Source organism: Sapajus apella, unplaced genomic scaffold, assembly GCF_009761245.1.
Source record: "Sapajus apella isolate SASKATOON/1434 unplaced genomic scaffold, GSC_monkey_1.0 scaffold221, whole genome shotgun sequence".
NCBI classification, from domain to species: Eukaryota; Metazoa; Chordata; class Mammalia; order Primates; family Cebidae; genus Sapajus; species Sapajus apella.
In genome coordinates this window covers 364796-494425 of record NW_022437161.1, presented here as the reverse complement: position 1 = coordinate 494425, position 129630 = coordinate 364796, and the positions used below count along the sequence as shown (strand labels likewise).

The 129630-nt window shown below is 39.8% G+C and overlaps 2 protein-coding genes, 1 long non-coding RNA gene and 1 pseudogene across 4 annotated transcripts; 1 reads left to right on the top strand and 3 right to left on the bottom strand.

Annotated features, from left to right (window-relative positions):
* Nucleotides 1-8141: 8141 nt before the first annotated feature.
* Nucleotides 8142-15785, bottom strand: EZHIP (EZH inhibitory protein). The gene is made up of 4 exons (XM_032271019.1): nt 15780-15785; nt 9415-10246; nt 9199-9348; nt 8142-9018 (listed from the first exon to the last, which is right to left on the bottom strand). Exons 1-4 carry the CDS (start codon nt 15783-15785, stop codon nt 8441-8443), a joined length of 1566 nt encoding a protein of 521 aa, XP_032126910.1. The 3' UTR covers nt 8142-8440.
* A 4109-nt stretch (nt 15786-19894) lies between these two features.
* LOC116544567 lies at nt 19895-81932 on the top strand. Its single transcript, XR_004265950.1, has 3 exons — nt 19895-20353; nt 23766-23804; nt 81840-81932. It is a non-coding gene; the product is annotated as an uncharacterized LOC116544567 (long non-coding RNA).
* Nucleotides 81933-84147: 2215 nt separating this feature from the next.
* On the bottom strand, nt 84148-90388 carry LOC116544566 (diphosphoinositol polyphosphate phosphohydrolase 3-beta). The gene is made up of 2 exons (XM_032271026.1): nt 89494-90388; nt 84148-85447 (listed from the first exon to the last, which is right to left on the bottom strand). Coding segments are annotated over exons 1-2 (495 nt in total). The 5' UTR covers nt 89988-90388; the 3' UTR covers nt 84148-85446.
* Nucleotides 90389-98797: 8409 nt separating this feature from the next.
* On the bottom strand, nt 98798-99668 carry LOC116544562 (annotated as a pseudogene). Its single transcript, XR_004265948.1, has one exon. The product of XR_004265948.1 is annotated as a 40S ribosomal protein S2 pseudogene (transcript).
* Between the last annotated feature and the right edge of the window lie 29962 nt (nt 99669-129630).

The following is a 129630-nucleotide window of genomic DNA, read 5'->3' as shown; positions in this document are numbered from 1 at the left end:
TGGGATTATAGGCGTGAGCCTATAATCCCAGCACTTTGGGAGGCCGAGGCGGGTGGATCACTAGGTCAAGACATCGAGACCATCCTGGTCAACATAGTGAAACCCCGTCTCTACTAAAAATACAAAAATTAGCTGGGCATGGTGGCACAGCCTGTAGTCTCAGCTACTAGGGAGGCTGAGGTAGGAGAATTGCTTGAACCCAGGAGGCAGAGATTGCCGTGAGCCGAGATCACGCCATTGCACTCCAGCCTGGGTAACAAGAGTGAAACTCTGTCTCAAAAAAAAAAAAAAAAGAAAAAGAAAAAGAAAAAGGAAATATGTTATTGACAAATAAGCACATAAAAAAGATAAACCTTATTCTTTATTAAGGAAATCCAAACTAAAACCACAATGTGCTACCATTGCACAGCTAGGATGTGAAAATTTGTGAACACAAACCATATTAAGGTTTGGCAAGGATGTAAGGGAACAGGAAACCTCATATAGTGGTGGTGGGAGTGTAAAATGATACCACTTTGAAAAATACTTGGAGGTTTCTTAAAAAATTAAACATATGCCTATTATATTTATCTCCTAGGTCATTCATCACCTAACTATTCACTCATGAAAAAGAAAAGCATATGTCCACGCAAATATACGCAAAAATGTTCATAGTAGTTTGTAATAGTCAAAAATTAAATAGAACCCAAATGTCCTTCAACAGGTAAATGATTAAATAAATGTTGATATATACATAAAATGCCATTCATTGATTAAAAAGGTATAATGTATTGATATATGAAACAACATGATGTATCTCAAAATAAGTATGCTGAGTGAAAGAAGCCAGAGCATGAATGTGTACATACTGTATGATTTCATTTATATAAAATTTTAGAAAATGCAAATTAATCTGTAGTGACAGACTGCTGATAATTAATTGCCTAGGGACAGGGTAAGGGTATAGGAAAAGAGGAGGAGATTACAGTTAAGCAAGATAAAACTTTTGGAGTTTGATGAATACATTGATTATCTTGATTGTGGTGGTGGTTCATGGGTATATACGTTATGTCAAAACATATCAAATTTGTGTACTTTAAATATATGTGGGGTATTATATTTCCAATTATACTTAATAAAGCTGGAGTTTTTTTTTTAGTAGAAACGGATAAGCTGTCTCTAAAATTCTTATAGAATTATGAAAGAGCTGAAATTGCCAGAACAACTTTGAAAAAAAAGAAACTGTCTTTTTGACTTATTTTAAAGAGTTATCAAGAAAGTGTAGTACTGGTTCTTTGAAATTCAATGTAGCAGAATAGAGTCCAGAAATATCAGTACATATATGGTCAATTGATTTTCAACAAAAGTACAAAAGCATTTCAGTGGGAAAAGGTTAATCTTTTCAATAAATGGTCCTGGAACCAGTGGTTATCCCCATCCAAAAGTAAAATATGAATGTTGATCTATACATTGACTGATATCTAAAAATTAACTTAGATCTAAATATGAGAGTTAAATATATAAAACTTTGAGAAAAATGTAGAACAAAAACTTTGTGATCTTGAGTTAGAAAAATATTTCTTAGATATTAACACCAAAAGCCTGATAAAAGAAGTTGATGAATTGGACTTTATTAAAATTAAAAATTTCTGCTCTTCAAAAGGCACTATAAAAATAAGATAAGCAATAGAGTGAGAAAAGATATTTGCAAGTCACATATCTAATAGAAGACTTGTATCCAGAATATATAAATAATTCTCAGAACTCAAAGTAAGAAAACGAACACCCCAATAAATAATTGACATTGTATTTACAAATTAGCATGTGAAAAGATATTCAACTTCATTAGCCGTTGGGAAAATTCATATTAAAAACAAGAGAGGCTGGCCTCACCCCTATAATCCCAGCACTTTGGGAGGCCGAGCCGGGCGGATCACTTGAGGACAGGAGTTCCAGACCAGCCTAGCCAACATAGCAAAACCCTGTCTCTATTAAAAATACAAAAATTAGCCGGACGTGGTGGCACGCGCCTGTAGTCCCAGCTACTCAGGAGGCTGAGGCAGAAGAATTGCTTGAATCTGGGAGGCGAAGGTTGCAGTGAGCCGAGACTGTGCTGTTGCACTCCAGCCTTGGCTACAGAGCAAGTCTCCTCTCAAAAAAAAAAAAAAAAACTTAGCCAGGAGTGGTGGTGGGCGCTTGTAATCCCAGCTACTCGGGTGGCTGAGGTAGAAGAATCGCTTGAACCCGGGAGGCGGAGGTTGCAGTGAGCCAAGATCACGCCGCTGAAGTCCAACATAGTCAACAGAGAGTCCGTCTCAAACACACACACACACACACACACACACACACACACACACACACACACACAAAACAACAACAAAACCACCGGTGAGCCCAGCTCGCGCCGCAGCAGTCCAGCCTGGTCAACAGAATGAGACTCCATCTCAAACACACACACACACACACACACACACACACACACACACACACCCTACAGAAAACAACAACAAAAAAACCACCTGAGATACTGCTACACACCTATTAGAATGTCTAAAATTTTTATATCTGCCCCCATCAATTGTTGGCAAGGCTGTGGAGGGACTGGATTCATACACTTCCAGTGGGAATATAAAACTCTACATACAGTTTGAAAAACAATTTGACCATTTCTTAAAAAGTTTAACAAATATATACCATGACCCAGCTATTTCCCTATTAGGTATCTACTCAAGAGGAAAGAACGCTTGTCTATACAAGTATCTGTATGTGAATATTCATGGAAGCTTTATTTGTAATAGCCCAAACATGAAAACAAATTAAGTATCCATGCATGTGTTTGGATCAATAAAAATTGTGAAATATCCATACAATGGAAGGGAGGAAAGAAGGAGGAGAAGTGGGGAGAGAGGGAGGGAAAGTTGGAGGGAGAAAGAGAAGAGGCAAAGGTAATGGGAGATAAAGTAAAAAGGAAAGAAAGGGAACGATAAAAAGAAAGAAAATTTTTAAAAATCCTAAAGGTTTCTTATGAATGCCTGTAGTTTGTGAAGCACTATCCTTATTTAAGGTGTGTATTGAAAACTGTACTACTTACTATACAAAGTGCGGTAGAAAGAGGAATTGGAATAATTATCTTTCAATTCCTTACAGCTGAATATCAGAGTGTATCTGGTAACTGACAGAACAAAGCCTCACACATATTGCCTATACAGCTAGTGCTCAACTTATGACCACGATTGGTTCTGACAGACCGGTCGTAACACGATTTGGTTGTAAGTTGAGTAGGCTATATGCACGCGGAGATGGTAGTGCTGCCAGAAGCTGGTCCGCACTGTCGTACGCCCAGCTGGGCAACATTTGCGCCGCCAGACGCGGAGCAGTCGTGGCTAGCGATTGTGGTCGTAAAGTCCAATGGTCGTAAGTTGCATAGGTCGTAAGTCGATCAATACCTGTACAGATAGTGTCTACAGACTAATGATGCCTACACGACCCCCAAATTGGAAGGCAGATATTTTTTCATATGTATCACAACAGATTAATTAATTCAACAAAAATTCAGTTACTCCTACCATATTTTAGGCGTTATTTTGGATTCTGTTTTTTGTAATGACCAGGATAGCATGTTCCTTGCCCTCAAGAATCTCACATTATGTTTGGGAAGGCAGTCACACAATCTGAGAAGCTCAATAAAAGTCTGTAAGTGATGAGTTTGATGGCATTTGCAGTATAGTGTGTTGACGTGAAAATGGAACACAGGAGAGGAGAAGAAAGTGAAGCTGACTGGATATGAGTGGTCATAGAAAAACAGAATACCAGGAGAGTAGGCTGTTTGTCTATGTGTGAACATGCTCACTTGAATTTCACAATTCCACTGACTTCTTAGCTCATGTTCTCGGTTTTGTCAATATAAGACCAAGTGATATCTAAGCCTTTTACCTATAAAAATAAAATAATGTAATTAGCTGGCTTCTATTAATCTAACAAGACATTTATTCAAGAAATATTTCTTGAGAGCTTATTTAGCATCAATAACACTGTGTTTGGGAAGCCTTCAGTGTCATGTCCAATGCAGGCCCACTGTGAGGCCAAATCCGAGGCTGAGGGAGTAACAGAAGGTGCCAGTTACACTATGAAGTTAAGATATCAGGAAAACACTGGTTCTTGATGGTTCTGAGAAAAGGATAAAAGGCCACACCCTCTCTGAATGAAGAAAATTTAGGTAGGGAAATACCTTGGGTTTACACACTTCTTATATATTATTTCCAACACACATTTTGTAAATTAGTTTTTATTCTTTATAGAGCATGTAGCTTGTAATATTACTATTAAGCCAAGAAACAATTCTTTCTGCCTATCAAGGCCCAGGGCCCCTGGGTTCTGGGGACACAGGGAAAATCCAGGCACATTCAAGTCATCAAAGCTCTCATAGTCTAGTGGGAAGATGGTTATGCAGAAATATAATTTCCAAAATGATGTAATGAGGGCTTTGGCAAGGGTAAGAACAAGAGGCTCTGGGAACACAGAGGAAGGATCCTAAACCACAGCCAGAAGGATGGGTAGACAGAATTAGCACAGGCTTCTCTCAGAGGTTGTGAAAATGAAGTAGATATTATTATCCCCAATTTACAGGTGTGGAAACTGAGGGTCAGAGAGGTTATGAAACTTACTCAAGGTCACACAGCAAGGCAGAGGTGGGGCCAAATTTCAAGTCTAGTCTTCTCCAACCCCAGCGTCTCATGCAGTTTGCATTACCCTAAGCTCACTCTTTTTTTTTTTTTTCCAAGACAGAGTCTTGCTCTGTTGCCAGGCGCCAGGCTGGAGTGCAGTGTTGCAATCTCGGCTCTCTGCAATCTCTGCCTCCTGGGTTCAAGCAATTCTCCTGCCTCAGCCTCCCGAGTAGCTGAAACTACAGGCATGCACTACCACACCCAGCTAATTTTGGTATTTTTTAGTAGAGATGGGGTTTCACCATGTTGGCCAGGATGGTCTCGATCTCTTGACCTCGTGATCCGCCCACCTCGGCCTCCCAAAGTGCTGGGATTACAGGCGTGAGCCACTGCACCCGGCCACCCTAAGCTCACTCTTATGACAATGTCATCTGTTTTTATTACCAGCCACCAGCTACACTTCCTGGTGCTCTGCTTGCTAGAAATATTTTTTTAAAGTGCTAAAAACAGTTTTTGGATCAGCTATATAATTTGTGAAGTCCAGTGAAAAATAAAAATGTGGAACAACTGGTTCAAAAATCATGAAGCATTTAAAATGGCAACAACACATCATTAAAGCAAGCAGGGGCCTGTGCAACTGTACAGGTCATGTGCCCATAAAACCAGCCCTGTTCAGTATAGTAGCTGATTGTGGCAACTTCCAGGGAAAGGCAGCTGAAGGATTTTCGGGTACTTCCAGGTTCCCTGCAGAGGAACCTTGGAGTGAAAGCTGTGCTCAGCTGTGAGGAATGCAGGGCTCTGAAATGGGCCTTTCACCCCTGCCCTTCTCAGTTCACAGTTTCTGGGGACTGGACACCATTAGACAGGGGGACACAAAGGGAAACTACAGATAGGGCACACGAATTCCCAGGAAAGACCTGTAATGTTGCTGTTACTTTCCAAACTTGCTCCTGCTTCTTGGTAGATAAACCTTTCCTACACAATCAATTATAACCTCCTGCTACGATTATTTTCATGAGTGACATGAGTTAATGTGATTGGGCTAGAATTTTTCACCTTCCATATGAAGTTTAGGTTGATAGAGTAACTTTACACAATACAAAACCAACACCATTTCTCATAATAAATAGCAGTAGATGAACATGTCCAAACCATTACCTTCACACTTGGCAAAACAGTAGTACTCTCTGCAGGAGTGTATCATACAGTTTACTCACAAAAGAAGTTAATAACCTCTCAAAGGTACATGAGAGTCCACAGTTCAATGTGTCTTTCCTCCATATTATATTTTATATAACCTCTCTTCCTCAATGTCTTTATCTATAAAATGGGCTCAATATGAACATCTACTTCCTAAGGTTGTTCTGTGAATTGAGTTAGCATATGTATACTTATATAACATATACAAGCATACTATGATTTTTACCTGTTATATCTGCATGCCACGTATTGTATGAAGACAACTTGCAGTCAATAATGTTAATCCTTGGTGTATTCCATTCATTCGTTAAAATCAATATTTTAAACAAGATACAAACAATGCTGGGAGGAAAATTACTGTTCTCAGAAGCATTCACGTAACTACTGCAAGTATAAATTTGTTAAATTCCTAGAGTTTGTGCCTCCAAGGCTCAATCCTTGTTTTTTTTACATTTTTGCGCAGTGGCCTCTGGTATTGGTAAAAACGTTGCTCAATAGCTTGTGGAAATGCCTTCATATTTTAAAGAACTAAGTACAATAAAGACTGTCCCTCTCAATTTTTGAAACAGCCAGTTAGATTTTCAAGGTATTGTTGTTTTAGGAAAGACCAGTAAAATGTTCTGGTTTTTCCTAAAAAGTGGCAGTCAGAAATATCTGGACACAAGATCATAATCCTAATCAGAATAAGAACCATCTCTACTGGGCACTCACGATGTACAAGACACTGCTGGAAGCACTTAATATCAACCATCCATTTTAATCCTTACAATAATGTTAGAGGATGCACTCTTACTGTGCCCAGTTGACAAATGCAGAAGCTCTGGATCCCAGGTTAACTAACTTGCCTAGGGTCACACAGTGAATCAACAGGAACAACAGAATTCAAACCCAGAAATTCTGACTCTGGAGCCAAGCTCTATTAGCGATGAGATTTGGAAAATCACCAACTTGCTTTGAGCCTCAATTTTCACATCTGTGAAATGGGAATAAATGTAGGCCCTCCAATACTGGGAGGCTGTGACTTGCTGCACTGAAACTGTCTACTTCTTGTCTTAGTCTTTGGATACCTAGAATTACCGAAGAAAAAGAAATGAAACAGAGAGAGAGCTTTTAAAATGTGTTCTTTCCTTAGGAAGGACCTTGCAGATCCCAGAAAGAGTCTTGAAGAATGAAGGTACCTGAAACATTTTCTAGAAAAGTGGCAGGATGTTGGGGCCTGGTGGGCACACAGGTCCCACTTGTCCCTGTGGACTCTTAGCTTTGTGGTGTGAATAAAGCATGAGCAGGACCTGAACAGGACCCTCCAAATTGTGACTAGGGCACTTTTTAGTCAGGTCTATGCCTGTACTGTTCACATACCAGAATAGCAAAGGAGAGGAAAAATATGAGAAGGGAGTGAAAGGGAGTTTCTTTTGCTGGTTTGCTTTTTTTTTCACTCTATTCTTTTACTGTGATCTCTATTATGCTCCTACAGCTTAAATTTTTGAAAAATAGCTGAGTTTAATTACAAAAGTAGTTATATGGTCAATGTGGAACTTGTAGAATATAGAAGACCATATCACCAGTTATTAAAGAACCAGATATACACCTTGTTCAGAGCATGGTGTATGCCCATGTATTTCTCTCCAAATGTCTACACACACACACACCCTCATATATCTGCTCAAACTCAGTTACAATTATTTTTGTTACACTAAGATTACAGATTAACACATATTTTCACTAAATGTCTGACCATTTTCCCAACAGTTATTAGCCCTGAATCACCTTTCCACATTCTCCCCACCTGCAAAGACCTCAGAAGCCCATTTCCCACACATACACTTTTTTTTTTTTCCTTTAGAAACTGAGACATTCCCCTCTCAAGCTCCTGACTCCTGCGGTTCCCCATTTTCCTGATCCTGGATCTTCCTCCCAGCTTCCCTACTTCCATCTGGGTTATCTTCCCCTCCCTCTCACCCCACACTTCATCATGCCCTGCTTCTTTCCTGACCCTGGATGTCTCCATCACCCCTCCTTTTCTCCAATCACCTTGGGTTAAACCCTGCCCCCTTTTCTTGCCCAAGTTGCTAATCACCTCTGCTAAGAGGGTATATAGAGCCTAAGAAAGAACTTTCTGCACATATCCCCATTTCAATCAGTGGGAATAAATTATTGCTAGAGCAGTATTTTATCTCTTCTCTTACCCAAAGGATAAGCTAGTATGTTAACAATTTTCTTTAATCCTCTAAATAGGATATAGGATTAACGATTTTTTGAACCGCAATAAAAAAACACACCTCTACATTTTTAAAACAAAATCAACACTTTACTAATTAAAACAGTTCATAACAGAAAGCAACTTGGAAAACAGAAGTCTCAGCTCAAGGGCAAAAGCAAACTCTTGAGGAAGAAGGTGGGCCAGAATCAAAGGCCAACAGCAGGTTAAGTGCTAGGTGGTGGAGTCATGGGGAGGGGAGGCTTCAAAACTAAGCAGAATGTTGGTTAACAGCTAGAACTTTGGGAGACCTCGCAGGTAACTACAGGGCAGGCAGCCCATTCACAAAGTAAGTAGATGCTGATTCCTTCTGTGAGTCTTAGAGGATGCTCACAGAAGGTCACAGCTCAGGTAGTGGTGGGGGATGAGCTGTGCTCTCTATTTCTGCCTGCTCTTCTGGAGGGACAGGGCTTGGAGCATAAAGCTCAGGCATCAAGGCACGCCTAAGGCTAGCAGGGCTAGGAGTGGAGATAGATCTCAGGCCCAAAAACTCAGGGGAAGAGGAAGAGGAACTCTGCCCAGAAATCTTAGTTGGGGAGGAGGAAGGACTTGTGCCAGGAGACCTACTTGGGGAGGAGGATGAGGAGGAGGAGCTCTCATCCCACTGCTGAGGGATGGGAATGAAGTACCTCCCAGGGGGTGAGGGTGAGGAGGCACGCATTCGGACTGCATGCCAAACAGGTGCGGAAGGACGGCTTGGCATCTCGGGATCAGGAGAGCCTGAGCTGCTCTGAAAGGCAAGCCTTCGTAAGCCAGCCCCACAGGAAGGATTCTCATCAGCTGGCCCAGATAGAGAACGGCGGCTGAGAAGGACTGATCTTCGCTGGGTGGAACGGCTCCGGAGGCCAGTGCCTGGCGTCATGCTGGTGCTGCGACGAGCAGGGGTTGACCTTGCTGTGTGGCTGCGAAGGGCACGGCCTGGCGGATGGCCACGGCATTGGCGCGGAGGGCTTGGCCCGGATGTGCGGCCTCGGAGGGCAGGGCCTGACCCGGAAGCAACTCTGCGGAAAGCGTGGCTGCGGTGATCAGGGCCTGGCGCAGATGCACGGCCTCGCGGAGCCGGGCCTGGCGCAGATGCAGGGCCTCGGCGAGCGGCGCCTGGCGCAGATGCACGGCCTCGCGAAGCGGCGCCTGGCGCAGATGCACGGCCTCGCGAAGCGGCGCCTGGCGCAGATGCACGGCCTCGGCGAGCGGGGCCTGGCGCAGATGCACGGCCTCGGCGAGCGGGGCCTGGCGCAGATGCACGGCCTCCGCGAGCGGGGTCTGGCGCAGATTCAGGACTTAGACGAGCGGGGTCTGGCGCAGATTCAGGGCTTAGACGAGCGGGGTCTGGCGCAGATTCAGGGCTTAGACGAGCAGGATCTAGATGAATGGCAAATGGTGGAAAAGGAAGGCCTGGCGGGGCGGTGCAGCGTCGGAAGACAGGTCCTGGAGCAGATGCATATCTGTGGCGAGCAGAAGCTGGCAGGGCGATGAGACTTTGGCTAGCAGGCCTTGCCTCAGAGGCATGGCTTAGGAGTGCAGGGCCTGGCTGGGTTGCCTGACTCGAGGTAGAAGCCTGGGAACGGCGACGGCTGCTGGGCTGGGACCCTGGAGAAGACGGCGGCAAAAGCCTAGGAAACAGACAACGCCCTGGAGGCTTCTGAGCCCAGGCACCCTGGTCTCGGCAGGGCTGCTTCCTACGACGGTTGTTCCAAGGGCTCTTGGTCCCGGCTGGGTGCTCGGCGTGGCCCGTGGCCTTCGGGGGTGGCCCCACAGCAGCCTGGCTGCCCCCCTCAGGCACCTCACATCCAAGGTCTTCGTGAAGACTGCAGCAGGCCTGGAGGTCAGAATGCCTTTCCGCCGAAACAGGAGCCATGATGGGCAGCCCCGGGTTCTCATCGGCAATGAAAATGGCGGCAGCGGTAGAACCGGCTCTGCTGCTGCTCAGGGCGGCGCAGCCCGAGGGAGACGCGTCGCTGGAGACCGTGGGAATGGAGGCAGCAGGATCTTGATTCCCGGTCCTGCAGGCATCCCCAGAGGCAGGGGCGGCTTCCTTGTTTGGTATTCCCGGCACCTTGTCCCGCTGGTGCTTCTGCTCCGTCTCCATGTTGGACTGGGTGACCGTAATGCCAAGTTCTCCCTCAGAGAGCGACGAGCGCGGCTGCTACTGCTGCCGGAGGAGAGTGCGAGCTGGTATAGCAAGAAGGTGGGTGGAGCCCGGCCAGTGCTTGCCTCTGAATGGTGAGCTAAATGTCACATGACTCTTCTCTCTTCCCCAGAGCCATCCAACTCCGAGCCTTGCAACCCGGAGCCAGGCACCTGTATTCACCCCGGTGTGTGTGCTCCAGCCCTCGGGGATCGACCCTTCGACCCTGGCCGCTGGGTCAATAGTGTGAATCTCCTCTCCTCACACGGGTCCCCTAAGACGTGTGTGTGTGTGTGTGTGTGTGTGTGTGTGAATCTCCTCTCCTCACACGGGTCCCCTAAGACGTGTGTGTGTGTGTGTGTGTGTGTGTGTGTGTTTTATATGTGAATGATTTGAGTCACTCCAAATCGTGGCTGAGGCTTAAATGGTCATTTGAAAGAAATGCCACATTGGCCGGCAGGTTTTATCTCCTAGCCAGGTGTCCCTCCTCGCACCCGGTCAGGACAATGGGCTCATGGATGACGCCCGAGGGATCACTCTGGAACTCCTCCAGACATCTAGATGACCCTACGTGGGGTCTGGTGGGTTTCAGGGTTTCACCGAGGCCTGAAGGCGAGAAGAGGGAGGGGCCCACACCATCTTGGCTCTGGATGTTCAGCACGGCTGCTTCCCTCAGGTCCCACACACCAGAGGGGGATTTAGAACTTAACAGTCAGATGCTTCTCCCTGCCTTGTCCCCCGAGGCACTGTTTGGGATTGCCTAAGGTAAAGGGTAATACCGTCCTTAAATATTTGTAGGGGCTGTGTAGTAATCCGCTAATGAACACACATTAATTTATTTGGCGTGGTCTCTAGTTCCTATTAATATAAATATGCTGTGATGTACAGACTTTGAGTTTAATATTTGGATACTAATTTTTAGTCATTATTTATTACAAAAGGGGACATGTTCAGTCCTCAAAACAGAAAAGCAAATGTAGGAAAACTGTTCCCAAGTCCTCACGCACCAATGGACAAATGCTGGAAATTTTTACTTAGATGTTGGTAGAAAGGCCATACATATATATTTCATAGTTTTTAAAAATTGTTTATTGTATGAAATGGAATAGTGTCTCCATCGGTACTGTGTTGTAACCAGCTTTGGGTTCCAGAAAGTACACTTTCTATGTCAGTAAACAAATTTCTACAAGACCACTTTAAATCACAAAATACTCCATTTATAGAGGCTTACATTTTCAAACATTCCCATATTGGCCACCATTTGTGTAGTTTCCAGCATCTTACATCATTGTGAGATACGTCTATCTCGTTAAAAATTGTTCATATCCTTAAATGTGTCATTGTAGATAAATTCCCAGAAGAGAAAATTCTTGGTACAAGTCTATGCACATTTGTACTTATTTATTTATTTATCTATTTATTTATTTTTGATATGGGGTCTGGCTCTGTCTCCCAGGCTGGAGTGCAGCGGCGCGATCTTGGATCACTGCAACCTCCGCCTCCCAGGTTCAAGTAATTCTCCTGCTTCAGCCTCTGGATTAGCTGGGACTACAGGCGCATGCCACCATTCCTGGCTAATGTTTTTGTATTTTTAGTAGAGGCAGGGTTTCATCATGTTGGCCAGGCTGCTCTCAAACTCCTGACCTCAGGTGATCCGCCCACCTTGGCCTCCCAATGCTGGGATTACAGGCATGAGCCATAGTGCCCAGCCACATTTGTTATTCTTTGATTTAAAATATTGGCAAACCAGTCTCCTGGATGTCACTGTTATAATATTTTTAGCAGAATAAAATCGGATATTTAATGGAATTGGTGAACAACTGGGCTGAAATGCAACTCAAAACCAGAATGGAATGGTATTTGGAGTGTTAAATACTGTAGGATGGAAAATGGATTTGAAATGGTATATAGGATGGGATGAAATGGAGACTGCAATGGAAACTGGAATAAAATGGGGAGTAGAACATGGGTTTGAACAGGATGTGGAATGGAATATTGGAAATTTAATGGGAAAATGGAATGAACAGCAAATGGAAACAAATATCTAATGTCATATGGAATAAAAGAAAAATATATGAGAAAAGGAATGAAGTACAATATGAAATAAAATATTTAAAAAAAGGAAATCAAAATTAGAAGGAATATAGAATGGAACAAAGTGTGCAATGGTCTAGAATAATTGAACTATGAAATATGCAGCATAGATTTTTAAATACCAGAAAAGAATAGAATGAGATTTGGAATGAAATACAGAATACAGTTTGTAAAGAATGAAATGGGAATTGAATAAGAATGGAATATGGAAACTGAAATCTTGATAAAATACAGGATGGATGTAAGTGAAGAAGAAAAATGAACAGAATGTCTGCTCATCATTATTCCACAATTCAGTGTCGTGAAACAACATCCATTTTATCATTCCCAGGGATTTTGTACAGCTAGAATTCAGACAGTAGATAGTGGGAATGGATTATCTGTGTTCCTTGATGTCTGGGACTTCAACTGAAACTTGAATGGCTGTGAGATCATGAGAGGACAGCAGTAAATGATGAATCCTATATTTTTATGGATGGTGGTGCCACTTACCAAAACAGGGAAAACTTGTTCAGTTGGAAAGATCGGGAAGATGGTGAGAATCAGTGATTCTGTTATGACCATGTTAACCACTATTCCATGTATAGTCCTAGTAATTTTGGGGTATGAACCCCACTTATGGCTATTTCCTTTGTTCTGTAGTTCAACTTTCACTACTTTTACAGATCCGGTTTTCCTCTTGGGAATCATTTCAGTTTACTGAGAGTTTTCCTCCTTTCTTGAATCTCTGTGGGCCTTAGTCATGGTCCCTGACTTAGTAATAATTAAAATGTTCCCCATCTACCCTTGCTCTCTTTAAAAGAATATATATATATATATATATGTCTTCTACTTATTTTTTTTTTGCTATCTTCTAAGATCTCAAACTGTAAAGAAGCCCCTCTTTTTAACTCTATTGTCTTCAATACTCTCTCCTTTCTTTTTGCCTCTGTTCCATTTAAAAGTGTATATGTATCTATGTGCTCATTAAAAAAATCTGAAAGGGTGATTTTTCATTCTTGTCATACTTCATCTTCTGAATGATTTCAATGAGCATATATCACTCTTGTTCTAAGAATATACAGCTATTATATTCCTGAAAACAATTACATTTAATCAGGTTTTAAGCTATTGTAAGAAAACAAGCTCTACCAGATAGAATTATAAATTCATAGCACCTTCCAAGATGAAAATTTGATAATATGATGACACATATAAAAAGTTTAAATGAAATGCATAATTCCTCTCCAGGCATGAATTCTAAAAAAAAAAATACTCATATATGTTCACAGCGTTATATGCTCAAAGGTGATTATTATAGCAACCGTTATTTTTAAAAATCTGCAACAACCTCAATTTCCAGTAGGATGCTAGATGCCTATAGAATAAACTTACATAGATTTTACAGGATGTTTTTGAAAAGTTTTTAATGCCATAGGAAAATGGCTATGAGATTAAAAAAAAGAAAACCATGATGCACTGTATGTACTATTTACATCTATCTATTTTTACATTTACCTAGTTATTAAAATTTTGTTCATCATAGTACAGTTGTTGTTCTCAGCCAGGGGCACTTTCCCCCCAGGGGAAATTTGAAAATGTCTGAAGAGTGCCATAATTAGGAGGAGGAGTTCTACTGGCGTTTAGTATACAGGCATCAGGGATGCTGCTCAACCCCTTCAATGCACAGGCGAGCCTCCAACAACGCAGAATTATGTGGTCCAAAATGCCAATTGTGTGAAGTTTGGCAAACCTTGCAGTACAGATTTAGATAACTCAGAAATGAACTCCTGAGCTCAAGTGATCTGTCTGCCTTGGCCTCCCAAAGTTCTGGGATTATCGGCATGAGCCACCAGGCCTGGCATGATTGCTAAGAATTTACAAAATTTAAGGTCTGTAATTTCAGCTCATTTAGATGGAGAAATATTCCACAATAATCTATCAGAGATGTTCAAATTTCTAATACAATCATTAATTTCTAAATATTTATGTATTTGTTTAAAATAAAGAAAAACTGATTTATAACACAGTATAGCTGATATATAAAGAGTAGTGTGGTTAACTAACCAGGTCATAGTAATCTCACTACCACTCTGGTGACTGGTTTGGTAATAGGCATTTCCCACTTGCAGTAAATAAGATATGGATGCTTGTGTTTTAGGGTTTGCGGGGAAAGGTTTCTCAGCTCTTCAAAAAATAAAAGATACAACATGTTTTTTATATTAAAAAATTAAAGAATATATCTCAAATATTAGAATTAATAAATGATTTGGTATAATCACTGGACATAAGGTCAATATTACACAATGGAATTGTATTTCCACATATTAGCAGTAAAAATTATAAAATTTTAAAAATGCCATTTCCTATAGCATCAGAAAATATCAAATACCTAGGAACAAATCTAATAAAAAATTCATAAGACATTTGTCCAGAAATCAACATGACATTTCTTAAATAAAGAAGCCCTACATTAATCAGAGATATGTCATGTTTGTAGATTAGTCTAATTTTATGAAAATTAAATCAGAGAAAATTCTCATCCAAATAATCTATGTATTCAATGCAATGCAAATCAAAATCTCAACAGATTGTTTGAAAATGGAAATCAACAAACTGATTCTAAAATATGTATGGATATCAAAGATCTAAGAACAGCCAAAGCCATCCAGAAGAAGAAATTTGAAGAACTTTCAGTCAGAAAAGCCATAATAATTAATATGATTTGTGTACAAGAATATTTTGTTATGCAGGAATAAATATATATATGTTTAGGTAAATATAGATAAATAGACCAATAGGACAAGAAAAGAGTCCACAAACATACACACAAGTATGGTCACCTCATTTACAACAAAGATACCAATACAGTGCTCAGGGAGAAAGTTAATCATTTAAGTAAGTGGAACTGGACAAATTGGATATACAGCCATGTAGCAAAAATAACTTTGGCTCCCAACTTATGCCATACACAAAAATCAATTCCAGAAGATATAGCTTCTATAAAATAATATATAAGCATATCTAGATGACCTTGGGGTAAATTATATCTGAAACAACAGAAAAACCGCTAATGATAAAGGAAAATATTAACTACAGCTAAACACTCATGCACACACACATTCAGAAAACGTTTCATGTACAGAATAAAGAATAAAAGTAAATGCAATTCAACACTGGCACAATATTTCAACAGGTACTTCACAAAATAGGATATTAAACTGACAAAAGACTGCCCAAAATAAGTCACCATGGATATGTAAGTTAAAATCGCAAGACGACATCAGCAAACATCTATCAGAATAGCCAGAATGACTATCAATATGAGGAGCTGGGGAGGGTATAAAGGAACTGAAACTCTAACTGCCAGTAGGAGTGTAAATTAGTACCCTTGGAAAACTGCTTGGCAGTACCTATTAAAGCTGAATTTATGCATTTTCTATAACCCAGCAATTCCATCTGTGTTACTTTTCTGTACCTGCATAACCAATCATCACAAATTTAATGGCTTTATTTTTTTATTTAAACATTGTGCATTTATTTAAGCTCCCAGTTCTACAGGTTTACAGTGCCATGCATGGTATGGCTTGGTACTCTGTTCAGGTCTCACAGAGTGAAATCAGCCTGTGCTATCTGTCAGTCAGTCTGTGTTTCTTTCTGGGGACTGAGGAGGAATATATTTCCAAACTCATTCAGGTAACTGGCAGATTTCAGTTCCATTTTTAGCTGCTAGAGGCCTCATGCAGTTCTTTGCCACATAGAGCTCTACATATTCCTCCTCACACTTCTAATCTTCCAGGAAGGGTTCAGGCCGTCTTAAGGGCTCACTTACTTAGGTCTGGCCCACACCGGCCAACCTCCTTATTTTGAGGTTCACTGATTTGGGAGCATAATTCATCTGCAAGATCTTTCCCCATATAGTGTAACATAATCAAGGGAGTGGTATCTCATCATATTCACAGGCCATTCTTACACTCAACAGAAGAAGTTCATGTAGATCAGAGATCATTAGAGGCCATCTTAGAATTCTGCCTGCCTCAGCCTGCCCTCTGGCTCTCAGTGATCCAGTCTTTCCCACATACAAAATACATCAAATCCATCCCACAGTCTCCAAATTTCTTTGTATTACAGCATCAGCTCAATTCCAAAGCTCATCTGAATCTCATCATCTGAATCATTAACAGATGAGATTCCTGGGTATGATCCTATCCAGTAAAACTCCTAGGGCAAAAATCCCTCTCCAACTTCGGACCATCAGCACTAAAGTGACAAGTTATCTTCCCCCAACACCACCACATACAATAATGGGACGGGCATAGGATAACATCTATAAACATTCTGTTTTATATGGAGGGGATGGAAGGCAGAAAAGAGGAGTCCCAAAACAGTTTGGATATCCAGCTGACTTCTACTAACAGCTGTCCAAGGCAATTTAGGCTTTCCCTACCATGCATCTCAAAATTCCTCTAGCCTTTGCTTGCTATCCCGTTCCAAAGCCACATCCACATTTTAAGGCATTTACAGTGACTACACCTCACATCCAGATATCAAAATCTATAGTGGTTTCTATTGGTGTGAAACACATTGCTACAGCCTTAGCAGCTTGCACCAACACTCATTTATTAGCTCACAGTTGTGTAGGTCAGAGTTCTGTGCACTGTGTGACTGCTTTCCCCGCTCAAGATCTCACAGGATGAGATGCTCTTGGACTTCCTGTGTTCCTTTCTGGAGTCTCTGGGGAAGAAGCCCTTGCAGACCCATCTATGTTGCCAGCTGAGTCCAGTGCCCTGTAGCTGTAGGACTGAGGCCCCTCCACTGGTTTGCTGGCTGTCAATAGGGGGCAGCAACTCATCGCCTAGAGGACACCTGCAGTTCCTTGTCATGTGGCCCCTCCAAATGCTCTCTCATGTTTCAAATCTCTCAGCAAAAACCTGGGCCCTTGTAAGTGTTCACCTAATTAGGTAGGTCTTGCTCACCCACTTTAAGGGCAATTGATTTGTGACCTTAATTACATCTGTAAGATCCTTTTTGCCATATGAAGTAATATAATCATAAAAGTGAGATCTCAAAATATTTACAGGTTCTACCCACACCCAATGGAAAGAGATTATACCAAGACAGGAGTCATTGGAGATCATCTTATAATTCTGCTTACCGCACAAGTATATATCCAACAGAGATACATAAACCTGTATTCCAAAAGACATGATAAGGATGTTCACGGTGGCATTATTGGAAATAGTCACAAACTAGAAACAATCTAAATATATATCAACAGTTGAATGAATAAATGGTGGTATATTCATACAATGGAATACTATTCAGGAATGAAACAAGCAAATTTCCCTACATGCAACAAAATGTACAGATCTCAAAAGCATTCATATTGAGCAAAAGAAACCAGGCATAAAATGTACATAATTTATAATTCTGTTTGTGTAAAGTAAAAAAAGCGGGCAAAACTATTCTATAGTGACATAGGTCAGAACAGTGCTTGACTTTCAGGGGTAATGACTAGGTATGGACATAACACAGGTTTCTGGGGTGCCAGTAATGTTCTATATTTTGGTCTCACTGTTATTACATGCAAGGGTTCACTTTGTAAAACATCATCAATTTGTTATCCTATATGATTTACACAATATTCTATTTAAATGTTGTATTTAAATGATAAAAAAGATAACAGAAAGAAAAAAATTGTATGAAAGGCAAGAAGAGTTGACAGAAATATGACTGACTCACAATCCCTTATGGGCAAGTCTAACGTCCAAAGTGCTTTGAAAAACATACTTTTCCTGACTAATTTGTCCATAAAACCTGATTTGAACTGATGAGATGATATTTGTAATTTTTAGATCTTGGAGTGAATATTGGTATGTTTCACTGCAAAACTATCATTGCATTAGATTCCACAATATTACTACAGGCCTTGACGTGGATATTATGTATGTATGGGAGACGAATTCTGAACCATTTGGTCCCAACAGTTTCATAGAAGGGATTGTGGATGTGTAGTAGCTGAGGATTTTAGTAGGCAAGAACTTAGAATGACTGCAGAGTGCATCAGTTTGATTGAATTTATTGAGTTCTTTGTTCAGTACCTCAGATGATAGGATTTTTTCTCCTTTGACTTATAATGGGTTAATTAAAATATTTCCTAGTATTACACCATGTTCTCATGACTAGGAAACTACCAGGATGTGATAGATTTGTATATACAGTTGAATTTTATGGACTTAAACTTTATTAATTAAAAATTAAATGTAAGTTAATAAGTGAGAGAGATCCACATCTTTCTTTGTGTGTGGTGGACTATCTCTGCCAGGTTTTGGAATCAGAGTTTAGACTTCCTTCATTAAACAAATTTGGAAGATTTCTGTCTTTGCTTGCAGACTCTAAATCACTTTTTTGTTGGCTTAGGGATCTGTGATTCCTCAAAAGAATTGAAAGATTGTATTCAACTCTCCTTGTGCTTTTATCAGTAATTTTGGTTCCCAATCCTAGTGGAACAGTAACACCATTTTTCTGATAAAGGCATAGCTATTCAAAAATGTGTAGAGGGAGAAGGTATACATAACATCAGATGGATTTGTGAGACTACCAGTTCCACCACTTAGTGTCTGAGTTTCAGCAATTTACCTAATCTTTTGAGCTTTAGTGTCTTCATCTGGGAACTGGGAATATAGTCCCTTCCCTTGCATTGTTTCCTCTAAATTTTGCGAAGTGCAATTTAAAAATTATTACTTAAGCCAATTAATGTTCAAACAGTAACATCTGGATCAAAAGTAAAATGTGCATGTTAATTTACAAACAGTCACAACTAACATTAACAGTAAGTGGTAATAACTGTTTTAGGAATTGTATGTATTTTTGAGCATTTATTTAATCTTGAAATTAAGCTTGATATTTCTATGTATTTTTCTATGTAGAATTTCTACAGATTATTTCTACATAAAATGCATCACTTATTCTTTAATTTTCTCAAAATAACATACATACATGACCTTAAAAGTTCTTAAAGAATAATAGTAGCCTTTAATGAAACCAGAAATCATTTGATTCTAAATCCATATTCGCCCCCACTTCTGCTCTGGCTCCCTGAGAAAACTTCTTTCAACTTTTTTTTTCTGTTTCTCAGGCATTTACCATATTTCTAAATCACAGGGCTTATACTGATTGTAGTATATTGCAAAATGGTCACAAGTGAGACTTTTGGTTTCAGCTCTTTCATTGTGAAGAAGCTGGAAATTGTCACCCCACCTCCTTCTTCTAACAAGAAAAAGCTGAACAAACTGAATCAATGGCTTAAATAAAAAACTTATCGGAGAATTGAGGTTGCAGGGTAAGCCATTACTCTGAAAGACCGATCTAAGAAGTCACTTAAATGGTAAATTTCCTGAATAGCTTCGGGCTGAATGTGGACTAGCATGACAGTAAGGGGTCCTCTACATGTTCATGGGCTTTACCTTTAGGAAAATGTTCCCTTGTCCAGGCAGTGAGGAGTGACGCCGTACACCTGGCGTCAGAGACAGCTGTGTGGCAACTCTTCAACCCACACCTCCTACGGAAACTTCAGCGCCGGTGTGTGTTGGGTCGGTGATAATGCTTTCATGCTTTCTGTGCCCTGGAGGAGCGTGAAGCCGGAGGTTGCTAAGTGGAGTGTAGGTGCTGCTACTTCTGGCACAAACTGCAGTTGTAATCCAGGATTCACGGGCCTGTAGGGGCTCAGACTTCAAATTGAACCGCGCCTCAGCGGCAGCCCCAAGTACAATAAACGAGGCCCAGCTACCAGACGGCGTCCAGCAGGACCTTGGCGGCGCCCTAGCAGCTGAGCCTCAGACACTGCGCGCCCAGGTTCATCTTATTGGTGGACGCCGCGGGCCCGCGAGTTCGGAGCGGCGCGTATAGCTGTGGGTCTTTGGAGCCGGCCTCGCTAGCCTGCTAGCTTCTTTTCGGTGGTGCTCTTTGCTACCGCTAGCTTCCTGACCCCGGCTTGGACAGCAGGCTGCGGAGCGCCCCTGGCGCCAGGTGACCGAGGTGGCTGCGCAGAAGGTATGGCACGGGTGGGGGAGAGGAGCAAGCGGAGGAACGATCCCTGGGTTGCTCTTTGCTGCATGGTTGGGTGGCGGTTCTCTTTCCTACTCTGCCCATGGCATCCTCAGCCCTGAACGTAAATCCGGCCCAATCGTGGCCCTGCAGCGTGGGCGGCTCAGGTGGGTGTTTGCGGGGGAGGGGAGTTTCCGGTTCTAAGAACTTACTGGGCTGCTGCTTTGTTTGTATTACCAAAATTGGTCACTTGTTGAAAATGACTCTACGAGACCCTTCCCTTTATTTTAAAATGAGAGCTTTACTGGTATAACATGTTGGTAAAATATATTTGCAGCTCCTTTTCCAAGAGATATTTTTACATTGTCCACCATACCTGGATATTGCCTATGCTGTCGTCCTTGTGTGCACTGACATTACATACCCAGAGTTTCCAGCTCATTCTGTTACATACCGGCCCTGTAACCATGGAAATGGCTCCGAAGTTCTCTGGTTCCCAGTAATCTTATACTTTAAAAAAGGGAATAATATATCCTAAATACAGCAGAGAGTAAATGCAAGAATTTATTTGAAATAATGCAGCAGAAAGGAACTGGATATATTATATATATGTGTGTATATATATAATATATATACATATTTCTAAATTTTTTTTCAATAAGTTTTCAGTTTTCATTGGATTTATTTTTAGTTTTTATGCCAAGATTCAGGAAGTGTTCTAGTTGCTGGATGGATAAAAGCCAACATAACTTCATCCTTTTCCTCAAGCGTCTCACAGTCTTGTGTGGTAACCATACACACAGAAAAATTACATGAAAGGGCTTAAAGTGAAGAATTAGAAGTCTTTTAGGAGTATAAGGAGAATGCATATTGAGACACAAAGAGAAAAGCTGCAGACTGAGATGGACTGGGGATGAATGGTCAAAGAAGAAACAGGAAACTTGAGAGAGCTGTCTCATTGTGAGTGTAGGACTCATCTGTTTTTGACAATTCCACTAATCTTTGGGTTCACATTCTTTGTTCTTTCAATGTAACCCATAATGACATCTATGCCTTTCATCTGTAAAATAACAAGAACAGTGGGCTCTAGGAACACAGACTAAGACCCTTTAACCACAGCCAGAGGTAGGTGGGTAGGATTAGCATAGGCTCCTCTCAGAGGATGTGATTGCGAAGTAGATACTGTTATTATCCCAATTTACAGAAGAGTTGTCTGAGAGCCAGAGAGGTTATGTAACTTGCCCAAGGTCTCACAGCAAGACAGAGGTGGAAACCATTTTCAACCCCAGATCTGTCTGGTCCCAGTGTCTCATGCGGTTTGCATTACCTTGAGCTCACTCTTAGTGACAATGTCATTAGTTTTTAATCTCAGCCACCAGTTCCAGGCACTGCTTGCCTTGGAATTGTTAAAAAAAAAAATAATTGCTGAATACAGTGAAGTAACTTATTGGAAGACATCTTCCAAGGAAAGATCCCAAATACTGACACTTTATTGGAAACAATGACTTAAGTGATAGGACCAGGATTGGAGTGCAGGTTTGTCTTATCTGACTCCAAAGCCTATGTCATTTTCATAACACTGACATAACACTACATGTGTTAGTATATAATGTTAAATCCCCTTTTGTTTTTTTTTTTCTCTTTAGTGAAGCTGAAAATTCACCAGGATTGGGCGAGATTTTTTTTTTTTTTTTTTTTTTTGAGGCGGAGTCTTACTCTGTCACCCAGGCTGGAGTGCAGTGGTGCCATCTTGGCTCATTGCAACCTCCACCTTCTGGATTCAGGTGATGCTCGTGTGTCAGCCTCCCAAGTAGCTGGGATTACAGGAACCCCCCAGCATGCTGGGCTACTTTTTGTACTTTTAGCAGAGAGATGGTTTCGCCATGTTGGCCAGGCTGGTCTTGAACTCCTGACCTCAGGTGATCTGCGTGCCTTGGCCTCCCAGAGGAGGGATTACAGGTGTGAGCCACCATGTCCAGCCTGAGATTTTTGTTTTAAATAGAGTTTTAGAATGATATTTTAATTCTCAGAATTTATTTTTCCTACCTCAGCTACACTCTACTTAGTTTCTTTGTAAAAATACATAAATGTTCTTTATTTGATGTATACAATTAATTGTAACAACTATCATTTACTCATCCACTATATATTCTTGTAGCACCTTTGAAATAAGTAGTATTATCTCTATTTTCTGTAATAATAATTGCTAACTTTAATGACCGTCTAACGTTTGTATAGTGCTATTCTATCAGGTTTCATCCCAATTTTTTTTCTTCTTCTTTCTCTCTTTTTTCCCCCCTCCTCTTGATGCCTATGTAGTTGTGACCAGTTTCATCTCAATTTAATTCTTCCAGACGCTCTAAGAGAGATGAATTATTATGGAGCTTATTTTTCAAATGAGAGAACTGAGGTACAGAGAGGGTCAGAAAATTTCTTATGGTCATACTAGAAGTTAGTAGCGAAGCTGAAGTGAACCAGGCAATCTGACCCTGGAGTCATGTGTTTCTCTCTCCCACTTACTGACTCATAAGTGCACCATGAGTCAATTCACTACGTGGAGGAGGACATATGAGCTTGGTCAAGCCCCTCTGCTGTGAAGTTGGCAGCAGAGATTCAAATCCAGGTATGTGTGATTCTAGATCACACATACTCTACTCCCCTTGTTCCTTTCCCTCAAAATGGTTGCCCCTTCTATTCTATTTCATTGACACTGTACAGTAAGCAGATATTTATTAAACATCTACAGTAGAGTGAGGCTTAGAGAGGAAAATCAGAGAAATAGCTCTGCCCTGCAAGCTCTTGCAATCTACTGGGAGAGACAAACACATAAAGAGATAATTTTATTAGAGTGTTGTAAATGTTATGGTAAAGAAAGACTTTCTGGAAGAGGTGGCACTTCATTTATGTGTAAATGGATAAGCAGATGGTTTAAGGGATGTGGGGGTAATTCAGACAAAAGAAATGTATGAGCAGTGGCTCAAAGATTGGAAATAGAATGGTGTGTGGGTGAAGGGGAGCTACAAATACATGTGTTAAATGTGAATGGGAAAGGTGTAGGGCGATGATTTTAATGAGGTTAGCAAGAGTAAGATTATGAGGACCCTTGAATGCCATGCTAAGGACTCAAAGACATATATCATGTCACCTCTACTGTAACCTTCCTTCCCAATTCCGATTCTTGGCGTCTCAGAACTTCCTGAGGCTTGATAGAACAGAATATAAGAGAATGATAGTTTTGGTTCCTAGAGGGTAGAGTGGGGAGGGACATCCAGAAGGAATGAGCCAGTAGGCAGGAAAGAGTACAGGTAGGGACTACATAATGGAAGGGTTTATATCAGTGTGTCAGAGAAAGAAGATGCAAGAGATTGCCGTTTTACTGAAATCCTCATTCTTATTCTCATTCATTCTTATTCTGAAGTTTCCACGATGCCTGCAGAAGTTCTAAGCCTCACATCTGGTGACTATGAAAGGAGTATGTGTGTGTGTGTGTGTGTACATATGTAGGATAGAACAAACCTGAAGCCAAGTCTGATTTCTAGATCTAGGTTGGTATAGAGGGAAAAATAATTGGCTTTGGTGGCATAGGAGCCAGGTGATGGGGTGGGGAAGAGCTAACTTACACTTAACATATCTATATCTACATTTTTCCCAGTAAGAGCATGAGGCTAAAAGTAAGTCCGGTATTCAGAAGGGAATTGCCAGTGTTTGCTTCCATCCCTGAACAGCCAACCAGGGATGCACCTTTTGACTTACACATTCTTTTAGTAGCTATAGTAAGTCTTGGTTGTGCTCTGATCTGGAAGCCAGTAAAGATACATAAATTTATGCAAATCATAAGTTCACAAGCTGATGGTTTTTCTTTTTTTTTTTTAATTTTAATTTTTGTGGGTACATATTAGGTGTGTGTATTTATGGGGTACATATTTTGATACAGGAATACAATGAATTGTAATCAGGGAAAATAAGGTATTCATCACCTCAGACATTTACCCTTTCTTTGTGTTCCAATGCAATTATACATTTTTATTTATTTTAAAATGTATAATAAATTGTGGACTACCGTCATCCTGTAGTGCTATAAAATCTGGATCTTACTGATTCTATGATTTTGTCCCTGTTTACCATCGGCACTCACTCATTCCCACCCACTACCCATCTTGGCCCCTGGTAACCATTACTCTACTCTCTATGAGTTCAATTGTTTAAGTTTTTAGCTCCCACAAATAAGTGAGAACATTCAAAGTTTGCCTTTCTGTGCCTGGCTTATTTTACTTCACATAATGACCTCTAGTTCCAGCCATGGTGCAAATGACAGGATCTCATTCTTTTTCGATGGCTGAATAGTACCCCATTGTGTACATGTACCGCATTTTCTTTATCCATTAATCTGTTCATCTGGATACTTAGGTTGCTTCAGGGACTTGGTTACTGTGAATAGTGTAGCAATAAATATGGGAGTACAGATACCTCTTTGATATACTAATTTCCTTTCTTTGGGGTATATATCTAGCAGTTGGATTGTTGGATCATATGATAGTTCTATTTTTAGCTTATTGAGGAACTTCCAAACTGTTCATCATGGTGGTTGTACTAATTTACATTCCCACTAATAGTGTATGATGATTCTTTTTTCTCCACATCCTCGCTAGCATTTATTGTTGTCTATCTTTTGGGGAAAAAAATGTTATTTTAATGAGGTGAGATGATATCTCATTGTAGCTTTGATTTGCATTTCTCTGACAATCATTGATGTTGAGCACCTTTTCCTATGTCTGTTTGCCATTTGTATGTCTTATTTTGAGAAATGTCTATTCAGATCTTTTGCTCATTTTAATTGAATTATTAGACTTTTTCCTGTTGAGATATTGAACTCCTTATATATTCTGGTTATTTATTTATTTTTTTATTTATTTTGAGACAGAGTCTCACTCTGTCACCAGGTGCCAAGCTGGAGTGCAGTGACATAATCTCGGCTCACTGCAAACTCTGCCTCCTGGGTTCAAGCAATTCTCCTGCCTCAGCCTCCCGAGTAGCTGGGACTACAGGCGCACGCCACCGTGCCCAGCTAATTTTTGTATTTTTAGTATAGACGAGGTTTCCCCATGTTGGCCAGGATGATCTCGATCTCTTGATCTTGTGATCCGCCCGCCTCAGCCTCCCAAAGTGCTGGGATTACAGGCTTGAGCCACCGCACCTGGCCTATATTCTGGTTATTAAGCTCTTGTCGGATGGTTTGCAAATATTTTCTCCCGTTTTGTGGGTTGTCTCTTCATTTTTTGATTGTTTTCTTTGCTTTGCAAAAGCTTTTGAACTTGATGTGATCCCATGTGTCCATTTTTGCTTTGGTTGCCTGTGCTTATGGGGTATTATTCCAGAAATCTTTGCCCAGTCCAATGTCCTGGAGAGTTTTCCCAATGTTTTCTTTTAGTAGTTTCATAGTCCAAGGTCTTAGTTTTAAGTCTGTAATTCATGTTGATTTGATTCTTGTATTTGTTGAAAGATAGGGTTCTAGTTTTATTCTTCCGCATATGGATATTCAGTTTTCCTGGCATTATTTATTGAAGAGACTGTCCTTTCCTCAATGTATATTAAGGCACTTTTGTTGAAAATGAGTTCACTGTAGATGGATGGAGTTATATCTAGGTTCTCTCTTCTATTCCATTTGTCTATGTGTCTGTTTTTATGTCAGCACCATGCTGTTTTGGCTACTGTATCTCTGTAGTAAGTATAATTTGAAGTCAGGTAATATAATTCCTCCAGTTTTGTTCTTTTTGCTCAGGATAGCTTTGGCTAATTGGGGTCTTTAGTGATTCCACATAAATTTTAGGATTTTTTTGTTTGTTTGTTTCTGTGAAGAATGTCACTGGTATTTTGGTAGGGATTGCATTGAATCTGTAGATTGCTTTGGGTTCTGTGAACATTTTAACCTCATTAATTCTTCCAATCCATGGATGTGGAAGATATTTCCATTTTTTTTGTGTTCTCTTCTATTACTTTCATCAACGTTTTATTTTTATTGTAGAGATCTTTTACTTCTTTGGTCAAGTTAATTCCTATGTATTTAATCTTATTTGCAGTTATTGTAAATGGGACTACTTTTTAATTTCTTTTTCAGATTGTTTGCTGTTGGCATATAGGAGTGCTACAGATTTTTGTGTGTTGATATCGTATCTTGGAACTTTACTGAATTTATCAGTTTTAATAGGTCTTGGGTGGAGTCTTTAGGTGTTTCCAAATATAAGATCATATCATCTGTAAACAAGGATAATTTGATTTCTTTCTTTCCAATTTGGATGCTCTTTATTTCTTTCTGTAGTCTGATTGTGCTAGATAGGACTTCTGGCACAGTGTTGAAAGCGGGCATCCTTTATCATGTTCCAGTTCTTAGAGGAAAGGCTTTTGCTTTTTCCTTATTCAGTGTGATACTAACTGTCGGTCTGTCGTATATGGCTTTTATTGTGTTGAGTGTGTTCCTTCTATCCTCAGTTTTTTTGAGAGTTTTATCATGAAGGAATGTAGAATTATATCAAATGTGTTTTCAGCATCAATTGAAATGATCATATAGATTTTCCCCTTCATTCTGTTGATAGGATGTATCACATTGATTGATTTGTGTGTGTTGAATCATCCTTGCATCCCTGGGATAAATCCCATTTAGTAATAATAAATGATATTTTTAATGTGTTGTTGAATTTGGTTTGCTAGCATTTTGTTGAGGACTTTTATATCAATATTCACCAGAGATATTGGCCTGTAGTTTTCTTTCTTTTGATGAGTCATTGTTTTTGGTATCAGGGCAATACTGGCCACATAGAATGAGTTTGGAAATATTCCCTGCTCCTCTATTTTCAAGATAGCTTGAGTAGAACTGGTATTAGTTCTTCTTTAAATTATTGGTAAAAGTCCACAGCGATGTCATTGGATCTCAGAGTTTTCTTTGCTGGCAGACATTTTACTTACAGCTTCTCATTACTTGTATTGGTCTGTTCTGATTTTAGATTTCTTCATGGTTCAATCTTGATAGGTTGCATGTGTCTAGGAATTTATCAATTTCTGCTAGATTTACTAATTTTTTGGCATATAATTTATCATAGTAGCCTATAATGATTCTCCGAATTTCTGAGGTATTGGTTTGTAATGTCTCCTTTTTCATCTCTAATTTTATTTAATTGGGTCTTCTCTTTTTCTTGGTCTGGCTAAAGGTTTTCTGATTTTGTTTATCTTTTCAAGAAACCAACTTTTTTATTGATCTTTTGTATCTTTTATTTCTATTTTATTTATTTCTGCTCTGATTTTTATTATTCTACTAATTTTGGGTTTGGCTTGCTCTTTTCTAGTTCTTTAAGAGGCATCATTAGGTTGCTGATTTGAAATTTTTTTAGTTTTTTGATATAGGCACTTATAAGTATAAACTTTCTTTTTAGTACTTCTTTCACTGTATCTCACAGGTTTTGCTATGAGATATGATCTCATCCCAATTAAAATGGCTATTGTCTTTTTAACTTTTATTTTAGGTTCATCGGTACATGTGCAGGTTTGTTATATAGGTAAACTCATGTCATGGGGATTTTGTATACCTATTAGTTCATTACCCAGGTACTAAGCACAGTACCCAGTAATTATTTTTTTCTAATCCTCTCTTTCCTCCCACCTTCCTCAAGTAGGGCCCAGTGTCTGTTGTTCCCCTTTTAAGTTCAATTTGTTCTCATTATTTAGCTTCCACTTATAAGTGGGAACATGTGGTATTTGGTTTTCTGTTCTTGTGTTAGTTTGCTAAGGATGATGGCCTCTAGCTCCATCAATTGTTCCTGCAAAGGGCATGATATCTTTTTTTTTGATGGCTACCTAGTATTTCATGGTGCATGTGTACCACACTTTCTTTATCCAGTCTCCTGTTGATGGGCATTTAGGCTGATTTGATGTCTTTGCTATTGTGAGTAGTGCTGCAGTGAACATACACATACATGTGTCTTCATGTTAGAAAAATTTATATTCTCTTGGGTATATACTCAGTAATTGGATTGTTGAGTCAAATGATAGTTGTGTTTTATTTCTTTGAGGAATTGACACATTGTCTTTCATAGTGGTTGCAGTAATTTGGATTCCCACCAGCAGTGTAGAAATGTCCCTTTTTCTCTGTAGCTTGTAGCATCTGTTATTTTTTGACTTTTCAACTGTTGCCATTCTGACTGGTGTGAGATGATATCTCATGTGGTTTTGATTTGCATTTCTCTAACAATCAGTGACACTGAGCTTTTTTACTTATGCTCGTTGGCTGCATGGATGAAAATCTTCTTTTGAGAAGTGTCTGTTTATGTTCTTTGCCCACTTTTTAATATTTTTTTCTTGTAAATTTGTTTAAGTTTCTTATAGATACTGGATATTAGACCTTCATCAGATGCATAGTTTGCAAATATCTTCTCCCATTCTATAGGTTATTTATTCACCCTGTTGATAGTTTTTTTTTTTGTTGTTGTTCTACATAGGGTCCTGAGGTTAACTGAAACTCATTTGTCACTTTTTCTTTTGTTGCGATTGCTTTGGATGTCTTGTCATGTCTTTGCCAGAATGGTATTCCTAGGTTATATTCCAGTGTTTTTATGGTTTGGGGTTTTACATTTAAGTGTTTAATACATCTTGAGTTGATTTTTAAATATGGTATAAGGAAGGGTTCCAGTTTCAGTCTTCTGCATATGGCTAGCCAGTTATCCCAGCACTATGTATTGAGTAGGAAGTCCTTTTCCCATTGCTTGTTTTTGTTAGCTTTGTTGAAGATTAGATGGTTGTTAGTGTGCACATTATTTCTGGAACCTCTATTCTGTTCTATTGGTCTATGTGTCTGTCTGTTTTTGTACCAGTACCATGCTGTTTTGATCACTTTAGCCATGTAGTAAAGTTTGAAGTTGGATAACGTGATGCCTCCAACTTTGTTCTGTTGCTTAGGATTGCCTTGGCTATTCAGATTCTGTTTTGATTCCATATGAATTGTAAAATAGTTTCTTCTAGTTCTGTTAAGAATGCTGTTGATAGTTTGATAGGAATAACATTGAATCTATAAATTTCTTTGGGCAGTATGGCCTAAAGTCACTATTATTAAAAAGATGAAAGCTAATGAATGCTGGCAAGGATGCAGAGAAAAGGGAATACCCATTTATAGGGTTTGGCTCTGTGTCCCCACCCAAATCTTTTTTTTTTTTTTTTTTTTTTTTTTTTTGCAATTAGCTTATTTATTTCAGATTCACCTACTTGATAATTTTTGCGTTGATTTTTTTGGTCGGAAGCATTTATTGAATACCTTGTATATTCCAGGAAACATTACAGGCGTTGGAGATAGAGTGGTGATACATTGTACATGGGTCCTATCTTGTTGGAATTAACTATATGTCAGTCATAATCAACTATGATAATCTTGAAGACTGTACAAGTATGTAGAACATTTGGTTATGTATTTTTCAATTATTGACATTTAAAAATATATAGAGGTTATAAACATAGTGCAGAGCATTCTTTTTTATGTTATAATACATCATTATCATTTTATTTATTTATTTATTTATTTTTTCCCCATTTATTTTATTGCATTTTAGGTTTTGGGTTACATGTGAAGAACATGCAAAATTGTTGCATAGGTACACATGTGGCAGTGTGATTTGCTGCCTTCCTCCCCATCACCTACATCTGGCATCTCTCCCCTTGCTATCTCTCCCCAGCTCCCCACGCCCCACCGTCCCTCCCCTATGTCCCCCCAACTGACCCCAGTGTGTAGCGCTCCCCTCCCTGTGTCCATGTGTTCTCATTGTTCAACACCCGCCTATGAGTGAGAACATGCGGTGTTTGATCTTCTGCTCTTCTGTCAGTTTGCTGAGAATGATGGTTTCCAGGTTCATCCATGTCCCTACAAAGGACACAAACTCATCGTTTTTGATGACTGCATAATATTCCATAGTGTATATGTGCCACATTTTCCCTGTCCAGTCTATCATCGATGGGCATTTGGGTTGGTTCCAGGTCTTTGCTATTGTAAACAGTGCTGCAATGAACATTCGTGTGCACGTGTCCTTATAGTAGAACGATTTGTAATCCTTTGGATATATACCCAGTAATGGGATTACTGGGTCAAATGGAATTTCCATTTCTAGGTCCTTGAGGAATCGCCACACTGACTTCCACAATGGTTGAACTAATTTACACTCCCACCAACAGTGCAAAAGTGTTCCTATTTCTCCACATCCTCTCCAGCATCTGTTGTCTCCAGATTTTTTAATGATCGCCATTCTAACTGGCGTGAGATGGTATCTCAATGTTGTTTTGATTTGCATTTCTCTGATGACCAGTGATGATGAGCATTTTTTCATATGATTGTTGGCCTCATGTATGTCTTCTTTTGTAAAGTGTCAGTTCATGTCCTTTGCCCACTTTTGAATGGGCTTGTTTGTTTTTTTCTTGTAAATCTGTTTTAGTTCTTTGTAAATTCTGGATATCAGCCATTTGTCAGATGGGTAAACTGCAAAAATTTTTTCCCATTCTGTTGGTTGCCGATTCACTCTAATGACTGTTTCTTTTGCTGTGCAGAAGCTATGGAGTTTGATTAGGTCCCATTTGTCTATTGTGGCTTTTGTTGTCAGTGCTTTTGGTGTTTTGGTCATGAAGTCCTTGCCTACACCTATGTCCTGAATGGTTTTGCCTAGATTTTCTTCTAGGGTTTTTAGGGTGTTAGGTCTTATATTTAAGTCGTTAATCCATCTGGAGTTAATTTTAGTGTAAGGTGTCAGGAAGGGGTCCAGCTTTCCCAACACCGTTTATTGAACAGGGAATCCTTTCCCCATTGCTTGTTTTTGTCTGGTTTGTCAAAGATCAGATGGTTGTAGATATGTTGTGTTGCCTCCGAGACCTGTGTTCTGTTCCTTTGGTCTATATCTCTGTTTTGGTACCAGTACCATGCTGTTTTGATTACTGTAGCCTTGTAGTATAGTTTGAAGTCTGGTAGTGTGATGCCTCACGCTTTGTTCTTTTTGCTTAGAATTGACTTGGCTATGCGTGCTCTCTTTTGGTTTTATATGAAGTTTAAGGTGATTTTTTCCAGTTCTGCGAAGAAGGTCTTTGGTAGCTTGATGGGATAGCATTGAATCTGTAAATTACTTTGAGCAGTATGGCCATTTTCACGATAATGATTCTTCCTAACCATGAACATGGAATGTTTCTCCATCTGTTTGTGTCCTCTCTTATTTTGTTGAGCAGTGGTTTGTAGTTCTCCTTGAAGAGGTCCTTTACGTTCCTTGTTAGTTGTATTCCTAGGTATTCTCTTTGTGGCAATTGTGAATGGAAGTTTGCTCTTGATTTGGCTCTCTTTAAGTCTGTTATTGGTGTATAGGAATGCATGTGATTTTTGCACATTGATTTTGTATCCTGAGACTTTGCTGAACTTGCTTATCAGTTTCAGGAGATTTGGGGCTGAGATGATGGGGTCTTCTAGATATACAATCATGTCGTCTGCAAATAGAGACAATTTGACTTCTTCCTTTCCTATTTGAATGCCCTTTATTTCTTTTTCTTGCCTGATTGCTCTGGCTAGAACTTCTAATACTGTATTGAATAGCAGTGGTGAGAGAGGGCATCCTTGTCTGGTGCCACATTTCAAGGGGAATGCTTCCAGTTTTTGCCAATTCAGTATTATATTGGCTGTTGGTTTGTCATACATAGCTTTTATTATTTTGAGATACGTTCCATCAATACCTAGCTTATTGAGGGCTTTTAGCATAAAGGGCTGTTGAATTTTGTCAAAGGCCTTCTCTGCATCAATTGAGATAATCATGTGGTTTTTGTCTTTGGTTCTGTTTATGTGGTGAATTACGTTTATAGACTTGCGTATGTTGAACCAGCCTTGCGTCCCCGGGATGAAGCCTACTTGATCATGGTGGATAACCTTTTTGTTGTGCTGTTGCAATTGGCTTGTCAGTATTCTATTGAGGATTTTTGCATCTATGTTCATCATGGATATTGGCCTGAAGTTTTCTTTTCTTGTTGAGTCTCTGCCGGGTTTTGGAATCAGGATGATGCTGGTCTCATAAAATGATTTGGGAAGAATTCCCTGTTTTTGTATTGTTTGGAATAGTTTCAGAAGGAATGGTACCAGCTCCTCTTTGTATGTCTGGTAGAATTCTGCTGTGAACCCGTCTGGCCCTGGGCCTTTTTTGGTTGGTAAGCTCTTAATTGCTGCCTCAACTTCAGACCTTGTTATGGGTCTGTTCAGGGTTTCGGCTTCTTCCTGGTTTAGGCTTGGCAGGAGGCAAGTGTCCAGGAATTTATCCATTTCTTCCAGGTTTATTAGTTTATGTGCATAGAGTTGTTTGTAATAATCTCTGATGATGGTTTGAATTTCTGTGGAATCTGTGGTGATATCCCCTTTATCGTTTTTTATTGCATCAATTTGGTTATTCTCTCTTTTCTTTTTTATTAATCTGGCTAATGGTCTGTCTATTTTGTTGATCTTTTCAAAAAACCAGCTCCTGGATTTATTGATTTTTTGAAGGGTTTTTTGTGTCTCTATCTCCTTCAGTTCTGCTCTGATCTTAGCTATTTCTTGTCTTCTGCTAGACTTTGAGTTTTTTTGATCTTGCTCCTCTAGCTCTTTCAGTTTTGACGATAGGGTGTCCATTTTTGATCTCTATTTGCTTGTCATGTGGGCACTTATGGCTATAAGTTTTCCTCTAGAGACTGCTTTAAATGTGTCCCAGAGATTCTTGTATGTTGTGTCTTCATTCTCGTTGGTTTCGAAGAACATCTTTATTTCTGCCTTCATTTCATTGTTTATCCAGTCAACATTCAAGAGCAAGTTGTTCAGTTTCCATGAAGCTGTGCGGTTCTGGGTTAGTTTTTGAATTCTGAGTTCTAACATGATTGCACTGTGGTCTGAGAGACTGTTTGTTACCATTTCCGTTCTTTTGCATTTGCTGAGGAGTGATTTACTCCCAATTATGTGGTCAATTTTAGAGTAGGTGTGATGTGGTGCTGAGAAGAATGCATATTCTGTGGATTTGGGGTGGAGAGTTCTGTAAATGTGTATTAGGTTTGCTTGGTCCAGGTGTGAGTTCAAGTCCTGGGTATCCTTGTTAATTTTCTGTCTGGTTGTTCTGTCTAATATTGACAATGGGGTGTTAAAGTCTCCCACTATAATTGTGTGGGAGTCTAAGTCTCTTTGTAAGTCATTAAGAACTTGCCTTATGTATCTGGGTGCTCCTGTATTGGGTGCATATATATTTAGGATCGTTAGCTCTTCTTGTTGCATTGATCCTTTTACCATTATGTAATGTCCTTCTTTGTCTCTTTTGATCTTTGTTGCTTTAAAGTCTAATTTATCAGAGATGAGAATTGCAACTCCTGCTTTTTTTTGCTCTCCATTTGCTTGGTAAATCTTCCTCCATCCCTTTATTTTGAGCCTTGGTGTATCCTTGCCTGTGAGATGGGTTTCCTGGATACAGCACACTGATGGGTTTTGGCTTTTTATCCAATTTGCCAGTCTGTGCCTTTTGATTGGGGCATTTAGTCCATTTGCATTTAGGGTTAATATTGTTATGTGTGAATTCAATACTGCCATTTTGGTGCTAGCTGGGTGTTTTTCCCTTTAGTTGAGCTGGTACTTGTTGTTCCTTTATATGTGTAGAGCCTCTTTAAGGAGCTCTTGTAGAGCTGGCCTGGTGGTGACGAAATCTCTGAGTACTTGCATGTTCCCAAAGGATTTTATTTTTCCTTCACTTATGAAGCTTAGTTTGGCTGGATAGGAGATTCTGGGTTGAAAGTTCTTTTCTTTAAGGATGTTGAATATTGGCCCCCACTCTCTTCTGGCTTGTAGGGTTTCTGCTGAGAGATCTGCTGTGAGTCTGATGGGCTTCCCTTTGTGGGTAGCCCGACCTTTCTCTCTGGCTGCCCTTAGTATTTTCTCCTTCATTTCAAACCTGGTGAATCTGACGATTATGTGCCTTGGGGTTGCTCTTCTTGATGAATATCTTTGTGGTGTTCTCTGTATTTCCTGGACTTGAATGTTTGCCTGCCTTGCTAGGTTGGGGAAGTTTTCCTGGATAATATCCTGAAGAGTATTTTCCAGCTTGGATTCATTCTCTTCGTCGCATTCAGGTACGCCTATCAAACGTAGATTAGGTCTTTTCACGTAGTCCCACATTTCTTGGAGATTTTGTTCATTCCTTTTTACCCTTTTTTCTCCATTCTTGCCTTCCCGTTTTATTTGATTGAGTTGATCTTCGACCTCTGATATCCTTTCTTCTGCCTGGTCAATTCGGCTGTTAATACTTGTGCATGCTTCGCGAAGTTCTCATGTTGCGTTTTTCAGCTCCATCAATTCAATTATAATCCTCTCTATTTTGTCCATTCTCGTTAGCATTTCGTCAAATCTTTTCTCAAGGTTCTTAGTTTCTTTGCATTTGGCTAGAACATGTTCTTTAAGTTCACAGAAGTTTCTTACTACCCACCTTGTGAAGTCTGATTCTGTCATTTCATCACATTCGTTCTCCCTCCAACCTTGTTCCCTTGCTGGTGAGGAGTTGTGATCCCTTGTAGGAGGAGAGGTGTTCTGGTTTCGGGTGTTTTCATCCTTTTTGCGCTGGTTTCTTCCCATCTTTAAGGATTTATCCGCCTGTCGACTTTGTAGTTGCTGGCTTTCAGATTGTGTCTCAAATCTTTCAGATTGACGTTCTGTTTGTTGATGATGAGGTTATTTCTGTTTCTTGGTTTTCCTTCTGACAGTCTGGCCCCTCTTCTGCAGGTCTGCTGAGGTTCACTCCAGGCCCTGCTTGCCTGGGTTCACCTGCAGCAGCTGCTGAACAGTAAGGGTTGTTACTGGTTTTCTTCTTCTGCTATCTTTGTCCCAGAAGGATACCCGCGTAGTGTCAATCTGATCTCTCCTTTATGAGGTGGCTCTTTGGATATATAGGGGTCAGGGAGCTACTTGAGGATACGGTCTCTTCTTTATAGGAGCTCAAATGGTGAGCCGTGAGCTCTGTTGTTCATTCAGAGCTGCTGGGCAGGTACGTTTAGGTGTGCTGCAGCAGAACTCATAAACTGCTTTTTGTTCCCAGGTGCTCTGTCCCAGGGATTTAGGGCTTTATGAGTTTCGGTTATGCTGCTGCCTTCTCTTGTTTTTTTTTTTTTTGTTTTTTTTTTTTCTTCAGACCTGCCCTGCCCAGGAAGGAGGCAGCCTAGTCACTGTCTGCCTGTAGAGGCTTTGCTGAGCTGCTGTGGGCTCCGCCCCACTGCCGAGTGATCTTCCCTGCAGTCCTGTTTATATGGGTATAGTTAGAACTGCTTTGGCGATGGTGGCCCGCCTCTGTTGAGGCGGAGACTCTCTGCTGTGGCAGGCTGCCTCGGTAATGGCGGACGCCCCTCCCCCACATTGCTGGACCGTCCCGGGTTCAGCTGCGCTTGCTGTGAAACTCTCAGTCCAGAGTTTCCAGAGTTTCTGGTTGCTGTTCTTTTGTGGGGGTGGGACCAGCTGAACCTGATCGCCTGGCTCCCTGCCTCAGAGCCTTTTTTAAGTTGGTGTTCCAGTCGCCTGTTGAAGAGGCACCGGGGTCTGTTTGTTTTCCCCTGCGGCCACTCTCTGTGCTGGCTTAAACAGCGGCACTGAGGCTTGTGGCACTTTTTTTTTTTTTGCCCTGGAATCTACTGTCCTGGTTTCCTGCTCAGTCACCTTTTTAAACAGACGAATGGGCGACTTCCCGTGGCTCCTATCACCAGCCAAAAGGGCACCCGGACCGGTGTATTTTGTACGGAGAACCGCTGCTCCAGGGCGCCGACAAAGCAGCCGCGCTGGCCAAAACAGCTGTGCTGGTGACCTGTGGAGCTCCTCCGCCTGGGAATTGCCTAGTCTGTGGGCAATAAAAATGTGGCATCCACTCACCCTCTGCACTTTCACTGGGAGCTACAATCCTGAGCTGTTCCTAAACGGCCGTCTTGCATCCCCTCCTCCCAATTCTGTTTTTGAGTTGTAATCCCCGTAATCCCCATGTGTTAAGGGCATGACCAGGTGGAGGTAATTGGATCATGGGGCCACTTCTCTCATGCTGTTCTCATGTTGGTGAGTGAGTGCCTTTGATGGTAGTGCCTTTGTCTGGCTTTGGTATCAGGGTAATGTTGGTCTCATAGAATGACTGTAGACATGTTCCCTCCTTTAATTTTTATGGAGGCATTTCAGAAGGACTGGTACTAATTCTTTTAACTGTTTGGTAGAATTCAGCAATGAAGCATTCTGGTCCAGGGGTTTTCTTGGTTTGATGGTTATTTATTACTGATATAACCCCTTTACTAGTTATAAGTCTGTTTAAAATTTCTGCTTCTTCTGGATTCAGTTTTGGCAAATCGTGTGTTTCTAGGAATTTGTCCATTTCATTTAGGTCATCATATTGTTGGTGTGCAATTATTCATACTATTTCTTAATGCTTTTTAATTCTACAAAATCACTTGTCATTTCATTTCTCCTTTTAGTTATTTGAGTCTTGTCTCTTTTTTTCTTTAGCTAAGTATATGTCAGTCTCACTAATCTTTTCAAAGAACCAACTATTGGTTTCCTTGATTGTTTTTCTACTTTTTATATTCTCTATTTTAATGATTTCTGCTGTAATATTTATTATTTCTTTATTTCTGCTAGCTTTGGTTTAGCTTGTTCTTTTTCTAGTTTTTTAAGGTATAATGTTAGGTCATAGATGAGAAATTTTTTCTTTTTTAATGTAAGCATTTATAGCTATATTTTTCCCTCTTAGCACTACTAAGAAAAAACTGAATTTCCACACCCAACCCACTCCATTCTAGCCCTTTGATTATTTTCGTTGATTTCAGGTTTGTATCCTTAATTCTGGGAATATAAATTTGAGAGACCACAAATGCTATTTGGAGATTTGGTTGAGAGAACAGCTTTCTCCCCTCCATAGATGGAGGTTTATACAGAGTCTGAGAGCAATTAACAATATAATCATACCTCACCATCCACTAGTGCCAAAGCCCCATACATTGTTGACTGCTATCCTTACCTAATGTGAATCTTTAATGTGATTAAGTTATATAGTGCATTATTTAGTATTCCTGTGGATAAGGACATTCAATTTCTCTTTGCCTTTGCTTGGGAAGACAAACAATACATATGGATGCTCATATCTTAGGGATACACTGAAAGTCCAACTAACTTTTAAAAAATATTAGAAGCAGATCTCTCAGATATTGACTTACTTAAGAAATCTATTTTAATACAATACATAGATGATTTCTTTCTCTGTTCAGAGGATAAGGAAGCCTCTATCGAAGATGGGATTCACTTATTACAACAATTAGCCTTAAAGGAATGCAAGGTGTCAAAGGAAAAAAGGTATCAGTTTTGTCAAAAACAGGTAAGATATTTGGGTCATCTAATATCAAGGGAAGGTCTTTTTATCCACCAGGATAGAATAAAAGAAATATTGGCCTTCCTATTCCCCAAACTAAGAAACAACTAAGAGGATTTGGGAGACTGGCAGCATACTGTAGAAATTGGATTCCAAGCTTAAAAAAAAAAAAACCCTCAAACTCTATATACTCTTTTAAAGAAATACCAGCCAGATCCCCTGGAATGGACTGAGGAGAATTCATTAACATTGGTAGAGATTATAAAGAGCCTTATAAGTGTCCTAGCATCTATATCCCATTTCATTGTTTGTTCATAAAAATAAGGGAAATGCTTTAGGTGTTATGTCAAAAAAACACTGAGACCAAAATAGACCTATAGGGTACTGTAGTCAGCAAGTGGACCCTGTGGCTAAAAGATTGCCACCTTGTCTGAAGACAGCAACTGCCACTGCTCTTTTAGGGAAAACAAAAACAAAAACAAAAACAAAACAAAACAAAAAAAACTGAAAAAATAGCAATGGAATTTCCCCTCACTGTTTTCATTCCACATTCTGTGGAAGCACTTCTGAATTCAAATCACACTCAACATTATTCTGTCAGCAGACTAGCTTTTTATGTAGTTCTTCTTTGTGTACCTCACTTCACAGTCTCTAGGTGCAATAATATAAATCCTGCCACCCTTCGGTCTCTGCCTTCAGATGAGATGCTGCATGATTACATAATCTTAACTGACAAGCTTCTCTCTCCTAGAACAGACCTGCAGGAGACTACCCTTACTAACACTGATGTTGTTTGGTTTATAGATGGAGCTTAGTTAAAAGATCAATCAGGGACTTACTGTGCAGGCTATACAGTAATATATTTAACCAAAGAAATGCAAAGTGCTTCCTTTCCAGAAGCCACCTCAGGTCAATAAGTAGAATTGATAGCATTAATCAGTGCCTGTCAATTGGTGAAAATAATAAATGCTAATATTCATACAGACAGCAGATATTCTTTTAGAATAGCTTATAATTTTGGAATGCTATGGAAGCAAAGAGGATTTTTAACTTCTGGGCAGCCCATAAAAATAGATATATTATTTCATAATTATTAGAAGCCATATTATTACCCAAATCACTGGCCATGATTAAAATTCCAGGTCATTCCAAATCGATACTCCAGAAAGCAAAGAAAATCAGCTAGCTGATAAGGTAACAAAAAGAGCTGCTCTAAATGTATCTAAACAAGAACAGCAATTTATGTTAACTTTAAAAGAAGCACTCTAAAAAAGAGAATAATTTTTTTTGCAAGGCACCTGAATTTGACATAAAATGAACTAAATCTAGAACTCCAAAATCCAAACGGGAAAGTTGGAAAACAAAAGAAGGAACATACTCTCCCAAAGATTAGATATAGTAGGGGTCAAAAAAACTTGCCTATACTTCCCGCTGAATTATATTCATCATTTTTACCTATGTATGTGATTTCACTCATTGGGGGCCTGATAAAATGGTTGCTTGTGGAAAACAGTATTTTTTGAAACTTTCTCTGACTATAGCTCATGAGGCATACAATCTATGCCATATCTGCCCAAAATAGAATCCAGGAAAACTAACACAGTTCCCAAGGACGTTTTTCTTTACTTGAAGGCCTCTTTGAAATATGGCAATTAGATTTTATTTAGCTGCCACTATCACAAGGATACAACTCTGTTCTACTGATGATTTGCATGTTTTCTTGTTGAATAGAAGCATTTCCATTCAGAGAAGAAATGGCCTTAATAGCAAGTAAAATTCTTGAAAAAATTATTCCAACATGGGGAGTTCCTATGGAATTTCAGAGCAACAGAGGCACTCACTTCACTGGACAGATAGTTCAATCAGTATGTAAAATTTGACCCATCCTCAAACACTTTTATTGTGCATATCATCTCCAATCATTTGGACTGGTGGAATGTACAAATGGAATAATTAAAACTCAGTTGCCAAAAATAGCAGAAGTTCTTAATATTCCATGGCTGAATGCTCCTCCCTTGGTTTTGCTTAACCTCAGATCAGCCCCTTTTGGAAAACAACTGTTGTTCCCATTTGAAATAACAACTAGAAGACCTATGAGTCTACCCCAGGACATTGTAACTCAATAATTGCAAGGGGAGACAGATTTACTTATTGTTCTAACTTTATTAATTAACTAAAAATCATAACCTAGTAAAATATTATTTTTATAGTGGGCTCCCAGGAAATAAAGAATTCAAGACCCACAATTTTCAACCAGGAGATTTTGTCTACTGGAAATGGCATCTTTAAAAAAATTTTTTTGTGGGTACATGAGATGTTTTGTAGGTATACATACTTATGGGGTTACATGAGATGTTTTGCTACAGGCATGCAATGTACAATAAGCACGTCATGGAGAATGGGGTATTTATCGCCTTAAGCATTTATCCTAGTATACTCTTTAAGTTTTATCTAAGTATATTCTTTAAGTTTTTAAAAAATGTACAATTAATATTGACTATATTCACCCGATTGTGCTGTCAGATAGTAGGTCTTCTACATTCTGACTATTTTTTGTACCCATAAACTATCCCCACCCCCAAGCCCTCACTATCCTTCCCAGCCTCTGGTAGCCATCCTTCTACTCTATCTCCATAAGTTCAACTGTTTTGATTTTTAGATCCCACAAATAAATGAGAACATGTGATATTGGTCTTTCTGTGTCTGGCTTATTCAATCACAATTATCTCCAGTTCCATGTATGTTGCTGTAAATCACTGGATCTCATTCATGTTTATGGCTGAATAATCCTCCATTAGGTATACGTACCACATCTTCTTTCTCCATTCATCTGTTGATGAACACTTGAGTTGCTTCCAAATGTTAGCTGTTGTAAATTGCTGCAACAAATATAGGAGTGCAGATATATCTTCCATACACTGATTTTCTTTCTTTTGAGTATATACCAGCAGTGGGATTGCTGGATCATATGGTAGCTCAATTTTATTTTTTGAGGTACCTCCAAACCATTGTCCATAGTGGTTTTAATAATTTACATTTCCACCATCAGCGTACAAAGGTTTCCTTTTCTCCATATCCTGGCCAGAATTTGTTATTGCCTGTCTTTTGTATATAAGTCATTCTAACTATTGTGAGATATCTCATTGTAGTTTTGATTTGCAGTTCTCTGATGATCAGTTATGTTGGACACCTTTTCATATGCCTGTTTGCCATTTGTATGTCTTCTTTTGAGAAGTGTCTATTCAAATCTTTTGCCCATTTTATGATAGGATTATTAGTTTCTTTCCAGTAGAGTTGTTTGAGCTCATTATATGTTCTGATTAGTAATCCCTTGTTAGATGGGTGGTTTGCAAACATTTTCTCCCACTCTGCAGGTTGTCTTAACATTGTTGATTGTATGATTTGCTATGCAGAAGCTTTTTAACTTGATGTGATCTTATTTGTCCATTTTTGCTTTGGTTGCCTGCACTTGTGGGGTATTGTTCAAGAAACCTTTACCCAAACTAATATCTTGGAGATTTTTCCCAATGTTTTCTTGTAGTAGTTTCACAGTTTCAGGTATTAGATTTAAGTCTTCAATTTATTTTGACTTGATTTTTGTATATGGAGAGAGAGAGAGAGAGAGAGAGAGATAGGGTCTAGTTTCATTCTTGTGTATATGGATATCCAATTTTCCCAGCACCATTTATTGAAGACATTGTCTTTTCCCCAGTGTATATTCTTGACACCTTTATCAAAACTGAGTTCACTGTAGGTGTATGGATTTGTTTCTGGGTTCTTTATTCTGTTCCATTGATCTATGTGTCTGTGTTTATGCTGGTACCAGGCTGATTTGGTTACTGTATCTCTAGTATAATTTGAAGTAAGGTAATGTAATTCCTCCAGGTTTGTTTTTTTGCTTAGGATAGTTTTGACTATTCTGGGTCTTTTTTTTTTTTTTTTGAGACAGAGTTTCACTCTCGTCACCCAGGCTGAAGTGCAATGGCGCGATCTTGGCTCACTGCAACCTCTGCCTTCCGGGTTCAAGTTGTTCTCCTGCCTCGGCCTCCCGAGTAGCTGAGATTACAGGCACCCACCACAATGCCCAGCTAATTTTTTTCATATTTTTAGTAGAGATGGGGTTTCACCATGTTGGCCAGGCTGGTCTTGAACTCCTGACCTCAGGTGATCCACCTGCCTCAGCCTCCCAAAGTGCTGGGATTACAGGCGTGAGCCACTGCACCTAGCTGACTATTCTGGGTCTTTTATGGTTCCATATAAATTTTAGATATGCTTTTTCTATTTCTGTGAAGAATGTCATTGGTAGGTTGATAGGGAATGCATTGAGTCTGTAGATTGCTTTAGTGGCATGGGCAATATTCTTCCAATAACAATACTGATTTTTCCAATCTATGAACATGAAATATTTTTCCATTTTCTGGTGACTTCTTCAATTTCTTTCTTCAGTGTTTTATGTTTTTATTTAAAGAGATCTTTCTCTTCTCTGTTTAATTCCTAGCTTTTTAATTTTATGTGTGGCTACTATAAATGGGATTCGTTTTTTAATTTCTTTTTCACATCGTTCACTATGGGCATATGGAAATGCTACTGATTTTGCATGTTGACATTGTATTCTACAACTTTACTGAATTTGTTTATCGGTTCTTATAGTTTTCTTGTGGAGTATTTAGGTTTTTCCGAATATAAGCTCATATAATTTGTAAACAAAGATAATTTGTTTTTTCTTTTTGGTAACTGTGTGCCTTCTATATTTCTCTTGTGTGATTGGTATAGCTAGGACTTCCAGTACTATGTTGAATAACAGCAGTGACTCTGATCATCCTTGTCGTGTTCCAGATCTTAGAGGAAAGGCTTTCAGTCTTTCCCCATTCAGTATGATACTAGCTATGTGTCTTTCATATATGGCTTTTATTATGTTGATATATAATCCTTCTATAACCAGTTTTTTGACGGTTTTTATCATGCAGAGATGTTGGATTTTATTGAATGTTTTTCAGCATCAATTGAAATGATCATATGGTTTTTGTCCTTCGTTCTGTTGATATAATGTATCACACTGATTGATTTGCACATGTTGAACCATCCTTGGATCCCAGGGATAAATCTCGCTTGATCATGATGAATGATCTTTTTCATGTTTGTTGAATTCAGTTTGCTAGTATTTTGTTGAGAATTTTGCATCAATATTCCTCAGAGATGTTGTCCTGTAGTTTTCTTTTTTTCAATGTGTCTGTCTGGTTTTGGTATCAGGGTAATACTGGCCTCATATAATGAGTTTGGAAGTGTTTCTTCATCTTCTATTTTTCAGAAAAGCTTAAGCAGGATTGATATTAATTCTTTAAATGTTAGTAGAGTTCAGCAATCAAGCCAGCAGGTCCTGGGTTTTTCTTTTCTGGGAGAATTTTTATTACAGCTTTGATCTCATTACTTCTTATTGGTCTGTTCAGGTTTTGGATTTCTTCCTGGTTCAATCTTGGTAGGTTTTATGTATCTAGGAATTTGTCTATTTCTTGTAGATTTTTCAGTTTATTGGTATATAGTCGTTTATAGTAGCCACTAATAATCCTTTGAATTTCTGTAGTATCAGTTATTATGTCTCCATTTTCGTATTTCATTTTATTTACTTCTATCTTCTTTCTTTCTTTCTGTGTCTGACTAAAGGTTTGTCAATTTTGTTTAACTTTCCAAAAATCCAACTTTTGTTTCATGGATCTTTTGTATTGTTCTCTTAGTTTAAATTTCATTTATTGCTGCTCAGATCTATTGATTTCTTTTCGTCTACTAATTTTGGGTTTGGTTTACTCTTACTTTTCTAGATTTTCTAAGATGCATTGTTAAAATGTTCATTTGAAGATTTTCTTCTTTTTTGATGTAGCCCTTATAGCTATGAACTTCTCTCTTAATATTGCTTTTGCTGTATCCCATAGGTTTTGGTACATTGTATTTCTGTTACCATTTTTTTCAAGATAATTTTCAATTTTCTTCTTAATTTCTTTATTGACCCACTGGTCATTAAGGAGCATACTGCTTAATTTCCACGTATTTGTATAGTTTCCAAAATTACTCTATTATTAATTTCTGGTTTTATTCAATTGTGGTAAGATAAGATGCTTGATATTCTTTCAGTTAGTTGAATGTTTTAAGACTTGTTTTGTGACATATGGTTTATTCTTGAGAATATTCCATGTTCTGTGGAAAAGAATGTATATTCTCCACCTCTTGGATGAAATGTTCTATAAATATATATTAGATCTGCAACTCTTGGATAAAATGTTCTGAAAATATATATTATATCCATTTGGTCTGTAGTACAGATTAAGTCTCATGTTTCTTTGTTGATTTTCTGTCTGGAAGATCTGTTTAATGCTTAAAGTGTGGTGCTGAAGTCTCCAGCTATGATTGTATTGGGGGTGAACTCTCCCTTTAGCTCTAATAGATTTTCCTTTATATACCTGGGTGCTCCAGTGTTGGGGGGCATATATATTTAAGATTGTCATATTCTCTTGCTGAATTGACTCCTTTATCATTAAACACTGACTTTCTTTGTCTTTTCAGATAGTTTTTGTCTTGAAATCTATTTTGCCCGATATAAATATAGCTATTTCTGCTCTTACAAAAGAATGTGGAGAATACACATTCTTTTCTCCAGAACATGGAATATTCTCAAGAATAAACCATATGATAGGTCACAAAACACAAAATATAGTTTTCCATTGCTATGGAATATCATTTTCTCTCCCTTTATTTTCAGTCTATATGTGTCATTATAGGTGAAGTATGTTTTTTGAGGGCAACAGATCAATTGTTTTTGTTTTTCATCCATTCAGCCAGTCTATGTCTTTTGATGTGAGAATTTAGTCTATTTATATTCAATGTCATTATTAATAAGTAAGGACTTCTGCCATTTTGGTATTGGTTTTCTGACCTTTTCTTTCATCTTTCTTTCCTTCCTGTCTTCCTCTAGTGAAGGTGATTTTCTCTGGTGATGTGATTTAGTTTCTTGCTTTTTATTTTTGGTGTATCCTTTGTATATTTTTTGGTTTGCGGTTACCATGAGGCTTGTAAATACTATCTTGTAATCCATTATTTTAACCTGATAAAAACTTAACACTATTTACATTAACAAACAAAAACAAATAAAACTTTACACCTTAACTTTGTTCTTTGGTTGTTTAACTTTTTGCCATTTCTATTTATATCTTATTGTACTGCCTATGTCTTGAAAAACTTTGTTGTAGTTATTATTTTAATTGGTTTATTGTTTAGTCTCTCTACTTAGGATAAGAGTAGTTTTACACACCATAGTTACAATGTTATAATATTCTGTGTTTTTCTGTGTATTTATTATTACCAGTGAGTTTTGTACCTTAGATGATTATTGCCCATTAATATTCTTTTCTTTCTGATTAAAGTCCTCAGTTTAACATTTCTTGTAGGACAGGTCTGATGTTCATGAAATCCCTCAGCTTTTGTTTGTCCAGGAAAGTCTTTATTTCTCCCTCATGTTTGAAAGATATTTTTGCCAGATATACTATTCTAGAGTAAAATATTTTTTTCTTCAGTGCTTTAAATATGTCATGCTAGTCTCTCCTGGCCTGTAAGGTTTCCACTGAAAAGTCTGCTGCCAGAGGTATTGGAGCTCCATTGTATGTTACTTGTGTCCTTTCTCTTGCTTCTTTTATGATCCTTTCTTTGTCCTTGACCTTTGGGATTTTGATTATTAAATATCTTAAGGTAGTCTTCTTTGGGTTACATCTGCTTGGTGTTCTATAACCTTCTTGTACTTGGATATTCATATGTTTCCCTAGGTTTGGGAAGTTTTATCTCTTTGAATAAAATTTCTACCCCTATTTCTTTCTCTACCTCTTCTTTAAAAAGAGGGCCAATGTGTCTTAGAATTTTCCTTTTGATGCTATTTTCTAGATTTTGTAGGCATGCTTCATTGTTTATTCTTTTTTCTTGTCTCTTTTGTATATTTTCAAATAGCCTATCTTTAAGCCCATTAATTCTTTCTTCTGCTTGATCCATTCTGCTATTAAAGGATTCTGATGCATTTTTCAGTATGCCAATGGCATTTTTTTTCAGTTCCAGAATTTCTGCTTCTTTTTAATTATTTCTATATGTTTGTTAAATGTATCTGATAGAATTCTGAATTAATTCTTTGTGGTATCTGAATTTCTTAAGTTCCCTCCAAACAGCCGTTTTGAATTACCTTCTCGAAAGGTCCCATATCTCTTTTTCTCTAGGACTGGTCCTTAGAGCCTTATTTAGTTCATTTGGTGAGATCATGTTTTCCTGGATGGTATTGGTGCTAGTAAAGGTTCTCCAGTGTCTGGGCATTGAAGAGTATAGGTATTTATTGTAATCTTCACTGTCTGGGCTTATTTGTAGCCGTCCTTTTTGGGAAGGCTTTCTAGATTTTGGAAAGGACTTGGGTGTTGTGATCTAAGCTGTGCCTGCTTTGGGGGGGTATGCCAAGCCCAATAACACTGTGGTTCTTGCAGAGTCATAGAGGTATCACCTTGATGGTTTTGCACGAGACCCAGGCAAATTCTCTGGATTACTAGGCACGGGCTCTGGTTCTCTTCCATTAATTTCTCCCAAACATACAGAGTCTCTCTCTTTTTGTTCTGCACCACCTAAAGCTGGGGATGGAGGGACCCAGGCACCCTGTGGCCACCACCACTAAGACTGTACTGGGTGAGACCTGAAGCCAGCAAAGTTCTGGGTCTTGCACAAGGCCTGCTGTAACCATTCCCTGACTACTGCCTGTGTTCACCAAAGGCCCTGAAGCTCTATAATCAGCAGGTGACAAAGTCAGCCAGGATTGTGCTGTGTCCTTCCTTCAGAGCATCAAAGTCCCCAGGCTTTGTGTGGGTCCAGAAGTGATGTCAGGGAGTCAAGGACTAGAATCAAAAACCTTAGATGTCTACCTGGTATACTATTGTATTGCAGCTGAGCTGGCACTTCAACCACAATATGCAATCCTTCCCTTTCTTCCCTCAAAGGAACCTTACCCTATAGCCACCACCACCCCTGGCCATGAGGAGTACTGCCAGACTACCACTAATGTTCCCCTAAGGCCTGAGGTCTGTTAAGTCAGCATGTTGTGAATGCTGCCTGGCCTGGGACTCATGCTTCAGGGAAGTGAGCTACATTCTGTCTCAGAGCAGGTCCAGAAATGCCATTTAAGCATCAAGTCCTGAAATCAGAGACCCCAAGAACCCACTTGGTGCCTACCCCACTGTGGCTGTGCTAGTACCTGGGACCAGCACATGTCGGAGGCTCACCCAAGGCCTTTGATGTGGTACCTGGGTATCACTACTGGTTATTCATGGCCCAAGATCTCTTCAGTTAGTAGGTGATGAATGCTGCCAGGACTGGGTCCTTTTCTTCAAGGCAGTGGGTTTACTGGCTCAGAGTGTGTCTGTAAATGTTATTCAGGAGCTAGGGCCTGGAATGGGGACCTCACAACTCTGACCCATGCCCTGTATGGCTGTGGCTGAGCTGGTATCCCAGATGTAAGACAAAGTCCTCCCCACACTTCCCTCTCCTCTTCTCAAATGAAGGAAGGAGTCTGTTTTGGAGCCATGAGCTGTGCAGCTTAGCAGAGGGGCTATGTCAGCACTCCTTGGCTGCCCTAACTCCTCACGTCTCAGTAGGTCGAGTCCCCCTGCCCCTACCACTTATTCCACTGTCTCTGGGCTTAGTTCAGCCCTATGACTCATCTCCCGCCTAAGATTTTCACTCCATATGGTCTGGAGTGCCTTTCAAGTTTACTTGGAGACAAAAAGTGGTGTAGCTCTTGGTGCTGAGGTTTGTAGGCACTCAAGTTCAGACTTCTGTGATGGGTGATTCACCTCTGGCTGGGGCTGGTATAAATGCTCCCTTCGTGGAGAGGCATCAGCTCTATTTGGTCTGATTTTCCTTTTTGCTCTAAGAGGACAGCACTGAGTTCAATGCCTCAACATTGTTGTGTTGTTTCTCTTCCAGCACCCAGAGAATCTCTGCACCATTCCACCACTGCTGGGGTAGCGGAGGGGTAGTGTTGGCAATTCAGGACTGCTTTTTGTATCTCTTCAGTGCCTCTTTCAGTGATGTGAAGTTAAAACAAGGTACTATGAGTGCTCAACTGATTTTCAATTCTTATGAAGGTGGTTTTTTTTTTTTGTGTGTAGACAGTTGTTAACTTGGTGTTCTTGCTGATGGTGGTGGGCAAGGTTGGGAAGCAATCAGACAGCTTTCTATTCAGTCATCTTGCTTCGCCCTCTCCCCAGCATTTAAAAAAATTCTTCTAAAAACAAAATAGGATACATGTGCAGAACATGCAGGTTTGTTACATAGGTATATGTGTGCCATGGTGGTTTGTTGCACCTATTGACTCATTCTCTAAATTCCCTCCCCTCGCCCCCCATCCCCCAATAGGCCCTGGTGTGTGTTGTCTTCCTGTCTGCATCCATGTGTTCTCAATGTTCAGTTCCCACTTATGAGTAAGAACATGTGCTGTTTGGTTTTCTGTTTCTGTGTTAGTTTGCTGAGGATGATGCCTTCCAGCTTCAACCATGCCTCTGCAAAGGATATGATCTCCTCCCTGTTTATGGCTGCATAGTATTCCATGGTGCATGTGTAACACATTTTCTTTATCCAATCTATCATTAATGGGCATTTGAGTTGGTTTCATGTCTTTGCTATTGTAAATAATGCTGCAATAAACACATATGTGTGCATGTGACTTTATAGTAGAATGATTTTTATTCCTTTGGATATATAACCAGTAATGGGATTGCTGGGTCAAATGGTACTTCTGGTTCTAGACCCTTGAAGAATTGCCATACTGTCTTCTACAGTGGTTGAACTAATTTACATTCCCACTCACAGTGTAAAAGCATTCGAATTTCTCCACAGCCTTGCAGCATCTATTGTTTCTTGACTTTGTAATAATTGCCATTCTGACTGGCGTGAGATGGTATGTCATTGTGGTTTTGATTTGCATTTCTCTGATGATCAGTGATGTTGAGCTTTTTTCATACGTTTGTTAGCCATGTAAATGTCTTCTTTTGAAAAGTGTCTCTTTGTATCATTTGCCCACTTTTTGATGGGGTTATTCATTTTTTTCTTACAAATATATTTAAGTTTCTTGTAAATTCTGGATATTAGAGCTTTGTTAGATCGGTAGACTGCCAAAATTTTCTCCCATTCTGTAGGTTGCCTGTTCACTCTGATGATAGTTTCTTTTGCTGTGCAGAGCTCTTTAGCTTAATTAAATCCCATTTGTCAATTTTGGCTTTTGTTGCCATTGCCTTTGGTGTTTTTGTCATGAAGTCTTTGCCCATGCCTATGTCCTGAATGGTATTACCTACGTATTCTTCTAGGGATTTTATGGTTTTAGGTTTTATGGTTAAATCTTTAATCCATCTTGAGTTAATTTTTGTATAAAGTGATTTATAATTTTGTATAAAGGGATCCAGGTTCAGTTTTCTGCATATGGCTAGCCAGTTTTCCCAGCATTATTTACTGAATAGGAGATTCTTTCCCCATTGCTTGTTTTTGTCAGGTTTGTTGAAGATCAGATGGTTGTAGATGTGTGGTGTTATTTCTGAGGTCTCCATTTTGCTCCATTGGTCTAGATATCTATTTTTGTACAAGTACCATGCTGTTTTGGTTGCTGTAGCCTTGTGCTATAGTTTGAAGTCAGGTAGCATGATGCCTCCAGCTTTGTTCTTTTTGCTTAGGATTGTCTTGGCTATCCAGGGTTTTCTTTGATTCCATATGAAATTCAAAATAGTTGTTTTCTAATCTTGTGAAGAATCTCAATGGTAGTTTGATGGGAATAGCATTGAATCTATAGATTACTTTGGGCAGTATGGCCATTTTCATGATATTGATTATTTCCGTCTATGAAGATGGAATCTTTTTTTGTTTGTGTTCTCTCTTACTTCCTTGAGCAATGGTTTGTAGCTCTCCTTGAAGAGGTCCTTCACATCCCTTGTTAGCTGTATTCCTAGGTATTTTATTCTCTTTGTAGCAGTTGTGAATGGGAGTTCATTCATGATTTGGCTCTCTGCTTGCCTATTGTTGGTGTAAAGGAATGCTTATGATTTTTGCACATTGATTTTATATACTGAGACTTTACTGAAGTTGCTTATCAGTTTAAGAAATTTTTGTGCCGAGATGATTGCGTTGTCTAAATATAAAATCATGTCATCTGGAAACAGAAACAACTTGACTTCCTCTCTTCCTATTTGAATGCCCTTTATTTCTTTCTCTTGCCCGATTGCCCTGGCCAGTACTTGCAATACAGTGTTGAATAGGGGTCGTGAGAGACGGCATCCTTGTCTTGTACTGATTTTCAAAGGGAATGCTTCCAGCTTGTGCCCATTCAACATGAAATTGGCTGTGGTTTGTCATAAATTCTTATTATTTTGAGATATGTTCCGCGAATACCAAGTTAATTGAGAGTTTTTAACATGAAGGGATGTTGCATTTTATCAAAGGCCTTTTCTGCATCTATTGAGATAATCATGTGTTTTTTCTCTTTGGTTCTGTTTATGTGATAGATTACATTTATTGATTTGCATAGGTTAAGCCAGCCTTGCATTGCAGGGGTGAAGCCGACTTGATCATGATGGATAAGTTTTTTGATATTCTGCTGGATTAAGTTTGCCAGCATTAAATTGAGGATTTTTGCAGCAATGTTCATCAAGGATATTGGTCTGAAGTTTTCTTTTTTTGTTGTGTCTCTTCCCAGTTTTGATAACAGGATGATGCTGGCTTCATAAAATGAGTTAGGGAGGAGTCCCTTGTTTTCAATTGTTTGGAATAATTTAAGAGGGAATGGTACCAGCACCTCTTTGTATTTCTGGTTAGAGTTCAGCTGTGAATCCATCTAGTCCTGTGCATTTCTTTTCTTTTCTTTTTTTCTGCCTCAATTTCAGACCATGTTATTGGTCTATACAGGAATTCAACTTCTTCCTGGTTTAATCTTTGTAGGGTGTATGCATCCAGGAATTTATCCATTTCTTCTAGATTTTCTTTTTTTTTTTTTATTTTGCTTTAAGTTCTGGGGTACATGTGCAGAATGGGAAGGTTTGTTACATAGGTATACACGTGCCATGAAGTGTCTGTTCATATCCTTTGCCCACTTTTTGATGGAATTATTTGTTTTTATCTTGTAAATTTGTTTAGGTCCTTTGTAGAGTCTAGATATTAGCCCTTTGTCAGTTGGGTAGACTGCACAAATTTTCTCCCATTCTGTATGTTGCTTTTTCACTCTGATAATATTTTCTTTTGATGTGCAGAAGCTCTTTAGTTTAATTAGATCCCATTTGTCTATTTTGGCTTTTGTTGCCATTGCTTTTGCTGTTTTAGTCATGAAGTCTTTGCCCATGCCTATGTCCTGAATGGTATTGCCTAGGTTTTCTTCTAGGGTTTTTGTGGTTTTAGGTCTTATGGTTAAATCTTTAATCCATCCTGAGTTAATTTTTGTATAAAGTGTAAAGAAGGGATCCAGTTTCAGCTTTCTGCATATGGTGAGCCAGTTTTCCCAAAACCATTTATTAAATAGGAAATCCTTTCCCCATGCTTTTTTTTTGGTCAAGTTTGTCAAAGATCAGATGGTTGTAGGTGTGTGGCATTATTTCTGAGGCCTCTGTTCTGTTCCATTGGTCTGTATATCTGTTTTGGTACCAGTACCATGCTGTTTTGGTTACAGTAGCCTTGTAGTGTAGTTTGAAGTCAGGTAGTGTTATGACTCCAGATTTTTTTTTTTTTTTTTTGCTTAGACTTGTCTTGGCTATGAGGGCTCCTTTTTGGTTACATATGAAATTTAAGGTGTTTTTTTTTGTTTTTGTTTTTCTCCCAATTCTGTGAAGAAAGTCAGTGGAAGCTTGATGGGGATAGCATTGAATCTATAGATTACTTTGGGCAGTATGGCCATTTTCATTATATTGATTCTTACTAACCATGAGCATGGAATGTTTTTCCATTTGTTTGTGTCCTCTCTTATTTCCTTGAGCAGTGGTTTGTAGTTCTCCTTGAGGAGATCCTTCACATCCCTTGTAAGTTATATTCCTAGGTATTTTATTCTCGTACCAATTGTGAATGTGAGTTCACTCATGATATGGCTCTCTGTCTGTTATTGGTGTGTAGGTGTAGGAATGCTTGTGATTTTTGCACATTGATTTTGTATGCTGAGACTTTGCTGAAGTTGCTTATTAGCTTAAGGAGATTTGGGGCTGAGATGATGGGGTCTTCTAAATATACAATCATGTCATCTGCAAATAGAGACAATTTGACTTCATATTTTCCTATTTGAATATCCTTTACTTCTATCTCTTGCCTGATTGCCCTGGCCAGAACTTCCAATACTATGTTGAATAGGAGTGGTGAGAGAGGGCATCCTTGTCTTGTGCCGGTTTTCAAAAGGAATGCTTCCAGTTTTTGCATATTGAGTATAATGTTGGCTGTGGGTTTGTCATAAATAGCCATTATTATTTTGAGATATGTGCCATGAATACCTAGTTTATTGAGAGTGTTTAGCATGAAGGGTTGTTGATCAAAGGCAGCCTCTGCATCTGTTGAGATAATCATGTGGTTTTTGTCTTTGGTTCTGTTAATGTGATGGGTTATGTTTATTGATTTGCATATGTTGAACCAGCCTTGCATCCCATGGATGAAGCCAACTTGATCATGATGGATAAGCTTCTTGATGTGCTGTTGGATTTGGCTTGCCAGTATTGTATTGAGGATTTTCACATCAATGTTCATCAGGGACATTGGCCTGAAATTTTCTTTTTTAGTTATGTCTTTGCCAGGTTTTGGTATCAGGATGATGTTGGCCTCATATAATAAGTTAGGAAGGATTCCCTTTTTTTCTAGTGTTTGAAATAGTTTCAGAAGGATTGGCACCAGCTTCTCTTTGTACTTCTGATAGAATTTGGCTGTGAAACTGTCTGGTCCTGGACTTTTTTGGTTGGTAGGCTATTGATTGCTGCCTCAATTTCAGACCTTGTTATTGGTCTATTCAGGGATTCAACTTCTTCCTGGTATAGTCTTGGGAGGGTCTAAGTGTCCAGTAATTTATCTGTTTCTTCTAGATTTTCTGTTTTATTGGCAGACGTGTTTATAGTATTCTCTGATGGTAGTTTGTATTTCTATGGGATTGGTGCTGATATTGCCTTTTTCATTTTTTATTGCATCTATTTTATTCTTTTCTCATTTCTTCTTTATTAGTTTGGCTAGTGGTCTATTTTGTTGATCTTTTCAAAAAATCAGCTCTTGGATTCATTGATTTTTTGAAGGGTTTTTTGTGTCTCTATCTCCTTCAGTTCTGCTCTGATCTTAGTTATTTTTTGTCTTCTGCTGGCATTTGAATTTGTTTATTCTTGCTTCTCTAGTTCTTTTTACTGTGATGTTAGGGTGTCAATTTTAGATCTGTCCTGCTTTCTCTGTTGGGCATTTAGTGCTATATATTTCCCCCTACACACTGCTTTAAATGTGTCCCAGAGATTCTGGTATGTTGTGTCTTTGTTCTCATTGGTTTCAAAGAACATCTTTATTTCTGCCTTCATTTCTTTATCCAGTAGTCATTCAGGAGCAGGTTGTTCAGCTTCCATGTAGTTGTGAGGTGTTGAGTGAGTTTCTTAATCTTGAGTTCTAATTTGATTGCACTGTGGTCTGAGATACTGTTTGTTATGATTTCTGTTCTTTTGCATTTGCTGAGGAGTGTTTTACTTCCAGTTACATGGTTGATTTGTGGTGGAGGCTTCTGTAGATGTCTGTTAGATCTGCTTGGTCAAGAGCTGAGTTCAAGTCCTGGACATCGTTGCTAATTTTCTGTTTTGTTGATCTAATATTGACAGTGGGGTGTTAAGGTCTCCTACTATTATTGTCTGGGAGTCAAAGTCTCTTGGTAGGTCTCTGAGAGCTTGCTTTATGAATCTGCCTGCTCCTGCATTGGGTGCATATATATTTAGGTTTATTAGCTCTTCTTGTTGCATTGATCCCTTTACCATTATGTAATGCCCTTCTTTGTCTCTTTTGATCTTTGATGGTTTAAAGCCTGTTTTATCAGAGACTAGGATTGCAACCCCTTCTTTTTTTTTTTTTCTCTCCATTTGCTTGGTAAATCTTCCTCCGTCCCTTTATTTTGAGCCTAAGTGTGTCTTTGCCTGTGATATGGATCTCCTGAATACAGCACACCGATGGATCTTGACTCTTTATCCAATTTGCCAGTCTGTATATTTTAATTGGGGCATTTAGCCCATTTACATTTAAGGTTAATGTTGTTATGTGTGAATTTAATCCTGCCATTATGATGCTAGCTGGTTATTTTACCCATTAGTTGATGCAGTTTCTTCCTTGCGTCAGTGGTCTTTACCATTTGGTATGTTTTTGTAGTGGCTGGTACCAGTTGTTCCTTTCCATGTTTAGTGCTTCCTTCAGGAGCTCTTGTAGGGCAGGCCTGGTGGGAGGGAGAAATAAAATCCTTTACAGACAAGCAAATCTCTCAGCATTTGCTTGTCTATAAAGAATTTTATTTCTCCCTCGCTTATGAAGCTTAATTTCACAAGATATGAAATTCTGGTTTGAAAATTGTTTTCTTTAAGAATGTTGAATATTGGCTCCCACTTTCTTCTGGCTTGAGGTTTTCTGCTGAGAGATCCACTGTTAGTCTGATGGGCTTCCCTTTGTGGATAACCCGACCTTTCTCTCTGGCTGCCCTTAATATTTTATCCTTGATTTCACCCTTGGTGAATCTGATGATTATATCTCTTGGGGTGGCTCATCTTGAGGAGTATCTTTGTGGTGTTCTCTGTATTTCCTGGATTTGAATGTTGGCCTGCAACAGCCCATAAGGGACTTATAAATAAAGCCCCCACCTTCCTGGGACAGAACACCTGGGAAAAGGGGCCGAAGTGAGTATAGCTTCAGCAGACCTAAACGTCCCTGCTTGGCAGCTCTGAAGAGAGCAGTGGATTTCCCAAAACAGCATTCACGCTCTGATAAGAGACAGACTGCCTCCTCAAGTGGCTCCCTGACCCCTGTATATCCTGACTGGGAGACACCTCCCAGTAGGGGCCAACAGACAACTCATACAGGAGAGCTCTGGCTGGCATCTGGCAGGTAATCCTCTGGAATGACACTACCAGAGGAAGGAACAGGCAGCAATCTTTGCTGTTCTGCAGTCACCACTGGTGATTTCTAGGAAAGCAGGACCTCCAGCAAACTCCAGCAGACCTGCAGCAGAGGTGTCTGACTGTTAGAAGGAAAACTAACAAATAGAAAAATAATAGTTTCAACATCAACAAAAAGGACATCCACTCAGAGACACCATCCAAAGGTCACTGACCTCAAAGACCAAAGGAAGATAAATCCATGAAGATGGGAAGAAACCAGTGCAAAAAGGTTGAAAACTCCAAAAACCAGAATGCCTCTTCTCCTTTAAGGGATCACACCTCCTTGCCAACAAGGGAACATAACTGGATGGAGAATGAGTTTGATGAACTGACAGAAGCAGGCTTCAGAAGGTGGGTAATATCAAACTTCTCCAAGCTAAAGGAGCATATTCTAACCCAATGCAAGGAAGCTAAGAACATTGAAAAAAGGTTAGACTAAATTCTAACTAGAATAACAATTTTAGAGAATAACATAAATGACCTGATGGAGCTAAAAAACACAGCATGAGAACTTCGTGAAGCATACACAAGTTTCAATAGCTGAATCGATCAAATGGAAGAATGGATATCAGAGATTGAAGATCAACTCAGTGAAATAAAGCAAGAAGACAAGATTAGAGAAAAAAGAGTGAAAACAAATGAACAAAGCTTCTAAAAAATATGGAATTACATGAAAAGACTAAATCAATGTTTGATCGGTGTATCTGAAAGTGAAGGGGAGAATGAAACCAAGTTGGAAAACACTATTAAGGATATTATCCAGGAGACATTCCCCAACCTTTTTTCAGAGATGCTCTGCCCAGTGAGGACATCTAGTGAGACAGTGCCTGCAGCTGCTGAGCTGTGTTGGACTCCACCCAGTTCAGATTTCCTGGCAGGTTTGCTTACACTGTGGGGTTGAAACCGCCTACTCGAGCCTCAGCAGTGGTGGATGCCCCTCCCCTCACTGAGCTCAAATGACCCAGGTCGAGCTCAGACTGCTGTGCTGGCTGCAAGAATTTCAGGCCAGTTGATCTTAGCTTGCTGGTCTCCAGGGGATGGGACCCACTCAGCCAGACCACTTGGCTCCCTGGCTTCAGCCCTCTTTCCAGGGAAGTGAGCAGTTCTATATCACTGGCATTCCAGATGCCACTGGGGTATGAAAAAAACTGCTGCAGCTAGCTCACTTTCTGCCCAAATGGCCATCCAGTTTTGTGCCGGAATTCCAGGGCTCTGGTGGTTGTATAGGTACAAGAGGGAATCTCCTAGTCTGTGGGTTGTGAATACTGTGGGAAAAGTGCATTATCTGGGGCAGACTGCAGGAAACAGTCCATAATGGCTTCCCTTGGCTAGGAGAGGGAGTTCTCCGGCCCCTCGTGCTTCCCAGGCAAGGCGATGCCCCCACCTTGCTTCTACTCACCCTTATTTGGCTGCACCCACTGTCCAACCGGTTCCAATGAGATGAACCAGATACCTCAGTTGGAAATGTGGAAATCACCTGCCTTCTGTGTCAGTCTCACTGGGAGCTGCACACCAGAGCTGTTCCTATTTGGCCATCTTGCCCAGGGACCTTCTAGATTTTCTAGTTTATTTGTGTAGAATTGTTTATACTATTCTCTGATGGTAGTTTGTATTTCTGTGGGGTCAGTGGTGATATCCCCTTAATCATTTTTTAATGTGTCTATTTGATTCTTTTCTCTCTTATTAGTCTAGCTAGTGGTCTATTTTGTTAAAAAATCAGTTCCTGAATTCATTGATTTTTTTTGGAGGGTTTTTTGTGTCTCTATTTCAATTCTTCTCTGCTCTTAGTTATTTCTTGTCTTCTGCTAGCTTTCGGATAAGTTTGCTCTTGCCTCTAGCTCTTTTAATTGTGATGTTAGGGTGTTGATTTGAGATCTTTCTAGCTTTCTGACATGGGCATTTAGTGCTATCGATTTCCCTCTTAACACTGCTTTAGTTGTGTACCAGAGATTCTGGTATGTTGTTTCTTTGTTCTCACTGGTTTCAAAAAACTTCTTGATTTCTGCCTTAATTTCATTATTTACTCAGGAGTGATTCAGGAGCAGGTTGTTCAATTTCCATGAAATTGTGTGGTTTTGAGTGAGTTTCTTAATCCTGAGTTCTAATTTGATTGCACTGTGATCTGAGAGACTGTTCATTATGATTTCACTTCTTTTGCATTTGCTGAGGAGTGTTTTACTTTCAATTATGTGGTTGATTTTAGAAACATGTCATGTGGCACTGAGAATAATGTATATTCTGTTGATTTGGGGTGGAGAGTTCTGTAGACATCTACTAGATTCGCTTGATCCAGAGCTGAGTTCAACTCCTGAATATCCTTGATAATTTTCTGTCTCGTTGATCTAATACTGACAGTGGGATGTTAAAGTCTCCCACTATTATTGTGCAGGATTCCTAGTCTCTTTGTAGGTCTCTAAGAACTTGTTTTATGAATCTGGGTTCTCCTGTATTGGGTATATTGTGTATATTCAGAATAATTAGCTCTTCTCATTGAATTGTTCTCTTTATCATTATGTAATGCTGTTCTTTGTGTTTTTTCATCTTTGCTGGTTTTAAGTCTGTTTTGTCAGAGGCTACTATTGCAACCCCTGCTTTTTTTTTGCTTTCCATTTACTTGGTAAATTTTCCTCCATCCCTTTATTTTGAGCCTCTGTGTGTCTTTGCAAGTAAGATTTCTAATACAGCACACGGATAGGTCTTGACTCTGTATCCAATTTTTCAGTCTGTGTGTTTTAGTTGTGGCATTTAGCTCATTTACATTTAAAGTTAATATTCTTATGTGTGAATTTTATCCTGTCATCATGATGTTATTTGGTTATTTTGCACACTACTTGATGAAGTTTCTTTGTAGTGTCCTTGATCTTCATATTTTTGTGTGTTTTTGCAGTGGCTGGTACTGGTGTTCCTTTTCCATATTTAGTGTTTCTTTCAGGAACTCTTGCAGGGCAGGCCTAGTGGTAACAAAATCTGTCAGCGTTTGCTTTTCTGGAAAGGATTTTATTTCTCCTTCACTTATGAATCTTAGTTTGGCTGGATATGAGATTCTGGGATGGAGATTTTATAAGGATGTTGAATATTGGCCCCCAGTCTCTTCTGGCTTGTAGAGTTTCTGCTGAGAGATCTGCTGTTAGTCTGATGGGCTTTTCTTTGTAGGTGACCTGGCCTTTCTCTCTGGCTGCCGTTAACATTTTTTCCTTCATTTGACCTTGGAGAATCTGATGATTATGTGTCTCGGGGTTGATCTTCTCCTGGAGTATATTAATGGTGTTCTCTGTATTTCCTAAATTTGCATGTTGTACTGTTTTGCTAGGCTGGGGAAGTTCTCCTGGATAATATCTTGAAGTATATTTTCCAGCTTGTTTCCATTTTCCTTTTCTCCTTCTGGTACTCCACTCAATTGTAGGTTTGGTCTTTTTATGAAGTCCCGTATTTCCTGGAGGCTTTGCTCATTCCTTTTCATTTTTTTTTTCTCAAGTCTTGTCTGTATGTCTTATGTCATTAAGGTGGTCTTCAAACTCTGATATCCTGTCTTCCACTTGGTTGATTCGGCTGTTGATACTTGTGTATGCTTCACTACATTCTCATGCTGTGTTTTTCACCTCCACCAGGTCGTTTATGTTCCTCTCTAAATTGGCTATTCTAGTTAGCAATTCCTCTAACCTTTTACCAAAGTTCTTAGCTTCTTTGCATTGGGTTAGAACATGTTCCTTTAGCTCATCTTTGTTGTTTATTACCCATCTTCTAAAGCCTACTTCTGTCACTTCATCCATCTGATCGTATGTCCAGTTCTGTGCCCTTGATGGAGAGATGTTGCGATCATTTGGAAGAGAAGAGGCACTCTGGCCTTTTAAAGGGTTTTCAGCACTTTTTTCACTGATTCTTTCTCTTGTTCGTGAGTTTGTCTAGCTTTGCTTTTGAGGCTGCTGACCCTTGGATGGGGTTTTTATGGGGGTATTTTGCTGTTGTTGTTGACAATGCTGTTGTTGCTTTCTGCTTGTTTTTCTTTCAATGGTCAGCTCCCTCTTCTGTAGGGCTGCTGCTGTTTGCTGGGGGTTCACTTCAGGCCCTATTCATCTGATTCCCTCCCACACCTGGAGATGTCAATCAAGGAGGCTGGAGAACAGCACAGATGGGATGGGTGCCTGCTTCTTTTCCTGAGACCTCTTACCTCAAGGGGCACCAACCTGATGCCAGTAGGATCACTCCTGTATTGGGTGTCTCACAACCCCCTTTAGAGGGTCTCACCCAGTTGGCTGGCATGGGGAACAGGACCTGTGTAACAAAGTACTTTGTCCCTTGGTGGAGGTGCAGGGTGTGCCTCGCTGAGGGGGAACCCACTCATCTGGGCTGCCCAGATTCCTCAGAACCACCAGGAGAAAAGGCTAAGTCTGTTGGTCCACAGAGACAGGGGCTACCTCTCCCACTAGGTGCTCAGGCCCAGGGATATCTGGGTTCTGTCCCTGAGCCTCTGGCTGAAGTTACTGGAGTTCCTGCAGGGAAGCCCCACCAATGAGGAAGAATGGGTCAGATTCAGGCCTGAAGAGGCCCTCTGGCCTCAGACTACCACAGCCTGTGTGTTGGCTGTGGGGACAAGTCTTGGGACCAACCCATCCAGCCTCCCTTGCTCCAGGAGGGGAAAAGTACAGCCTGGGGCTATAGAGGTGGGTGCTGCCCTTCCCCTGCTCAGGGAGCTTAGCATGTTAGGGAGTTGTGAGTCCCAGTGATGGCTGCTGTCCCACCCCCAAAGAGCTCAAAGGTCTTAGCAGGCACCTGAAGCCAGTGCTTGTCACCCCTGTCCGTGGGAGTTTGGTAGGGTTAAGCAGATACCAGCTGAGAGGCAGTAAGAATCTGTGTGTTCTGGGTTTGGGATGGTGGCATGGGTTTGTCAGTGGGATATTCCAATCCGTGGGTTGCACAGTTACATGGGAAAGCACAGTTTCCCCGGCTGGGTAGCATGCTCACCTACCACCTGTCTTGGGTCAGGGGAGGGGGTTCTCCTTCCCTGTGTGGCTCTCAGGAGCACCACACTGCTCTTCCTTCTCTCCATGGGTCATGCCAGCCTTCTAGTCAATTTTGATAAGAGAACCTGGATACCTTGGTTGCTGGTAAAGGATTCACAAGCTTATTATGTTTTTTTTTTCCAATGGGAGCCTCTGTATGCCACTGCTTCTAGTCTGCAATCTTGGCTGTGCCCCCTCCTCAGCATCTTTTAAAAGACTTTTTCCAACCAAAGTGGAGGGGCCCTTACCACCTAGATCCACATTTCTCTCCTAAAGAATGTTCCATCTCCTGAGTAGACTGTTTCCCCAGAAAGTGTCCTTCAACTTAAAATAAGTTGATGCCAGTTCAAGAAGAAGATAACATCTGATATAGACAGTGAAAACACAAGACTCTGGATTAGGCCTCTATCTAAATGAACACTTAATATAACAATTATTAATAGATGGGGAAGATTTTTCTTTGCAAGCTCCCACTACTTTCCTTTTGTCCTTATTTCTCCCATATTGGCACTACTATCACCAGCTGTTGCTTATGAAGCAAACCTCTTTCTGCAATGAGCCCAGGGCTATATAATAGGTAACAAAAAGGTGCTTGATGGATATGTATTCTTATGCCCCTTTCCAGTATTTCTAGCCTTCTGTGGTGAGTATCTCCTCTCTTAGGACAAGAGTGGATAAACATCAAAAATATATCCATCTTTTTCAAAACCAGTCATTGGTGCTTGACACTAGTATAATTAAGGATGATGTTGATAATTGGCCTGTTAATACTTTACAGAAAAGGGGCATGAGAAAAGCTTCTCAGTACAAGAAATTGGTTCATTAGCTTTAATGCTGCCACTACCCCAACTGATGTATGAAACAACACTGCGCCAATTAAAATGTAAGACAACACTATTTCAGGATGGTATAACAAATTTGGGATCGTTTTATCTGGCTTAACCCCTCCTTTGGTCAGCTCAGCCAGCTTAGCCCTTTATGTTGGGAACAGAGAAATCATACTAAAGATACCTGCCCCAGTAGCACTAGAGATATGGGATGGATACCCAAAGAATATTGTATCAACACCATTATGTTAAAAAGTACTGATTGACATAACACTGAATAGGCACAATAACCATGTATTTATTGGTTAGCTCCAAATAGAATGTCTTGGGTATGTGGCATTAACCTATGGTCATGGTTACCCCCAGGAAGGTTAGGACAGTGTTCCCTTAGTTATGGTTGGGGACAAGGTTAAGTAGTTCATACCTTGTCAAAACCTTCAAATTTTCCTCATTTACAATCTTGTTGGGTTTGTTGTGTCCCATTGGTATGACCATTTAGCTTCCATCTTCATACCACAATTAGGTATTAAGCATGTCATTTTGCCATGTAAAGACCCTAACCAATTATACACAAAAGGCACTAAATGATAGCTACATGGGTATTTTGTTATTAAATAATGAAATTACTCTTGTGAGAAATGGTATATTACGGAACTGTATGGCTTTAAGCGTATTCAGTGTTGTCCAAGGGGAACCTGCACTATCATAAAAACTGAACATTGTGTCTATATCCCAGATGAATCAAATAACATCACTAAATTAAATGATAGCATGAAAACCCAATTAACCAACCTTTCAGATCCAAAACCCTCTCCAAGCAATTAGCTAAGCAGCTTGTTTGGATTTTGGGGAATTTGGTGGCAAAAGCTGTTATTTATCCTGGGAATTATAATCATATGTTGTGTTTTGTCCTGTTTTCATCTACACTGCTGTTATAGCATTTGTTTGCAATGGAGTCAATGCATGACTAAAAAGATTAGAATAACGATTGCCCAAAGAATTGTATTAATTGAAGATGTATCTGTTTAGCCTAACACAAGTCACAAAATCACTCTTTTCATGTTTCTTTAAATTTGGCCTATCAACTTTATGGCTTGTTCAGTTTCCCTTTGCCATGGCAAATGACATTCTAGGAAAGAACCTTCCTAGTGACATGAGACTAAACTTCTGAACATAAAAGGAGGCAAAGCTATAGTGCTCATCTATGATCCTTTTTTTGAAAGATCTTTTTTTTTTCATGTAATCTTGCTCCCTCTAATCTTTGAAAGATCTTGATGAAAAGGGAGGATATGTGAAAATGAATCACATTTAAAAGCCACTGGAATTAAAAAAAACCATTGGAACCCCCAAAACATTTTAAGCCTTGAGCGAGATGTGACTGTAATCTGAGTCACATAGCATGATTATAACTCTACTTCACAGACAGCTTATAGCTTAACTTTTGTTCTCATCGTTATCGTTCTATAAATGACTAGGAAAGACCAGAGACTAAACCTCCCTCCCTCCAATCACTGAACTTTGTTACAGATTAACTGCCTCCTTTATTGTCCAGCACCTAACTCAAACAAGATGGCACCTGAATAGGAACTCCATGACAGTTTCATCTTCACTGTGGAATGTTAATTATACCTTTCATGAAATAACAGGACAACCTCAACTAATAAGATCTTTGTTACTGTGCCTGAAGCTTTATATAGAAAGATACTGAAATACTGTGAAACTTCCCTGAACTTTGTCTGTATAAACGATCCCAAACTTCTACACTTTGGAATACTGACTTCCATTCTTTAGAGCTTGTGCTTCCCTGGGGAGCCTGTCCTCAACTTTTGCTCATGAATAACCTGTCTTTAAACTAGGTTCTGATCTTTTTGATTATTTTAGATTGATGAGCCCTATTTCCATATTTATAAAAGACAAAGAAAAGGTCTCTATTATCTGATTCATGTTCTACCCCTAAGCTTTCTTCTTTCTCATGATCTCCAGTCCTCCTCCTTTTAATGTTAGGTTTTTAGAGAACATTTTATTTTAGAACTTAGAAAAGAATCCTGGATTTATATTTCTTTTGACATATGTCCTCTTGGTGTTACCACTTTATTATTGAGGCCTTGTTGGGGAGTTTCTCTGGGGAACATGTGGAAGAGGAGAAGTTTGGAATTTGGCAGGTTTTCTTTAGAGTTGTGGGTTTTGATATGCAGGGGCCACTTTTTCTAGGAGTGGCTGTGAGACTGTGATCTCTCATAGAACCTCAGAGGCATGAAGCTAGAATATCTTCCCCCTCAAGGTGAGTAAGCCAAGGTGATCTCATATTTTTTCGATCTGGTCTGCCATCTGCTCTGTCTCACTGGCTCAAAAAAAATTCTGAGATCATGTTATGGGTAGTACAAACTTCCTTTGGGTTCAGATAGTAAGTACTGTCCTTTTCTCCAGCTTCAGGAACAGTTCTTTCCCATTTCTATGGTGGCCCTAACTCAGAGTCATTGCATCCCCTAAGGAGGTTCTATGACTGGAAATACCAACCCCTGGAACTAGTGAGTGAACCCTTGAGGCATCCATAGGATTGGAGGGTATATTCTGTGAGGGGATTCTGAGGATGAGTGTATCTGTGGATATATTAACATTTAAATTTATTTTTATTTAATAATATTGTTCAGTATCCAGAGGATTCATTTTTGGAGTTAACTTGATTTAATTTAAAAAATATTACATACAGGCCATGTGTAGATGAGACAAAAGCCATAGAGATGGCATGTGTTGCTAAAGTGGTACAAATGCTGCTTAACATACTTGTATTGAGAACTGAGCTAGTCACTATGAGGACAGACACAGCAAATTGAGTCCAATTTCTAGTCCTCAAATACCTCACTTGCCTAACAGAATTTATATAGCACTCAAGGCACTAAAATCACAAACAAGACACATATAGTACATACAGAGAAATAATCTACCATACTAATTCCAGATTGGATGGGATCTTTTTTTAATTAGTGTCAATGCTAAAATTAATTTTAATTCAACAAATAGTCTACCGTATTTTATTCAGTGTGATGTCTACTGGATATGTAAAAGCCAATGAAATGGAATCTTTCCCCACAAACATTTCAGAAGCTAGTGAGGGAGCAAACACAAACAGAAAAGTACATTAAAGGAGTATATGTTGTGAATTTGAAGTTTGTATAGAGTAAAATATTGAGCAGGGAGGGGAAAAATAAAAGAGACAGCAAAGTAGATTGAAAATGAATGGCTAAATGAGGAGGAAGAAAATGAGATATGCCTCATTATAAATGTGAAAGGCCTAAACAGACTTAGTAATTCTGTGGATCATTGGGTTCACATCTATGGTTTTTACCCCTAGGGGAATGGTTCTGTCATGGTGCCCTTGTGCCCTGTATGTATCCACGTTGGCAAAGGCTTGAACCACAGCTAATCTGGGCCCTAGAAGAGTGCCTTATGATCCTCATGGAACACAAGAGAATGGGAAGCCTATAAGAAGCTGCTATAAGGCGATCTCTTACCTTCCTAGTTCCCCAGGAGGCTGTCATGAGACAGTTTCCCATCTACTTCCTGGTTCTGGTGCGGTAAGAGGCTTTCTGTCCCATCCTCTTCAAAATAGGGCTGCAAAATATAAAATCACTTAACTGCTGTCTAGATTTAGCTCCTCAGTGACATAGTACTGTACAAGTTGTGTTTTAGTCTCCCAGTCCCTTTCCTTTTGGTGTCATCCCTTTTGGTGTGTGAGAGAAGGATCACAGGGATCTGGTACATTTGGCTATTCTTTCTTTCACTGTCTATGTAAGTACTAAGCTGCCTTAATCTAAAAGCAGCTTCTTGAATCTTTACTAGTCAAATCAGTCAGGCCTTAGCTTTGCCTTATTATTATTTGTGAGCCTGACAAATTTTGTGTCAATGTGAAGCCAGTACATTTACAGTGTCCTTTTAGAAAACATGGAGCTGAACAGGCCTGGTTAAGTGAAAAGATAGATTCCTTGGCATCTGGTAGCACATGCTTTTGCCTATGTGGTGAGCAAAAGGTGGAGGAGGGTCCTCCTATTAAGGGATTACATAGGCCACGTTAGGAAGGATAAGACTCCCAGGATCTGGGAATGTAGCCCTTACCTAAGAGGTAGGGGAGGGAGGAGAAGTAAGGGTCCTAACACAGGGGCTGTATGAGCCTTGTTAAGGGACAGGACTCCCAGGAATCCCATAGTGTTACCATGTTACCTGCTGATAAACACTTGGAGGTCAAGTGGCTAGAAGTAAGATTGAAACCAGCTGCTCAATGGTTGCTTTGATGTTATTAAGGGTACATTTGTTGAAGCCCAGTGAATGGCCACTTACAACCACAGAAAAGTAAGTGCAAAGATGCACTTATTGGTGCAAGTTGCTCCCCCTGTGCCATCCTATTCCCCCATTCTCTGAGCTTCCAGCTACCCTGTATTTCTGGAGGTGCCTCTTGTTCTGTGTTTCTGTAAAAAAAAAAGGTGCCTAGTAGAGTTTGGGCAAAACTTGCTATGGAGACAGAAAAAAAGTAACTTGAGTGAGGCTTGAGTTGATCCATTGTGTCTATAGTTGTAAAAATGTGTAATTGGTTTAAAATAGGTTACATACTTGAATTTTGAATGTTTATAAAGGGTTAGGAAAGTCCTCTGATGTCCAAAGTTTTCACTTATAAATTATGTCCTGTTGGTTGACAAATTAAACGTTTCATTATCAGCAGCCCTACAGGAAAAACTGATAAGCTCCCCAAAATTTAAGGCCTGCTTATCAAATAAAATTCCTTGAAACAATGTAGGTAGCTTCACAACACTGAATCCCTCTGGCATAAAAGAAAAACTACTGTGTTTTGCAAACTAAATACCAGTATGTTCCTGATAGAAAAACTGTAACTCCTACAAAATTTGGCCATTTGTATATAGTAAAAGAGGCCACACTACATGGGACTTTGGCCTTACCTGTTCCTGACAAATTGACTCCTTTCCAATTTTTAGCCCTCTCTTTCTAGAGGCATATAAAGTCACAATGCCTTTTTGGAGAAAAGACAGCTGTGACCCCACAAGCTGTGTAGCCAGGTATGGAACATTGGTGAGCAGTTACTGAAGCGTTTGGCAATAAAAGGGGACAAGTGGTTCTTGACCATCATCCCTGAGACCCCTGATGAACTGCATTGATAGAGATAAGAGATAGGGACTCCATGAAGCTAAAAAGAAGTATTCCATGGTTATTATCCATTCTTCTGTGCCATTGGGAAAGCAAAACTGTTTTCCTCTAATCTGTGGCCATAACCTCAGAGAAAATTTTCCCTGATAATCAAGGGCAGTCAGTTACTCATCCATGTGCTGAGATCTGCTCTTATAATAAGCTAGAAATTAGGTAAATTGGAGAAAGCTTTGAACGAATGCCAATAACACTACAGGGGCTTGGTTTCTCCAACTAGCAGATGAGGTAGTCATGCCAGTTTTTATAAATGAGAAGGAATGGAAATCACTCAGCCATCTAAAGACTGGCCCCCTGCTCCAAGCCAGCCTGGCCACATACACATTGGCTCATAACATTGACATAGACGAGTATGGCGAGACCAGTGAAGAATTGTTGCAGTAGGTCTTTACATTCATAATGAAACAGTGACCAACCTGAGATGAGTTTCTGTCATTTGATAAACACCTACGGGTGAGAGCAGGGGCAGCTATAACTTCCCTTAGAGCTAAAGTAACCTGAGCCTGGATTTATAATGGAGAACAAGAGTTCTTAGGGGATGAGATAGTCATATAGGATCAGATTCACTGGTTTGTTCAGTTGGCACCACAAGGCTATCAGTGGCTATAAAAATCTTCTCTTGTGCCCCAGGCATAGCCTCCAGAAAACTCGTAAGCTCCTGGGAAACAATATGCTACAGAACACAGGACTAGGAAAATGTCCTTCAGGCTAAGGAGTAGAAAAAGAAACCAACTGAAGATCCAGACAATAGTACCTTGTAGACCTGGCCATTATGCCAGGGTCCCCCAAGAGATTGATAATATTCCCATGAGGGAAGTTCTCTCTCATTATCAGGCCACAAGAGGACCACAAAATTTAAAGATCCTGGCTGTAGGAGGGAAGAATCCTTAGTTAGCTTTGGCATTTATTGTGGACAAACAGGAGGACCTAAAGGACCTAGAATCTTTGATGAAATTTGTGCTGTTCAAGCTAGGGTTGATCCAACACCTTAAACACTACCTCTTAACCCAGATTCTGCCCCACTTCAAGAAAAAAAACAGAACTAGGGCAGAGGCCAAGGTCCCTACTTCTCTAAGTAGGACTGGAGGTCTTATATACCAGACAAGGTGTATTGCTGACTTGACAGCAACCAAGGTTGCCAAACTTGTTTAGCTCTTTTGAACACTGGGATACAAGCCACTGTGATGCTGGATAGCATCCATGGACATGCCTAGTGTGGCAAGTAGAATGATGCTGTCCCCCAAAATGTTCACATCCTAATCCCCAGGAACTATGAATATGTTGCATGGCAAAAGGAACTTAGTAGATGTGATTATGTTACAAATTTTGAGATGGGAAAATAATGCTGGATTATCCATGCAGGCCCAATATAATCACAAGAGGCATTATAATTCTTATAAGAGGGAGTCAGGAAGTCAGAGAGGAGAGAAAATGTTATGCTGCCGGCTTTGAAGATGGAGTTAGGGGCCAGAAGCCAAGGAATGCAGGTGGCCTCTAGAAGATTGAAAAAGCAAGGAAACAGATTATCCCCAGAAGCCTCCAGAAAAAAATGCAGCCCTACAAACACCTTAATTTTAGGCTTCTGATCTCCAGAATTATAATAGAACAAATGTATATATTTTTTGAGCCACTGGGTTTGTACTAATTTGTTGTAGCAGCAATAGGAAATTAATATAGCCTCAAAATTCACTAGATTTGGAAATAAATCTCAGTTTGGACAACGGACTTATAAATCTTATATATGGGTCCTTTGAGACTACTATACACTCAAGTGGTTGTAACATTTCATGGTTGCAAGAGATATTTCCTCTGGGGAAATGACACAATTAGAACAGTGCTAGTAGTGTGAGTTTACAACTGGAAGCCTGTCAGACTTCCAGACTTTTCCTGTCTAGTCATATAGTAACTGCAAAGCAATAAAGATATTGGGATGGGAAATGGATGTCACTATACTAATCAAGGACTAATGGAGGCAGAGGTGATTAAAGAAGCTACGTAATCTTGTATCTGTCCTGTGAATCTGTATAGATTTACCACTCAGGCCAGTCAGTTCTAAAAAGCTCTGTGAGCCACAAGTGTCAGTCCTTGACAGTTACACAGACTGGTGCTTATGCCAAAACAATGTGGTCACTGGTGACATGATTTGGCTGTGCCCGCACCCAAATCTCATCTTAAATTCCCACATGTTGTGTGAGGGACTTAGTGGGAGGTAACTGAATTATGGGTCAAGTCTTTCCCATGCTGTTCTATGATAGTGAGTAAGTCTCATGAGATATGACGGTTTTATAAAGAGGAGTTCCCCTGCACACCTTCTCTTTTTGCCTGCTGCCATCCATGCAAGATGTGACTTGCTTCTCCTTGACTTCTGCCTTGATTGTGGCCTCCCCATTTATATGGAACTGTGAGTGCATTAAAACCCCTTTCTTTCCTAAATTGCCCAATCTTGGGTATGTCTTTATCAGCAGCGTGAGAACAGACTAATACACTAGGCAATGGTGCATTCTGGGGTTTTGGACATAGCACTTGGCTGGCACGATCACCTGGTATAGTCCATTTGACAGCCTCTTATTGGTTGTTATTGGTTGCTGGTAGACTCTGAGAGACTAACAAAGCAGCAGCTGTTGTGACACACTGACATTTCTATTGTGAGGTGGGTCAGAAAGGAGAACATCAACAAAGTAAATGTTGTCCAGTGTCTTCCTTTGTGCTGTTAGAACGAAATACCATAGACTGGGCAATTTACAACTAGATATTTATTCTCTCACAGTTCTGGAGGTGGAAAAGTCCAACATCAGGGTGGTGGCAGGTTTGGTTGTCTGGTAATTGCTGCATCTTCTGAAGGGGAGGAACACTGTGTCTTCACATGGCAAAAAGTGGAAGTGCGAAAAAGGGATGAGCTCCCTCCATCTAGCCCTTTTATAATGGCACCTAATCCCATAACAGCTCTACCCTTATGGCTCAATCACCCACCAAAGGCCACATCTCCCAATACTGTTGCATTGCAGAATTAAGTGTTAATATGAAATTTGAAGGAGACAAAAAACATTCAAACTATAGCACCAAACAAGCATCCATAATTAAGTGGAAGTTTTATATCCAGGAAAAAGTAAGCTGGGCATTACAGAGTCTCACAGTTACATGAAATGTTGGCTGCTCATGTTCTAGATGAGGCTATCTTAGATGTAGTGTTTGTGCCAGCACCTTAAGCTTCTTGAGGGCTGCAGTACACTGAGGTTCCTGAAGACACCTAGGCCTGGTTTACAGATGGATCAGCTAAGTTCAAAACCAGTGAGATGTGCTGGGCCACTGCTGTATTGCATCCCCAAAGAAAACTATGTACTCTAACTGCTCATGAAGACGGGATGTCTATTTAGTGATGTATTTTCATGGTGTTTTCCTTGGAAAACATCCCCCAAAATGCACCCTGTTACATTTTTCATTGACTTATGAACAGGAGTCAAGAGCCTGGCAGTGTAGTAACTGGCAGTAGGATGATTGGATAATCAAGTCTCAGTCCCAGCAGAGACAACATAACAGCAAATTGCACAGGACCAAAACCTCTGTTAATGACTCACATGGATGCCCATGACAAAGGATGCTTTGAGGGTGCACATCAGTGGCAACAGCAAGATGATCAAATCTGTACTACCTATAAAAGGACACCTGTGTAGGGCATCCACCTGAATATAACGTTACATAGGGTACAGTAATATATTTACAATTCAGGACTGGGCCAAAAACACAAGACCTAGTGATTACAGAACATGAGACTTAGAAGCCTGGCAGATGTGTTCAGACTGAAAGCTTTTATAACCAAGTGGCAAAGGGAGCTTTGGGGCACATAGCCAGAGGTACCAAACCTGGCCAATCCTAGAAAATATGTACATCCTACCCTCCTCTTGAGGCTACTACTAGCCATTCACTTTCATAGACAACTTTTCAGGTATGGCATTGCCATTCTTATCAACCTAGCAAATGGGGGCCATATTATTCAATGACTCTAAGATGGACTACGTTACATATTTGGATTCTCTGAACACATCTGGTCAGACACTGGTACGGCCTTTATAGTAAAAAGTAACAAATGGTGGGCAGCCATATAGATATTCTCTGGATATTTTATGCCCCATATAATTTCCAGGCAGCAGGTGCCACTGAAAGATAAAGTGGACTCTTAAGGAGAAAATGAAAAAGACAACTGGTTAACCAAGGCTCAGATCCCAGTGGAGCACACACTTAAGACAGGCACTTTGGGCTCTAAATGTAATTCCTCAGAAGGGTAACTCCTATTTAAATAAAATGTTTAATTATGAGGCTGAAGAGTGGGAAAGGAAGTCCAGGCTGGCTATAAGAAAATATCATAATTTTCTCCTGTCACTATACCTGTTCCACTCTTACACCTGCTCCTGGGAAATCAAGCTACTAGAACTTGTGAGCTGTGGGGGTGGGAGACTAACCTAATGCTTCTTTTGCTATCTGGCTATATTTGAGCAATTATGGACATTGATGACACTGATCATAAATATGAAATGACCATTCCTAAGGTGATCTTGGCATGACCCACATGTCAGGGAGTATGAAATAATCTAGATGGTACAAGAAATATGAAGAAGAAACTTCTGAACCACATAGAGATGAGGTCAGAGATATGGAGTGGGCAAGACATTGGGAGGACTGGAAAAACAGTGAAGTGATTGCTTCAGAAACAAGTCACATCAGCCTTGTGGCTGTGGAAAGAGCACAGCCATGAATGGTGAGGAGAAAACACCATTGACCCTGGGTGGTCAACAGTTGGAAGGGAGCCCATTAATCTCTCTGTCAGCTCTTGTTTACAGGGCATCTGGCCAATTTCATGTCACCACCATTTACAACTTCTGGCCAAGAAAAAAATCCCAAGAATTCTCAGAAACCTCCTAATATCTACTGACTCCAGAAACAGCCTCCACTTGAAACTATTAACATTTTGGACACCGATATGTTTCCCTGTAACCTCATCTTGTTATTGTTGGCTCTTTTCTATGCTTTTATATATTTAACTGCCTTGACTACAAGTGGCTGAAGTCTGTCCTGCAGATGGGTTCAATCATCCTACTATGAGTTACAGTCATGGTCATTATACTCCAATGTTGCATAATACAAACAGAACAGATTTGGTATATGTGCCTATCAGTACAAGTAATTGGGATATCTGATAGGAGCATGTAAAAAAAGAATCTGACTCCAGAATTATGAAAAATAAATGTCTGTTGTTAAAACAACCCAGTCTATGGTATTTTATCAGAGCAGTCTGAGTGGACAAAGACAGAAGTCTACTAAAGTTATACTTGATCTGTATAATCAGAAAACTTTAGGTCAAATTAACAAATGTGTAACCTGAATCATAAAAATAGTGTCACAGCTCCTCAGTCAATTCTCAGATTTGAGCCAGTTCATAGACACAAAAACTCTTGAATTGAAAAGGAGGCCAGATTCCGTTGAGGAAAGACCCTAAAACACTGCCAAAAATGAATATTATTAATCTATCTCCCAACCTTTCCCAAAGGAACCTACAGCGTTTTGCCAGGGTAACTGTGCATTGGAGAAAAGAAAATAATCAGACCTTTCAAGGATGACCATGTATTGGCTCTGACACTAATTCCAGGAGGCCTAAAACATCACTGTCAGAGTAAGGTTTTATAGAGGTCAGGTGATCAATGGAGTTTTAGCTCAGATCCATCTCACAGTAGACCCAGTAGGTCCCTGAGGCCATCCTATGATTATTTCACATTTTAAGATGAATAATTAGAGTAGATATACACAGCAACTGGCAGAATCCCAAAGAATGACCTATGCAGTGAGGGCTATTATGGTGGAAAAGGACAGATGGAAGCTACTAGAACTGCCTCTACCTAGGTGATATGGTTTGGGTATGCCCCCATCGAAATCTCATCTTGAATTGTGTAGTTCCCATAATCCCCACATGCCATTGGACAGATCTGGTGGGAAGTAATTGGATCATGGGGGCAGTTTCCCCCATGCTATTCTCGTGATAGTGAGTTCTCACAAGATCTGATGATTTTATAAGCATCTGGCATATCCCCTGCTGGCACTACTGTCTCCACCGCCATGTGAAGAAGGACGTGTTTGCTTCCCCTTCTGCCATGATTGTAAGTTTCCTGAGGCCTCCCCAGCCTTGTGGAACTGTGAGTCAATTAAACCTCTTTCCATTATAAATTACCCCATCTTGGGCAGTTCATGCTTGGGCAGCATGGTAATGGACTAATACACTAGGAAAATAGTAAACCAAAAGCAATGCCATGTTCCTGGAAAGATTGCAGAGATTAGTGCCACCATCAAGGACTTGAAAAATGCAGGGCTGGTGATTCTCACCACATCCACATTCAACTCAAATATCTTGCCTATGCAGAAGACAGATGGAAATTAGAGAATGGCAGTGGACTACCATAAGGTTAATCAGGTGGTGACTCCAATACAGCTGCTGTTTCAGTGTGGTTTCATTGTTTGAGCAAATTAACACATCTCATCTGGTATGCAAACTGTTCTACCCTATGTCATAATGTAATTTGTGGGGATCTTGATTATCTTTCCCTTCCACAAGAAATCACACTGGTACATTACATTGACTACATTATGCTGATTGGACCTACTGCATGAGAAGTAGCAACCACTCTAGACTTATTGGTAACACATTACTATGCCACGAGGTGTGAAATAAATCTGACAAAAATTCATGGGCCTTCTATTTTAGTGAAATTTCTAGGGGTCCAGTGATGTGAAACATGTCAAGATATCCCTTCTAAGGTGAAGGATAAGTTGTTGCATCCAGCCCCTCCTGCAACAAAAAAGAGGAACATAGAGAAGATATAGGTCAAGGAATAGAAAATTATGGTATGTAGGATGAATGTCTATACATCTAGTGTACAATATGAGGACTATAGTTAATAATATATACTGGTAATTTGTGAAGAAAGTTGACTTTACGTACTTTTGTTACAACAACAAAATTGAGATGATGGGAATGTTAATTTGCTTGACTGTGGAACTCAGAGAAGTTCTACAACAAGTCCAGGCTGCTCTACAAGCTTCTCTGCCACTTGAACCATATGATCCAGTAGATCCAATGCTACTTGAAGTGACAGTGTCAGATAGGTATGCTGTTTGGAGCCTGATATGGTCTGACTGTGTCCCCACCCAGATCTCATCTTGTGTTCCCATACGTTGTGGGAGGGACCCAGTAGGATGTAACTGAATCATGGAGACAGGTCTTTCCCATGCTGTTCTCATGATAGTGAATAAATCTCATGAGATCTGATGGTTTTAAAAATGGAAGTCTCCCTGCACAAGCTCTCTTCTCTTGTCTGTTGTCATGTGAGATGTACCTTTCACCTTCTGCCATGATTTTGAAGCCTCCTCAGCCATGTGGAATTGTAAGTCCAATAAACCTCTTTCTTTTGTAAATTGCTCAGTCTCGGGTATGTCTTTCTCAGCAGTGTGAAAATGGACTACTGCAGTGCCCTTGCAGGCCCCTATAGGTGAACCACAGTGCAGGCCCTTAGGATTTTGGAGAAAAGCCCTGCCGTGCTCTGTGTATAACTACTCTGCTTTTCAGAAATAGCTCTTGGCCTGCTACCAGGCCTTAGTAGAGACTGAACATTTAACCATGGGCCCCCAAGTTACCATGGGACCTGAACTGCCATTCATAAAATGAGTGTTATTTGATCCACTAGGTCATCAAGTTGGGTGTGCACAGTAGCACTCCATGAAGTTGAAGAATATGTGTGTGTGTGTGTGTGTGTGTGTGTGTGTGTGTGTAATCCTATGTCTGGCCATTTCTCCTTCCAATAAAAGTGAGCAAACAGTTGTATTCCTTGTAGTTCTGCCCACTAGGATAATTTTCCTTTACTAATGTCCTTCAGGAATGTTCCAGGAAGGAGATGACATATATATATATATATATACATTCCCAAGCAGGTCTTGGAGACATAAATACCCTATGATCAGTTGGTAGAGGAAGAGAAGACTCGGACCTAATTTACAGATGATTTTGCATGATCTGCAGGCATCACCTCAAAATGGACAGCTGTAGCACTGCATCCCCTTCCTGGAACATTCCTGAAGGACATTAGTGAAGGAAAATTATCCTGGTGGGCAGAACTACAAGGAATACAACTGTTTGCTCACTTTTATTAGAAGGAGAAATGGCCAGACATAAGATTACATCCTGATTCACAGGCTGTAGCCAATGCTTTGGCCAGATGGTTAGGGACTTGGAGGGAACATGATTGGACAACTGGTGATGAGCAGGTTGGGAAAGAGCGATGTGGATAGACTTCTCTGGGTGAAAATTGTGAGAATATTTCATCTTACATGAATGCTTACCAAAGGGTGACCTTAGTATAGGAGAATCTTCATAATCAAGTGGATAGGATGACCTCTTCTGTGGATACCAATCAGCCTCTTTTTCGCAGGCACTCCATCATCATGCAATGGGCCTGTGAACAAAATGGCCATGGTGGCAGGGATAGAGGTTATGCATGGACTCAGTAACATGGATTTCCACTCACCAAGGCTGACCTGGCTACAACTGCTGCTGAGTGCCCAATCTACCAGCATCAGAGACCAACATCAAGTTGCCAGTATGGCACTATTTCCCAGGGTGATCAGCTGCCTACATGATGGCAGGTTGATAACATTCGGCCACTTCTGTGTTAGACTATTTTTTTGTTTATTTACAACAGAATACCTAAAGCTTGGTAATATATAAAGAAAAGAAATTTATTTCTTTCAGGTATGGAGGCTAAGTTCAAGGTCAAGGGGTTGCATCTGGTGCAAGCCTTCTTGCTGGTGAGGACTCTTGTAGAGGTTGTTTTGTATGCCCAAGGTAGTGCAGGGCATCACATGTTGAGGGAGCTGAGGAGTGTGCTCACATGGAGCTCAGGTCTCTCTTCCTCTTCTTGTGAAGCTGCCAGTTTCACTCTTATGATAACCTATTAATCCATGAATGAATTACTCCATTCATGAGGGCTCTGTCTTTTAAAGGCCCCATCTCTCAATACTGCCACATTGGGGATTAAGTTTCAACATCAATTTTGGAGAGACATTCAAACCATAGCAACTTCCATTATGAAGAGGCAGAATTTTATTCTAACTAGAATAAACATTTACTCTGGATACTGGTTTGTCTTCACTACATACAATGTTTCTGCAAAACTGCAATCCATGAACTTACAGGATGCCTTATTCACAGTCATTTCATTCCATACAGTATTGCTTCTAATCAAGGAAATAAGTTCACAGCAAATGCAGTGCTGAAATGAGCTCACGCTCATGAAATTCACTGCTCTTACCAAGTTCCCCATCATCTTGAAGTACTTAGCTTGACAGAACAGCGGAGTGACCTTTTGAAGATTGCAAGCTAAGTGACAGTACCTTGCAGGGCTAGAGCAAAGTTCCCAAGAGACTATATATGCACTCAATCAGTGTCCAGTATATGGTGCTGTTTCTCTAATAGCGAGGATTCACAGGTCCAGTAATCAAGGAAGAGAAATGGGAGTGATACCACTGGGTAATAAGCCTTGTGACACACTAGCAAATTTTTTGCTTCCTTTTCCGACAACCTTGTACTCTGCTGGCCTAGAGGTCTTATTCAATAACCAAAGGGAGGAATGCTTCTGCCAGAAGATAGAATTATTCCATTGATCTGGAAGTTAAGATTGCCACCTGGCCACTTTGGAATCCTCATGCATTTGAATCAACAGGCAAAGAAAAGACTTACTCTGATAGCTGGAGTAACTCTGACTACTGAGGAAACCCAATTGCTACTCCTCAATGGAGGTAAGGAAGAGTATGTCTGCAACATAGGAGGATCGCCAGGGCATCTCTTAGTATTACCATGTCTTATAATTAAAACCAATGGTAAACTACAACAACCTCATTCAAGTAAGACTACTAATGTCTTTAGGAATGAAGGTTTGGGTCACTGTACCAGATAAAGAACTATGACCAGCTGAGGGGTTTGCTGAAGGCAAAGGGAATACATAATCAGTAGTGGATTAAGGTAATTATAAATACCAGCTGCTACTATGTGACCAGTTACAGAAATGAAGACTGCAATCACTATGAGTATTTTCACCCTATTTTGTTAGTTTGTGTTTGCGTGCTTTTATGTGTGTACATCGTGTGTAGCAAATATCTTTGTTTTCTTCTCTATCTTATCTCCTTTTCTTTTTTTTAAATTTATTATACTTTAAGTTCTGGGGTACATGTGTAGATCGTGCAGGTTTGTTACATAGGTATACACATGCCATGGTGGTGGTTTGCTGCATCCATCGCCCCGTCATCTATATTAGGTATTTCTCCTAATGCTATCCCTCCCCAAACTCCCCACCCCTGCTATTCCTCCCCTAGTCCCCCACCCCCCAGCCCTGTGTGTGTGATGTTCCCCTTCCTGTGTCTGCATGTTCTCATTGTTCAACTCCCACTTATGAGTGAGAACATGCGGTGTTTGGTTTTCTGTTCTTGTGTTTGCTGAGAATGATGATTTCCAGTTTCATCCATGTCCCTGCAAAGGATATGAACTCATCTTTTTTATGGCTGCATAGTATTCCATGGTGTATGTGTGCCACATTTTCTTTATCCAGTCTATCATTGATGGGCATTTGGGTTGGTTCCAAGTCTTTGCTATTGTGAGCAGTGCCACAATAAACATATGTGTGTATGCGTCTTTATAATAGAATGCTTTATAATCCTTTGGGTATATACCCAGTAATGGGATTTCTGGGTCAAATGGTATTTCTATTTCTAGATCCTTGAGGAATTGCCACACTGTCTTCCACAATGGTTGAACTAATTTATACTCCCACCAACAACATGAAAGCGTTCCTATTTCTCCGCATCCTCTCCAGCATCTGTTGTCTCCTGACTTTTTAATGATTGCCATTCTAACTGGTGTGAGGTAGTATCTCAATGTGGTTTTGATTCGCATTTCTCTAATGACCAGTAATGATGAGCATTTTTCATATTTTTGTTGGCTGCATAAATATCTTCTTTTGAAAAATGTCTGTTCATATCCTCTGCCCACTTTTTGATGGGGTTGTTTTTTTCTTGTAAATTTGTTTAAGCTCTCCGTAGATTTTGGATATTAGCTCTTTGTCTGATGGGTAGATTGCAAAAATTTTTTCCCATTCTATTGGTTGCCGGTTAACTCTATTGATAGTTTCTTTTGCTGTGCAGAAGCTCTTAAGTTTAATTATATCCTACTTTTCTATTTTGACCTTTGTTGCCATTGCTTTTGGTGTTTTAGTCATGAAGTGATTATATATTTAGAAAACCTCATTGTCTCAGCCCAAAATCTCCTTAAGCTGATAAGCAACTTCAACAAAGCCTCAGGATACAAAATCAATGTATAAAAATCACAAGCATTCCTATACGCCAATGATGGAGAGCCAAGTCATGAGTGAACTCCCAGTCACAATCCCTACAAAGAGAATAAAATATCTAGGAATACAACTAACAAGGCATGGAAGGAGCTCTTCAAGGAGAACTACAAACCAGTGCTCAAGGAAATAAGAGAGGACACAAACAGATGGAAAAACATTACAAGCTCATGGTTAGGAAGAATCAATATTGTGAAAATGGCTATACTGCCCAAAGTAACTTATAGATTCAATGCTATCTCCATCAAACTACCATTGACTTTCTTCACAGAATTTGGAAAAAAAAAAACGCTTTAAACTTCCTATGGAACCAAAAAAAGAGCCTGCACAGCCAAGACAATCCTAAGCAAATAAATAAATAAATAAATAAAAAAGAAAAGAAAAAAAAAAACAAAACCAAAGCTGGAGGTATCACACTACCTGACTTCAAACTATATTACAAGGCTACTGTAATCAAAACAGTATGGTCCTCATACCAAAACAGAGATATAGACCAATGGAACAGAATAGAGGCCTCAGAAGGAACACCCACAACTACAACCATCTGATCTTTCACAAATCTGACAAAAACAAGCAATGGGGAAAGGATTCCCTATTTAATAAATGGTGTTGGGAAAACTGGCTAGCCATATGCAGAAAGCTGAAACTGGATCCCTTTCTTACACCTTATACAAAAATTAACTCTAGATGGGTTACATATTTAAACATGAGGCCTAACACTATTAAAACTCTAGAAGAAACCCTACGCAATACCATCCAGGACATAGGCATGGGCAAGGACTTCTTGTCCCATTTTCATGTAACACAAGATATATGAACTTTTTATCACAGTATTTATGAGATCTCAAAGAGATTAAATGCAAAGACTGTGTGTCTTCTTCTGGGGAAAAGTTTATTCATTTTCCATTGCATGCAGGAGAGTTGTATCATGTTAAGTAGAAGTATGGCCTTATTATTGTATTTTTGGGGGGACAAAGTATGGTTTAAGATGTGTACGGGTACCAATTTGACGAGGGGTGGACCTGTGATGGTCAATGTTATATGTCAACTTGGAGGGTGTTTTGGGATGAGATTAATATTTAAATCAGTGAACTTTGAATAAGCAGATGGCTCTCCACAATATGAGTGGGCCTCAGCCAATCAACTGAAGGCCTGAGTAGAACAAAATTGCTGGCTTCGCTGAGCAAGGGGGAATACTCTAACAGACTGCCTTTGGACTTTATCTGTAGCATGAACTCTCCTGGGTCTCAAGGCTGCCGGTCCACATAGCAGATTTGGGACTCACCCTAGACTCCGTAATCTCATTAAGTCATTATAATAAATTTGCTTCTGTATATGTATACCCATCCTATTGATTCCGTTTCCTTGGAGAACCCTAATACACATGGTAACTCCTATAATCTTAGGGTAGTTACTGAACATAAAATAGAGGACAAACATGCAGGTCTTCCCTTAACCATAATAATTGTTGTCTTGACTAAATTCCCCATTGTTATAGCATCCATTGCCCTAAAATATCCACTAGTGGGCATTGACTCTCTGACTCATTAAATAATAAATCAAAATTTTATTAAGCCTTTGGCATTTATAAACTGACTCAAGAAAATGGGCCTTCATGAAAAACTCACCCACGATATACAGAGCTAAGAGAGCTCAGTGTCAGTTAGATATTGACAAGACAATGGCTCTTAGCTCAAGATAGAGCCTTCAAAGGATTGAAACCCATTTTACAAGGTCTATTTAGAGAAGAGGGTGATTATTTCCACTGCTTCTCCATTTAAAAGCTTAATTTGGCCTGTTACTCAACTTGGAAAGAATGAATGAGACATCTTGATGAATTACCACAGCCTTTATGCTGTGGTCCCAGCAAGTAAGACCCCCTAATCATCATTACAATGGAAATTATTTACTCCATCCAGTCAGCAACTGGTAAATGTTTTTCTATTGTATATTTGCTTAATACATTCTGTTTAGTGCGTATTTCAGTAGCCCCTCTGCCTGTTTTCCTTCCCCTCCAAAGTGAAATGATAGACCTTTAGCTAGTTAGAAGGTACCTCGACAGCTCTGCTATCTCACAGTCTTTGCAGGCAAGACCTTAACTGCATCTAATTTTCTCCAGGAGCACTGATATGACACTACATTGATGGCATCCTTTTCTAAGAGATTTCTTTAGAACACTCATTCAGGACATACAAATATTCTAAGAAGGATCTCACAAAAAGGGGATGGACTGTTTACCACACATAGGACAAAGCCTTGCCACCATGTTTAAATTCCTGAAAATTATTGGTAAGCTGAGGGCTGTTCCATCCCTGTCAACATTAAAGCAAGCCCAACGTATTTAGGCCTTTTTGGGTTTTGGAGGCAACATTTTCCTCATTTACAATTTTTACTTTGGCCCATTTTTGCTATTACTTGCACAATAGGCTCACCTTGAGTGGGGCCCCGTCCCAGCGAAAGACTCTAGAATTTTTTCAACCATATTAGTGCCACTCCCACCCTGAGACTTCTTCACTATAGAGGCTTTAGCAACCTCTTCCAATGCCTCTTGGAGTCTTTGTACCATCCATGATGGCCATAAGTTGCTCAGGACCTACTGATGTAAGAAACTGCTTTCATAGGTCTTATGATATATATATGTGTGCGTGTGTGTGTGTGTGTGTGTGTGTGTGTGTGTGTGTATATATATATATATATCGTTAGAGTGGCAACAGCTGGCTACATACTGGAGTCTTATGGAAATAGAGGCTCTCATAGACTGTCGACTCATAACCTTCCATTTCCAGCTAATTATGCTTTGGGTCTTGGAAGCAGTACCCTACAAACTTATTATAGCTACCAAAGTCTCTTTGTTACAGGATAGAACCAAACCTGGGCCCCCTGGCATATCACACTTACAGGTGGGGTTGGCCTCCCCTGTCCTCAGTCCTTTGCCACATGCCATGGTACTGGATGAAGCCACCCCTTTACCAGACTCTGTCTGCTTAGGGACCCCTGTAGAATCACCTGAATGAAGAATAATGGGAGTTTGTCCACTGTATGGTTACACTGTCTTAATCACACATAATGGAGCTCAGTGGATTGTTGCCTTTTTTTTTTTTTTTTTTTTTAATCCCTTAGTTAGGATGTCTCTGACAAAGAACTGGACCCAAGGATCAGTACAATCGGCCAAGCTTCAGGCCGTTATCTTAACAGTGGATGCCTTGGTCACTAATTGACCCCCTCTGTAAATATTTAGACCCTTAGGTTATTGCCAATTATATGATTGTCTGGTTTGACCAATGGCAGCAACATAAATTCCTTATCCCATGTCCCTTTTGGGGTATGGAACTCTGGGAATCTCTTGCCTCAGATATCCAAATATAAGTCAATACCACACATGCCTTTACATATAATAAAACTATAATACAGGCCTCATTAAGACATTCCTTATTGCCGTCAGAATTCCAGATGTTATTTATTGCAACCAAGGCATTCATTTCACTTCTCAGAATACACAGTGCTGAGCTCTAGAATGAGTCAATTGATGGAACTTCCATCTTATAGGTATCAGGCTACAGACCTCACAGAGCACCATAAAGACTTATTTAAATCTGTTTAAATTCAATTACAAAAACATAGTACATTTTGTTTCTCAAACATCAGGAGTAATTGCAATAAGGAAGCTGTCTCTCTCTTTTTTTCGACTGCTGACAGCATTTAAGCTTCACCCCAGTTCTCCTTAAGCCCTGCATTTGAAATTCCTGGGGGCTCTCTCCTTTGTTGTTGATAGGAGTTTCAAACGAAGCCCCAGCTGCACGTTGGAACCCTCATCCCAGCACCCCTAAACACCATAAAAGCTGTAGCTCTGTCAAGACATTTTCAGATCAGCTTTCAAAGCCTGCCTTTCTCTCCCAAAAAAAACCTCGTTATGCGCATAATAAACCTTTGAATACCCTGTTGATGTGTGCATGGCATTATCACTCTTGATATCTGAACCAAATTTTGCATAGGGTCCATTCTTTATCTTGAGAGTGGCCACAACAGGTGGCTTATATTTGTAAAAGGAATCCTTAGGCGGATATATGAAAGGGAGTGGAGTTGTAGGGGAATGGCTCCTCCGTAATGGCCTGGCACCCTTGCGTGTATCCATATAGGCTTGAACTGCAGCTAATCTGAGTTTTGGTTAAATGCCTTGTGATACTCCCAGAACATGAAAAGATCAGAAGCTGTAAGGAGCTGCTATAAGGCCTTCTCTCAGTCACTTCCCTCTCTCTCCTGAGAGGCTGTCTTACATGAATTTCTCATCACCTACCAGATTCCGATGAGGTATGGAGCTTTCTGTCCTGTGCCCTTTAGAATAGAGCTGCAGAATATAAAATCACTCAGCCGCAGTATAGATTTGATCCTCAGCCAGGGAGTATCCCACAAATTGCATTATAGTCATCCAGCCCCTTTTGTTTCTTTTTTGTCTTTTAGGGTATGTGAGACATGGACCCGGGGAGTTGGCCTCTTTGGTTCATTCTTCTTTGTACTGTTTATGTAAGTAATAAACTGTCTCAGTCTAAAAGTGGTTCCTTGTACCAGTCAACCTTTACCAGTCAAATCAGTCAGGCCTTGGCCTTGTCTATATGAGCTTGTTACCATATGATCCTAATTGCTATCTATATCTTTTACCTGTAAATTAAAATAGGATACTTATATTTATTTAAAGGTTCTTAAATTAAATAAATACTGAAGGATTACCATGTTCTTAAATCATTTGTATTAGGAAAGCCTTAAGTCTTCAGTGAATTATCAAATGCAGCTGTGGGGCCAGTTTAGCACCTAAGGGAGTATCACACAGTACTTTATGAAGCTAAGTAGTTAGGAATATATTGGTATTAGAAAATCTTGAAAAATAAAGGCATGGTTTATGGATTAAATATTCTTCCCAATAAAGGGAAACTTAAAAGAGAAACTTGACCAGAGATCACAGTCTTATGGTATCTAAGTTTTCATATTTTCTGGTAAGCAAATACCTGGTAAAATAACAGCAATGTGTTTTTCAAAAGTAGGAGGCATGACAACCATTTATCTAATAAAACATGTTAGGAACATCTGTGGGATGCCATATTCCAAGCTCTGTGCCAGACTCCGAGCAGACACAGAGACAACCCAGTCTGGGTCTCAGAGCCAGTGGACCTCAGAATTTACAAAGGCGGAGACATCCAGGCTGATAAGTATAATTTTGATAAGAACTATAACAAAACATACTGGGCATGGTAGCTCACACCTGTAATCCCAGCACTTTGGGAGGCCAAGGCAAGCGGATTTCTAGAGCCCCAGAGTTTGAGACCAGCCTGGGTGCCATAGTGATACTCCCTCTCTACAAAAACAAAAACAAAAAAAAGCCAGGTGTGGTGGCACACACTTGTAGTCCCAGTTACTTGTGAGGCTGAGGCAGGAGGATTGCTTGAGCCCAGGAATTTGAGGCTGCAGTGAGCTATGATCATGCCACCGCACTACTGTCAGGGTGATAGAGCAAGATCCCATCTCTATGAAGAAAGAACTTTTTAAAAAAGTATCAAGAAGGGCTTCTCAGAAGCAGTGACTTACAAAAGTAGGGACTATAATTACCACGGATTTACAGATGAGAAAATAAAAAATTAGAGAGGTAAACTAATCTGACAGAGGCCATACAGCCTCTGGTCAAGAGAGCTTTGAGCATAACTTTTTGGATCCCAAATCACTAATTGTTTTAATTTACATCCACCAACTACAGCTTCCCTGGCTCTGCGTGCCTCCAAACTTAAAAATCTGCTACAATCAGAGTAGACTGAAATTAGAAAACAACTTCCAGGGAAAACCTGATGAAAGTTTTTCTGGTATATCATGGTGCCTTCTCACAGGGGAATCTTGGAACTGAAAGCTCTGCCCAGCTATGACTGGTAAAGGGCTCTAAGGTAAACCTCCCCGTTTCCTGGTAATAGTTGGTTCTAGGGAGCTACTTGGTCCTGGAATTGGAACACACTTAAAGAACAGAAGTAGAAGGGGCAGCTTCAGCTTCAGTACTTCACACTTAAGAAGGAATTCATCTTCCCTAGAAGGGACCTTTAATGCTGTTCACTTTCTGCCTCTTCTTTCTTAACTCCCAAAAACATCAGGACAGACTCCATGTTTGTTGATGTAATAAACACAGCTTCACAAACTTTGATCTAGAAGGTTTTAACCTTTACAGAATTTTAAGCACAGTCTAGAACTGAAGGAGTATCTGCAGTCTGTGAAATGCAAAATGGTTCACTGGAGTCAGGAGTGTTAACTGCTTAATTTACTGTTTTACCTACCTTCAAATATAACTTTAAACTTATGTCCAACTAACAAATCTACAGCTATTGTTCCTCTAAAAACTATTTAAAAAAGTGGCTTATATAGGTTTTTATACAATTCCATAAACATGCTCCTTGGAGACCCCACCTCTTTGATTTTTCACATTTGTATGAACTGGTATGTAGGTATTGGCAAAACCCCTGCTCAACAGCATATAAGATTCCATTATTATTTTCCAGTATTAATAAATAAGAATTTAGCTTTTCCTATTTCAATGGGCCAAATTAAAAGAAAAAACTGCTAACATTGGTCTACAGCAAGGGAACTGCTAGCTACTCCAGGGTATTTCTCCCTTCTCTTTGTGGGCATTTGACCTCTTGGGCCAGAAGCATATGCCACAGCCAATGTTTTTTAAACAATCTAAAATTTTTCCTTTTTTCTTTACCTCATATATTAGCCTTAATAAGAACTCCAGTAATTATTTTTATAAACTTTATTATGGAAAATGTCAAACATACAAAAATAGAGATGAACATATATAATGAACCATCATGTTAGCTACCACCCAGCTTCAACAATTATCATGGCCAATTTCACTTCATCAGTATTTCCAATGCACTTAACAGCCAGACTTACTATTTTGAAGCAAATTCCAGGAATCATATCATTTCAACCACAAATGTTTGAGAACGTAGATGAGGATCTTTCTTTCTAACATAATGATAAAACCATTATCCTAATACCAAATATCTCACCAATGTTCAAATAACTCCGGTGGTCTCATAAATGTATTCATTTTACAGTTCGGTCAAATCACAATTCAAATAAGATCCATACAGTTGGTTAATATGTCTCTTAAATTTCTTTTAATATATAGGTTCATCCTTCATCTCTTTCTTTTATCCTTGTAAATTATTTAAAGAAGAAACTGGGTCATGTGTTCTGTAGTTTCTTATAGTCTGGATTCTGCTGATCTCATCTCCATGGTATAAAATAATGTTTCTCTGCCCTCTGTATTTTCTAAAGACTAGGAATTATTTCTAGGGGCATGGTCAAATTTAGGTTCAATGCTTGGGCAAATATTTTAGGAGACGGGGTCTCATTATATTGCCCAGGCTAGACTAAAACTCCCGGGCTCAAGCAATCCTTCTGCCTCAGCCTCCTGAGTGGCTGGGACTACAGATGCACAAGACTGTGCCTGGCTTTGCTAATATATTTTATAGATGGTGTAGTATACTGCCATCTGGAGGCACATGTCTGGGATGACACAGACAAATTTTTGCTTTCTACTATCTCACAGCTGCCTTGAAGCAGTTGTGTGACACTTGTAAGCAAAAGTCACATATATGCTAGACAGATTAGAAACAGATTGTTTAACCATTCAGTATAATTACAAAATATGAATTACTTAAACAAATCTTCAGTGATGTCTACCATATTCTAAGCAATATCATATGTGCTAGATATATAAAAAAGACTAAGGAAACAAGTTCCTTGCATTCAAGGGCATATAATCTGGTGGCAAATACAGACACATAATCATAAAAGCACAAAAAAGGCCACAGGTGCCAAGTTAGAATTCTGTACAGATACAGTGGTAGTGCAACAACCTGGAGAACAGTTACTGCAATAAACAGGGAAGAAGTGTCCAAAAGCATAGGGTGAGCTGTGTCCTTGGAGTGCGAAATAGCTCATCTGTGCTTCACAATTCCATTCATCATTGGGTTCACATACTTGATTCTTTCAAAGTAAATCTGAACAACATCTATGCCATTCACCTAAAAAAAAAATCTTATTAATAGGGTTTTATTGGTTCATCAATTCCTCTAGTCAACAAATATTTATTGAACACCTACTATGGCTCACCAACCACTTTGAATTGGAAAAGCCTTCAGTGAATTATCCAGTGTAGTTCCACTGTGAGACCAGACGAGAGCCTGAGGGAATAACAGATTGTCCCAGATACATTATGAAGCTGAGAAATCAGGAATACACTTGAAGTAGACATTTCTAATCTGTGGATCAATGACAAATGTCTCCAAATTCCAGCTACTATTCTAGGCTCTGAGGATATGGGGAGGATTCTGTCTGGGTCCTAGTCCTCAAAAAGTTATTCTAATAGGCCAAGAGTCATTCAGAAAGATGACTGCAATATGAGAATAATGCTGAGAATATCTGTTTTGCCTGGTGCTTCCACAAAAGGAACTCTGAAAAAGAAAACTCTGGCCAGCTGTTAGTACTGTAAGCTCTAACCTCCCTTTTCCCAGTCAACAACTATTGAAGGAAGAAATGTTTTTCCTTACAATTGAACTTCACTTGAAGGCAAGTGAGACAAGGAGCAGCTCCAGCATCAGAGCCCTTTAAATCATCTATCCCACAAGGGCCTTCTAATGTTGCTGTTACTTTACAAGTTCTTCCACATACACACTTCAATTTTTATTGATTTTTCTAAATACAAAAATGTTGAAATCTTTACAATGATTCTCTCAAATGAAACTATATAAAGGGCTTAAAAATATTTATAGCCACACTTCATCCCTTTCAGGGTTACTTCTTTAAAAGGTGACCTGATCAACAGAACATAGGTTTCTTAGAAAATATGTTAACCATCCACAGTAAATTCTACATCAAGCATATAGAAATTACCTTTACTCCAACATGTCTTCTTCAGATTTTTTTTAGGATAAGAAAAAGTAGGCACTTGCTCAGTGGGGGATAGGGGTAGGGAATCAGTCTTCTAAAAACATGCTGAAAACAAATTTCTACATAATATTTGAAAGTCTTAATTACTTTTGATCAGTGTACTGTTTTTATTTGAGAGGGTATAAGCTGAAAATTTCAGCTGTACATTTTTACTTCATTCTTCACATAAATAATATTTAAGTACTATGTAATGAGTCTGTAAGGAGAAAATCCCACTGCGCATCAAACATTTAGAGGATACAGATTATAGACACCATTGGATTACCTCTGTGTCAACTATTTTACCCTGACATTTTTGGATTACTCTTTTAAAATGAAAAGCTTTTCCCCCCCCCCCCCCTTTTTTCTAGGCTGAACTAACAAAAACTACCTATGTGACTTGAAAGGTTATTTTAAAGTATGGTAACTGTAAAATGTTTTGTTGTTAATTTAGAAATGAAAGCCTCGGGAGTTTTACAAATCACATAAACTGAAGATATCTGGACTTCGAAGGAATTCCTAGTAAGTAGTAATACTTAATCCAAATGACACAGAATAATACACAAGAAATACTTACAGGCTAACAACTCATATGAGTTGGTTATTATCAACACTGTACTTTTTGTATTTTTCAAATACTTAGTTCAAAAGTCAAAACTTAAAACTGCATATTATTATCTCTAAGAATAGCATATATAAGATAAACCTCCCAGGTATTTGTGTTATTTTATCTGGAGGTAGTCTTACGTATGAAATAAAATAATAATCCATTTCTCTGCTGTTAGTGTATACTTTAACAAATTTCAGGTTACTGATAATATCTGATAGTTGATTTGGATTATTGGAATAGAAAATGTCAAATGGTGGGATTTAAAAAGTTTATTTTAAAAATAAGACATGTTTTTCCATACAAAGAAAGATAATTCTTGAAAATAATATTTGATAATTCTGCATAATTTAGAATATGAGTTATACTTACTCGGCTTTTAAAAGCTATTCATTTTCTATTCTCATTCCTTTGACAACATTAATTTTGTTAACTAAATGTAATTTACTTAGATATATTTTATATATGGAAAAGATCTCATTTTAAAAGCAGTGGCATCAAAGATTTAAAGAGTCGCAATATTCAGTTCTACCAATGATTGTATCTTTTCAAAAGCTAATTTGTAGAATAACAAAATATTTAAATTAGTTATCATCCACATACATTTATTATTGGTTTGCAGAATACTTTTTTTTTTTTTTTTTTGAGACAGCGTCTTACTCTGTTGCCCAGGCTGGAGTGCAGTGGTGCTATCTCTGCTCACATGCAACCTCTGCCTCCTGGGTTCAAGACATTCTCCTGCCTCAGCCTCCTGAGTAGCTTGGATTACAGGTGCATGTCACCGTGCCCGGCTAATTTTTTGTAGTTTTAGTAGAGATGGGGTTTCACCATGTTAGCCAGGATGGTCTCGATCTCCTGACCTCGTGATCCACCTGCACTGGCCTCCTGAAGTACTGGGATTACAGACGTGAGCCACCCTGCTTGCCCCCCCCCCCATACTCTCTTCAAAAACTAGGCTTTTACTCAAATGTCATGGGAGATGAGATCCAGAAGATGAACCTAGAATTTACATAGCAAAACCCCAAATTTCTTAATAGGAAGTGCCTAACAGTGACCAAAAAAAATCAAGGGACCCCAAATACCTATCAATAATGTTTAAGAGATATGACATAGTCTAGGTTGTTCTAGAAATTAGGAATGATCTTTTCATTTGAATACCCTCTCCACAAAGCAGGCTTTCCTTCTACCTAATTTCAGGCATGGCTAGGGGAACAGAGGAAGCTCCAGAAGAGAGATTTAGTTATTTTAGATGGGATTCTTGACTTCAAGCAAGTATTGAGGCAAACGTGAGAGCTTTAAATTTGGCACCCAGAAAAGGTGGTACTGTGAGACAAAACAGTTATTCGCTATCATTGAGAGGTTGTTAAGGTATCCTAATAGTTTGACAACTCTATACCAGCTGAGCAACACTAGAGATAACTTAGTTGGAATGTAATCACCATAAAAGATTCCATTCCTGTGGTTACTGGGAGTCAGGGAAGTTTAATCTGAATGTCACTGCATTCAAATATGGGAGGGATTCTTTCAAAAACGAACTTAAATTGAGAGAACCATGGTTCTTCTATGGTATCCAGGAAGGGGCAATGGGAGTTGGAAGTTGAGCATGGGAAATCAAATTCTGTGAGTACAGTTTTTGTGGTAAGATGTGTTTAGCTAGCAGATCCCCAACAGCATCAATTCAATAAGGTTAATCTACATGGGAAAGAGCCATTTGAAGTCAGCAGTGAAAAATTACCACTCGTGAAAAATTTTTGAAAATCAAATGGTCTACATAGAAATAGAAAAAAAATTCTGAAAGGGGCAAATGAGATCCCATTTCTGAAGCTAACGTGACTGTCGAGTGCAGAAAGGGCACAAGAGGTAGAATTCCCTAATTTTTTAACAAATTCAAAACTGATCTTTTAAACCAACTCCCACCACGGAAGGGCTCCCCGACAACAAGGGCGAACGCTGCAAAGGAGAAAACAACTCAAGGGGAAAAAATACTAAAAGATGCCCACACAACCAAGCTGGTAAGACTTTAAAGGCCTCCACTACCAAACAAACCACAAGACTGGTATGAAGATGCGCACGCAGGCTCACCCGTGAATCTGTGTGAAATGTAAAAGAACCAAAAACATCACAAGGCGCAAAGGCAGACACACACACTCCCCCACACCCCTTGCCCCCCCACGCCCCCCAAAAGCAGGGTGAGCAGTTAAGGCACCTAAAACCCCAAGCAGCCACACACACCCCCCAAAAGCAGGGTGAGCAGTTCAGGCACCTAAAACCCCAAGCGGCTTAGGCTTCCCGAAACATTTTACAGCGTAACCAAGAAGCGATTTTGAAAGCATCTGAAAAACGTGCGAACTGTCTGAAAACAGGGCCTGGCAACGGAGACAGTTTGCAAGCGTGATTCAGAGGGTCTGCCAAGGAAACAAAAGAAGCCTCCCTCCTCCCGGTGAGACCGCACATGGCACGAGAGGTGCTCCGGGCGGGATGCGTTTTAAGCGAGGCGGACAAACAGAAGTCTGCGCGGGCGCGAGTGGTACATACTAGGGATCGCTGTCTGGCGAGGACGGGGCCATGGAGTTTCCATTGGTTGGGGAGCCGCCCAGCTTCAGTTTCTCCAGATATTCGGCGTGCACGGGCTTGTGGCACTGGAGAACCTTGATGGCATCTTCGACTTTGAACCACTCTCGCTTCCTGCCAATGTTAACCGAATCTTCCCAATCCTCCAGCAGCTCGGTGACAGTCAGTACATACACGTACGTTCTGTGCTTGCGATCCTGGTTCTGTTCGAAGACGCCCAGGAGCCGGCCTAACTTCCCCTTGACTCCTGCCTCTTCGTACACCTCTCGGACCGCCGCACCGCCCGGCTCCTCCTCGGGCTCCATGCCCCCGCCCGGCACGATCCAGCGGTCCGGGTACCGACTGCTACTCACTAACAGCACCTCGTCCTCGCGTTCGCTCCGGAAGCACAGGCACGCCGCCCGCTTCTTGAACCCCTCCGGGTCGTAGGTACGCGTCTGGTTGGGCTTGCACTTCATCCTCGAGGCTGCCTCTTCCAGCCGCTCGCTGCTGTGGGCTGCAGCCGAGGTGCCGGGAAGAGAAAGGGCAGAGGCGAGGGGCAGGGAGCGAGAGGCGCCTCAGTCTGCCCGCGAGCCGGGAGAGCTGAGGGAGAGATGAGGCTGGGCGGGGCGCGGGCGGAGGCGGGGGCGGCGAGGAGCGTCAGTCAGCCAGTTAGCCAGTAAGATGGGCGGCCCGCCGGACCCGGGCCCGCCGGAGTGGAGGAGGCGCCGCAGCCCGCGAGCCCGCGACTCTCCACCGAGCCCACCGGCGTCTCGGAGGAGCGTCCCCCTCCCTCTGCTGCCGGGCAACGGCTGAGCGAGGTGGGGCGCTATCGCGGGCTCATCCTCGCTCCTGTTCACGTGCGCGTTCGCTGTGGAGGGCGATGTGCAGGGGGCGGGGGTCTCCCGGTTCCCGCAGCGCGTGATGCCTCGGGCCCACTGCGCAGGCGCCGCGCACCCCTTGGGCCGGGAACCTCTTTAGCGCACGGCAAAATTCACCGCGAAATTCACCTCATGGCCTTGTGCCTCTGGCCGACTGCTTCCACGTGTGCCTTTGACTCAAACGCGACTGTGGCGCGGCGGGACGTTTGTCCTCTTCCTCCCCACCGCGCTGCACGAAACCGACCATACAGTCGTTTTACACAGGACAGGGGCAAGGGCATCGTCATTATCATCCCCTCCCATGATGAACCATTCTGGCTTACTCATGGGACCTGGGCCCGGGTGTTGTCAGTACCACCCACGGGATTCTAGGAAGAGTAGCCGTGCATCTTTGCTGAGTCACATGATGCAGTTTTATTTCTTCAACAGGTTCCCACCTTGCCGAGCATCTTGGCGCAGCCAGTAATTTAATGCTTTTCATAAACCCCTGTTCACAACCTGCCTGAACACTCTGTGCCTCAGTTTCCTCATTGATACACTCCTCGCCTCCTTTTTGCAGACATTTCCACTTCGATGCACGTACACCTTAAGGACCAAAGCACCACCCATCTAGTAGTCCTCCATTAAAGCCCAAGACATCTCTCATTCTCCACAAACTCCACCCTTCGCTATCTTTCTCTTTGAATAAGCTCCGCTTGGAGTTTGGGAAACCATGCACGAGGAGATCCCCTGTTATTTTACAGTTTGATTTTTTTTTTAAGGTGGAATCTCTCTCTATTGCCCAGGCTGAAGTGCAGTGGCTTGATCTCGGCTCACTGCAACCTCTGCCTCCAGGGTTCAAGCGATTTCCCTGCCTCAGACTCATGAGTAGCTGGGATTACAGGCACGCGCCACCACACCCAGCTAATTTTTGTATTTTCACCATATTGGTCAGGCTGGTCTCGAAGTCCTGACCTCGTGAGCCACCTACCTCGGACTCCCAAAGTGCACTATCAACCACCACAAAATAAATAAAATACCATGGGGTCCTAAAGAATATGGTTAGGACTTAGTAGCACAAAATGATTGAACTACTCAGAGCTTTGAAACATGATTTGAATAAATCACAAGACACTCTAGCCAACCTAGCAGACTGGTGTGGTGTCTGAGGGCAGGAGGGGCCAATCCAGGCTCCAGCCACAGGGCGGGGCTACTTCAAAATTGCCAGGTACTATCTCCTTTGTCTGACAAGAAAGAGCTGCCATTTTCTAGTCTATTCCATCAGCATCAGTTCTACGTCACACTGTGCCTGTGCAATAGGTCTCTTCCAAGGGGAGTATTTGTGGCAGAGAAGAAGAATAGGACATTGTAACATGGAAAGAGGCACAGACTGAAACCCTACTGGAAAAGTCTGGATATGGACATCCACAACTTAAAACAGGCTTAATACAACGCCAAGGGAATTTTAAAATTACTTTTTCTACAAACTTTCACAGCTGACATAGTTTGGGTATTTGTCCTCCCCCAAATCTCATGTTAAAGTGTAATCCCCAGTGGTCAAAGTGGGGCCTGGTGGGAGATGTTTGGATCCTGAGGGCGGATCCCTCATGGCTTCGTGCTGTCTGTCCGATAGCGAGTGCTCACGAGATATGGTCACTTAAAAGTGCGCGGCACCTTCCCCTGTCTTGCTCCTGCTTTCGCCATGTGATGCACCTGCCCACCCCCCTGCCTTTTGCCACCATTGTAAGCTTCCTGAGGCCACCCTTGAAGCTGAGCAGCTGTTGGCACCAAGCTTCCTGTAAAACCTGCAGAACTGTGAGCCAATTAAACCTCTTTTCTTTATAAATTACCCAGTCTCAGGTATTTCTTTATAGCAATGCAAGGACAGCCTAATAACTTTATTATTCATCTATAATAATATAGTAATAGGGCAAGAAAAGCTATGACTTATGTAACAAGAGTGAAAATCACTTTTAAGAGAACAGCAGTCCACTGTGTGGTTTTGCATATTTAAGTATTTCTCCAGTGATGAACAGCGTAATTCAGGAATCACTGTAGTAATAGACCGTCACAGTGAAACTGCAGTTTGTTCATGGAAGCCTGTATCGCCTTCTACATTGTCATTGCCTCTGGGCTTGGCCATGCAATTTGTTGTGTCCAGTGGGACGATAGCAAACGTGAACAGAAGCCAGCAGAGAATTGAAAAGTGCTTGCACACTGGGGTGTCACCTCTCTTTTTCCTCGTGAAACCTTGTAACAGCAATGTGAGGAAGGCTGGGCTAGCTGGAAGATGAGCTACCTATGGCAGATTCTTCCCATTCACTCCAGCTGACAGTGGACCCATTGCCCAACATATGGTCAAGGCCATCCTAGACCATTCGTCCACAAGCAGAACTATTTAGATCATAACAGTGCACTAGCTGCAGATGCATAACTAAGGCTACCCATGAAAAGCAAATAAGCCACTCAGATGAGACCAGCTGAAATTATTGACCTGCAGAATTGTCAATAAAATAGTTTACTGTTGTCTAAAGCATAAAATTTGGGGGCACTTTGTTATGCATTGACTACTAGCCGCTCCAACCGTTGACACCATCCATCAAAATCAACCAAAAACAGTCAGAAAGAGAAGATTGTTCATTGTAGAAATGTCATGTCTACTTAAAGATACTGGCATTTCACTTTCCCTGAGTCAGAAAGAAAGGGATGAGGTTAAGACATCTAACGTTGTTGAATACAGTCCCTGTGAGAGGCCGTGTGTTATGCCCTGCATCCTATTTAACTGTTATCCCATTAACTGTTAGGGAGAGAGGCAGTTCATAAGTCCATTTTATAAAAGAGAAAATGAGGATTTAGAGTGGACTTTGTATTTGAGTTTAAGGCTTCATGCCTTCATAGCCTGCACACTCACAAAATCAACATGTCTTATGAGAATGATTGTTTTTATCCATAGGTATGGCTGTTGTGGCCTTTGTTGATGACATTCAGCGTTGAATTCTTGGATAAGTTATTAAGTAGGTAAGATTCACTGACTCCAATGAAAGGTATTTTCCATCATAATATTCTTCCTCTCAACAATATTATGAAAAGAGCATGTGAGTACCTCTCTCCCAGCAAATAATTGTTGTGTCACCTCCACATGTTACTTCACAATTTGAGGCTTTGATTTCTCCTGCGAGATAAAATGCAATGAAGTGATACAGAAACAGAGATATTCTATGCTGTCATCACACCAGGTCTTGATGTTGATTTATGGATGGTCTGCTTTCTTATATGAGCTTAATATTTTTGTACCAACAAACCTGAAAACTATCAAAATCCCCTTAAACAGATTAACAGGCTGAGATGGGTTAATGTGAGCAAGCCAGAAAGTGGTGGAGCTGGAATCCACACCCTGGTCTGTCTGAGTCCAAAGGTAATCATCTTGCATTCACCATGGCATATTTCCCTTATGTTAAGAGTTGCTGACAAAGACAGTGCATGTCATTCCTTTTGGTATGGTCTTCCCCCTTTTTTGTTTTATTCTGCCTGGAAGATCCAGGCACCCAAGAGAATAGAGCTTCCATGTAAATTTCAAGAAACCCTAGGATGAAAGCTCAGAGGCTCTACCCTGAAACCAACAAGTCTGGGATACATGTTTCTGCCTTTTTTTTTTTTTTTTTTCTTTTCTTTTCTTTTTTTTTCTTTTTTTTTTTAATTAGGAAGGGGCAGGTAGATGGGCAATTGACAGGAACAGTAGACACATCCTCAGGGAAATTGGGTCCTTGACTTAGTGAGAAAGCCACGCCAGCTGACGTTTCTGAGTTTTAAGTGGAGTACAGTCCTAAGAGAGGAGCTCTCCAGAAACTGCTCTTACCTGGTATCGGGAATGTTAAAGACCTTCTCAGAGTTTCATGGTACTCACAGCTTGGCCCAGCTATCAGGAGAGGAACTGGAACATACCTGAGAAACTTTCAGAATGCTTAAGGGAAGCAGAGCCAGGGGAAGTGATTTTGGTAGTAGTCCATGAGAAAAAAAAATGGTGTTTTAAAATGCAAATGAACAAATTTAAATCCCGCTCTCTCAGTAGCTATGTAGCCTTAGGCGAATTAAGGCAAGTTAATATCTTTGACCTTAATATTTCTCAAGTGTAAAGGGGGATAATAGGACTACCTACTCATAACCTCACCTCTCCCAAGAAAGCTTTCCTGACCTTGTCCTGGCTCATCATTTACATTGGGATTAAAGTAACCCCCTCTGTTTTTCCAGGCTTCCTTGACTTAATTCTGTCATAGCTTTAATTAAGGAGTTCTGTAACGATGTGTCTGCAAGCTCGTGAGAAATTTGAGGACTGGGAACCAGCCTGAAACATGTCTGTTCTCCTCTGAGTCAACACAGTGCCCGGGATCTAGTGCCCGGTAGGGATTTAAAATATATTGATTGAATGATAAATGATGACAGAGTCTATGTGGATCACAAAGGATAGTTGTTATTATGCCAATACTGTTAATTAGCAAAATTAAATGAAATATGAATGAACCAAAGGAGAGCGGGGCAAGTTGTGTCCTTCACATCAACCTTCATATGTTCCCCAATTTTTCTTCCTTCATGTACCTAGGACACTCTTGTTCAAACAGAAAGGTGGTTTCATTTTGGGTCTACACTAGCTAATTCCCTAGAAAGGTCTTAAATACAAAATGAATGGAATATGAAATAACCTCCCTCATTGTTTTGTTTGTTTCCTGGCCAAATGATAGGATGCATAAAGAACTGCTACATTTGTGATTTTGTGAGCAATGGCGTAGATGTACACAGGTCATGGATGTGGCCACAGTGATCCAGAGACTTGTCACGTCCTGGTGAGCACTGCCACTTTCATAAAGATGCAGCATGCCTTGGTTTCTCCCACTTCATTACCTGATCCTGCCTCACTGCTGTCACCCTCCTTTTCCCTTTTCTCTACACTGCAGATACTTCTGATTCTGAACCCAAACCCTTTCTAGTGCCTCTGGGTTTATGCATCAGAGTTAAATGCTTACAAAACCTACGAAACCCTACAACATCTAGCCCATTTTGTCTTTGACTTTGCCCCTACTACTCCCCATGGGCCACACATCTCTAGTGGACCTGGACTTGGCAGCTTCTGGGTTGTGTCAGGCAGGCTCCCTCCCTCCTTAGGGCCTTTGCTCTAGCCATTCCCTCTGTTTGGAATACTCTCCCATATCTACAAGGATGACTTCCTCACTCACCTCAAGACCGTGATCACCTCTCACCTTCTGGATGAGGTCTACCCAGGCTACCTTATGATGGATTGCTAAACCACTCTTCTTTGCCACCCTGTCACTGATACTCCTGATCCCCTTTCCATTGGCCCAAATTTCCTTTCTGTTATAGCATTTTGCACCTAACAGGCTACGTATTTACGTTTTTTATGTTTATTGCTCTTCTCTCTCCAGCTGATAATGGCTCCTGCTAGAATATTGGCTCCTGATGGTAGGGATCTTTCTCTCTTGCTCACTGGTATATCCCAAGCATCCCAGATCTCTGCTGAGCATACATTGGAGTCACTCAGAAAATACCTGTGGATGTAATGAATGTGTTTGTCTCCTGTGCTAGATGGGAGACTTGTGAGAGAAAGGGCTGTGTATTGTTGGTCATTGTAAACCCTCCATCCACATTCTCTGATACAACCAGAAGGGCACTACTGAATAGTTGTTGAATTAACTATTCTTTTGAAAATTAGACTGATAGGGAAAACATTCTCTTTGCATTCTGTAGTTTTTCCAGTAGTTGCCATTTGTTTTGGCACCATATAGGTACCAGCTGCCCTAGGCAGAATCCAGTACCTTATAGGTACCAGATGCCATTGAAAGGCCGCCATACGATACCTGAGGGACAGAAGTCTGATACATTTTCCATGGCATCTACACAGGGTAGCACAGTTCCTACCACACAGCATGACTTGAGGTGATGTTTCCAGATCTCAGTCGTTCATCACCTTAATGGTTTCGGTTTTGTCTTGCAGGACATATAGTATAATTTAAATATCGTATTTTATTTTTATAAGACAGTGGCTTTCAGAAAGAAACACGATTATATAATTAAATGCAATGAAAGCAGAACAATGTCATGAAAAAGTCGAAAACAAAGTTGAAGCAATTGTTGTGTAATAGGACACAGAACGATGGATGGGCTACACTAGGCACTTCATGTACCTTTTTCATTTAACACCGATGAAAACCCTTCAAAGGCAATGTTGTCATTCCTATTTTCAAAAGAGAAGATTGAGATCTAAGGCATTATGTAACTTGCCCAGTATCTGACAGCTAGGAAGTATCTGAATGAGGTGGAAACTTCCAAGCTCATTGATGAGAACACCCCACAAAGATGGCAGTATAGGCAGACCCCCGCTACTTAACTTGCCCCTGCAGTTCTCTCTGCTCCCCTCCCCTTCTGTCACACACACACCTCTGCAAAATTCACCTCCCATCTCCTAACAGGTTCAGAAGCTCCTCATCCTAGAGGTTGTTCTCCTGCTCCTTCAGCCGAATGCTGAAAAATTCAATGCTAATTTCTGCAGATGCAGAGGAATGGAGTTTGTTTCAAGTCCTTGTGAAGGGATAAAATGATTGGTACTTGCAACTGCTTCAAGATCTTGATAAGGCTGGATCTGGAGGAGGGTCTTTTATGCACAGCTAGTCCCTGTCTGAGAGAATTCCGGTCTTGGAAGGATGCCTTCCCCTCCACAAAGATATCAGGCCAGCCAACGAGGGAAGATAGTTTACTTATCAATGACACTGTGTACCCACAGGCTCAGGCCAGTTTCATCAGAAGCAAAACAGGCTTTCCAAGGTCACCAAGCTGTTCTAAAACTTCACCGATTCATTAGATGAAGACAACAAGGCACACACACATGATGTTTGGTATCAAAATTGCGATCAGGAAGATGGCTGCATTCCCTGTTCCACGGTAAAACATCTCATACCACCAATGAACTTAGCCAGTTCTGGAGAGATTACCACCGTGATAGAGTATTTCTGACCATGGGCTCTGGGCCAGCCATTCTCTGGGAGTGCAAGATGGGAAAAATACGAGTGTTCTCTTTTCCTCCTTTTTCCACATTATTTATTTTTGAAATATATAAGTTTGAAAATCAGTAGTTCTGTTGCCAGTTTTCCTACACTACAGTAGTATATCCTATAAGGGAATAGCCATCACATTATTTTCTTTCGCTTTAGCTTTGATCAAATAGCTTTATTACCAGCCTACATCTCAGAAGGAAGCATCCTTGATTTTTGGGTCAGATGAACTTCTTATTGTGTGGAATTCACAAAATTTTAATTAAGAAATTATTTTGGGGGAAAACGGTTTTGCCTTACTGTAATATCAGAATATATAAGAATTGCTGTTTCAGGACCCACTGTGTATTAGTTGCTTTACTTATCTTACTGATAGTTTTCATAAAATCCCTGTGACATAACCTTTCTTTCGGTTTCAAGATGAGGAAATTTAGACTCAGAAGGATAGATTACTTGTACCTGTTCACACAGCTAGGAGGTGCAGAGCTGGGATGTAAAAGGCATGCATCACAATTCATTGCCTGCACTGGTCAGCATTATCCCTACATTTTACATAGTCTTGGAAAGAAATCCCTATGTCTCTGAAAGCCACTAATGTAAATATAAAAATTCCATACTGCTGTAATATCATCTATCTATTTTATAAGAGCTTGACGCATGACAAATGGTATTTTTCCTTTACTGCGAAATATTTAGTTTAGTTTACAAAATATATTTAGGGGTGGCAGCTTTGAAAATATATATATATGAATAAGTCAAATGATGTTGATTTACCACTTTTTGTGTGCTGGAAACTGTGCTATGCACCGTGTAGAAGCCCCTGGACAAATGAATCTGCTCTATAGTTCTGCGACACCTACCAGCTTCTAGAAGACTTTGTTTGGCTCCTGATACAGAAAAGCCACACTTAGGGTACCTATATGGAAAGCAACCGGTGTACAGTTTGAAAGTGGGTGATTTTGTTGTAATGTTTCAGTATGAAATGTATTTATTCAGTAAACCCTCTGCAATACCTCTATGTTTCATGTAGTATAACTGACTGATAGAGCAGATGTAAAGACCAAGTAAAAACTGGTCCTTGTTTGTAACCATCTCCAAGGAAAACAAACCCAAAAAAGAATGTAAATTCTTAATTATGGTCTGCACAGGTTGTATTTGCAGTAAAAGAGGGGAAAAGAGGAAAAGGAGAGAAGAAATTTCATGGAGAAAAAGTAGAGGACATAGGAGCAGGACTCACATCTGGAGGATTGAATCCTTGTGATGCATTTCTGTGCTTGAAAATGCCATTGTTTGTGGGTTAAGAGGCTTGATTTCATATTCCTGCATGTTTATGCCTCTCACCTAAACACTTAAATAACTGGATTAGCAATCTTTTTTTTTTTTTCAAGGTTAATTCATTTTATTTTTCTTGTATAAAAACCCTATGTTGTAGCCACAGCTGGAGCTTGGGACCTCTGCGCAGAGACTCTGGTGTGGGTCTTGACGAGGTGGTCGGTGAATTCCTGATAGGGAGACTTGGTGAATACAGTCTCCTTACAGAGATCGGGGGTCAGGTAGCTGTAAGTCTTAGAGATGGCATCAAACGTGGCCTTGGCGAAGTTGCCCAAGGTGGCAGTGCAGCCCCTAGCTGAGGTGTAGCAGTCATCGATACCAGCCATCATGAGCAGCTTCTTGGGCACAGGTGCTGAGACGATGCCAGTGCCCCTGGGCACAGGGATGAGGCCCCAGCACAGAGCCACAGCGGCCTGTCACCTTGCAAGGGACCGTGTGGGGCTTGCCGATCTTGTTCCCCCAGTAGCCTCTGCGCACGGGGACAATGGAGAGCTTGGCCAGGAAGATGGCCCCACGGATGGCAGTGGCCACCTCCTTGGAACACTTAACACTCAGACCGACGTGACCATTGTAGTCCCCAATAGCAACAAACGCCTTGAACCTGGTTCGCTGGCCAGCACAGGTCTGCTTCTGCACCGGCATAATCTTCAAAACGTCATCCTTGAGAGAGGCCCCCAGGAAAAAGTCAATGATCTCAGATTCCTTAATTGGCAGAGAGAAGAGATAGATCTCCTCCAGAGATTTAATCTTCACGTCTTTGACCAGGCGGCCCAACTTGGTGACAGGCATCCACTCCTTATCCTCCGGCTTTGCCTCTGCGAGCTCCGCGGCCTCGGCCCCGGCCCCGTCCACGGCTGCGATCCTGGCCTCGGATACCCCTGCGGAAGCCACCGCGGTTCCCCATCCCAGGGCCCCCGGTGCCTTCGCGTCCCCCCCCACCCCCCACCCCGCTGCACAGTCGTCATCCGCCATTTGGTGTTTCATCGGAGAAGAAGCAGATTAGCAATCTTATATTCATTTATTAATCTCTGCAGTTAATTTAGTTTTAAACAATCACATTTTACTTGTAAATCCTAGGGGAATTTCTAAATTAATCCTGCTGTGAGGACATTTCAGAAACTGAGAGATTATTAGAAAGGCCAACATCAGTTATGAAGCCAGGAATTCAGCAATACACTGGTACTAGAAGCTATTGACAAATGGGAGCTGGCTTAAAAGTCAGAAAGTCCCCATGTTTCATGCACTGTGGTAGGCTCTGGTTTAGTTAGGAACATTCAGGAACTTTGCAGCTGTCTTCATGCAGAAAATCATGCAAGCGTATCTTAACCGCATTGCCAGTGGTCTGTAAAGATTTGTCACAGTTATTTATAAGGGAAGTGTTTTACACTCACACACACATGCGTGCACACACACACACATACACCTCTTATAAATTAGAATCAACTCTGATTGAATCACAGAGCTAGCTGGTGTTGGAGACTCTAAAGCCTCAAGGAATGTCTATCACAGGCATTTTTCATAATAAGTTATTTTAGTTTAATTCAAAGTCACTGCTTGCCATTACCGTGGCTTTGCTTCTCTGTTGTGGCCCCACAGGAGAATCCTGGAACTGAAATCCCTGCCTCATTTAAAAGGCAGGGACAGAAGGAGCAGCCCCATCATCTGAGCCCTTCACACTGAGAATGATAACTGTTTTACCTGGAAGTGTCCCCCCTTGTTGCTGTCACACTTCAAGCTGCCTGTTCTCGCAGCTGTATTGCAATCAATCTTCACAACATTTAACATTCTCAGCACTGTGTGTTTAGCTGTACCTACTTTAATTTGCATATTAGAGCTACATAGGTTATGGTTGAGCAAAAAATTATTCTTCATCCTCTGCAGTGGTTTAAATAACACAGTGGATCACTTTAACCCCAACAGATTCCATATAGAAATAACTTAAATACTTGTATATTAGTTTTCTATCGCTTCATAAAAAATTAGCACACAGTGGCATAAAACTGCACACATTTGTCATTTCACAGTTTCCATAAGTCTGCCATGGATCAACTGTATTCTGTGCTGTGGACCTTGCAAGGATGAAATCAGCTTGTCACTCTCACAGACACACCCAGGATCATGTTTGCTCAAATATCTGGGCACCCTGTAGCCCAGTCATATTGCCACATAAAGTTAACCATACACCAAGCATCTGGACACAGTTTGTAAATTAACTATTATATTTTAATTTCCTTTGTATTTTAGTTAAATGATCTATTTCTCTGTTTTCATACCTATAAAGTACAGCTGTGAATAATTTTGCTTTGTTAGTTGCATGTTTATTAATTAATTTTAAGGTTATATGTGTGAATAGGGAAAACAGTTAATCAGGCAGTTTACATTCTTTACTCTAAAAGGGAATTTTTATCATATGGCAGGCAGACTTTTAATATTTATGAAATTTTACCACATAGCAAGTTCTTTTATAAGCTCTTTAAATGCTTTACTTCATTTGATCCATAAGTACCTTTATTATCCCTATGTTTATAAGAAGACATTTCATATGACATATAGTAGCTAAGTAATTTATCCTAGATGACATCTTATAAGTGGCAGGCCAGGATTGGAATCTATGGTTGTAGAAGCAGTCTTCCCATCCAATTACTGTGATAATATAGTTTATCATTCAAACCATGTGAAAGAGAGCAATATTTAAATTACACCTCAACAATTGGCATAACACAGAAAAGTCAGACATATCAAACCAATCGCTCACTAAGGTCATGACAGTTTTTTTGCTTACACACAACAGAAAAATCTTACTTAGATTGGCTAAATCAAAAAGCAAGTTCATAATTTCACAGCATTTGTAACATCCAGATTACATGACTTTTTCTACTACATTATTGCTGTCAGCATACCCACTGGTGTTATTTTTCCCATCTTAAAAAAATGCAAATACCAAAAACCTGTTTACTTCACTCCTTTTACTTGCTTAGTGCCATTTATCTGTTCCCCCTGATTGCAAGCTTCCCACAGAGTGTCGTCTACGGTCACTGTGTCCAATTGCTCTCCTCCTATTCTGTCTTAAGCATACTTCAGCCAAGCCTATGCACCTTCCATTAAACAGAAACTGTTCTTGTCAAGGTGACCATGACACCAATATTTGTAAATCGAATGGCTATTTCACAGTCCTGTCCTTCATTGATGTATTTATGATTTTGGATAGGGTTAGGCTGGGCCCACGCATCTGTAATCTCCTTGGCTCGCATCTGTAATCTCAGCACTTTGGGAAGCCAAGGCAGGTGGAACACCTGAGGTCAGGAGTTTGAGACCAGCCTGGCCGACATGGCAAAACCCTGCCTCTACTAAAAATACAAAAAGTAGCCAGGTGTGGTGGTACAGGCCTGTAATCCCAGCTACTCAGGAGGCTGAGGCAGGAGAATGACTTGAACCCAGGAGGCAGAGGTTGCAGTGAGCCGAGGCGTGACATTGTACTCCAGCCTGGGCAACAAGAGGGAAACATCCATCTAAAAAAAAAATTTGTTTTTTTTTTTTTTTTTTTTTGTATAGAGTTGATTACTCCCTCCATCCAGAAGTACTTTCTTTCCTGAGTTCCAGTACAATACTCTCTTGGTTTTTCTGTGACCTCATTAGCTGTAACTCCTGAGTCTCCTTGGCTTATTCTCCTCCTTTCCTTGTGATCTCTTGGTGCTGAAGTGCCTCAGAAGTCAATCCTTAGTCCCCTTATCTTCACTGCCTACACTCATTACCTTGCTGATCTTATCCAGTGTTGTGGTTTCATATGTGATCTACACTCTCATCTCTGTCCAGTTTAGATAGCTGACCTAAACTCCACGGTCTATTTCCAGTTGCCCACTTGGCAAGTCCACATGCTGTTAAATAAACATTTTGACTTTAACTGTGTAAAATTTGAATTTTTTATTTCATTCCCCTGATTTCATCTACTTGCATTCTTCCTCATCTCAGTTAACATTAACATTATGTTTTTAGATGCTCGCTTAGAAACAGTGTTGTCAATCTTGGCATTAAATTTATCTAGAAATACTGTTGGGTCTGCACTCTAAATATATTGAGAATGTGAGCTGTGAGCAATTTTGCCCCCCTCCACCATACCACTTCATTGTAAGCCACTACAATTTTTTGCCTGGATTATGGCAATAACATTTTTACTGGTTTATCTCCCTATACCTTTGTTTCTCATGATTAGTCTCATCCCAGCAGCCAGAGGTATCCTTTTGAAAACTGTGTCAGATCGTGCCACTCCTGTCATTGTTCTCTATCTCATGCAGAGAAAAAGAAGAAAAGCATTTGCATGGGCTGCAAGTTCCTACGTGATCTGATATTCTGTTACTTCTCTAAAACCCAACAACTCCTCCACTAGATCCCACTCCATCAACCCTAGCTGTAATAGTCATACTTCCAACTAGAGGCTTTTGACTGGCTGTTCTCTCTGCCTGAAATATTCTTCCTTCACATATTTAATAGCTCGTTCCATCAATTCTATTAGATTTTGCTCAAATATCACATTGTGAGAGAGCCCTATCCTCTCCAACTTCTCAGCCCTATCCAACTGCTGAGCCTTCCAGATCTTTCTTAACTTCGTCTAATTTTTTTCTATACCATTATCATCTTCTGACATACAGTGGGATGTAATTATGTGTTTTCTTTACTGTTTGTATAATTTCATGGAAAAATGAGTTCCATGAGGGCAGACACAGTTGTCTGCTTTGTTTGCTGCAGTATCCTTAGGGCCCACAGTAGTGCCCAGCAGTTAGTTATTCTTCATTAAATATTTGGTCTATTTCCAAAATAGACTGGAAGTCAAAAGTAGGTGGATCCCAGACATGGGAACTCTGCTCAAGGATGCCTTAAAGGGTTCAGAATTTTTCCTCTCTCCTCTGTCCCTCTCGGTATCTTTAACATACTGGTCTCAAGATGGCTAAAGCACTTTTAGGCCTCTGATTTGGCATGGTAATGTTTACAGATAGAAAGGAATATATCTTCCAATGTGCCTTTTCAAAGAGATGAAACCCATGACATAGGACTTCCCAGAACATATCCCCACGATCAACTCCAACATATGGGACTGAATTAGGTCACATGACTGTTTCAAAACCAGTGGATGTCAAGAATACTGGAATTGCCGTGACCGGCTTAGATAAACAGGAGACAGAATGGATGTTGGGGAGTCAATCACAATGTCCACTGAAACACATCAGTGCCCTGGTATGATTGGATATGTATGTGCATGCGTGTGTGTGTGTGTGAACCTGAAAAAGAGCTGATTTCTGGTATACAAATGTTACAAAATGAAGATAAACGGATTAAGGTAATTAATCCATTTAAGGTATTTAAGATGGGGAAAGAGCTGACATTTTGCAGAGATATATTTTGCCTGTTAATGGCATGAGGCTAACATCTAATATTTCCATCTCATACTAGGTAATGCTTTGACAGTGGGACTAGAAATCATGTAGAGACTTGTTTTTCCCACTCAATGCCTATATGAGCATTACCAGTGTTTCCTTTCATGGATGACTGACAAACCCCCTCTTGACTGATACATTCTTCATGTAGCCATATTAATACCTTTATTCAAATCTTGGTGTTTCTTTGACCTGGGACCACTCTTATTCCTTTTTCTTGGTTTCGGCTTAAAGTACATAAAACAGATATACAAAGATAAATAATAATTATAAAGTGAAAACCTGTGTAACCACAACCCAAAACAGTGAAATCAAATATTGATAAAACCCTAGAAATCATTATGTCCCCTCCCTAACCACAGCTGTCTAGCTCCTCAGCAGAGGTTCCCACCATCCTGCTCATTGTTTAGAATCTCTACTTTGCTGCTCCTTATAGCTTTGCCACCTACGTAAACAACTCTAACCTACCTTGTTTAGTTTGTAGCAATTCTTACAGAATCACATCTCTGCCCAGAGCTTTTAGAGTACACTTAAAGAGCAACCTTATTTAACTTGGTTATGGAGGCTTTTAGAAATGTTTAAAAGCAAATTCTCTTTCCACATTAAAGAGACAACAGATATTCCTTGGGTACCTACTGTGTGCTTAGGAGTGAAGAAGGTACCAGGGTATACATGAGAGCTAAATGGTGTTCTCTACCTTCACTGAGATTAGAGTCTGGTTGAGGGCATAGTGCCTAATAATAGTGTACAGTGTCAGAGCCAAATACAGCTCAGTTATGCAGCAAGGCCATGGGTATTGCAGTGAGGCATTCCATGTACCACCCCTTATTGGCTGTGTGACTCTGGGAAAGTCTCTCTACCTCTCTGAGCTTGTGTATTCACTTTGAAAAGAGAGATAGATTTAAAACCTGCTCCCCAGGGTTGTTGTGCATGGCATATTGTAGCCTCTAAATGAATGGCAGATATTTTACTATGGTACATTGGGCCAGTAGAAGGAACGCTGAAAATAATTAAATTCTCATTCAACATATAGGCACATATAGAAGCCTAGGGACCTTAGTACACACTAGATTTTAATATGAGGATGTTTGGTTCCAGGAACGTACGTTGGCAGCTAAGTGGAATGGTAAGAGGCTAGATACTAAGATCAGAAATGTTTGGGCCAATAATTTAATAAGGATGAAAGGTATCCTTTATTGAGTAATTATATGACTCTCAAAAGCCTTAGAATCTTACCTCTGGTTGGCACCTCAGAGACGTAGATAGACCTGAATCCTTGGAACCAGAACAGTCTAATCAGGTGTTGTCCTCTTAAGAACAGAGAATAAAAAAAACATCAATGAGAGTTACCTTTTGTGTATGCACTCTGTCCAATATATTGCTGAAAACATATTATGTGCATCACGTCGTTTACTCCTTACCATGGCCCTAGGAGGTAGGTAAGCTCAATGATTAACCTTTCTTACAGGTCCAAAACTTTGAATTCAGAAATGATTCATAACTTTTCTGCTATCATATAGCTGATGAATGAAGTAGCCATGAATTTATCCTAGTTGGTATCCAGAGCTCACAGTACTTTTCTTGGGGGAGGTACTTTTTTTCTGAGGTAATTTCAAACTTACGAAAAAGTGGCAAGAATGAGACAAAGAACCTCCACTTGTACTTCTCCCTAATACCTCCACTGTGAACATTTTACATATTTTTACACTCGTTGACTCTCTCTCAATACACATATGCATAAACAGTCACATTTTCATGTATATTCTAAACTATTTGAGTGTGAGCTAGAGACATGTTCTTTTACTCCTAAATACTTCACTGCTGCATCCTAAGAATAACGACATTGTCTTACATAAACAGTATAATTTTCAAAATGTTATCTTTATTAAATTGAAACAATGCTATTATCTATCTTGTACAAATTTTATTCAAAAGTGACCAGTTATCTCAATAATGTCTTTACAGAGTTATCTAATTTTCTGACCTACAATCCCTCTAGTATCATGCATTTTATGTAGTTACTTCATTTTAGTCTTTTTTAATTTTTATTTTTTATGATTATAACTCACTGTAGTGTTCTCTAATTTTGAACAATCATATTTTGTCCCTCATGACCACAACAGCTTTTGAAAGTATGGGTATTTGCTAGAGTGTCCTTTAATTTGGGTTTCCCTCGTTTTCTGTCCTTATGATTAGATTCCGTTTATATATTTCTGTCTGGAGTACCACAAAATTATGGTATTTTCTTTTCAGTGCATTATATCTGTTGGCAGAGAATACTTATTTATTCCACAACTGGTGATGTCAAATTTAATCACTTTATTAAGGTTGTATTCAGCAGGTTATGTAAAGTTACCATATTTTCTTTAAAAATTAAGGGTTCTCTGGTGAGATACTTGGAGATTGTAGGCATATACCTATTTTGTCATCCATTGATAATTCTGCCTGAGTCCACTAATGCATGATGGCTGAAAAGTGATACCTTTCTGTAATAACGCCTTCATTTCCCACTTTAAAATATATTTATTAATTTAATTGACAAAAAATGTATATATGGATCATGTATAACATGATGTTTTGAAATATGTATATATTGTGGAATGGCTAAATCAAGCTCATTAACATGTACATTACCTCTCATACTTTTCATTTCTTGTGATGAGAACACAAAGTCTACTCTCAGTGATGTTCAAGAATGCGATACAGTGTTATTAACCATAGTCACCATAATGTACAATGGGTCTCTTGAACTTATTCCTCCTATTTAACTGAAATTTTGCATCCTTGATAAACTGCTCACCAACCACCTTCTTTCAATTTCCTGGTAGCTTGGACTCTACTCTCTCCTTCCATGAGTTCAACCTTTTTAGATTCCGCACATAAATAAGATCATGTGGTCTTTGTATTTCCCTGCCTGGGTTCCTTCCATTAACATAATGTCATTCAGGTTGTCACAAATGACAGGATGGAGTACAGTGATGTAATCATGGTTCACTGCATTCTTGATCTCCAGGACCCAAGGGATCCTCCCAAACCAGCCTCCTGAGTAGCTGGGACCACAGGCATGTGCCACCATATCACATTACTTTTTATCTTTTTTGTAGAGACAGGGTTGCTCTATGTGGCCCAGGCTGGTCTCAAATTCCTGGGCTCAAGCAATCCTCCTGCCTCAACCTCCTAAAGTGCTGGGATTACTGGCATACACCACCATGCTCAGCCAGGATTTCCTTCTTTTTAAAGGCTGAGTAGAATTCCATTATCTCCTACATTTTCTTGATTCATTAATCTGCTGACAGATAGTTTGATTCCGTATCTTAACTGTTTTGAATAGTACTGCGATGAACATGAGAGTGATATGAGCCTTTCAACATTTAATAAGTTGGCATTGCACTGTCATGAAGAGTTTTCACATTGTATTAGTCAGGGTTCTCTGGAGGGACAGAGCTAATAAGATATATGGATACATGAAAGGGAGTTTATTAAGGAGAATTGACTCACATGATCACAATGTAAAGTCCCACGATAGGCCATCCGCAAGTTGAGGAGCAAGGAAGCCAGTGGTGGATCAGTCCGAGTCCCAAATCCTCAAAGGTAGGTTAGCCAACAGTGCAGCCTTCAGTCTGTGACCAAAGGCTGGAGAGCCCCTGGCAAGTGACTGGTGTAAGTCCAAGAGTCCAAAAGCTGAAGAATTTGGAGTCTGATGTTCCAGGGCAGAAAGCATCCAGCATGGGAGAAAGATGAAGTTTGGAAGACTCAGCAAGTCTGCTCTTCCATCTTCTTCTGCCTGCTTTATTATAGCCATACTGACAGCTGACTAGATGGTGTTCACACAGATTGACGGTGGGTCTGCCTCTCCCAGCCCACTGACTCAAATGTTAATCTCCTTTGGCAACACCCTCACGGACACATCCAGGAACAATACTTTGCATCCTTCAATCCAGTCAAGTTCTCACTCACTATTAACTATCACATACATCTTCCTCATTTATTAACTTATTTATGTGTTTACTTATATCATTATGGGCTCATGGGTATATATTTAATCACTGGGTAATAATAGATTACCGTCAAATTTTATTTTGATGATCAAATTGGCCCAGATTGGGTTAGTCAAAGCTTCTTGAAACTTTCTGTATGTTTTTTTCATATCTCTATCTTAGCTGGAACACTTTCTTTGCTTTCTAGTGCAACAAGATGTTCTTGGCTATTTGTACTTTCCCTGTTCCAGCCCTTGAATCACATTTCGCTAAAAAGCCTCAGTTTGTTTTAGTGTAGAATGAGTTTTACAAGCAAGCCTGCACTCTAAATCACCTATCTTTACTGATGATATGAGTTTTAAACCCTCCAAACTTTCCTTAATTCTATTTTCTTAATATGTACATGCACATAAAAATAGAATTTTTGTCTAGGTATGTTGTGAGGCTTAAAATAAGGTATTGAAAGCATTTAGCAAAGTACATGACACAAAAGTAATTTTTGTAATTTGACCATTTGAACATGAGAATGAGTAATAAAAATAATAATGATAACGGGTTGTGACCCAATGAATAAACCTAGAATCCATAAGGTCATTTGAAAATAAGTGGTTGCTATTTTATCATCATTCTTTTTACTATCAAATACTCCTGTCAGTGATTAAGTTTTGCCCCTGGGAAAAATTTCAAGTTGACACTTACACCCTTGTCAAGCCAAAGTAAGATCCACAGAATCACAGAGCTTGTGAAAGTACAAATATGGAGGAATGATTCCAGAAGCAGGCAGGCCTTAGGCCTTGATGATTGGCAGGATTTCACTGTTTGAAACAAAAAAGATTAAGTGAAGAGCAGCAACTACTCCTACAAAACGTTGCTACCAGATCCCTGATTTTCCCCCATCACAGCGGCAAATCCACTGTTATATAAACAATTATTTGTCTGTGTCCTTCATTAGACTGAGAGCTGATAGATGTGACATATTTACCAACTTACCCCAATGTCTGAAATGGTGCCTGTCAGATAAGAGACATTCAATAAATGTTTGCTGAATGGAAGAATGAAAGTATTGAATAATTTCAAGTATCTCCTGAGGATAATTAATGAGAGAAGGAAACTGAGACCCAGAGAAGTAAGGAAGCACGCCCAAGGTTATACAACTATTATAGTAAGAGAGAGAGTGAGGTAGAATTTCATCCTGGTCTGACTCTAGTAGCTGTGGGTGTATTGGTCTCTCTGGATGCTGAGCCTTCCCAGTAAGATTAACTTGTCCAATTTTCATGTTTCCCAGAATTAAAATGGGAGTCCCATATGTAACAAACTATGTATGCAAGACTGGTTCAAGGGTTCTGTAATTAATTCAACAACTATTTATTGATCACTTACTATAGGCATTACAGCAGTGAGTAAAACAGATGGATAACCTCTCATCGATATTTCATTCTGGTGCAGAGAGACAGAAAAGGGGATATAGAAAACTTAAAATGGTAAAGAAAGTAAAGCTCGATTAACAAATAGAAAATTATACAGCATGTGTATGTTTGGAGGAAAGAGTGAATATGGAGGTTAAAGGAGAGTTGCCAAGTTCAGAGGACCTGGAGGAGTTTGCTGTGTCTGGGGTTAGAATGGGATATAGGCTGGGAGTTGAAGAGAGAAATTAGAATCTGCAAGAAAATGAGCCACTTAACTTCTTTCAGACTAAGTGTTTTTACCTGAAAAACAAGGATTCAAACATCTGAGATAGTGTGTAAAAAATGTAGTATAAAGGTCAAATCTGAAAATGTTAATGTAATTCAGCCCATTTACTGAACAATAATAGCAGCTGATACTTTTTTTTCCCCATTTATTTTATTGCATTTTAGGTTTTGGGGTACATGTGAAGAACATGCAAGATTGTTGCATAGGTACACACGTGGCAGTGTGATTTGCTGCCTTCCTCCCCATCACCTACATCTGGCTTCTCTCCCCTTGCTATCTCTCCCCAGCTCCCCACCCCCCACCATCCCTCCCCTATTTCCCCCCAACTGACCCCAGTGTGTAGTGCTCCCTTCCCTGTGTCCATGTGTTCTCATTGTTCAACACCCGCCTATGAGTGAGAACATGCGGTGTTTGATCTTCTGCTCTTTTGTCAGTTTGCTGAGAATGATGGTTTCCAGGTTCATCCATGTTCCTACAAAGGACGCAAACTCATCATTTTTGATGGCTGCATAATATTCCATGGTGTATATATGCCACATTTTCCCTGTCCAGTCTACCATCGATGGGCATTTGGTTTGGTTCCAGGTCTTTGCTATTGTAAACAGTGCAGCTGATACTTTTGAGTGCTTGCTGTTTGTTAGGTGGTGTGCTAGTTGCTTTCCATGTTAATTTCATCCTCTGCAATGAAAAGTAGTTAGGGTTTTTATATTTTATAAGGTTGGATACAATAGATTGCAGGTGTTGGGATTGAAGACCATGTCCAGTCTGTCAAATTTCAAAATTCTTGTTCTTTTTTCACAACTTTGTGCTTGCAGAATCAGAAACAGGCAAGTGGTAGTGACCACGATGAATTCAGTGGTACAACATTTAAAAAGCAGTTATGAAAATGACTTAGTATAGCGTTTATAGAATTCTTAATTAAAGGAAAAACAATGAAATTTATTTATATTTCAATCTTAATATTTAAACTTAAATTTTTATATTTCACTAAATTATACAATTCTTACCATAGCACATAATACTATGTGTTTTGTATTTTTAGAAGTGACATAAGATTTCCTTCTTAAAGTTTTATTTTTAGTTGACATTTAATAATTGTACACATTTATGGAGTGCAATGTGATGTCTTGGTATATGTATACATTGTGTAATGATCAAATCAGGATAATTAGCAAATACATCATACCAAATATTTTTTGTATTGGGAACATTCAAAATCCTTTCTTCTAGCTATTTTACATATAGAATTCATTATAGTTAACTGTCATCACCCTACTGTACACTAGAACAGCAGAACCTCTTTTTCCTCCAGATGGAAGATTACCAAGGAAATATAGAACTGAACAATGTTGTAGACAAAATAGACCCAACACATATATACAGAACATTTCACTCAACAGCAGCAAAAATAATCATTCTTCTCAAGTGCACATGGAACATTCTCCAAGATATCTCATAGTTGAATTTTATATCAAGTCTTAACACATTTAAGAAGGTCAAAATCAGTCTAAGTATCTTTTCTGATCACAACTGGATGAAACGAGAAATCAGTAATAAAAAGAAAATAAGAAAATTCACAAATACATGGAAATTAAATAACACAGTTTAAAACAATGATTAGATTAAATAAGAGATTGAAGATGAAATTAGAAAATATGTTGAGACAAATAAAACCAAAACACAACACAGCGAAACATAAGATGCAGCCAAAGCAGTACTAAGAAGGAAGTTTATAACAATAAATGGTTTATTGAAAGAAGAATAAAGAGGAAAGATCTCCAGCAAACAAACTTTCTCCCTGGAGGAACTTGATAAAGGAGAACAAACTAAAGTCAAAGGTAGCAGAAGGGAGTAATAATGAAGGTTATAGCAGAAGTAAATAAAATAGAGAACAGAAAAACAATAAAATTTTAAAAACCAAAGAGTTTTTTTTTTTTTTTTGAAAAGATCAATCAAATGGACAGGCCCATAGCTAGACTAATAACAAAAAAGAAAACATTCAAATAATACAATCAGAAATGAAAGAAGGGAGAGTTATAGGAATTATTATGAACAGTTAAATGCTAATAAATTGGATAACTCAGAAGAAATTAGAAATTCCCTCAAACATGGAACCTACTGAGACTGCATCAATAAAAAATAGAAAGCCCAACATACCAAAAAACAAATAATGACATTAAAAGAATAATAAAAAAATATCTCAACAAAGAAAAATCCAGGACCATGTGGCTTCACAGATAAATTCTGTGAAACATTTAAAAAAATTTTTTTTGAATTGTACTTTAGGTCCTGGGTAAACATTTAAAAATTTTAAAAAATTAATATCAACCTTTCTGAAAGTCTTTTAAACAACAGAAGAATAAGGAATACTTACAACCTTATTCTATGAGGCAAGCACCACCCTGATACCAAAGCCGGAGCCAGATACCAGAAGAAAAGAAAACTACAGACTAATATCCTTAATGAATATAGATGCAAAAAGCCTCAAAATGATATTAGCAAGCCAAATAAAAAATGCATTAAAAGAATCATATACCATGACCAAGTAGGAGTTATGCCTGTGATACAAGAATGTTTCCATATATGCAAATTAATCAATGTGATAAACCACATGAGTAGAATGAAGGATAAAAATTACATGGTCATCTCAATAGATTAAAAAACTTTTGACACAATTCAACACCTCTATATGCTATTTTCAACAAATTAGCTGTAGAAAGAACTTATGTCAACATAATAAAGGTGATATAGGAAAAACCCACAAATTAACATATGCTCAATGATGAAAAGCTGAAAGATTTACTCCTAAGATGAGGAACAAGAGAAGATGCCCACTCTTGGCTCTGCTATTCAACATAATACAGTCATTCCTCAGTATTCTTGAAGAATTGGTTTCAGGACCTTCACAGATCCCAAAATCCATGATTGCATTTGTATAAACCAAGAATGACCTATCTGAAAAGCAAATTTCAAAAAATACTTTGATTCACAATTGCATAACAAATAAAATACTTAGAAATAAATGTAAGGAGGTAAAAGAGTTGTACACTCAAAACTACAGAACATTGACAAAAAATTTTAAAAATCAGAAATAAATGGAAACACATCTCATGTTCATGTATTGGATAAATTGATATTATTAAATGTCCGTACTTCCCAAAGATATTTAAAAATTCAATGAAATCTCTATCAAAATCTCAGTAGCATTTTTGTACGGAATAAACAATTCTCAAATTCAGTTGGAACCACAAAAGACCTTAAATAGTCAATCAATTCTGAGCAAGTAGAGAGCTGCTAGTATCCTGATTACATAATGTGTTACAAAGCTACAGTAACCAAAACAGTATGGTACAGGCATAGAAGTAGACATATAGAACAATGGAACATAATAGCTAAAAAAAATATCTTATGCCAATCTCACACAATGTGGAAAGATGGTCTCTTTGGATCATGGTGTTAAAAAAATTGGATAGGAATAGAAATCACAGGAATTGAAATCTGGATCTCCAAAGAGATGTCTATATTCCCATGTTTATTGCAACGTTATTCACAGGCCAGATGTGGAAATAACCTCAGTGTCTGTTGATGATGAAATACTATTTAGCTTTATAAAAGAAGGAAATCCTGATGTTTGTGACAACATAGATATACCTGGAGGACATTAGGCTAAGTGAAATAAGTCAGATCACAGAAAGACAAATACTTCATGATCTCAGTTGTACTGTATGTGGAATCTAAAATTGTCATACATATAGAAGCAGATAGTAAGTAGAATGGTAGTGGCCAGGGGCTGAGGGAAGGCAGAAATGGGGGGTTTGTTGGTTAAAGGGTACAAAGTTTCAGTTATGTGTAATAAATAAGATCTCTAGGTCTAATATATAATACAGGGCCTGTGATTTTATACTCAAGTTTGCTAAGAGGGCAAATCTTCATTAAATGTTCTTACCAAGAAAAGGAAAGAAAAGCAAAGGGGGCAGGAGGAATCTTTCAGAGGTGAATGATAAGATATGGCATTGAGAGCAATAATGTTTTGATCATTTCATGGGTGCATGCTTGTCTCTTAACACATTAAGTTGCATACATTTAAAATCTACAGGTGTTTTTAAAGCCACATAAACATTGGTATAAAAGTAGTATCCATTATATCAAAATTGAGTATTTTTCCTGTCTGCAGTCTACAATATATTAATTTATTAAAACTTCAAACACTCCATCATGCCCACCATATTTCCAGAAGTAATCTGTACCCTGAACATATACTGATCAATGAAACACAGTCTTTCATAATAAGGGATTTAATGATTTTGGAGGTAAAACACATCCGTGAAAAGGGACTTTAAAAAGGAACTATAGTCTCTGAAATATAAATCTGTGCAGTGTACAGTGGGAGTCCTACAGAGGGGCACAGAGGAAGTGGATCAGAGAAATAGAGGAGTATCCCAGTCAGTAAAACAAAAACAAGAGAGCTGCCTCTTCTGTGTTAATGTGAGGTTGTTTACTTGTGCGTGATGCCTACTTTCATCTTTGAGTTCACATCCTTAATTCTGTCAATATAAGCCAATGAAATAAATCTTTACCCTATAAAGGACAACAATTGTCAGGTACATACTTTCAGGCCTTTCTCTGGTGAAACAGGTACAAAATGGAAACAAAAAAACAATGAATACAAAGTTACAGTTAGATGGAATAAATTCTGGTGCTCTATTGGACAACAGGATAACTGTAGTCTACAATAGTGTCTCGTATACTTCAAAATAGCTAGAAGAGAGGATTTGGGCAAATGGTTTCATCACAAAGAAATGAGAAGTATTTGAGGTGATGGATATACTAATTACTCTGATTTTATCCTTACACAATGTATATGTGTATCAAAGCATCACATCCTACCCCCAAAATATATACAATTTTCCTGTGTCAATCAAAAATAAAATTAAAATTAAAAAACAGTTTGAGAACCTACATTAAAAATCAGTCATTTTTGTATTTGATACATTTTGAGAGTATTACCAAATAAAGTCCAATAAAGCTGTGAGGTCAGCTTAGGGGCTAAGGGTAACATATTTCCCTGTGAACATTATGAAATTATTCATTAAGAAGTCCAGAATGTTCTGGTACTAGAAGTCCCTAAAAACAGCAATGATTAACTACAAAAACATTATCTAAGTAAAGATAATGTGAGGACAGCAATAGCCTGTATTCATTAATTTATCATGAATTTTCCCAACTAATAGCTCAGAAAGTAATAGCTATGTTTTATTGGGCAATGATCAGATTAGGAATCATCTACATTCATACAATAAATGTTTATTGAGAACCTGCTGGACACCAGGTTCTAGGCTTTATACCAAATTCCAAGGTCACATATGACAGAGGCTCTGTCATGTATAACAATGACCTCTCAGATTAATGAAAATATAGAGATAAACATAATTACTAGGTTATTAGGAGAACTGTAACTGAAGTAAACACAATGGACACTAAGAACACAGTAGACACGAAGAACTCAAATTTTCTAAACTGTTTCTCATCATTTATGAGATAGTTGCCATTATAATTCCCATTTTCTAGATGAAGAAGTCTAGAAACAGAATGGTGCCAGGAATATAGCAGGCACTCATGATTTGTGGAATGCATGCAAGTTTATTTGACCAACACCAAATATCTCAAAGACAGATATTGTATTGAAGACACTTATTTTTAAATCTTAAAATTAGCATTATAAATCATTCTGTTATAAAGATACATGCACATATATGTTCATTGCGGCACTGTTTACAATAGCAAAGACTTGGAACCAACCCAAATGCCCATCAATGATAGACTGGATAAAGAAAATGTGGCACATATACACCATGGAGTACTATGCAGCCATAAAAAGGATGAGTTCATGTCCTTTGCAGGGACATGGATGAAGCTGGAAACCATCATTCTCAGCAAACTGATACAAGAACAGAAAACCAAACACTGCATGTTCTCACTCATAAGTGGGAGTTGAACAATGAGAACACACGGACACAGGGAGGGGAACATCACACACCAAGGCCTGTTGGGGGGTGGGGCACTAGGAGAGGGATAGCGGGCTGGGGGATTGGAGAGGGATAACATTAGGAGAAATACCTAATGTAGGTGATGAGGCGATGGATGCATGTGTATACCTATGTAACAATCCTGCACAATCTGCACATGTACCTGAGAACTTAAAGTATATTAAAAAAATTAATAGAGATTTTAGAAGAGTTTTAGGCTTACAGAAAATGAGCAGAGAGTACAGAGAATTTCCATATACCCCCACACACTCCCCTCATTATTAACATTTGCATTAGGGTGGTACACTTATTGCAGTTGATGAGCCAATATTGATACATGATTATTACCTTCATAGATTATATTAAGGTTTCTCTTTGTGTTCTACACTTCTAGGGCTTTTGACAAATGTATTGCATGTATTCATGTTTACAGTATCATCAGAATACTTTCACTGTCCTAAAGATCATCTGTATTCTACCTATTCACCCCTCCTTTCCTCCCCAGAAACGTCAATCATTGAACATTTTGCTCTCTCCATAGCATGTGCTATAGTTGGAATCATGCCATATATAACCCTTTCAGATTGGCTTCTTTAACTTAGTAATATGCATTTATGCTTTCTCCATGTTTTTGTGGCCTGTTTTTTTTTTTTTTATCATTGAATATAACTTCATTGTATAGATGTACCACTATTTGTTTATTCATTCACCCATTGAAGAGTATTTTGGCTGTGCTATGATTTGAATATTGGTCACCTCCAAAACTTATGTTGAAATTTAATTCCCAATGTTGTAGTACTGGGATCAGGGAAGCTTTAAGAGGTGATTAGGTCATGAGTGCTCTGCCCTCATGAATGAATTAATCCATTCACAGATTAATGGATAAATGGGTTATTATGGGAGTGAGACTGGTGGCTTTATAACAGGAGAAGGAGAGAGCAGAGCTAGCCTGCTCAGCTTTCTCCCCATGTGATGCCCTGCGTTGTTTTGGAACTCTGCAGAGTCCACATCAGCAAGAAGACCCTCACCAGATGTGGCCCCGTGACTTTGGACTTCTCAGACTCTATAACTAGAAAAAATAAATTTCTTTTCTTATAAATTACACAATTTTAGGTATTATGTATAAGCAGCAGAAAATTGCCAACACTTCCAAGTTTTGTCAATTATGAATAAAACTAGTACAAATATTTGTGTACAAATTTTTGTGTGGATATAATTTTCATGTCATTTGGGAGTTCAATTGCTGGTTTGTATGATATGAGTATGTATAGTTTTCTAAGAAATCGCCACACTATTTTTCAAGGTAGCTGTACCACTTTCCCTTCCCACCAGCAATGAATGAAAGTTTCTGTCACTTCATATCCAGAATTTGGCAGTGTTTTGAATTTTAGCCATTCTAATACGTTTATAGTGGTTGTCTTATTGTTGTTTCTATTTGCAATTCCCTAAAGACATACATCATTGAGCATCTTTTTATATGCTTATTTATTACCTATATATCTTGTTTGATGGGTATCTGTACCTATATTTTCCCCATTTTTAATTGGGTTGTTCGGTTTTTTATTATTGAGTTTTAAGATATCTTGGTATATTTTTTATACTAGTTCTTAACTGTATATGTATTTTGCAAAGATTTTCTTCTCTGTATGTGTTTTTTATTCTCTTAAAAATGTGTTTAGTAGAGCACAAGATTTTATTTTTCATAAAGCCTGAAATCAATTTTTTTCTTTCAGAGATTGTACATTTGGTATTATATCTAAAATATAATCACCAAACCTAAGGTCATCTAGATTTTTTTTTCATGTTATCTTCTAGGAGATTTATAATTTCATGTTTTACATATGAACAATTACATGGGTTAATTTTGATAAAAGATTTAAGGTGTGTGTCTGGATTCATTTTTTGCATCTAGAACTGCATGTGGCAATTTAGTTGTTGAGAAGTCTATCCTTTCTTCATTGAACTGCTCTGTTTTTGTCTGATGTGTAAATTAATCCTCACAGAACCATTATGAGGTATCCTCAAACATGAGATAGTTGATATGATTTTCCTAATTCCACAATAGAAGCAGAAGCACTTGCTGAAGCATCTCAGGTAATGTGCTGAAAGTCGTGCTGCTGGCAAAGGGTGTGGTGGGATTTGAACCCAGGTGGCCTGACACTGTGCCAGTGCTCTTTAACTTACTCACACTGAGCAGATGGTGCCCTTGCAGTTTTGAAGTGAGGTAAGCCAAGTAAACCAGTATCTTCTGTGATCTGCTACAGGGGCCAGGTAAGAAGCCTGTTATTTGAATGCCCGATGTTCTCTCTGGCCCACAGGACTTCCTCATGCTGTTCCTCTCCCTGGAAAACTTTATCACCCACCTTCCACTCAGCTAACTGCCACTCAGCCTTCATGTCTAAACTTACTAATCTCTCACTTTGGGAAACTGCACCGCCTAAACAAGGTTACGGTTTCCTGCCATGTGCCATCAGAGCCTGCTGAATTCTGTCCATTATAGCATATTCATCACGAGTGAAGATTATTCACTTGTCTTATACCAGGCCCAGCAGACCGTGAATTCCCTGAAATCAGGGTCCTTGTTTGCCCTTCTCAACCCTGAATCCCCAAATCCCCACTGCACAGAAGAGTAAATTCCATTGTGTTCCTACTAGAAACAAATGGTTAGTGGTGGCAGGAAGTACAGGTGCTAGCATGTACAGTAATTCAACACCTTTTCCTGATTCATCTGGGATAAGTTAGGGATGGATGAAAGGTTACAGCTGAAGGACTGACATTTTGTTAGGATGAAAAACAATGGATTTCTAGGAGAGAGACGGGTTATTTGATTATAATACATACATGTGAGATTGTATATTTGAACAAACTAATAAGATAAAATGCTCAAAGGCACATACCTGAATAAAAAGAGATATTCACTTTAGCAGTAATTAATACTAGAAAAGCACTGGGGTTTTATTTTTATTTATTTTTAAATTTAATTGCATTTTAGGTTTTGGGGTACATGTGAAGAACATGCAAGATTGTTGCATAGGTACAGGCATGGCAGTGTGATTTGCTGCCTTCCTCCCCATCACCTATATCTGGCATTTCTCCCCATGCTGTCTCTCCTCAACTCCCCACCCCAGGCTGTCCCTCCCCTATTTCCCCCCAAAAGACCGCAGTGTGTGATGCTCACCTGTGTCCATGCATTGTCATTGTTCAACACTCACCTATATAAGTGACAACATGTGGTGTTTGATTTTCTGTTCTTGTGTCAGTTTGCTGAGAATGATGGTATCCAGGTTCATCTGTGTCGCTACAAATGACACAAACTCATCGTTTTTTTATGGCTGCATAGTATTCCATGGTGTATATGTGCCACATTTTCCCTGTCCAGTCTATCACTGATGGGCATTTGGGTTGGTTCCAGGTCTTTGCTATTGTAAACAGTGCTGCAATGAACATTCATGTGCATGTGTACTTATAATAGAGCGATTTATAATCCTTTGGATATATACCCAGTAATGGGATTGCTGGGTCAAATGGAATTTCTATTTCTAGATCCTTGAGGAATCACCACACTGTCTTCCCCAATGGTTGAACTAATTTACACTCTGACCAACAGTGTAAAAGTGTTCCTATTTCTTTCTTTTTTTTTTTTCCCATTTATTTATTTTATTGCATTTTAGGTTTTGGGGTACATGTGAAGAACATGCAAAATTGTTGCATAGGAACACACGTGGCAGTGTGATTTGCTGCCTTCCTCCCCATCACCTACATCTGGCATTTCTCCCCTTGCTATCTCTCCCCAGCTTCCCACCCCCCACCGTCCCTCCCCTATTTCCCCCTAACTGACCCCAGTGTGTAGTGCTCCCCTCCCTGTGTCCATGTGTTCTCATTGTTCAACACCCGCCTATGAGTGAGAACATGCGGTGTTTGATCTTCTGCTCTTCTGTCAGTTTGCTGAGAATGATGGTTTCCAGGTTCATCCATGTCCCTACAAAGGACCCAAACTCATCGTTTTTGATGGCTGCATAATATTCCATGGTGTATATGTGCCACATTTTCCCTATCCAGTCTATCGTCGATGGGCATTTGGGTTGGTTCCAGGTCTTTGCTATTGTAAACAGTGCTGCAATGAACATTCGTGTACACGTGTCCTTATAGTAGAATGATTTGTAATCTTTTGGATATATACCCAGTAATGGGATTGCTGGGTCAAATGGAATTTCTATTTCTAGGTCCTTGAGGAATCGCCACACTGTCTTCCACAATGGTTGAACTAATTTACACTCCCACCAACAGTGCAAAAGTGTTCCTATTTCTCCACATCCTCTCCAGCATCTGTTGTCTCCAGATTTTTTAATGATCGCCATTCTAACTGGCATGAGATGGTATCTCAATGTAGTTTTGATTTGCATTTCTCTGATGACCAGTGATGATGAGCATTTTTTCATATGTTTGTTGGCCTCACGTATGTCTTCTTTTGTAAAGTGTCTGTTCATATCCTTTGCCCACTTTTGAATGGGCTTGTTAGTTTTTTTCTTGTAAATCTGCTTTAGTTCTTTGTAAATTTTGGATATCAGCCCTTTGTCAGATGGGTAAACTGCAAAAATTTTTTCCCAATCTGTTGGTTGCCGATTCACTCTAATGATTGTTTCTTTTGCTGTGCAGAAGCTGTGGAGTTTGATTAGGTCCCATTTGTCTATTTTGGCTTTTGTTGTCAATGCTTTTGGTGTTTTGGTCATGAAGTCCTTGCCTACACCTACATCCTGAATGGTTTTGCCTAGATTTTCTTCTAGGGTTTTTATAGTGTTAGGTCTTATGTTTAAGTCTTTAATCCATCTGGAGTTAATTTTAGTGTAAGGTGTCAGGAAGGGGTCCAGTTTCTGCTTTATGCACATGGCTGGCCAGTTTTCCCAACACCATTTATTAAACAGGGACTCCTTTCCCCATTGCTTGTTTTTGTGAGGCTTGTCAAAGATCAGATGGTTGTAGATGTGTGGTGTTTCCTCCGAGGCCTATGTTCTGTTCCATTGGCCTATATCTATTTTGGTACCAGTACTATGCTGTTTTGATTACTGTAGCCTTGTAGTATAGTTTGAAGTCAAGCAGCGTGATGCCTCCAGCTTTGGTCTTTTTGCTTAGAATTGACTTGGCTATGCAGGATCTCTTTTGGTTCCAAATGAAATTTAAGGTGGTTTTTCCAGTTCTGTGAAGAAGGTAATTGGTAGCTTGATGGGGATAGCATTGAATCTGTAAATTACTTTGGCAGTATGGCCATTTTCACAATATTGATTCTTCCTAACCAGAAACATGGAATGTTTCTCCATCTGTTTGTGTCCTCTCTTATTTCGTTGAGCAGTGGTTTGTAGTTGTCCTTGAAGAGGTCCTTTACGTTCCTTGTTAGCTGTATTCCTAGGTATTTTATTCTCTTTGTAGCAACTGTGAATAGCAGTTCATTCTTGAATTGGCTTTCTTTATGTCTGTTATTGGTTTATAGGAATGCTTGTGGTTTTTGGACGTTGATTTTGTATCTTGAGGCTTTGCTGAAGTTGCTTATCAGTTTCAGGAGATTTTGGGCTGAGATGATGGGGTCTTCTAGATATACAATCCTGTCGTCTGCAAATAGAGACTATTTGACTTCCTCCTTTCCTATTTAATACCCTTTATTTCTTTTTCTTACCTGATTGCTCTGGCTAGAACTTCCAATACTATATTGAATAGGAGTGGTGAGAGAGGGCATCCTTGTTAAGTGCCAGATTTCAAAGGGAATGCTTCCAGTTTTTGACCATTCAGTATGATATTGGCTCTTAGTTTGTCGTAAATAGCTTGTATTATTTTGAGATATGTTCCATCAATACCTAGCTTATTGAGGGTTTTTAGCATAAAGTGCTGTTGAATTTTGTCAAAGGCCTTCTCTGCATCAGTTGAGATAATCATGTGGTTTTTGTCTTTGGTTCTGTTTATGTGGTGAATTACGTTTATGGACTTGCATATGTTGAACCAGCCTTGCATCCCTGGGATGAATCCTACTTGATCATGGTGGATAAGCTTTTTGATGTGCTGTTGCAGTCGTCTTGCCAGTATTTTATTGACGATTTTTGCATCTATGTTCATCATGGATATTGGCCTGAAGTTGCCTTTTCTAGCTGAGTCTCTGCCGGGTTTTGGAATCAGGATGATGTTGGTCTCATAAAATGATTTGGGAAGGATTCCCTCTTTTTGGATCGTTTGGAATAGTTTCAGAAGGAATGGTACCAGCTCCTCTTTGTATGTCTGGTAGAATTCAGCTGTGAACCCATCTGGGCCTGGGCTTTTTTTGGGTGGTAGTCTCTTAATTGCTGCCTCAACTTCAGCCCTTTTCATTGATCTTTTCAGGGTTTCGACTTCTTCCTGGTTTAGGCTTGGGAGGAGGCAAGTGTCCAATAATTTATCTATTTCTCCCAGGATTACTAGTTTATGTGCATAGAGTTGTTTATAATAATCTCTGATGGTCGTTTGTATTTCTGTGGAATCTGTGGTGATATCCCCTTTATCATTTTTTATTGCATCTATTTGATTATTCTCTCTTTTCTTTTTTATTAATCTGGCTAGTGGTCTATTTTATTGATCTTTTCAAAAAACCAGCTCCTGGATTTATTGATTTTTTGAAGATTTTTTTGTGTCTCTATCTCCTTCAGTTCTACTCTGATCTTAGTTATTTCCTGTCTTCTGCTAGGTTTTGAGTGTTTTTGATTTTGCTCCTCTAGCTCTTTCAATTTTGATGATAGGGTGTCAATTTTAGATGTCTCCTTTCTTCTCATGTGGGCACTCATTGCTATATGTTTTCCTCTAGAGACTGCTTTAAGTGTGTCGCAGAGATTCTGGTATGTTGTGTCTTCCTTCTCGTTGGTTTCGAAGAACGTCTTTATCTCTGCCTTCATTTCGTTGTTTATCCAGTCAACATTCAAGAGTAAGTTGTTCAATTTCCATGAGGCTGTGCGGTTCTGAGTTAGTTTTTCAATTCTGAGTTCTAACTTGATTGCACTGTGGTCTGAGAGACTGTTTGTTATGATTTCCGTTCTTTTGCATTTGCTGAGGAGTGATTTGCTTCCAATTATGTGGTCAACTTTAGAGTAGGTGTGATGTGGTGCTGAGAAGAATGTGTATTCTGTGGATTTGGGATGGAGAGTTTTGTAAATGTCTATTAGGTTTGCTTGGTCCAGGTCTGTGTTCAGGTCCTGGATATCCTTGTTAATTTTCTGTCTGGTTGATCTGTCTAATATTGACAATGGGGTGTTAAAATCTCCCACTATTATTGTGTGGGAGTCTAAGTCTCTTTGTAAGTCATTAAGAACTTGCCTTATGTATCTGGGTGCTCCGGTATTGGGTGCGTATATATTTAGGATCGTTAGCTCTTCTTGTTGCATTGATCCTTTTACCATTATGTAATGTCCTTCTTTGTCTCTTTTGATCTTTGTTGCTTTAAAGTCTTTTTTATCAGAGATGAGAATTGCAACTCATGCTTTTTTTTGCTCTCCATTTGCTTGGTAAGTCTTCCTTCATCCCTTTACTTTGAGCCTTTGTGTATCCTTGCATGTGAGATGGGTTTCCTGGATACAGCACACCGATGGGTTTTGGCTTTTTATCCAATTTGCCAGTGTGTGTGTTTTGATTGGGGCATTTAGTCCATTTACATTTAGGGTTATTATTGTTATGTGTGAATTTGATACTGCCATTTTGATGCTAGCTGGTTTTTTTGCCCATTAGTTGATGCAGATTCTTCATTGTGTTGATTCTCTTTACCATTTGGTTTATTTTTGGAGTGGCTGGTACTAGTTGTTCCTTTATATGTTTAGAGCCTCTTTCAGGAGCTCCTGTAAAGCTGGCCTGGTGGTGATGAAATCTCTGAGTACTTGCTTGTTCGCAAAGGATTTTATTTTTCCTTCAGTTATGAAGCTTAGTTTGGCTGGATATGAAATTCTGGTTTGAAAGTTCTTTTCTTTAAGGATGTTGAATATTGGCCCCCAGTTTCTTCTGGCTTGTAGGGTTTCTGCTGAGAGATCTGCTGTGAGTCTGATGGGCTTCCCTTTGTGTGTAACCCGACCTTTCTCTCTGGCTCCCGTTAGCATTTTCTCCTTCATTTCAACCCTGGTGAATCTGACGATTATGTGCCTTGGGGTTGCTCTTATTGAAGAATATCTTTGTGGTGTTCTCTGTATTTCCTGGACATAGTTATTATTTTCAATGTTCATCTTTTAGTCATTTTACTCAAGTAGTTGACATGCCACAATTACAGTGTTATAATATTCTGTGTTTTTATGTGAACTTACAATGAACAGTGAGTTTTATACTTTCAAATGATTTCTTTTTGATCATTAACATCATTTTCTTTCAGATTGAGGAACTCCCTGTAGCTTTTCCTGTAGGACACATATAGTGTTGATAAAATCCCTCAGCTGTTGTTAGTCTGGGATAGTCTGCCTTTCAAGTTTATTTAGCACCACAGAATCCTTTAGCACGTAGTGGCAGGGCATGCCAGAACTCAGGTTCTGACCACTGGGATAGGTGATACCCCTCTAGCCAGGACTGGTCTAAATGTTCCCTCCCTGGGTGTCAGCTGAGTTATTCATGTTGCTGTGTTGCACTGTGACAGGACAGCATGGAGTTCCAATGCAAAGTCTCACAATCATTGTGCTCTCCCTCCCCCACATGCACAGATTCTCTCTCCGGATCAGGTGGCTGCTGCCAGGGTGTGGGAGATGGGTGGCATCAGCAATCCAAGATTGCCTTCCTACCCTCCTCTTTGCCCCTTTTGGTGATATGAAGTTAAAACCAGGTCCTGTGATCACTCACCTGATTTTTGGCTTTCATAAAGGTGCCCATTTGTGTGGATAGTTGGTCAATTTGCTGTTCCTATTTGAAGAACAGTTGGTGGAAGGATCATTTGGTCATTGTGCACTGCCTTCTTCTAAGCTGGAATTTACCTAAACAATTGTGAACAAAATAATTAATTGTTGCTTAAAGTACAAAACTTGGGGGTGTTTTCATACGCATTAAAAATGGCTGCTCCAATTATTAATAGCCATCCATCAAAATCCAACCAAAGACAGAAAGAGGAAAGATTCTTCCTTGTAGAAATGTAATGTCTATTTAAAGATGTTGGCTTTTACCTTTCCCTGGAGTTAGAAAGAAAGGAATGAAGTTAAGACATCTAACATTTGTTGAGTACAGTCCCTATGAGAGGCCCTGTGTCCTACTTAACTGTTACCCCATTAACTCTTAGAGAGGGAGGCAGTTCATAAGTCCATTTTATAGAAGAGAAAATGAGGACTTAGAGCAGAGTTTGTGTTTGAATTCAAGGCTTCCTGTCTCCCTAGTCTGCACACCCACAATGTCACCATATCTTGTCAGAAGGATTATTCTTATCCACAGCTATGGTTTGTTATGGCCTTCATTGATGATATTCAGTGTTGACCTCTTTGGTAAGGTGTTCAGTAGCTAACATTCACTGACTCCAGTGAAAGGTATTTTCCATCATGATCTTCTTCTTTCGGACAATGTGTGAAAAGAGCATATGAGTACCTCTCTCACTCCCATTACTTCACGATTTGAAGCTTTCATTTCCCCTGCAAGATAAAATGCAATGAAGTGATTACAGAAACGAAGACATTCTATGCTGTCATCACACTAGGCCATGATGTTGATTTATGAATGGTCTGCTTTCTTATATGAAAGCTGAGAGGATCTACCCTGAAACCAACAAGACTAGGATATATATTTCTGCCCTTTTTTACAGAGTTAGGAAGGGGCAGGCAGATGGGATATTGACAGGAACAACGGAAGCATCCTCAGGGAAGTCAGATGCTTTACTTAGTGAGAAAGCCATGCCAGCTGACATTTCTAACTGAGTTTTAAGTGGAGTACAGTCCTAAGAGAGGAGCTCTCCAGAAACTGCTCTTACCTGGGATCGAGAATGTTAAAGACCTTCTCAGAGCTTGATGGTACTAACAGGTTGACCCAGCTGTCAGGAGTGGTACTACAACATACCTGAGAAGCTTTCAGAATACTTAAGGGAAGCAGAGCCAGGGGAAATGATTTTGGTAATAGTCTGTGAGAAAAAAAAAATGGTGTTTTAAAATGTATATGAACTAAAATTTAAATCCCGCTGTCTTATTAGCTATCCAGCTTTAGGCAAGTTAATATCTTTGATCTTAGCTCAGGTATAAAGGGGGATAATAGGACTACCTACTCATAACCTCACCTCTCCCAAGAAAGCTTTCCTGACCATGTGCCGGCTCATCATTTACATTGGGATTAAATTACCCCCCGTCTGTTTTTCCAGGCTTCCTTGACTTTGATTCTGTTGTTAGCTTTAATTAAGGAGCTCTGTAATGATGTGTCTGCAAGCTTGTGAGAAATTTGAGGACTGGGAACCAGCCTGAAACATGTCTGTTCTCCTCTGAGTCAACACAGTGCCCGGGATCTGGTGTCCAGTAGGGATTTAAAACATATTGACTGAATGAGAAGTGGTGACAGGATCTACATGGGTCACAAAGGATAGTTGTTATTATACCTGTTAACTATTTAATAACAATGTTAAATGAAATATGAATGGACCTAGGACCAGGGAAGGTGAGGTAAGTTGTTTCTTTCACATCAAGCTTCATATGTTCCCCAATTGTTTGTTTCTTCATGTACCTAGGACACTGTTGTTCAAACCTAAAGGTGGTTTCATTTTGGGTCTACACTAGCTAATTCCCTAGAAAGGTCTTAAATACAGAATGAATAGAATACAAAATAACTTCCCTCATTGTTTTGTTTGTTTCCTGGACAAATGATAGGATGCATACAGAACTGCTACTTTTTTGATTTTGTGAGTAATGGTGTAGATGTGCACAGGTCATGGATGTGGCCCCAGTGATCCATGGAATTGTCATGTACAGGCGAGCGCTGCCACTCTCATAAAGATGCAGCATGCCTTGATTTCTCTCACTTTTTCTCTCACTACCTCCTGTCTCCCTGATGTCACCCTCCTTTTCCCTTTACCCTGCAGAGACTTTTTTTTATTATTATACTTAAGTTCTGGGGTATATGTGCAGAATGTGCAGGTTTGTTACATAGGTATACATGTGCCACAGTGGTTTGCTGCATTCATCAACCTGTCATCTACATTAGATATTTCTCCTAATGCCATCCCTCCACCAGTTCCACACCCCCTGACAGGCCCTGGTATGTGATGTTCCTCTCTCTGTGTCCATGTGTTCTCATTGTTCAACTACCACTTACGAGTGAGAACATGCAGTGTTTGGTTTTCTGTTTTTGTGTTAGTTTGCTGAGAATGATGGTTTCCAGCTTCATCCATATCCCTGCAAAGGACATTAACTGATCCTTTTTGGAACCAACCCCAATGCCCATCAGTGATAGCCTGCATAAAGAAACTGTGGCACATATACACCCTGCAGAGACTTTTAATTCAGAACCCAAGCCCTGTGTTTAAGGATCAGAGTAAAATGTTAAACGCTTACAAAATCTATGAGGTCCTACAACATTTGGCCCATTTCCTCTTTGAATTTGCCCCTATCACTCCCCATGGGCCACACATCTCTAGTGGACCTGGACTTGGCAGCTTCTGGGTTGTGTCAGGCAGGCTCCCTCCCTCTTCAGGGCCTTTGCTCTAGCCATTCCCTCTCTTTAGAATGCTCTTCTCCCATGTCTACAAGGATGACTTCCTCACTCACCTCGAGGCCTTGATTACCTTCTGGATGAGGCCTACCCAGGCCACCTTATGATAGATTGCTAAATCTACTCTTCCTTGATACCCTGTCACTATTACTCCTGATCCCCTTTTACTTAGTCCAAGTTTCCTTAATGTTATAGCATTTTGCATCTAACAGACTATGTAATTACTTATTGATGTTTATTGCTGTTCTGTTACCTAGCTGATAATGGCTCCTGCTAGAGTATTGGCTCCTGATGGTAGGGATCTTTCTCTCTTGCTCACCGGTTTATCCCACATAGCCCAGATCTCTGGTGAGCATTCACTGGAGTCACTCAGAAAATACCTGTGGATGTAATGAATGTGTTTGTCTCCTGTGCTAGATTGGTTGACTTATAAGGGGAAGGGCCATGTGTTGTTGGTGTTTGTAAACCCACCATCCACACTCTCTGATACAACCAGAAGGGTACTACTGAAGAATCGTTGAATTAATTAAACTTTCGAAAATGACACTTATGGGGAAAACATTCTCTTTGCATTCTGCAGCTATTCCAGTAGTTGCCATTTGTTTCAACACTACATAGGTGCCAGATGCCATAGAAACACAGCTGGGCAGCTGTGATATACCTGAAGGCCAGAAGTCTGATTCATTTTCCGTGGCTTCTTCACAGGGTAGCACAGTTCCTACTACACAGCATGACCTGAGATAGTGTTTTCAGATCTCTGGTTTTATCTATGCAGGACATGTACTATGATTTACATATTGTACTTTATTTTCATAAGACAGTGGCTTTCAGAAAGAAACACGATTATATAATTGAATGCAATGAACGTACAACAATGTTATGAAACAGTTGAAAATAAAGTTGAATTTATCATTGTGTAATAGGACACAGAACAATGGATGGGCTACACTAGGCACTTCCTGTACCTTTTTCATGTAACCCTAATGAAAACCCTTCAACCCAAATGCCCATCAATGATAGACTGGATAAAGAAAATATGGCACATATACACCATGGAATACTATGCAGCCATATAAAAGGACGAGTTCATGTCCTTTGCAGGGACATGGATGAAGCTGAAAACCATCATTTTCAGCAAACTGATGCAAGAACAGAAAACCAAACACCGCATGTTCTCACTCCTAAGTAGGAGTTGAACAATGAGAACACTTGGACACAGGGAGGGGGACATCACACACTGGGGCCTGTTGGCGGGAGGGGGCTAGGGGAGAGATAGCAAGGGGCGGAGGGATAGGGGAAGAATAGCATTAGGAGAAATATCCAATGTAGATGATGGGGTGATGGATGCAGCCAACTACCATGGCACATGTATACCTATGTAACAAACCTGCATGTTCTGCACATGTACCCCAGAAGTTAAAAAAAGAAAAGAAGAAAACTCTTCAAAGGCAGTGTTGTCATTCCCATTTTCACAAAGGAGAAGATTGAGATCTAAGGCATTATGTAACTTGCCCAGTATCTGACAGCTAGGAAGTAGCTGAATGAGAAGGAATCTTCTAGGCTCCTTGATGAGAACACCCCACAAAAACAGCAATATAGGCAGATCCCCACTACTTAACTTGTCCCTGCAGTTCTCTCTGCTCCTCTCCCCTTTCCTCTCACACACATCTCTGCAACATTTTTCTTCCATTACCTAACACTTTCAGAAGCTTCTTATCTTAGAAGTTGCTCTCCTGCTCCTTTGGCTAAATGCTGGAAAATTCAACATTAATTTCTGCAGAGGCAGAGGAATGGAGTTCATATCAACTCCTCGTAAAGGGGTAAAAAGATTGATACTTAAAACTGCTTCAAGGTCTTGATGAGGCCGGATCTGGAGGAGTGTCCTGTATGCATGAGAGAATTCCGGTCTTGGAAGGATGCCTTCCTTTCCACAAAGACATCAGGCCAGCCCACGAGGGAAGATAGTTTACTTATCAATGACACTGTGTACCCACAGGCTCAGGCCAGTTTCATCAGAAGCAAAACAGGCTTTCCAAGGTCACCAAGCTGTTCTAAAACTTCACTGATTCATTAGATGAAGACAGCAAGGCACATACACG

Bases quoted from the DNA above. Each gene is read 5' to 3' on its own strand.
- EZHIP (XM_032271019.1), bottom strand. The intron at 9,349-9,414 runs GCCCTGAATCTG...CCGCTCGCGGAG, and splicing joins GCCAGACCCCGCTCGTCTAA to GCCGTGCATCTGCGCCAGGC. The intron at 9,019-9,198 runs GCGCCGCTCGCC...GCCATCCGCCAG, and splicing joins AGGCCGTGCATCTGCGCCAG to GCCGTGCCCTTCGCAGCCAC.
- LOC116544566 (XM_032271026.1), bottom strand. From the start codon at position 89,987: ATGAAGTGCAAGCCCAACCAGACGCGTACCTACGACCCGGAGGGGTTC.